At 45.6% G+C, this 144,179-nt stretch overlaps 1 long non-coding RNA gene across 1 annotated transcript; it reads left to right on the forward strand.

Annotated features, from left to right (window-relative positions):
* Positions 1 to 18,434: 18,434 nt before the first annotated feature.
* Positions 18,435 to 89,239, forward strand: LOC146172358 (uncharacterized). Its single transcript, XR_014702524.1, has 3 exons — positions 18,435 to 18,536; positions 84,261 to 84,385; positions 88,941 to 89,239. It is a non-coding gene; the product is annotated as an uncharacterized LOC146172358 (long non-coding RNA).
* The last annotated feature ends 54,940 nt before the right edge of the window (positions 89,240 to 144,179 follow it).

Raw genomic sequence — 144,179 nt, forward strand, 5'->3', positions numbered from 1 at the left:
TTCTGAAGCAGAACTTTAGAAGACATCTGCCGTAAGCCGGCTAATAACTGTCTTGCGTAGCTGAAGACATAAAAATTCTTCACAAGACAGATTCCAGACATCTTGCCGATGATGTCTTCTAGACTAGCACCAAGCGACGTCTTGTAGATGTCTTTGATAGCTCAAGATATATGTGACCAATATAGACATATCAAGACAGCTACAAGATATTCTGACGGAATTCCGTCAACAGACGCCGTCATAACCTCGGTTAACGACGCAAACCGAGGTCGTCAAGCTCGGTTTCCGGTAACCGCGGTTAGTGGTGCAACCATGATTTGTTGCACCAATAATCACGGGTTCGCGGTTACACTAACCGTCGCTGCGCGAACTGGCGAACTCCTCAGGCGTGTGCGAGCGAAGACGGGTTGGCGCGAGTACGCCAGCGAGCGAGCGCGCGGCAACCGGAAGTTCGTCAAAGTGACGTATGTCTGGGCGGAGCTTTGAACTTGCTTGTATTCTTTGTTTTTTTATGGCTCCCTTCGGCGTACGAGTTGAGAGGGAAAATTAGAAGGGTCATTTTTAATCGCCGATATCTCTGGTGTTGCAGAAGCTAGATCGAAAATTTTGCGGGAGAATGATGGGTGGTTCAATAACTATCAGGGTTATGGCGTTGTTTACCCTTCTTTGTGACCCCTTTCAGGGGACCTTTCGGAACGCATCGGCGCGCACTGCGGACTGCTGCTGTGCATCTTGTGTAAGAATGCCGGCTGACTTTTAAACACCGCTGCTTGGATGCAGGTGTCATCTGTATTGTCGAAGTATTCTGCAAGGAAGTAGAGCTAATGAACCTGTTGTTTATTGGCGGAAGAACAGACGATGCTTTCTACATAAGGTGCACATCATGGCCTAGCTAGGCCGCCGTTTTTCTCGGATGTGTATCACGAGTTCATGTTCCGTTCTGGAAAAATAAAGCGCTTGGGCATTGTGAAGAAAGACTATACCTCACGCACCAGCTCATTTTAGTACCGGCAGTAGCCATTGGAATGTGAGAACGACCCTGACGTTTTCTGAGGCGTTGTATAATGCGCCATTGATGCCGCGTTATTTTTGCATGGCGTTAAGGAGTACCTTGACGTGGCTATTAATGTATATGCATTTATAAGAATTGATTCTGCAGAGAAGGAAAGTCAGTGGGGCATGTCGGTGAATTTGCTTACTTTAATTAGGTACTGTTCCCAAGATATATGCGGTGTAGAATCCCGGCCTCCGCGGCTGCTTTTTGATAGAGCCGAAAACCCAGGCGCCCGTGTGCTGTGCGATATCAGTACACGTTAAAGAACCTCAGGGGGTGGGAATTTCCGCATCCTCCACACATAGCTTCAGTCGCTTTCGGATGTTAAACCCCACAAACCAAACCAAACTTTAATTAGACAAGCACTGCTTCAATTGTAATAACTGCTGTTTTTATGAAACTAATTCACGGACCAATGATAAAATTTACCATAATAAGAGTTTTTATATCCCCACTTGCTTGGGCTGCCTATACAGTGGGTTCTGAATTCCGATGCAGTTTCCAGTCACTTTCTCCCGAGTGATTGCCGCTGAGCGCCTGATGCGGCCATCAAGCAGCGTAATAGTTTTTTGAAGTCAGGACGTTTACAGGAGGTACAATTATACCGTATCAATTGTCGGGGATTACACCCGCGTCCATATTGAGCAGTAAATATTGTGCAGTGTTAAATGGTGAACATTAATAATGCGTCTCAGCCAGCACGGTCTGAACATGCGTTCGCCCTCTGCGCAAGAGAATAAGAAAACAGTTTGAGGGGACAATCAGTTTGTAATCTATTCAGTTTTACAGAAAATGTTTTCCACTGAGAGCGCAAGAGAGGGAATCGGTAAAAAAATATTTAAAAAAATGAGTCGACGGCTGACGGTTTGTCGAAACGTTCTAGCCAATGCAGATAGTTAGGAGGATGCAATAAATGAAATACGTGGTTAAATTAAACTATTTTAGCACCTACACACACACTATCAGCATTCACAGGAAGTTTTTCGGCTGTCTACAAGCTCGTTGTCCCCAGCGATAGCGGGTACGCCGCACCGTGCAGCCGAGTACTAGCACGCCGAAAGCCGTGAAACCAGAAGGCCCGAAGGCCAACGATGGCGGAAGGGTCACATGATCAAATATGGCAGCGCCCATGCGCTCGCGCTGTAAAGGGTCTATACTGATCTCTACAGTAGCGAAAGTAGTCAGGACCGTAATGAGATTGGCAGTAGGGAAAAACTGTCAGACGTTCCACCAGTGACGTAAGACGAGGTTAGGAGCGCAATAGAAATTATCAAAAGGGGGAAAGCAGCTAGAGAGGATCAGATAACTATATATTTTTTGAAGGACGGGGGAGGGATATCGTGCTAGAAAAACTGGCCACCATGTATACGCAGTGCCTGGTGTCATCGAAGGTACCAGAGACATGGAAGAATGCAAACAATATCCTTATTCACAAGAAAGGGGATGCTAAGGACCTCAAAAATTACATACCAATCAGTCTGTTACGTATAAGGTATTTACCAAGGTAATCGCTAATAGGATCAGGACAATCTTAGACTGCAATCAAGCAAAGGATCAAGCAGGTTTTCGGAAACGGTACTCTACTATCGATCATATCCATACCATCAACAAGGTGATAGCAAAATACTCGGAATATAACCAGCCCTTATACATAGCATTCATATTTTACGAAAAAAAATTTGACTCAGTAGAATCCTCGGCTGTGATACAGGCATTGCGAAATCATGGGGTAGGCGAGCCGTACGTGAAAATGCTGGAATATATATATATATATATATATATATATATATATATATATATATATATATATATATATATATATATATAGTGGCTGCACAGCAACCATAGTTCTGCATAAAGAAAGGTGTTACAGGCAAGGAGACACTATCTCCCCGGTACTATTAACAGCTTGCTTAGAGGAAGAATTAGGAGACTTGGAATGGGAGCAGTTAGGGATAAGGGTATATGGAGAATACCTCAGTAATCTGCGATTTGCTGATGACATAGCCTTGCTAAGTAACTCAGGAGATGAACTGCAAAGAATGATTGGTGACCTAGACAGTAAAAGTAGAAAGGTAGGCTTGAAAATCAATATGCAGAAGATTAAGGCAATGTTCAACAGCCTCGGAAAGGAACAGCAGTTTACGTTAGGTAGCGAAGCACTGGAAGTAGTTGGCGAATATGTCTACTTAGCAAAGGTAGTAACCGCAGATCCGGACCGTGAAAGGGAAATAACCGGGAAGATTATGTTGGGATGCAATTTGGGAAGTACTCACAGATTATAACTAGCAGCTTACCGGTATCGCTCAAGAGGAAAATATACAACAGTTGCATCTTACCTGTACTCACCTATGGGGCTGAAACGTGTAGGCTAACCAATAGGGTTCTACTTAAGTTGAGGGCAATTCATAGGGCTATGGAAAGAAAAATGGTAGGGATAACAATAAGAGATAGGAAGCGTACAGAGTGGGTAAGAGAAATAATTCAAGTTACTGACATTCTAGTGGAAATCAAGAAGAAATTGGCATGCGCAGGATATGTAGTGCTTTATTTGTTTGTGGTTCGTGGGTGTGGTTTAAGGTCCCAAAGCGACTCAGGCTATGAGAGACGCCGTAGAGGAGGACTCTGGAAATTTCTACCAACTGGGGTTCTTTAACGTGCACTGACATCGCACAGCACACGGACGCCACTCCATTTCGCCTCCACCTGAAATGCAGCCGCGGAGGCCAGGATTCGATCCCGCTTCCTTGGGCACAGTAGTCGAGCGCCGTAGCCACTGCACCAACCCGGCGGGGCTAGGACATGTAGTGCGAAGAGAGAATAACCAACGGTCGCTTAAGGTAACAAACTGGATTCCAAGAGAAGGAAAGCGTAGCAGGGGGCGGAAGAAAGTTAAGTGGGCGGATAAGATTAAGAGGTTCGCAGGGGTCAAGTAGATGCAGCTAGCACAGAGCCGGGTTAACTGGAGAAATATGGGAGAGGCCTTCGCCCTGCAGTGTGTATAGTTAGGCTGATGCTGATGATGATCCATGCACAGTGTACGTCATGTTTTGGTTGCTTACCCAGAATTTTGATTTGATACTCAAAATTTGAGCTTCTTTTTTTTTTGCCTCCTCTCGTGCAGATGTCCGTGCTTAGGGTACACATAACCACCTCTCTTGCATATGCTCTGGCAGCCCCGAGGTGCCCGTTGATGTAACTTTTGGGTCGTCGAACATCGGACCTTCACATTTGGATGAATCCACTGCCAACTGGTTCCAGGAGAAAGATTTTTCCTTGCTCCCCCAGGAGAGGAAAATATTGTATCATGCTGATTTTTGGTTGCAGTGATTGATCACATATTGGTGTGTGATTCACGATGACGAGTTAATAAATTCATTATAATTAATTGAATATTTGGTGAATTGGAGATAGAAAAAAAAAGGAAACGGGGGTTCAAAGGTGTCAAAATACTCAGAATTAAAAGCCAATGCTTGCTGATGCTATCTAAAATATTTAGAAAATGCAATTGATCAATAGTCAATTGAAATAAATAATGCTCTTGGTAAGTGTAAAAGTGCTCGGAATAGAAAACCAATGCTTGATGATGCTAATTAAGATAATTTGGAGTGTGCAATTGATTAATTAATTAACTTCATTATCATGGTGGTACGTCAAGACCTTAATTTTTTATCGACGTAACATGCTTCACGAGACACTTGCAACAACTTACTCAGGTCACTCTGGCCAAAAACTCAGGTAAACAATCACGATTCCACTGTGTCAGCGGTATCTCTGAAATCTCACCGTTTTCGCGCGGACACAAAGACACGTCACCTAGTCTACTAGAAGTCAGTAGATATCACTGTTGCTAACGTCTGTTAGCAAATGTCGGCTTTGTGCAAAATCCAGATGACAATTAAGACACGACGAACTGGCGCCACAATTCAAACTGTCACCAACCTCCATTGCATCCCTATGGCATTCGTCACTAAGTTAAAATAAAGTAACACGCATCACAAAGCATGCGCATGATAAAACAAAACCTCCAAACAATCGTTTTCCATCAAACTATTCATACAAGGCTCAAAGATAGGATAGCACTTCGTAATCACTCGGTTACAACAGAAACAAACTTAAGGGATCACTTTAGCTCCGCCGCTACGGCTATGACTTGATAGCGTTTCACACACACGGATGTTTTTGCTTTCATTTTTTATGTTGTGTTATATTTTTTTTGCTTTTTATTTCCATTTTTTTATTTCTCTTTATACATTATTACTTAGCATTCATAACACACATTCTGAAATTTCTTCATTAGCATTTGATGCATTGACTTTTCATTCTCAGCATTTTCAAACCTTTGAACCCTCTTTTACCTGTTGAATTTTTTTCAATTTGTTTAATTCAATATTTGATCAATTACACGCACTAGCTTCACTTAATTAGCATAATCAAGCATTGGATTCTGATTCCTATCATTCTGACACCTTTAGGCCCCCTTTTCCTATTTTAATTATTTCGATAACTTCAATTGATTGGTTCATCAATTACACAGTCTAAATTTTCTTAATTAGCATTGTCAAGCATTGACTTTTCTTTCCGAGCAGTTTGACATCTTTTAAGCCCCGTTTTTGCAATTTTTCATCTTTGCAACTATTTCAATTAATTTATCAATTATGTACTCTAAATTTCCTTTATTTAGATCATAAAGCATTGGCTTTTCATTCTCAGAATTTCAACACGTTCGATTCCGTTTTTCCAATTTCTCTGTTTTTTCAATTCTTTCAAGTAAATAATTGAGATTGGCATGCTCTATATTTTCTTAATTCCAATAATCAAGAACCGCCTTTCAATTCTGAGAACATCCCCTCCCTTGTCTCTCAATAAAGTTTTTCCGTCAGCCAGTCACCATTCTGAGCATTTTGACATTTCTGAACCCCCTTTCTCCAATTTTTCATTTTTCAATTACTTAAAATAATTTATGAGTTACACACTCTGAATTTTCGTAATGAGCATCACCAAGCATTGGCTTTTCATTCTCATAATTTTACTTTTGAACGCCCTTATTTCGAATACTTTTGTTTATTTCTCATTTCTTTATTCGTCTATTAATCAGTTAATTACAATTATTTATTTAACTCATCATCGCCTATCACACACCAATCGGTTATCTATCACTAGAACCACAAATTGCCATGATATGATATTTTTTGCTCAGCCCCCGATTATTTCACACATGTCCCGGCAATGCCGACGCCTTTTCAACCATACAAAGTGTATATGCCATCGCTAAAAGAACAGGATGGTTAGAAAGTTTGCCTTGCATAAAACAGTCCAACGCAATTTTATAAAATAATGACTTGATAAATTTTTCTCAGCGGCGAAGTCTGAGAAACGTGCGATAAGTTCGTGTGATGCGGTGATTCCAAGAGTGCAGTGGCATGTGCACGCGCTGACCAGCGGACTACAACAAACATGGCGGCGGACAAACTTCCGAAAAACCGGCGAATGCGCAGATCGGTCGGCGGGATCGGTCTATTCACAACTCGCTCTTGTGTAAACTCACTGAACATCTCAAATGTGTTTAGTCAGCACTTCATAGCTTCTGGGCTGCCATGAATTTCAGCTATGGCATGTAGTTTTTATGGTAGGCAACCACCTTGGCAGGAAAGTTGCTTTGTGAGCTGCGTCGATTGATGTCTGCCCGAGACTTGGACACCCCTTAGAAATATACACTGTCAGCAGTGGGACAGTGTACATCGAGCCTGTGTTGACAGTCACTTTTTCAGAATTGCAGTGTTGGAACCAAGGACCATATGGCATTACCTATGCCTGCATGTGTGGTAACTAAAAAAAAACAGGACATAACTCCGCCCAACGGACAGGATTAAAATCTCCAAGCAGGCCTTGTGCTCAGCACATCAGTAAAGGCAACAAACACTGTTTGCCATGTCAGTCACAGCAATGGTTCCAGCCAAACTGCTTTCACTATGTAATGTTCAATATTCTTAGCACTGCAAATTTGTGCAGTTCTGTTACTCTTGCAATGATTTATATCCATATACCTTTTTTATCCCAGAGTTGCAGTCGGCTATCATGACATATGGAATATTTTGTGACCACCCGAGGGTATTTATTTCACTGAAATTAAGATGCATATTTTGACACTACACAGCCAATTGCAGTCCGCAATAAATATTCCATCTTGTGCTGGCAAGCAGACTGCTCAAATCTTTGAAAATGCAACACATCATTAGAATGATTGAGTGAAACAATATGAAGGGATATCAGTACAAATATTTGCAGCTTTCACAGCTGGCCTATTTTCCCTAAGGCAGAGTACATAATTACTTGGCAAACTTTGTTTTTGATGCATACTGCAATTAGTCGCAAGGGCAATGACTGGAAAAAGATGGAATCACGAACGCAGCGCTGTTCATTTATTTATTGTTTTGACACTAGTCTACATGCTTGTGTACAATGATAAGCACAGGTAGAAATAACGTCAATCGAATAGGATACCGTGGGATGTTTCCTGAGAAAATAAAAGAACTAAAGGAATTCGACACAAGAAAATAAACTGTCTACAGCTAGAGCAACTGGAAGATCAATACTGTGAAAAATACCAGGAATTTCACTGCTAGTGCTTCGAGTCTTCAACTTTAGGAGCAAAACTATAGGCAGAACAGCTTCGAGAGAAATGAAGAGCATTTTTTCTTCCTCTTTCTTTATAATTAAAATTGCAGACTAGTCCAGTAGGCCGGCATCGAGTCGCCTGAGAGCTCTGTGATGAACAGCTGGCCTTTCCGGTTGAGGTTCTATTTCCCGCTTAGCCCCGGCCGCGGGCTCAGTATTGCACCAAAGCTTCAGAATAGATTAGCTGTGCCGAGCTGCCTGTCACAATTGGACCCCAAATTCCTGTTGGTACATCCGATAAAGGCAAAGAAAATGGCAAAGAAATTGCCCTCCGGATGCACTCACCGGTCTCTTGTAAATCCAGAATAGAAGGGCAACTTCGTACAAACTACAGTCTCCAACCGGCATTTTATACTGGCCATGATAAAAATGACAGAGACATTCCACTCAATTACGCACCCAATCGGATAGCACCGTCTCCGACCTGTGGACTCTGTGACGTTAGTTCTGCAGTGCGTGTCAGGCCGCCCCTGTCGATGGAACATACCTGCATTGGTGTGAACAGCATTCCATGTACTTGCATTTCCCAAAATTTATGCGAGTCACTGCCTTTGGATCATCCAGAAGTACAATCTGACTGACGTGCACAGCGCAAGTACCGCAACACATGGGATGATAAAAACTCGTCTCCAATTTAGTGCGTAGTTGAGTGGAATCTCTCTGTCATGTTTATCGTGGTCCTCGACTTCGACTACACCGTTCAGTAGCAGTGGCAAACTTTCTTCACCTGGAAATATCCTCGACTTCGACACACTGTTTAGTAGCAGTGGCAAACTTTTTTCACCTAGAAATACCAGTATAAAAAGACCGTTTGGAGCGTGTAGTTTGTACGAAGTTGCCTTTCTATTCTGAATTAACAAGAGATCGGTTAGAGTACCCGCAGGACAATTTTGTTGCCACTTTCGTTGCCTTTATCGGATGTACCAACAGGAATTTTGTGTCCAGTTGATGCAGGCAGCTAGCTCGGCGCAGCTAATCTATTTTGAAGCTCCGGTGCGGTACCGAGCGCGCGCCCGGGACTAACCGGGAAGGCCAGCTGTTCATCACACAGCTCTCAAGCGAATCGATGCCGGCCTACTGGACTAGTCTGCAATTTTAATCATAAAGAAAGACAAAGAAAAAATGCTCTCCACTTCTGTCGAAGCAGTCCTGCCTCTTGTTTTGCTCCTAAAGTTGAAGGCTTGAAACACTAGCTGTAAAATTCCTGGTATTTTTGCACAGTATTTGTTTTCCAGCTGCTCTTGCTCTAGACAGTTCATTTTCTTGTGTCGAATTCCTTTAGCTCTTTTATTTTTCAGGAAACATCCCACGGCATCCTATTCGATCATGTTATTTCTACTTGTGCTTATCAATGTAAACAAGCATGTACACTAGTGTCAAAACAATAAATAAATGAACAGTGCTGCCTTCGTGATTCTATTTTGTCCAGTCACTGCCCTTGCCATTAATTGCAACATACACCAAAAGCAAAGTTTGCTAAGTAATTATTTCCTCTGCCTTAGGGAAAACAGGCCAGCTAAGAAAGCTGCAAAGATTTGAGCAGTCTGCTTGCCAGCACAAGATGGAACATTTATTGCAGACTGCATATTGGTTGTGTAGTGTCAAAATACGCATCTTGATTTCAAGGAATTAAATACCCTTGGGTGATCACAAAATATTCCATCTGTCATGATAGCCGACTGCAGCTCTGGGATAAAAAAGGTATATGGATATAAATCATTGCAAGAGTAACAAAACTGCGCAGATTTGCAGTGTTAAAATATTGAACACTACACAGTGAAAGCAGTTTTGCTAGAACCATTGCTGTGACTGACATGGCAAACAGTGCTTGTTGCCTTTAGTGATGTGCTGAGCACAAGGCCTGCTTGGAGATTTAATCTTGTTCGTTGAGGCACCATACATGCCGGCCGAGGTAATGCCATATGGTCATTGGTTCCAACACTGCAATTCTGGAAAGGTGACTGCCAATTACACAGATACGATGTACACTGTCCCACTGCTGACTGTATATATTCCTAAGTGATGTCCAAGACTTGGGCAGACACCAATCGCCGCAGCTAACAAAGCAACATTCCTGCCAAGGTGGTTGCCTACCATAAAAACCACATGTCATAGCTGCCATTCGTGGCAGCCCAGAAGTTATGAAGTTCTGATTAAACACATTTGAAATGTTCAGTGAGTTTACACAAGAGGGAGTTGTTAATTGATATGGTTAAGTCATCAAGTGAAATTTGCTGTATTTAATTTGGTAAACAAAGCTGCTTTTGTGAAGTAAAACAAGCTCCAAGTAGCCACAGGCACAAAGTAAGCAAATGGCAATACATATTAAAGTACTTACTGTGAATTGTGTTTTATTTTCGGACGCCTTTGAAGGGACGCTAAGGATGAACAGCAGTTTTCCTGTATCACTCAGGTACAGTGTTCTAATCTTAAAGAGTATTGGTGCAGATTATTGCAAGATATATTACGTCGTACGCGTGAGCCACTCTATTGTGGCAGTGACACGTCCTTTTCAGCAAGGTCATCAAGAACTAAATTTTCGCACCAATACTATATGCCTCAATTGCTGCCAGACAACACAGCCATAATTAGAAAAATAATAATTTTTTTACTGCGACCAATGACTGAATGGAGCTCTCCTCAGTGTCCCTTTAAAAGGGTCCACTGAACCATTCAAGCAAAGTATGCACTGATGCATGTGAGAAAATATTCTCGGATAACAGAATCTTTGCTCCAACAGAAGACTGGTACCTTCACTACAAAGGGGAAAAACAGCTGCCCAGGTACACTGGTACAGCACATACAGCAATCGCAAAGATTAGCAGATATGCATTGCGATTCACAGAATGTCACAAAATGTGGTCGCTAGGTTAAGAGGAATGGCACTAAATGTGCAAGCATATTTCGCAGATTGCTGAGATTTACTCGCTACTTCAATTATTTATTTCATATCTACGGCCACACTTTTGGGCAACCAAAGAAGGGAGTGCAGGTGCCAGAAAGTTGTCAGATTACATGTGCTAGTTTCCTCTCCTGGGGGAGCAAGGAGAGATTCATTTTCCTGTAACCAGTTGACGGTGCATTCATCCAAATGTGAAGGGTCCGATGTTCGATGGCCGAAAAATTACCTAAACGGACACCTCGGCCAGCCAGAGCATATGCAAGAGAGGTGGTGATGTGTAGCCTAAGCATGGACATCTGCACGAGAGGAGGCAAAAAAAAGCTCAAATTTTTGATATCAAATAAAAAATGTGTCTAAGCCCACTCAGCAAACAAAACATGACATATATTGTGCATAAATCATCATCATCATCAGCCTAACTATACACACTGCAGGGCGAAGGTCACTCCTATATTCCCCCAATAAACCCGGTCCTGTGCTAGCTGCATCCACTTGACTCCTGCGAACTTCTTTACCTCAATCGCCCACCTAATTTTCTTCCTCCCCCTGCTACGCTTTCCATTTTTTGAAATCCAGTTTGTTACCTTAAGCGACTATCGGTTATCCTCTCTTCGCACATGTCCTGCCCATGCCCATTTCTTCTTGATTTCCACTTGAATGTCAGTAACTTGAATTATTTCTGTGACCCACCCTGCACGCTTCCAATCTATATAGTTCAGTTCAGTTCAGTCGTTCAGTCGTGTCCGACTCTTCGTGACCCTATGGACCATGTCACGCCACGCTTTCCGGTCTCTCACTATCGTCCTAATATCACATAACTTCATCTGCAGTGCCTCGAGGATGCCATCTAACCATCGCGTTCGCTGCCTACCCCTTCTCCGGCGACCCTCAACCTTTCCCAACATCAAATCTTTCTCCACCGACTCCTCTCTTCTCATCAGATGACCAAAGTAGCTGAGCTTTAACTTTAGCATTTGACCCTCCAATGAGCACTCAGGGTTTATGGTCTACAATATCGACTGATTTGATCTTCTGGCAGTCCAAGGAACTCTCAAGAGTCTTCGCCAACACCACAATTCAAACGCGTCAATTCTTCGGCGGTCAGCCTTTTTCACAGTCCAACTTTCGCATCCATACATCACAACTGGAAAGACCATAGCACGAGTTATACGGATCTTGTTTGGCAGACTAATGTCTCTGCTCTTTACTAGGCGGCCAAGGCTAACCATTGTTCTCTTTCCCAGAAGCAGGCGTCTCCTAATTTCATGGCTGCAGTCTCCTTCCGAGGTAATCTTGGAGCCCAAGAAGAGAAACTCTGTCACAGCTTCCATTTCTTGTCCATTGATGCTCCAGGACTTGATAGGGCAAGACGCCATGATATTTGTCTTTGTAATGTTCAGTTTAAGCCCAAACTTCTCACTCTCTTCTTGTACGCGCATCAGAAGTCTCTTGAGTTCCACTTGACTTTCTGCCATTAAAGTGGTATCATCCACATATCTAAGGTTGTTGATACGTTTTCCAGCAATCTTCACTCCAGCTGAAGACTCGTCCAGACCGGCCTTCCTCATGATGCACTCTGCGTATAGGTTAAATAGGCAGGGCGACAGTATGCAGCCTTGCCTCACTCCTTTCTCAATCAGAAACCAATCAGTAAGCCCATGCCCAGTTCTGACTGTGGCCTCTTGTCCTTCATACAGGTTCCTGAAGAGACAGATGAGGTGAATTGGAACTCCCATCTCTTGGAGACCTTGCCACAATCTGCTGTGATCTACGCAGTCAAACGCTTTCGCATAATCAATAAAGCAGAAGTAGATGGGTTTCTGGAACTCTTGCTTTTTCCATGATCCAGCGAAGGTTGGCAATTTGGTCTCTAGTTCCTCTGCCCTTGCGAAACCCAGCTTGCACGTCCGGAAGCTCCCGATCCACATACTGCTGCAGCCTTCCTTGGAGGATTTTCAACATCACCTTGCTAGCATGCGAAATAAGCGCCATCGTGCGGTAGTTGGAACAATCTTTGGCACTGCCTTTCTTTGGAAAAGGGATGTAAACTGACCTCCTCCAATCCTGTGGCCACTGCAGGGTTGTGCAAATCTTCTGACATAATGTATGCAGAATGTTATCCCTACCATTTTGCTTTCCATAGCCCTCTGCGTTGTCAACTGAAGTACAACCCTTTTGGTTACCCTCCACGTTTCAGCCCCATAGGTGAGTACAGGTAAGATGCAACTGTTGTATACTTTCCTCTTTAGCAATACCGGTAAGCTGCTAGTCATAATCAGTGAGTACTTCCCAAATTGCATCCCACCTTAATCTTCCTGGTTATTTCCCTTTCATGGTCTGGATCTGCGGTTACTGCATGTCTTAAGTGGACATATTTGCCTACCACTTCCAGTGCTTCGCTACCTAATGTAAACTGCTGTTTCTTCCCGAGGCTGTTAAACATTACCTTAGTCTTCTGCATATTGATATTCAAGCCTACATTACTACTTTTCCTGTCTAGGCCACCAATCATTCTTTGCAGTTCATCTTCTGAGTTACTTAGCAAGGCAATGCCATCAGCACATCGCAGATTACTCCATGTACCCTTATCCCTAACTGCTCCCATTCAAAGTCTCTGATTACTTCCTCTAAGCAAACTGTGAATAGTACTGGGGAGATTGTGTCTCCTTGCCTGTAACACCTTTCTTTATGAGAATTTTGTTGCTTTCTTTATGCAGAACTATAGTTGCTGTGCAGCCACTATATATATATATCTTCCAGAACTTTCAGAAATCAGTGGCTCGTCTACCCACTGATTTCGCAATGCCTGTATCACAGCCGAGGTTTCTACTGAGTCAAATGCTTTTTCGTAATCAATGAATGCTATGTATTAGGACTGGTTATATTCCAACAATTTTTTATCACTTGGTTGATGGTATGAATATGATCAATAGTAGAGTACCGTTTCCGAAAACCTGAGTGATCCTTTGCTTGATTGCAGTCTAAGATTGTCCTGATTCTATTAGCGATTATCTTGGTAAATACCTTATACATAACCGACAATAAGCTGATTGGTCTGTAATTTGTAAGGTACTTAGCATCCCCTTTCTTATGAATGAGGAAAATGTTGGCATTCTTTCATGGTTCTAGTACTTCGATGACACCAGGCATTGCGTATCATCATCATCAGCCTGATTATACCCACTGCAGGGCGAAGGCCTCTCCCATATTTCTCCACTTAACCCGGTTTTGTGCTAGATGCATCCACTTGAACCCTGCGAACTTCTTAATCTCATCCGCCCATCTAACTTTCTGCCGCCCCCTGCTACGCTTTCCTTCCCTTGGAATCCAGCTTGTTACCCTCAGCGACCATCGGTTATCCTCTCTTCGCACTACATGTCCTGCCCATGTCCATTTCTTCTTCTTAATTTCTACTAGAATGTCGGTAACTTGAGTTATTTCTCTGACCCACTCTGCACGTTTTCTATCTCTTAATGTTACCCCTACCATTTTTCGTTCCATAGTCCTCTGGGTTGTCCTCAACTTAAGTAGAACTCTTTTGGTTAGCCTCCACTTGTATACTTTCCTCTTGAGCGATACCGGTAAGCTGCTAGTCATAATCTGCGACTGCTTGCCAAATGCGCTCCATCCCAATCGTATTCTTCTTGTTATTTCCTTTTCGTGGTCCGGATCTGCGGTTACTACCTGTCCTAAGTAGACATATTCGCCTACTACTTCCAGTATTTCGCTACCTAATGTAAACTGCTGTTCCTTCCCGAGGCTGTTGAACATTACCTTAGTCTTCTGCAAATTGATTTTCAAGCCTACCTTTCTACTTTTCCTGTCTAGGTCATCAATCATTATTTGCAGTTCATCCCCTGAGTTGCTTAGCAAGGCAATGTCATCAGCAAATCGCAGATTTCTGAGGTATTCTCCATCTACCCTTATCCCTAACTGCTCCCATTCCAAGTCTCTGAATCCTTCTTCTAAACAAGCTGTGAATAGTACTGGGGAGATTGTGTCTCCTTGCCTAACACCTTTCTTTATGGGAATTTTGTTACTTTCTTTATGGAGAACTATGGTTGCTGTGCAGCCACTATATATATCTTCCCCCAGACGGCCACTGACGTCCGACGGACAACCGAACTCGGCCGCAACTCGGCGGCCGATTTCGGACGTCCGCCGGAATTCCGGCGTACGTACGAAAGCGGATGGTCGAATCCGTTCGCTCAGCGGAAAGCCGCCGTACGTCCGCCACTGGATTTGCTTTTACACAGCTATGATATAGTTTGTCGTCGTCGTGCTCGTCTGAACTGCGTATAAATCAGTAATGCCGTCAAGTCTGCATTATATGATGCCAGAGCGAATCGATGCGATAGAAAGCATTTCCATTAAACAGTTTTTTTTATTTTCCGCATGTTTCATCGTTGAATTCTTCCATCAAAAATTTTTGATTGAAAGTTAAATGACCATTAAACATTTTTCTATGATGATGCTGTGAAATTTTAATCAGTGGCTGAATAGACGCAGCAAGCAGCAAGCTCAAAAAGAACGAAACCGAACCTATCCTCAAAAAAATTGAAATGAGCCAATCCAATCCACCTGAAAAGTTGAAGTTTAGTAATGGAAGATGGCTTTACTATAGTGCTCTAGAAGATTGGGCAGTGTGTCGACCGCGCCACGAAATGCATGGGAGCGAGGGGCTGCTTTTGCGATGACGGAGGCGCCGCCGCGCAGAGGGCGCCACCAGCAACTGGTGTGTCAGTCGTCCGGGCGCCCGCGTATGCGCGCTGTGCGGCGGGGCGGATACAGCGCGGACTGTACGTTCTTGTTTGCTTTTGCGTCGTCTCGAGCTGTTCGCGACAAGATTTTACAAATATGCCGGTTAACGGTGCTCAGTACTGTTAGCAATCACCTAATTTATTTTCCATTTTAGCCGTCGGCAACACCTCGGGGAAGTAACATGACAGGAGTTCGCTCCGAAGAAAACAGCTTGGAGAGGGCCGGCGTACGACTCGCACAGCACGCTTCACTCGCCGTACAGCTTGCTTTAGCATTCCTAAAGCACCTAATTCACGTCCAGAAATGTAGTCGTTTTGAAAAGAGGGCAGGGTGGAGGCAGGATGTATGAAGAAGTGAAACATACAGCACGTGCGTTCGAGCGCTGACTAAAACTGGTCACAGTAACCCCATTATCAAAACAGTCCAAAATGGTATATTCCGTTGTTTTCCACGCCAACTATGCCGACTACAGTACGTCATTGAAGCCACAAGAGAAGTCGGCATTCAGTTGGAATGAATTAAATGTGGACTACTTCGCATGGAGGTAGAGATATTGTAAAGTAAGGGCATGAAAAACGAACGACACCACGCCAACTGGCTACTGAATAACGGAACACAGTGGGTCAGGAGAGGTGGAAGAAGTGGGAGGTAAAGGTTGCAGAGAAAAATAAAAAGAAACGTGTCGCCTACCAGGGAGGGAGAAGGGTAGGTGGAAGGCACACAGCGCCGTGAAAAGAGCGACCGCGAATTTGAACAAAGGTTCAGAATTTCCGTGCGGCACGGCAAACGCACGACGAAGAAAGCAGGCAGCTAAAGACAAATAAAAATGGAGATATATTAAAAACAATAAAAAAAAAAGGAAACAACCGAGCATAAGAACCAAATGAGGGCCCGGGAAGAGGAAAGCAGTGCACAAACAGGCTGCAGTCGAACGCGTGTAAAGATTTAAGCATCGAAATTTAAGAGAACAATTCGTGAAACTGTACACTAATCTAAGAACACACCATAATCTTTTCTCTCCATAAGCTGAAACATTGTTGTAACGGGTAGCTTTATAAATACCCAGAGATGTGCGCTATGCTTATGACATTTAATTTCAATGCGTTATAGTTTAACAATGACCTAATTGTTCAAGAAAATGTTTCCATTCTAGGGTGCGCAAGCCACCGGTAATATGCAAGTCATTGCCTCCAGAAGATCGCTCTAGTCCTGTTTTATGTACATACAAAATAAAAAAAATGAATAGCTTTGAAAAAGAAATAACGACGGAAAATAGAGGACGCAGAGGCTATAGAGTACGCTTAATTCGCTTCCGCTAGATCATCTTTCTGCGAAAGAGATGTTGTGAGGCCGGCACGGTTTCTCACCACGAACAAAAATGGCGCTATAGGTTCGAAGCTAGATCGCAATTTACTCAAACATTTGGCTCGGATGCACGGTCCTTTTCGACTGCTTTGCACTTCAGATTTTGCAAACTTTCTGTAAAATGTGAAGGTTCAAAAAGTTTATCTACTTGGAGCACCAGAAAAGCTCCCACTTGATGCAATGAAATTTAATGTGTTTTTGCGGCTTCGCTCTTTGCGAAGTAAGGGAATCGCGGCAAGAGTTCCCAAAGGGAAAATAATTAAATTCCCTTGGAAGTATTTCACGTGTAATATCAACCTTGTTAACAATTATAGTCTGGTTAGTACTGCAAAGAGCACCCGCGGCAAGTAGCCCGATTATATATAGTCCGGTAAGCAGTATAGTTGCAAGTATATCCAGTCGATTACTCATATTTCATACCACACACTCAAAGAATAAACACGTATTATGCCCGCATTTGATTTCGGCATTATATTAATTGCTTGCGTATTAGATGCTCGTCATCTTTTTTCGCATTTTTCCGCTTTCTCTCGGTGCACTTTCTCTCGGTGCGCAGAACTGCATCATACCTGCCAATTCGACGCGCAATTATCAGTGCTTTTATTTTTGTTTGCTTGCTCCGTACCATTTGATGCCAGTAAAGCGTCCGCACTCAAGTGCCCACTATGGATGTATTACGTATGTGACAGGTTTAATTTTTCACATTTTCTTTGAAGTAATGCCGCAGCTGTACTCGATTTTTTTTTTTCATCTAAACAGCTGGTTCACCCTTTGGTTAGTGGCACGCAAACAAATGTCCGTGGTATACGTATATGTTAATCACGAACAAAGAATAAATGCTTGAGTCGCGTATACCTTGTTTATTTTTTTTCCGGTAAATACCACAGTGTTTTAAATTAGTACGGTAGTGAATAAATGTGTTTTGCTCGCACACTGTATTTGTAATTTATATAAGCGGTGATTAGGGCACATAAAGAACACCGATTAAAGAGATATATTACAGATTACTTACGATTTAAGATAAACGTCGTTATGTATTAATAAGCGCAAGCTGCAAAATGTAAGCAGGTGTTCGTAAATAGGGTTTGTAAAAAGTAAGTGTTCCTAAAGAGGCATTACGAAGCACAACTTTTGATTCGCATGTACACTGTTCTTCTCCGCGTGTTAATAGCGCTCCTGGGCAGTAGCCTTTATTCCCTTACGGGAAAAACGAATGCAAAACACCACGCTTCGTTGCAAACATTAAGTACAAATTGCTCATCTGGACGATTTGTAACTGTCCGCAGGAAGAAATGTTGAGAGTTTCAGATAGCGATTCAAACATCGCGCGCTGCTCCGAAGGACTACCCAAGCGTGCACGATGTCTCCAGATAGACGTAAAAGAATGGCAGGGATCAGTTTAAGCACCTGGAATAAGTTGCCTCTTTATAAATTATCACATTAACTGCGTAGCGTCTGAAAATCGCTCCAAAGAGAACCGCACCCCTCCTCTGTACCCCCGCTATCCCTCGGCCGCTACGCGCCGAGCGGCGAACGTGGCACCCCTGTTGCACGTCGCGCCCTCTCGCGGAAGTCGGTTCTTGTCATCGCAAAAGCGGCCCGCTCTCCGGCGCCGGTCGTCACACTGCACAATATTCTAGAGCACTATAGCTTCACGTTTCCGTGTTCTGCATTTTCTGCGCAGTTACAAATACCTACGGCTGTAATGCACTGCTAGCATTGTTTTTGCTGTGGATTGGTGCGGCTGGCACACTTTGTTCACCCGCCGATTCCAAAGTAAGTATTTCACCGAACTTTTGTTTCTTTAGTGGAACTTTTCGATGCACCGATGGTGCTGAGCTTTCGCGTAAGGAAACAGCTCTGTACAGCAGCCGAACGGTCGAGTGTTTTAGGCGAGACTGACAGGATGGCTCCGCGCCGACTAACTAAAGTGCAGCCTCAAGTCTGAAGGCCATCTTTCTCGGCATTACTGGACGCTGCGCCAGTAAGCCGCGCAACTTCTCTGTCTCTGATAAAGGAGTGCCTGCCCGAGCTTTAAAGGAGTTAATTTGTTAACCATGCGCAGCGTGCTGAGTTGTAAAGACTATACGAGAAAACTTTTTCACTCCTCGAGCCTATCGTGCGACACGCCTACACTTGTGAAAACGTCGCGAGTTTTTTTTTTTTTTTTTTTTAATGGACAGCCGCTCATCTTTCTCTCTTGAGCTTTACGGCAACTGCAGTTTCTAGAAGGAACGGCTGTAGCTACTAAATAACTAAAGGTTTAGTACTCTCCTTCAGCTTTGACAAACCAGGACAGCACCTTGCGCATGTTGGTTATGCATGTGGGACCGAACCGCGCAGAACAACCGAACAAGGAGATGAGAGAAAAAGAAAGTCAGCACTTGTCTTTTTCTTGACCCGTTGTTCTGCGCTGTTCTAGCACGAATTTTACATACCGCTGCCGCGATACAGTTGGGCTGTGAGCTCTGGTGCCTGCAACGGCTTCTTTTATGCAAAACAGGCATACTGGGAGGCCATGCAAGCCGCGGGCTCAAAAAAAAAAAAAAAGCACGAGCTGAGCAAAAGTGAGATGAAAACAAAATTGTTGTTGCTTTGTCCTTACAGATATTCAAAGGCTCCTCAGAACTTCACTGCATTATTGACTGCGAGATAATGCCAAAGCTACACTAGAACCATGCAGCACCTTATAGTGCATAATACTGAGCTTATGTCTCGCACTGAAAGCTCTTACCATGTTCTTAGATTATCATATTAAAGTAGCTTTAAACCCATGCTTGTTAATACAGTGATAGCCATAAATTGAATTTAGGGCATCATGCTCACATACAAGGCTTCTGATAACCGCTGGTCACATGATGTGGGCTATAGCAGAAACCTGTACCTGGTCATCTTACAAGCATTTGTGCAATTGATGCTTTTATGTGTTGTAAAAGTTTTTGTGTTCTGTTTCTGTATGGGAATGCTTTCCTTATTGAAGGCTAACATTTGGCTTGCTACAGCAAAACCTGTACCTAGTCATCCTAAAAACAGCACCGCAGTTGGTGCTTTTAGTGTGTTGTAAAAGTATTTGTGTTCTGCTTCTGTATGGCAATGCTTTTCTCGTTGAAGACTAGCATGAGGCTTCCAAAAATTTTTCAGATGCCATTTGCTGTAGAAGATTTCGTAGGCCAACAGGAAGCAGCACTTTGAGCATGGAAAACTGTCATCCACGGGGAAAAAACAGCAACATCCCTTTGCATTCTCATTTCTTTGGTAAGGCTAAAAGTGAGTATTATATCATTATCTATATTATTAATATTGAATCATGATTGTCAGTGTTGAAGTTGTTTGAGCGTGATGTTTTTAAACACACAGGACATCCCTTCGACATTAAGGTTTTAGCTTGTTTACATGTAGGATGTAGAACTGGTTTCAACAAACTTTATGCAGCAAATTCTTTTTACATTGTCCACCATGTTACTTTTTGTCATTGTCCATTGAAGTAAATAACCAGTATTTTATGTTTACACAGTCGTCCACTCTTAGCTTGAATGGGAATGTGCGGCATGCAGTTTGCAAAATAGCAATGCATCCATCACAGCCATGCATCAAGGCTAAGTGGCTTGTGCGTAGAGGAACCAGCTGCTCCAGCTTCACGTCATCTGCCTCTTTGCTCCGGTGTGCAAACGTGCATTGAGGTAAAGTGGTTTGTGTGTAGAGAAACCAGGAGCTTTTTTGTCACATCTGGCTGTTTGTTACGGTGTGCAGATGCGCATAGAGGCAAAATGGCTGATGTGTAGAGGGACCAGGAGCTGCTGCTTAACGTCCTTCGCCTCTTTACTACAGTGCACAGCCATGCATCAAGGCTAAGTGGCTTGTGCGTAGAGGAACCAGCTGCTCCAGCTTCACGTCATCTGCCTCTTTGCTCCGGTGTGCAAACGTGCATTGAGGTAAAGTGGTTTGTGTGTAGAGAAACCAGGAGCTTTTTTGTCACATCTGGCTGTTTGTTACGGTGTGCAGATGCGCATAGAGGCAAAATGGCTGATGTGTAGAGGGACCAGGAGCTGCTGCTTAACGTCCTTCGCCTCTTTACTACAGTGCACAGCCGTGCATTGATGCTAAGTGGCTTGTGCATGGAGGGCCCAGGAGCTGCAGACTCACGTCTGCCTCTTCGCTCAGGTACGCAGGTGCGTATTGAGGCAAAATGGCTTATGCATAGAGGGACCAAGAGCTGCTGTGTGGCGTAGTCTGTATATTTGCTATGGTGCGTATCGAAGTACAATGGGGGGGGGGGGGGGGGGGCTCATGTGTAAAGGTACCACGAGCTGCTGCGTCGTCGTCTGCCTCTTTACTATGGTGCGCAGGCATGCATCAAGGCAAAGTGGCTTATGCGTAGAAGGACCAGGAGCTGTTGCTTCACATCTGCTATGATGCGCAGCTGCGTATTGTGGGTGGTGGTGGAAAACATTTCCATCAGATACAAATACAGGAGGTTACTCACTAGCTGACCCTGAGGGGGCCTGTCCTGACAAAAACAAGGGGTCCCTAGTTTGGGACCCCAGTGGTGGTAGAGGGACTAGAGGCTGGTACTTCACGCTCTCTCCCTCTTCGCTACGGTGTGCGGCTGCGATGGTGCAGTGGCATCTCAAAAAGTGCATGCCACGCACTCGCATGTTCAGCCTGAGTGGACGACTGTGTGCCTGCTATAACTTTGTTATTCATAGAATAAACCTAGGCCGAGTTGAATAAATTATAGCTCACCTCATATGTGGTCAGCAAAGAATAGCCACTCCAGAAAATCTGATGAATTTACTGTCATAGGATTCTTATTCATATACATGCTACTGACAAGTCAGATTCTTCACCCTCAGAAATGCCAGAAAAACAACCAAGGGTGCGTCTGTAATAGTCTAGCTTGCTCTTTCTCTGCAGACTTGAGTCAGATCTCTGTTCCATTGCTGTGGGTGGGACAGGTGTGAATCTTTGATTTTAAGCTTGCAACAAGTATGTTATTGTAGTTTAAAGGCAAAACGGTACTAATAATCGTAGCCCCCCGTGGCCTTTATCCCCTTTTAATAGTGTTGCTAGACACTGAATTATTAGTTTACTCTGCACTGTTTCTGTCTAGTTAATGTGCGGAGACGTACATATATTTATATGACTTGGAGTTGTCGACTTTGCACTTCGAAACATTGTAGCGTTATCTGATGTGTTGCTTTCATTTCTTTAATGATTTCTGTAAGGGATCGGTGGGTATGCTAGGCACCATTATTAGTCTGCTCTTTTAGGGTCACCTGTTCAATGCCCAGCTGCGGCCGTCTCCCACTTGCCCTCGGACAGGAGGCGGAGAGACGCGCACAGAGAGGCAGCTACAGCAGCTACAGTGCTTAACGGAAACGTAGGCAGAGAGGGAAAGACGTCCCCTCTTCCGAGGACTTTGCTGTCGCACTCGAAGACGCGGGGACAGGCAGTTTGTTCTCGTTGCTGTGTCATGTAGGGGGCTCATTTTTATTTAAGGAGCTTTACGAACAGTATACAACTAAGGGGTCCTTAGTACTAAGCGTACTAAGGGGTCCTTAGTATGCTGACTGGACCCATCACCCGGAGGCAGCACAGCTTTGAAACGAGCACCTCTTTTGGAAGAACTGCTTATCGTTCAAAGAAAAAACACTGTCAGGTTGAAGAGTCTAAGGCCATCTTCCTTGTTGGGGAGCCCATAAAAGTGACAATTATTCAGTGCAGGCGCGCTGAGTGGGGTCTCGTTGAGGATTCCTACCCTGGATGTCAACAATGGTGGGAAATGGCGGCGTTGAAAAAGGGCAAGTGTGTAACAGTGACGGTATGATGCGGAGCAGGAGGATATGGGTTGGCTCTTCTGATGTGCTCCGCAATGGTGCTGACTCGGACGCCAATAATTGCAATAATTGCCCTGTAAAAGGAGCCGCCAAGTGTGCAAGCTTTGGGCAATGGTTGCACACGCGGGACACCGTTTTGATGGGTTCTAATTTTTTGTCTTTTTTTATTTCCTAGGGGAGAGAGTTTGGCATGTGACCTAGTGAGCCAATTATTTCGAGGTCCATTCTCTAAATTTCGTTTGTTGTGAAACGCATTTGTTGTCCCTTTTGCATTGCTTGTATTAGGGAGAGGGTGAAGAACCTTATGAAAGTGGAAAGACATGCCGAAATGTTTGTTAGCCGGTCATGTGTGAGTTCGTTGTCATTGGGGATGAGAAATGTGGGCGGAGTCCCGAAGTTAATGAAACGGCCCCGCGGCCTGGAGAACTCGTTCTGAGCTAGATTTTGATCTCTTTCCTCTTCGGCATAGATCATGGTCATTGTTTCACCTGTTGTAAATGCGTACATTCATGTATAATGTTTTCAGTTCATCTTCCTCTCCATGTGCAAGTTATTGTGGCCAGATGCAGTAAATTCGCTATTTTCATTTCTATATAACATGCCTTTCTGAAGATGGTGAGCTCTTTTGCCCAATCCTGTAAGAAAGCAGCAAAGCTCTCCCAAATCTTCCACAAAACTGTGTGATATCTTTAATGCTAACTGCGGCTTGGTGTCAAAACGTGTAGTTGAGGTAGATTTCTTCCCCCCCCCCCCCTCTTTTTGTTCGTTCAAATGAGGACCAGCGGACACTAACTCTTGCTTTTGTAATGCCCTAGGCCCCGCCTTAAGGCAGTGCTCCAATGTCAATACCATTTTTATAGCTATGGCTGTCCAACAGCACTAATGTCTTTTTTACACTTCTTTTACTAATCTCTTACCCAAGTGGTGGCTTATACTGCGGGGGCGAAAGTCTCTGGACAGTATGTCTGGAGATTTTGGACTAGAATCGCGATGTAAACGAATTGTGACCTTATTTCTCTTGCACACATGAAAGAACTAACGTTCAACTTTCACACCGAAAAGTATGGTCAGAGTCTCCTGGTCGATGTGAAAGTTATGTGCTTTGATTGCAGTTTGTGTAGTCCACACACATTTGTCCCCGATATTACATAGGGGCAAATTAGGCGCCTTTGCTGGGGCAGTTTCTTTGGCGCCCACTACCTTCCCCATAAAAAAGCTACAGTGTATCTTGTGAACAGCTGGCTGCATTTATAAAGACCATTATTTTTTTGTAATTTGTTGTGTGTAGTTGAGAAATCCATGACATACGTGCACAGCTGGTTGCCAGAATTGTGCAACCATATTTCAGTAACTAACATCCATGCTGCATGCTGCCGGTAATACATCAGGAGATTGTGGTTGTCAGCTTTTTGTGTTTTGTGTAACTATAAGCCTTGCTATTGTGATGTCATATATAGCGCTGTGGGTAAACAAATTTTACTTTTAACTCTTGTAGAAGCATGAACACTGCACAATCACTGCGGCGGGCTATGCTTCCACATTGGGCTTTAGCCACATGTCAAATGTCTATCTTTATTCTGCTGCAGCAGCTTGCATGTTATCAGATAAGCTACTTCGTCGCAGCTGCTCTAAGGAGACGCTTTCTAGACGCTTGTAGCCTAGATGTTGATGTCGATATACCCCTGACACGCCCAGGGAATGTCTTCGGTAGAGGGTACATGGAAACCAGCGAAATGTGCACTTTACAGAACAAAAAGGTAACAATTTTAAATGATGTTATTATTGATAACTTCTTTTCAGAGCAGGAACAATGACTTTAGAAATCTGCCTGTTAAACCGCTCAAAATGCAGGTTTCTGCCGTCAATGTGTACCTGTGTAATACTGCAATGCTCTGGCTGTGCTTTATGTTCATATACAGCATCCTTTATGCTTAGTTTCTCTGCATGTTCACTCCTTGTCTTGGGCATTGCTGAGGGCGCATAGCAGCAAGCATAACATGCCATGTTTGGTCAGAGTGGCATGTTCAAAGAGACGACATAAAAACATTAAAATACTGAATGCCAGGTTCTGGTCAAACTACGTTTGCATCTTTTGTTATTCTGCATGGGTTTTGCTGCAGTTATATGACCTTTCTATATAGTATGTGAGTTCTGAATGGAGATGCATGCATACAGTGTCATCTGGAAAAAGCAATTGAGAGAAACTGGCAGTTGCCCTTGGAGATGTGTAATCAAGGTTCAGCACAGATAACTTGAATTTCATTTTCCCTTCTATTGCAGGAGGAGCCCAACCTGCTCTTTCCATCTTACGCCTGAAAGACCAGCAACAGCTGATCGAGCAAATGCACAGGATGGTAACTGCTCCTGGAATCCCGGCCTGCGGAGGCCGCCCACAGAGAACTCGATCATCTTCTCGCTAATTCCGAAATATTAGGTTTCAATAAATACCTTTTCCTCCACCACCTCCCCAAGAGAAGAGCTGTCACGACCAAGGATAATTAAAAAAATTATTGAAGTAGATTCTTAATACTCCAGTTGGCCTGCATTTTATTATGCCATTCCTTAACATCGATATTTTTTAGTGTAGACTATTTATGCATGCAGTTTTTGCAATAAAGCAAAAAAAAAATGATTTTACAACCTCGCATGCTGGTATGCCTATGCACTTCGCATGTTTTCAGGAATGGTGCATTTGTGTAAAGCTCAGCTAGCATATGTGCCTCTTTGATGGAAGTTTTAATTGCACACTGCTGTTCAGTGCTTTGTGTGTGAAAGTAAAGCAGACAACAGGAAACTTGAACCTGTTGCATATTCTATTGTCTGCTTTACTCTCACGACAAAGGCATTGAGCACTAGTATGTGACTGAAATTTCCATGGCACATGCTTGCTGAGCTTTATACGAATGTTATTGGCAAGTTTTTACACCAATAGCGGGCCCTGCAAGCAAGTTCCGGGAAACGTCCGAATGTCCGCTTCCGGCTGTCCGCCGGACGTCCGTGGGACGCGATCCGGATCCACGAACGATAGTCCGACGGACGTCCGCTGTAGGTATATCGAACATAACCGGACTTCCGTCGGATGTCCGAAGGTCCGAAAACGGACGTCCGTCGGTCGACCGTCGGACGTCTATGGCCGTCTGGGTCCAGCACTTTCACGTACGGCTCGTCTACCCCATGATTTCGCAATGCCTGCATCACCGCCGAGGTTTCAACTGAGCGAAATGCTTTTTCGTAATCAATGAATGCTATGTATAAGGGCTGGTTATATTCCGAACATTTTTCTATCACCTAATTGATGGTATGGATATGATCGATAGTAGAGTATTGTTTCCGAAACCCTGCTTGATCCTGTGCTTGATTGCAGTCTAAGGTTGTCCTGATTTTATTAGCGATTACCTTAGTAAATACCTTATACGTAACAGACAGTAAGCTGATTGGTCTAATTTTTAAGGTCCTTAGAGTCCCCTTTCTTGTGAATGAGGGTAATGTTTGCATTCTTCCATGGTTCCGGTACCGTTGATGACACCAGGCACTGCGTATACAGGGTGGCCAGTTTTTCTAGCACGATATCCCCCCCGTCTTTCAGCAAATCTGTAGTTATCTGATCCTCTCCAGCTGCTTTCCCCCTTTTCATAGTTTCTATTGCTTTCTTAACCTCGTCTTCAGTCACTGGTGGAACGACTGACTGTTTTTCCCTACCGCCAATCTCATTACGGTCCTGACTACTTTCGCTACTGTAGAGATCAGTATAGAACTCCTGGGCTACTTTGACTGTCTTGTCCATATTTGTGATGACGTTGCCCGCCTTTTCCCTAAGTGCATACATCTGATTTTCGCCTATGCCCAATTTCTTCTTCACCGCTTTAAGGCTCTCTCCGTTCTTTACAGCATGCTCAATTTTCTCCATGGCATACTTCCTTTTATCGGCCACTTTGCGCTTATTAATTAGCTTTGATATCTCTGCCAAATCTGTCTGGTCTGTTGGATTGTCAGCTTTCATACTCTGGCGTTTCTTAATCAAATCTTTCGTCTCCTTAGACAGCTTACCGGCATCCTAACTATCCTACCGCCTACTTCTACAGTGCACTCAGTAATGATATCTCTGAAATTATTGTTAATTGCTTCTGGGGTAATGTCGCCATACTCAGTTAAAGTTGAATATCTATTCTGTAGCGAGATCCTGAACTCTTCTGTCATCCCCCTCACCGCTAATTCATTGATGGACTTCTTTCTTAGTAATCTGTTGCGTTCCTTCTTCAGATTTAGACTAATTCGGGACCTCACCACCCTGTGGTCATTAAATCGCACATTCGCGATTACCTCTACATCTTGCATAAAAGCGAGGGTTGAACACAGTTTGAAGTCAATTACATTTTTAGTCTCTCCGTTAGGACTTTTCCATTTCCATTTCCGGTTCTTCCGTTTGCTGAAAAAGGTATTCATGATTCTTAAGTCATTGCGCTCTGCAAACTGAACTAGCAACTCCCCCCTGCTATTCCTAGAACCGGTGCCATAGCCACCTACTGCCTGATCTCGTGCCTGCTTTTGCCTACCTTGGCATTGAAGTTGCCCATTAGTACAATATACTGCGTCTTTACTTTTCGCATTGCCGACTCTACATACTCGTAGAAGCTTTAAACTGCCTGGTCATCATAACTACATATAGGTGCATAGGCCCGTACAACCTTCAGTTTATAGCGCTTATTAAGCCTAATTACGATACCCGCTACCCTCTCATTATTACTATAGAATTCATCTATATTACGGGCTATATACTTATTAACAAGGACACCTAATCTTAGTTCTCGCTTCTCCGGTAAACCTCGATAACACAGTACATGCCCATCTTTGAGTACAATATATGCCTTATTCGGCCTCCTAGCCTCACTAAGCCCTATGATATCCCATTTCATACCGTCTAGTTCCTCTAACAGCACTGCTAAACTAGCTTCACTAGCTAGGGTTCTGTGCATGGATACAATGCATGAATATGTCTGCGCAACTTAATAGTGTTTACAGTACATGTCACATCGTAATTATGGTGCAGTGAGGCTTGCTGATGAATTAAACAGGCTGTGGTCATCATAAACCTCTCAGCAGCACCTTTCGACAATCATGTTCCTGACCTTTCAATAAGACAGCTTTCTCAGCCTCTCATTGCTAGAATGCATCAGTTCTTGCTCACAGCATATAAATACGATTACTATGATAAAGCTAACCATGAATGTCATTACGGTTTCTTCCCCTCCCCCTTATCTTCCTGTACTATATGCACAGCTTTCTTGACCTATCCACATCCAAATGAGAACAACTTAACGGAATAGTGAGGGCAAAATGAACTTGGTCTATACCAATAAATTACTGTGTTCTAATGCTGAAAGACAGGCCTTTTCTGTAGTAGAAGTTTTATAGATTAAAAAAATATGGAAACTAAAATAAAGCTAAGCCACCAATGACCGCTTTTATAAGTGAACCGCGGTGACGTTAGTTAATGTTTACTCGGGCAGATCTCCAATTCACGACTACACAGCCGTTCAGTACAAAATGATGATAATTGTGTTTTGCAGCATGAGCTGAATCTCGTAAGGGTTAAGGGGCTGTCCTGGTGAAATTTGTGAAGCCTACATGACATTTTCTGAATTGTGACTTTGTGGTCTGTGGATGTACAACAGTATAGTGCATGCGCAAAATGTAAAATTGCGTGCAAGCAAATTTTTTGTCTGAAGCCAGAGGCACTAAAGCTACTCTCTTGTCGTCAGAGTGCGACGCCATGCACCACGTGATGGGTGCATAATAAAACGCATATAAATGCACACGGCTGCTAATGTTATTTTAACCCATGGCAAGCTACACAGGTCAGCTTCCTTCGGCACTGCATTAAAAACTAAGCTATTGCTGCACCTAGACATCGCACGCATTTTACAGTCACTTTCTCATGCTGTGCATCGCCATCATCTTCAACTTCCACCTGTGCACAGTTTAGTCACAAAGCAAGACCATCCAGGCACCAAAGATTTGAACACGTGGTCACTTCACACAAACATTTTCTAGTACCCATTGTCATATGCCTTAGAGAAACTCTCCAAGGTTAAGCAGACTTGCAATAAAAAGTAATTATTCATTGCCATCCACCCGATGGCAGACATATTGGAACAAGAAAAGATATGCAGCTTTTTCAACCAACGAGTTTTTGATAAAGCTGCGTAGCTTTCCTTTGCAGCCGTATCGCTGTGCTTTGGCGGATGCTTATGAGTAATTATTCCCTCATTCTACTAGTCTTGTATGTCGGAGGGGGAGTAGATGGTAACGCTGGGGGCTTTCATCGGCCGAGTCCGTAACTCGATCTTCTTGGGCAGCTGTGCTGTGCTGCAGGCCACAACAATGTTTCAGACTGTTCTACGCCTTTTTCTCTGAGAGCAAAGCCTAGTGCCTACACTACCGGCCTAGGTCTAGAGCTTTCCATCACTTCATGCCTTTCGCCTGCAAATTCCACTAAGCTCATGTTGATTGATTCGCTAAGCTTACTCTACAAATAGTTATTTTGGTCACAACACCACAGGTGCAAATCAAATGGCAGGAGAAAATAAATGTTGCATTTAAATGTTTTTCGAGTAATAAATGAACCCTTTGCTGCCGAAAAAATCTCAACCTACCCGGAAGAACCCATATAATGTTTTTTTTTTTTTTAGAAAGTAGGATGAAACTATCTGCAGTGTTCCTTTAGGGAAGCAGCAGTGCAAAACTTATTTTTAACTGCAAGTATGTGAAAGCTGAGAAGCTATTCTATATCTAATTGATAACTTGACAAAAACATTGAGTGCTTGCAGATTAGTCCCATAGGCATCTGTAATTCAACGAACCTCCGAAGTTTACTACTTTCTTTTTTTTTTATATTCTGCCCATCAAAATCTCTCAGTTGTGTACAGTCCAGCCAAGGCACTGAGTGAAGGCATTCTCTTCATTAAAATCTCAAGAAATGCAATTGTGGGTGTGTTTTCTGTAAGTCTGTCTGCTTCTTACTAAACATGAAAATTCTAACAGTACTTAGCAATACACTAAGGGGCAGTTGCTGCTGGAGAAGAGTAAAAATACTGACATATTTTTGTAGATTTTCCCCTGTGATGAGAATAGTAACAGAATATCTGTTTTGCAAGATTTCATATTTTCTCTAAGCTGTGGGTGGTGGCGGCATTGCCATTGGCAAAATATTTTTCTTAGCTGTGATATCACCAGCCTTATTTAACTAATATCTATTCTTATAATTAGTAACTGAGTGCTTTAAACTACAGCTTTAATGAAACATATTCATCTTATTGAAATCATCTTCAGGGGCTCCCCCACGAACTAAAATTAGAGGAGAGGAGAGGTGTCAAAACCTGGGAATTCACAAAGTGCTTGCAAAAGTATGAACGGAGGTCTGGTTCCACCTGGAGCAGGCATGTCGCCTCCTTAGCGAGCAGAAGTTCTCGGAGCTCTAGTGTCGGCCGCCTGTTATTGTTTTTGTGACCGGTGGTAGACGTTGTTTTGTTGTGATTTCATTTAAATTTCTTGGAGTTGGGGGGGGGGGGGGACATGGATGCTATAAGTAGGATACAACTTAAAGAAAACAGCAGTTGCTAACAATGACCAATGAATGCTTCCTGGCATGTGTGTTACTCCACTGAATGGTAAACAATCAGTTTTTGATGTGTGAGTACACCAAAGCCAGAAGCATTGAAAGTATTCTTCAGCTTGTAATTTTGTCTGATGGTTAGCTGTTTATTTAGGTAACCAGAAAGACCTTAAACAGACTATTTTCTGTGACGAAGAAATTGTGCGTGGCAGTTACTGCAGACTTAAGTTGTATCCGAGACTATAGAGGAGAAGCAGTCGTTATATTTATTTTTGTTGTGTCGCATAGGACAAGCAATATTTATGACTGACATTGATGAGAAATTGCAAGTGAGTACTTCACTTTACACAAGAGCAGAGGTCGTACTTATGAAAAAAGTAACTAAAGAACAAGGACTACATATAATGTCTCGAGAAACTATATGGCAGTTCAGGTTACTAGCAAACCTAAGAATACTGTAAAACATGTGCACCTTTGCACCATAATATAACAGATCAGCATAAAGCTATACGCGTGCAGCCTTTTATACAATGCACACAGAAATTCCCAGTGCTCCTGCTGGTATTGGAATAAACGGTAGAATTTCACCCCTGGTGGGCACTTCACGCAGGTGCATTGACAATCCAATTATGCAATATTGTGTGCGAGACATTGCAAAAACCTTACAACTGCAAGTATGCTGCCTTATGCCGCCGTCAAACAGCAAGTCACAGGCTTCCATTGGGGATCACATAGCGTCGCTTCCATCTTGTGGCACGATTCTTATGCTTCCACAGTGGCTCGGTCGCTTTGAATCCAGGATTGTTATTGTATTCGCCGTACTTTCTTTCATGAGGAAGTCATAGTTTCTTCCACCACAAGCCAGCTAAAGACAATGTGTCCCTTTGCATACATCCTCGTCTTCCAGCGCTATTAATGAAAGTTTCAGTAGTGTGCAAAAAAAATAACTACTTTCGTTAATTTCTTTGAGAGCATAGCTTACTGCCCTCCGGTCGTTGTTTTATTCATGCTGCGAATGGGTTTTACTCTACAAGTAGTTCTTTTGGTCATGACACCACAGGTGCAAATCAAATGTTACATTTTGATTGTTTTCGGAGTAATAAATGCACCTCTTGCTGTAGAAAAAATATCAACCTACCTGGATGAACCCATATAGTGATTTTTTTAGATGAGTAGGATGAAACTGTCTGCAGTGTCCCTTTAGGGAAGCAGCAGTGCAAAACTTATTTTTAACTGCAAGTATGTGAAAGCTGAGAAGATATTCTATATCTAATCGATAACTTAGTCAAAAAAATTGAGTGCTTGCACATTAGTCCCACAGGCATCCGTACTTCAGCGAACCTCCTAAGTTTACTACTTTCCGTTTTTTTTGCATACTGCCCATCAAAATCTGTCAGCTGTGTACAGCCCAACCAAGGCACTGAGTAAAGGCATTCCCTTCATTACAATTTCTCAAGAAATGCAACTGTGGGTGTGTTTTCTGTAATTATATCTATTTTCTTACTAAAACATATGACATTTCTAATAGTACTTAGCAATACAATAAGGGGCAGTGTAAGGCCGCGGTGGTCCTTTCTTTAATATTTTGGCGCGCGCGCCGCAGAAAACGGCCATGGAATGTTCTCCAAGCTACGAGAAAGCGACGCGACCGATTACGTAATTTCGGACACCGCCCTGCGCCTCCTGGCCCTCGTCGTCATGCGCGGAGTCACGCGTGCATTCCCCCACACGGTCCCGGCCCTCCTCCTCGCTTCGCGCGGGAGGGCCACGCGTGCTGACCATGTTCGAGTAAATTCGAGGCCTCTCCAGAAGGCCAAGGGGGGAAGGCATAGCTTTGGCAGCGCTAAGCTGTTTTCCGTTCCTCCTCCGCGCCTAGAAACTTCTGCGCTGGCTATTTAACAGCTCGCCGCGCAGCAATCGACGGTTCTGGTTCTGATTCTGAGTTTGGTTTGATTCTCGCTGGGAGAAGACAGCGTAGCAGGCAGACACCGACTGAGAAGTCGTAAAAAGAGCTATGCGCTCGTTTTGCAGTTAGTTTTTCGCTCAGTCTCGTTTGTAAAGTGTGTCGCCTCTCTGTCTCGTGTAAATAAATTTTCTGTATCTTATGTTTGTGCCGTATAAAGTTAATTTTCCTTTTTTTACTGCAAGTTCGTTGGCCTAAGTCTCATTGTGCGTTAGTGTGTGAACTGCACGTCACCTGCCGAATCGAGGAGCACCTTGGAGAGGTGAGGAAGATTGGAAGAAGAACAAGAAGAACCTGTGACGTTTTACTGGCAGTTTGCTGCCGGAGAAGAGTAAAAATACTGACATATTTCTGTAGATTTTCCCCTGTGATGACAATAGTAACAAAATATGTTTTGCAGGAATTTATATTTTCTCTAAGCCGGGGACGATGGCTGCATTGCCATGGGGAAAATATTTTTATTAGTTATGATAGATATCATCAGCCTTATTTAACTAATAGCTATATTTATCATTAGTAACTGAGTGGTTTAAACTGTAGCTGTAATGAAACATTATTCGTCTTATTTAAATCATCTTCAGGGGCTCCCCACGAACTAAATTTAGGGTAGAGGAGAGGTGTTAAAACCTAGGAATTCACAAAGTGCTTGCAAAAGTCTGGATGGTTCCACCTAGAGCGGGCATGTCGCCTCCTTAGCGAGCAGAAGATCTCGGAGCTTTGGTGTCGGCCGCTTTTTTTTTTTCTTCTTTTTTTTTGACAGGTGGTAGACTTTGTTTTGTTGTGATTTCATCTAAAATTTCTAGGTTTGGGGGGGGGGGCATGGTTGGTATAAGTAGGATATAAATTAAACAGCAGTTGCTAACAATGACCAATGAATGCTTCCCGGCATGTGTGTTACTCCGCTGAACGGTAAACAATCAGTTTTTGATGTGTGAGTACACCAAAGCCAGAAGCATTGATAGTATTCTTCAGCTTGTAATTTTGTCAAATGGTTAGCTTTTTGTTTAGGTTACCAGAAAGACCTTAAACAGACTATTTTCTGTAACGAAGAAATTGTGCGTGGCAGTTACTGCAGACTTAAGTGGTATCCGAGACTATAGAGAAGAAGCAGTTGCTATATTTATTTTTGTTTATGTGTCGCATAGGCCAAGCAATATTTATGACTCTGACATTGATTAGAAATTGCAAATAAATACTTCGCTCTAAATAAGAGCACAGGTCGTACTTAAGAGAAAAAAACAACTAAAGAACAAGAACTACATGAAACCTATCGAGAGACTATATGTCATTTCAGGTTACTGGCAAACCCAAGAATTCTGTAAAACATGTGCACCTTTGCACCATGATATAACAGATCAACATAAAGCTAGACACGTGCAGCTTTTTATGCAATGCACCAGAAGTTCCCAGTGCTCCTGCTGGTATTGGAATAAACTGCAGAATTTCACCTCTGGTGGGCACTTCACGCAGGTGCATTGAGCATCCAATGATGCAATATTGTGTGCGAGGCATTGCAAAATCCTTACAACTGCAAGCATGCTGCCTTATGCCGCCGCCAAAGAGCAAGGCACAGGCTTCCGTTGGGGATCACTTAGCGTCGCTTCCATCTTGTGGCACGATTGTTATGCCTGCACCGTGGCCCTGTCGCTTTGAAGCCAGGATTTCTACTGTATTCGCTGTACTTTCTTTAATGAAGAAGTCATGGTTTCTTCCACCACAAGCCAGCTGAAGACAATCTGTCCCTTTACATACATGCTCGTCTCCCAGCGCTATCATAAAATTCTCAGCAGTGTGCAAAAAAAAAGAAAACATTCATTAAGGAACCAACTTAGAAAAACAAGGGGGCGGTACATACCCCTTAGTTTGTGTGTTGGGCATCACTGCATCCCTGATCTTCATTTTAATGGTGGGCTCATTACCCCCCGCTATCTAGGCAGCGGGCAGTTACATCATCTTTTATTGTCAAGTTTCGAAGATGTTCAGAGCAGCATTCCTATTCTGAAAATTTACATTTTAAAAAACTCCACCTTTAAAATGTCCTGCCTTGTTTCTTACTCCTATAGCTAGGTAATTTTTTTTTATCTGGACGCGGAGTGTTCGACTGTCACAAAGAAAATATAGCTGAAAAAAGTCATCAGACTGTCATTCAGGTGTGAAGCATTTGCTACATTTTGCCGAAAATGCTTTGTACTCCCGCACACTATGCCATTTCATACATAACATGCAATGGTGTCAAAGACATTATGCCTGAGTAACAGTTGTCCTACATCCAAGTACAAAGTGCAGACCTGGATGTTCCAACTGAGCTATAGAGATATCTGTCTCAACGCTGAGCGTATTCATAGTGCTACCCTTGACTACAGCAACGGCTGCAGAGTTAGCAGCATTACCGTTCCTGTCATGTGATGAAACAGCGAACAGCAAAGCAGTTTGAGAACCTCCTTATAGTGCCAATGGCATCAAGACTACCAGAACCGAAGCTGTCGTTAAGTTACTGGATAGACAACAGAAAGGAAATCAGCAGCTCTTTATGTAGTCAACAGCCACTGTGGCTAAACAATGTTGAGGAGAATTTTTTCTCTTCTTAGTTCGTAGTTCTGGTAAGTGGAGAATTAGGTGTGCATTTTTTTTTTACCTGACAGACTTTTTGAGAGATAATAAAACAACGTCCTCATTTCCTACCCAGATATGCATGGTTAATGACATGTACAGAATAAAAAAAAACACCATAGATATTTTTCCTTTTTCTTACTCATTGAAAATGAGGTTTAGTCACTTATTCGTCCTAATAAGCTTTGGCGGGTCACAAGAGGTTAGGTACATCGCCACTAACTTTTCAGATGCTTTAAACTGAAGGACGAGTCAAGAAAATGTGCAATAAGGAACTGTGAAATCAAAGTGACACAGGCCTACGCGAATGGTATATGACAATAACACGAGCCATTTCAAAGCCGTTGTTTTCAAAGCTGCAGTTAAATCAGTTCATAAATGTACGGCACTGCAGTGTTCAGAAAGGTGAGAGAACTGTTATTTTGAATCTATGCAGCACTGACCTGTACTAGATGATTTTGGCGCACGAAATGCTGTTTTAAATACAAGAAAGGTTATACACATATATTACATGCAAACCTTTACAACGAACAAAACATTTTAGAAATGTTGCAAACAAGGTCTAGCCATATCGAGCATTTCGGCAGGTGGCCAGCTTCCACGATACACACGTCTTAGAATCTGGGATTTAGAACTGACATGAACAGTCGTTCCTTCAGGGAGAACGTTAGCCACTACTTTTAATGTAGCCAAGTTGACATGTACCGTCTTTGCCAAAAGTAACCGAACAGTCCCGCCGGCCTGCGGAGCACGCACGGGGCCGAGCTGCGGCGCTACCATCGCCGTCGCTAGCCGCTGCTCTCCGGCGGCGAGTGTAAGCTGGCTGACGTAAGCATGCTCTCTCGCTCTCCTTGAGATGGTAAAAAGTAAGCGCGTATCATGTGCCATGTCTGATTTGGCGCCTTCGGAGCGCTGTGCTACTGAGGGAGGCCGCTTCGCATAGGATCACTCGCTCAACGGTCCTTTTTGGCTGGCGCTGTGAAGATGCCCTCTTCCCTACTATCTTTTCGCGATTAATATCAGTACAGTGGTCCCGTTGTTGCAACGAATGGGCAAATACATGCCGTTCTGCTCGTTTGGATCGTCGTGAAAGTAAGGAAGAGAATATATTTCGAAAACTCTGTGTGCTTTTTTCTGCGGTTCCTAGTCATCTGTTCTTAAGCTTCGTTAAGCTGCAGGAGAGAAAAATAAGAGTTAGTTGCCCTCTTGCTACATACCGTATTTCGCGCTATTTGACAACGCACATAAATTGCGCAATGTTATTTGCGTTGGTACTTGTGTTCATGCGTTACCCTCCGGCAAATCTATTCATTTGATGAGCGAAAAGCATAAAAATGTTATTCTAACACCTCAAACATAGGTCGGCAATTTCTCAATATGTGCGGCCGTTATTTGTTTTTTCAGGAACAGCATGTGACCAACCTATCATCAATATGTTCTAGACATAGAGAGAAAACCTGACACGCGGTATTTTAACTGTGAACTGATTTTTGTGTTACTCGCTATTACTTAATTGGTAGTTCAGTGCCCGCTAGCAGAGTGGTGGCATCAGTAACTTGGTAAATAAGATGCCGGAATGGAACCTTCAAGTGCAACGCAAGATCAAGCTCGCAAACGTGAGACTCCCGCCCTTGCTGAATGCCCTAGCCGCAGCAGGGTGAATTGAGCTTCAGAGGAAGTTTCAATGCACGTAGAAGAAAAGCTTCGTAGGCAACCCTAGTAATGGCAAGGCGTTCATGGGGAATCATATGCCAGGGAATATTTGCGTCACTCATTCGCTATTGTCATATATTTTTGCGGGAGCTGCAATCTCAGCTGAGGCTTTCCGGCATTTTCTTTTCGCGTTACAATCGCAAAAACCGTTTCGCACTTCTGTGCGTTAACAAGCTGCGGCAGATGCGAAATTTGCGGATTCATAGGCAGGGATAGCCGCTTTTGAAACAGCAGAAAATATTGCCTCGCTTTTTGTTTCGCTCTAGCTCAACGAAGCGTCGCCATCGCAAACTAGAAATCGCGCGAAAACCATACTGAAGTTTCGGTATACATGCCCTATCTCACTGTACTAACGTTTCAAACTAGAGAAAAGCAACTACTTTCAGAATCATTTTATCTACGAGAGCTGTACACTGAGATTCAACACGCAAGTTCTTTTTTTTTAACGAGAAGCGCAGCTTCACGGCGCCAGTCAAAAATGAGCATTGAGCGTGTTTTGTTGAGCACAGCCCCTCCATGGCTAGCACAGCGCTCAAAAAGCACGAAATCCAACGCCGCACATGCTACCCGCTTACATTTTATCATTCCAAGAATGATAGCGAGGGAGCATGCTTACGTCAGCAAGCTTACACTCGCAGCCGGGCAGCAGCGGCCACCGATGACGACCGCCACGCCGCTGCTTGGCCCCGCATCTGCTCCAAGGTATATATACAATGGTAGCGAAGGCTGGGCCCAAAAACGGTCCAGCGCGACAGCAGCACAGCCACTTTGGGGGGGGCCAAAACACTTAGATAATGAAATTCAAAAGCACAAATAAAAACGCTATAAAGCAACATAAAGAAATACACATTTTAATACCACGTTTTATAAAATAGGTACAGCGCGACAGCAGCACAGCCACTTTGGGGGGGCCAAAACACTTAGATAATGAAATTCAAAAGCACAAATAAAAACGCTATAAAGCAACATAAAGAAATACACATTTTAATACCACGTTTTATAAAATAGGTAAACTATTTTAGCAAAACATTACTCCCCATTTTTATTTTTTGCAACGTTCTTGTTACGCCCCCTGTTGATGAGTGTGCGGTGCATTTGCAGCTTGACTTTGCAGGCCTTGTTTCGGCACCCAGCCACAGTGGCCGCGGGAGCTCACGAAGCGGTTTCTTATCGCCAGTCTCGAAATGCCCCTTTTGCGAAGTTTTCGTCGTCCTTGCGCGTCGCGTCTCTGTCACCGTTTTGTAAAATTTGCACCCCGCCGCACCGCTGCGGCAGTTTTCTCGGTTTTTGTCGTTTCCTTCGACGTGCGGCCAGTGCGAAGTCTTTTTCCGTCTTTGCACGCTTCGCGCTGTTCTTTTGAAGCGCTTAGCGCTTTATTTCAAGATGAGCTTGCGGCGTGTGAAGAAACGATGCTCCGTGGCACATTGCGACAGCATGGACAGTGGCGTCGGTGTCAAGCTACACCGCTTCCAGCTGGACTTTCACAGGTGAGCTCTTGTCAGTGTCGTCTGCTACAAGGCGTCTGCTCTAGGTATGCTCCGAATGCTTTCGTTGGGCTGTTTCTTCTGTTTCTGTTTCTTTGGGCTTCTGTTTCTGTAACCAGTTCGTGCGCACGTGGCTTCATTTTTTCGGTGATATTTATGTAATACACTACAGGGCACACACTTTAAGTGCTGAGCTGTGCGAAGGAGGCCCACCAGGCCCACCATTTGTCTGATATATGGTGAGTTTCATGCAGCCGGCTATCACCAGCGTTAACTTGATACCGGGCTCTCAGGAGCAACCACGCGCATGCCACTGACCGGAAGGCCAATTTAAAACCAATTGTGCTGCCTGACAAGTCTGAGCACAACACTGTATAGTTTTCCAACACCGCGAAGCCAATTTTACCCTCGCAACTGGTAGTATCAAAATTCAGCCACGTGTATATGCGCGGCCTTGAGGGTGCTTTAACTGAATTCACTCAGGAGTTACTGCCTGTCTTCTTATTGCTATCCTGCATATGCATGACCGTTAGGGTAACTTTAAACGCACTTCATTCTCGTCAATCTTAACCATAGAAAAGTATAGCTACCCGCATGCCATGAGGACGAGCGTACGTAACCGCACTCTTAGGCGCTGAGAGCTTGGGGCGAGCATTTACTACCATAGTTCAGATATAATGGAAATATAATGTACTGCAGTTAGCATTGACAGGAATAATGACGCATTGGCGTTTGGAGTATGCAGTATTCCTTACGGCGCAATTGTGAATAACGTGCACGTTGCATCACGTCCAGGTGCCGAGCGTGAGCGTGGGTGCTACCACAACGTCAGCCTGGAGAAGAAGACACCATGGCAGCTGCGAGACTTGCGGGGGTTTTTTTCAAGCACTTCGAACCGTCTGCGTATCTGTCGTCAAAAAAGCTGCGACCCGTGTTGATGCGCCTACTTATGTCATGTCATGTTTGCCTCAATTGAAGCAGCACTGTCTTCTATGCTTTTCAATTTCCTACCTGGCAACGTTCGTGGAACTGCAGGGCTTTTTTCTATCCGCACTGTGACCATTAAGATGAATAGCCAGCTTAAAGAAACTACTGCTTGAGCTGCCTGTGACGTGTATTTTTTGTTGGTGTGCTTTATCACTGTATTTGTTTGGTTGCTGTAATTAAGCATGAATATGAAAACCATACTTGCCGTACACTGTATTGCAAACTGTGCACTTGAGCCTGTGCTTTGTGCATCATACCTTGTACTCAAAAGTACTAGCACCAGTATTTCCACAAAGGTTTCCCCTACGAATCATGCATGATTGCATTCTTAGCCAGCGTCTGAAAGTGTTGCTGCCTTTCTATGCTGCCTTCTTTGCAGTAACTTTCATTGGGTTCCGAATTGCACATTACCAAGGCCATAACTAGCAGGAACTCGAGCACATTTGACTGGAAAAGGTTGGTGCGCACTGAAAGGCAACCTTCATGAGATACCGGCTTGAAAAGGCGGGTTCTATAAAAAGACCACTTTAAAATTCGCGCTAAAAACATACGTATGCGTGACGTCATTCAACGTCACTCATACGTAGTTGCCCCCCAATATGGCGGTGCCCATGAGCCGCCATTTTTTGGACCAATGGGAGCCTATGGAACCTTCGCTACCATTGTATATCTACCTTGTCTGCTCCGCCGGCCAGCTGGGCTGCACTGTTGTTTTTGGCAAAGACGGTACCTGCCGTTTTTATCGCACCTCAAGCACAATTACCTGACCGATAGTTCTGAGCCTTGCCTGTTGGACCCACACAAATGTCGCGGCTCTACGACAATAGTTGCTGCTGCAGGTGACAAGAACACAATGGGAGCCCGACGACACTGCATTGTGATCCATGTCCATATTGAGACGCAAAACGTTGGGCAATTACGTTGTCATGTAATAGTCTGCACTCACGATCTCACCGCGTTAACCGCGTCCCTTTCGCAATCCGCGCCCATGAGCCCGTGAGCCATTAGCCAGTAGCATCCTCCTTTCGAGCCGGCGATCATCAGCATCGTAACTTTTTTCTTGCCTGTTTTTGTTTTTGTTTTGCATTTTGGCGAAATCGTGGGTAGATTCGGAAAAGTACCGCGGCGTTCCAATAATAATCTGCACCAAAACTACTGTGTGAAAGCATGCATTTTACTTGTGAAATTGGCTGATAATGGCAGCATCTTTGTTCTGTTTCTTAGTCTTTCCATCCTTTTAAAACCTCTGCTTTCATTTTAAGTTGTCTCTTTAAGATTAGAACACTGTATCTTAGCGATACAGGAAAACTGCTTTCCATCCTTAGTGTCCCTTAAAAAAAAATCCGATAATAAAACACAATTCACAGTATTTCAATATGCATTGCCATTTGCCTACTTTGTGCCTGTGGCTACTTGGAGCTTGTTTTACTTCACAAAAGGAGCTTTGTGTAACAAAACAAATACAGTGTAAATTTCACTGGATGACTAATTAACCACATTAACAACTCCCTCTTGCGTAAACTCGCTGAACATCTCAAATGTGTTTCGTCAGCACTTCATTACTTCTGGGCTGCCATGAATGGCAGCTATGGTGAGCTGCGTCTGTTGGTGTCTGCCCAAGACTTGGACATCACTTAAGAATATGCACGGTCAGCAGTGGACGGTGTACATCGGACCTGTGTTGGCAGTCACTTTTTCAGAATTGCAGCGCTGGAACCAAGGACCATATTGCATTACCTTGGCCTGCATGTATGGTGACGCAACAAAAACAGGACATAACTCCGCACAACTGACAGGATTGAAATCTCCAAGCAGGCCTTGTGCTCAACACATCACTAAAGGCAACAAGCACTGTGCCATGTCAGTCACGGCAATGGTTCTAGCAAAACTGCTTTCACTGTGTAGTGTTCAATATATTTAACAGTGCAAATTTACACAGTTTTGTTACTCTTGCAATGATTTATGTCCATATACCTCTTTTATCCCAAAACTGCAGTTGGCTATCATGACATATGTAATATTTTGGGACCACCTGAGGGTATTGAATGCCCTGAAATCAAGATGCATGTGTGTATTTTGACACTAATAAACAGCATGCAGTCTGCAATAAATGCTCTATCTTATGATGGCAAGCAGACTGCTCAAATCTTTGAAAATGCAATACATTAATAGCATGATAGTGTGAAACAATATGAAAGGATATCAGTCCATATCTGCAGCTTTCACAGCTGGCCTGTTTTCCCTAAGGCAGAGGAAATAATTACTTGGCAATCTTTGTTTTTAGTGCATGCTGCAATTAGTCAATGACTGGACAAAGATGGAATCACGAAAGCAGCACTGTTCATTTATTTATTGTTTTGACACTAGTCTACATGCTTGTCTACAGTGATACGCACAACAAGGCAAGTAGAAATAGCATCGATCGAATAGGATGCCATGGGATGATTTTTGAAAAATATAAAATAACTAAAGGAATTCGACACAAGAAAATAAACTGTCTATAGCTAGAGCAGTTGAAGGATAAATACTGTGCAAAAATACCAGAAATTTCACTGCTTGTGCTTCGAGCCTTCAACTTTAGAAGCAAAACTAGAGCAGGACTGCGTCGGGAGAAGTGGCGAGTGTTTGTTCTTTGCGCGGGCGTTGTACCTTCCAGCACTCCTAAGTACAGAAATTTACTTGAAAATGTACCTGGATCCCACTGTTGCAGACAAGTCCAGTAGGCCGGCAGCGAGTCGCTTGAGAGCTGTGATGAATAGCTGGCCTTCTGGGTTGAGGTCCTATTTCCCGGTTATAGTCCCGGGCGCGGGCTCGGTACCGCACCGTAGCTTTATAATAGATTAGCTGTGCCAAGCTGCCTGTATGAATTGGTCACCAAATTCCTGTTTGTACATCCGATAAAGGCAACAAAAATGGCAAAAAATTGCCTTCCGGATACACTAACCAACCTCTTGAAATACAGGATAGAGAGGCAACTTCGTAGAAACCATAGGCTCCAACCGGCCTTTTTATACTGGTATTTCCAGGTGATCAAAGTTTACCATTGCAACTAAACAGTGGTGTCGAAGTAGAGGACCACGATAAAAATGACAGCGAGATTCCACTCAACTACGCACTCGATCGGAGACGAATTTTTCTCATCCCATGTGTTGTGGTACTTGCGCTGTACACCTCAGTCCGATTGTATACGTTCTTCCGGATGATCCAAAGGCAGTGACTTGTGTAAATTTCTGAAATGCAATTAAGTAGTACATGGAATTCTGATCACACCATGCAGCATACTGCCGGCATGCTCCATCGACAAGGGCGGGCTGACACGCATTGCAGAACTATCGTCGCAGAGTCCACAGGTGGGAGACGGAGCTATCTGTAACCAAGAGAACGCATGGGAATATCACCATAGAGAAACATACTTACGTAAGTACATTTATGATATCACAGCATGCCGCTCGACGAACACCAGTACGCGAGGCCGAAGTGCCGAAGCTCAAGGAGTATTATAGCATCCTCGATCGTCCGCACCAGTGCGCATCGGGGCGCCCTAGTTCGCTCCATATATCCTCGATCAACCGTACCGGTGCGCACCCGCTGTTCTCGATCACCGGAAGCGCCCCTTGCCGGGGCAGTTTTTCGTTGCCCCGTCACGCACCCAGAAAATTGGTGTTTCGCAGGGGTGCAATTCCGGCAAGCACTGCGGGACGCGCGCTGCAGGGAAGCCGCTTTTGCCCTGCTTGTAGTGTTTGTAATCGGCATCTAGCCGAATGTTACCACTCTGTTGGCCACTATGGAATAAAACATTGCAGCTTAACTAACAGGCTCGCTTCATCAGTGTCTCGCCCAATCTAATCAATCGGACCCCATCACAGTCTCCGGGAACACTAAGATGGTGTCAGAAGTGCTCTTTTATCTCATGTGAGTACCACTACATCAAGAGTCAGTCCGTCCAATCACCCATCAGCAACAAGCGGCCACCGGAAATCGTAGCCATGGCACATGTGCTCCCTGCCTTCCCAAGTTTTGACCTGCGCGCTACCGACGACAATAATATTGGTCACGAATGGACGAAGTGGATAGAAAGGTTCGAAAACTTTCTTTTAGCTTGCGATATCTCGGCAGATGCACGCAAAAAAGCGCTCCTCCTGCTCTAGAACTCTACGAAATATATCGCTCGCTCCCTGAGAGTGCTGCGCAAGGTGCGACGGCTACAAGCACAACCCAAACCCCGCAGAGTACATCGACGCCAGAGTATGATGCCGCTCTAGCGAAACTGAATGCCTATTTTGCACCGCGAGTGAACTCAACATTTGCTATCTATAAATTTCGTCAAGCTCAGCAAAACGTTGGTGATTCACTGGACGCCTTGTACGCACGCCTCCGGCAGCTTTCTCGCCACTGTAACTTCTAAAACGTCGACTCTGAAGTCAAGAACCAAATCATTCTCGCCACAACGTCGTCTCGCCTTCGAAAGTATACCATGCTTCATTCCCTCACGTTACCGGACTTAAGCAAGGAAAAATGCTCGAGGATGTCGAACGGGATGTGTCCGAAATCGATAACAATGCGGCGATGTTCGCAGTACACAAGGAAGGACAACACCCCCATGGCTAACACCCAAGAAATGAATACAGATGCCACAGCAGGCCTACACACCACAGCGACCTCGTGTCTCGTCAGTAGATTGTCGCAACTGTGGCGGCAAGGGGCCTCACCAAGGCGGTCGATCCAGTTGTACTGCATGGGGCAAAACTTGCCAGGCATGTAACAAGGCTGGTCATTTTGCACGATTCTGTCGCTCAACCAGGAGAACAGTACACGCAGTGGACTGTGACAATGACTCAGACACACAGTTAACATGCAGTAAGAAGTGTTTAAGTACTAGAGAGCCTGCAGCCACCTGTGACACCAGTCCAAGCAGCAGCGAGTACGTTTTTGTTCCAATGACTTCCCCTCAAGCAAGTTCATCTCCAAAGGCTATTGTCACTGTCAACAATGTACCAGTCACTTTCGTAATCGACACGGGTGCTACAGTGTCAGTTGTTGGCGAAAATGACTTCAAGAGCTGTCCCCTAAATGTGAGTCTCCAAGAAACATCCATCACAGTGTTCCCATACAAATCAACGTCTCCACTTGAACTTTTGGGCAAAGTCTCTGTTACAATGAGATACAAAGATAAGTGCATTGAAGAAGACATTTTTGTCATTCCAGGAAACTGTGCACCACTCTTAAGCTTCACAGCAGCAATCAACCTGGGGCTTGTCCAGATCACGTATCACGTTTCTGACAATCCAGGTGACAAGTCAGTCGTGGAAGCATTCCCCAAATTGTTTAGTGGAGTTGGAAAACTCAAAACCCAGCACATCCGCCTTTTTGTGAACGACTCAGACCCACCTGTTGCACAACCACACAGATGTAATCCGTTTGCCATACGTGATGCCACAGAAAAAGAACTTGAACGCCTCCTGTCAGAAGACATCATAGAGCCAGCCATCGGACCTACACCGTGGATGTCCCCTGTAGTTATTGTGCCCAAACCACATCAGCCTGATGAAATTCGAATCTGCATTGACATGCGTGTTGTGAACAGTGCCATTCAACGTAAACGACATTTGTGTCCGACAGTGGATGACATCATTGTGGCCTTAAATGGAGCAACAGTATTCTCCAACCTTGACCTGAAGAATGGATATCACCAGTTGGAACTTGACACTTCTTCAAGGCAGCTCACAACTTTCTCGACACTTGTTGGCTTGTTTCGCTACAAACGTCTCAACTTTGGCATCCGCAGTGCGGCTGAAATCTTTCAAAACACCATCCGCCAAGTGCTCAGTGGCATCCCCAGTGTCCTGAATGTTAGTCACGACATCCTTGTTTTTGGATAAACAAAACTGGAGCATGACGCCTCATTGAAAGCAGTTCTGCAGTGACTCCAAGAAGCTGGACTGACACTCAACAAAAAATGTGTTACTTTCATCAACGAGAACTGAACTTCTTTGGACTTATTTTCTCAGCTGACGGCGTTCGTCCTGATCCCAAGAAGATAGCAGCCTTCCTACAAATCAAAACACCAGAGTCACCGCAAGAAGTAAAAAGCCTGCTAGGCATGATGAACTATTCAGGCAGATTCCTGAGAAATCTAGCCGACCTCACAGCCATTACGTGAACTGACATTGAAGAACGTTGCATGGGAGTAGACAGCACAACAGCAGAATGCTTTTGAGAGCTTCAAGCAAGCCATGTCTGATGCATCCACCCTTGCTTACTTTGAGCCATCCAAGCCGACGGAACTGGTAGTAGATGCAAGTCCACATGGACTGGGTGCTATCCTCACACAACGTGTCAGTGAACACATTGCAGTGATAGCCTATGCAAGTAGAGCGCTCACACCTGTTGAAAGCCGCTATTCCCGAATAGAACGTGAAATGCTCGCAGCTGTATGGGCAATGGAACACTTTCGCCTTTATCAGATGCAAGTCCACATGGACTGGGTGCTATCCTCACACAACGTGTCAGTGAACACATTGCAGTGATAGCCTATGCAAGTAGAGCGCTCACACCTGTTGAAAGCCGCTATTCCCAAATAGAACGTGAAATGCTCGCCGCTGTATGGGCAATGGAACACTTTCGCCTTTATCTTTGTGGAATTCACTTTCATTTGCTGACTGATCACAAGCCTTTAGTGAGCATACTGGGAAACCCAAGATCATCATCATCTGCCCGCATTGAGCGCCTCGCTCTATTCATTGAACCGTGCAAGTTTGACGTACAGCACACCGCAGGAAGTAGCAACCCTTCCGATTACCTTTCCAGGCGTCCGGCATCGACAAAGTACCCAACGAGTATGTTAGCTTCATCCAGTGCCACAGCATCCCAAATGCCTTCTCAGTTCAAGAAGTTGCTGAAGAAACTAAAGCAGACCAGCAGCTGCAATGACTTATCAGTGCTATTCAGCACCCCACACCCAGCAGCTGGGTCTCAGTTGAACTGAAGCCATTTGCCTCCATAAAGACTGAACTAACGACAATACCTGAGGACATCTTCCTTCGAGGAATGCGCCTAGTTCTTCCCATTAGCCTGCAAAAGCAAGCAGTGCTGTTCGCCCACAAGGGTCATCAAGGGATTGTCAAAACAAAACAAATGCTGAGAGAAAAAGTTTGGTTTCCAGGCATGGACAAACTAGTACACACTTTGATTAAAACCTGCCTACCATGTCAAGCAGTCGTTCCCCAAGCAAATCAAGAACCACCTGCCATCACTGAACCACCCAATGGTCCCTAGGAGGAAGTTTCGGTTTACTTTTGTGGTCCGTTCCCAGATGGAAAGTACGCTATGGTGGTAATAGATCACTTCTCGCGATACCCAGTAGTACAAGTCACACATTCCACTAGTGCGAACAATGTGCTCCCCTTGCTGCGGCGAGTGTTTTGCCAGTTCGGAATCCCTGCACAGGTAAACACTGACAATGGAGCTTGCAGAGCTTCATTGTCCTGCAAAGCTTGCCGGGATTGCACCCTTGCGAACCACCGATTTTCTAGGTGCGTGACGGGGGTGACAGGGCAACGAAAAACTACCCCGGCAAGGGGCGCTTCCGGTGATCGAGGACAGCGGGTGCGCACCGGTGCGGTTGATCGAGGATATATGGTGCTCTCCAGGCGCCCCGGTGCGCACTGGTGCGGGCGATCGAGGAGGCTATAAGTAACAAGTGGAAAGGAACACGGCCACTCGGCTACAAGTCCGGCCTGCGAGCGATCACAGAGCGACACTGCTATCTGTCTATCGCTAGGGTCCCTATCGCTAGAAACGGCGACGAGAAGCAGCAGACATTTTACAAACAAAACATAAAACAAGTTTACGTACGCGTCACGTCCGGCAAGTAATTTCTCCTCACTCTTTTCAGCTGAGCTGGCGCATGCGCAGAAGCGACGGAGCTAATGCAGCATTCCAATAAAATGGCCATTTTTGTACCCTACGCCAGCTGCACAGGTGTAGCAAATTTCCAATACCTCCAATCATGGAGGAATTCCTCCCGACTCCTTGATTCCTCCATGCCTCCAATGGTGTTTTGCTGCACTAGTGTAGCTGGTGTAGGTTAAAACATGGCTGTGGCTCAACTTGGTTAAGCCGGGAAATTGCGAAAGCAATACCCATGGCTACGCCCTCGCTCACGTGATAGTGCCGTAGTGCTGTTGTGGTGCTTGTGTGAAACTTGTTGTATACCTTGTGCTGCTGCGGTGATCACTTCCGACATAGGGGGGTAGGTGTAACCATTGGAAACACTATAGAGAGAAATTTTCTCTTCATGAAGGCTAGCTCTACACGTATTGCACACTACTGCAGTGTTTAAGCTCTGTTCGTCCCAGTCCGGATACACTTTCAGCAAAGTTGGAAACATCAAGGCACTCACCGGTGTAAGTTTATCCTTGTGCCATAGCCGGTCACAGACTGAACACGCATAGCCGAATGGGTTGTTAATTAAGCATCTGCGAAATTCGCACGTGGCCACTTCAAACTCGTCGACTCTTCTTTTGTAGTCAGCACAACGCTCTTCACTAATGTCTCCATCGGTTTGAATCAGGCCAGCCCTGATGAGGGAACTTTCGCGCTGCTTCTTTAGACGCTGTTCTCGCTCTTCTGATGTTTCTTCGGCACGTCGTTTCCTCTCGCGTTCGTTATCCATAATCCGCAATGGACGTTCCTTCTGAAGCCGCTCCTGTCGTTCTTCCTGGATTTCATGGGCTCGTCGCAGCTGTTTAGTCAAGTTCCAATGTTCGTCACTGCTAAGACTACAGCTGGCTCCATCTTCACTGTCGACAATACTGAGCGAATCAGTCCCTTCATCCACTGAAGAGCTCGCACGTTCTCGCCGAGCCGCATACTGGGAACGTCGCTTAGCGAGTCTTGTTTCACACGCTTCCTCTGTCTCTGTAGCTCACCGCTCTCTTTTATGCTCATTACGACGAGCTTCCCTTGTGTGACGAGCTTGAGCGCATGTATGTGTGTCCTTCTCTTCCTGGTCTGTCGTCGGCTATAGCGCTCTTTCTCTAAAAATGAATAACCAACTCGCCCAGCAACATTCCCTAGTGGTAGGCTGCATCGCCGCGAAGCAATGTTAAGTTGCTGGTGGTTGGCACAGCTACTGCTTTCTAGCGACGTAAGTCGAGCCTAATCTCTTCAGCGTATAACGCCACAATCGCGCTCCTAACGGAGAGCGCAGGAGTTAGGCGCTGGTGGTGGCACCGCCGCGGCTTGCGACGGCGCGAGTCAGTCGCCCTTCTCTTCAGTGTGACGTCACAACACCTGCTGCGCTCCTAGCAGAGAGCGCAGGAGTTAGGCGCCGGTGGTGGCACCGCCGCGGCTTGCGATGGCGCGAGTCGGTCGCCCTTCTCTTCAGCGTGATGTCACACTTGACTTCACAAAGAGGTCAACTAAGGTCAATGGTGGCACCGCCGCGGCTAAGGCTGAAAGTGCAAGTAGTATTGCTTTCGCAATACAAAATGGCCCTAAAGAAGGTCTGGTCACACCGGCCCATGATCCTTAGCGCGCCCATGGTGGCAGAAGTGCAGCGCCCTCAGCTTTCCCTCTAGAACGTGGGAGCGGCTAAAACTCGCCATGAATAATGTCAGTGTTGCCTGGATTTTTGCTGGACAGCCGCCCTGAATCCCTAGCAATCCCTAGGTCGGATTGTCCCTAGTTGGGAGCCCGGCAAACCACCGCTCATCGCCCTCCACCCACCCTGCTGTGGTTGGGGGTGCCGCGGCGGCGGTTTGGAGCCTGGCGTTTGTTGTAGTTAACGAGACTGGTGCCTGTTGCACGGACGGGTGCGATCGAACTGACTGGTGCGCGCGCCATGAACAACCCTGGAACATCTGCTGCGGCTTCGGTACAGAAAGGTTAGTACCCGATCTGTGAAAAGATTTGTTTGGTTGTGGACAAAGCATGCCAATGAAGGTGCTGCCATGTTCAAATTTTAGCTGCCCCCTTTTGCGTGCGATGTTCGTGGTTATATGCTGGTCCGTTTACCGTTCTTATTGGTCGCATACTGCAGGGATTTGTGGCAAGGTATGCACTTACAGCACGCGCCAATTTAGCACGGTTCAAGGCGAGCACTGCACTGTCTTATGATGCTGCTGACTGGCGCTTAATGCTTTGTTTTATATCAACCAGATACTCACGGCACTCGTCAGTGATTAGCTGCTTAGGGCGACGAAGCTCATTGTATGCTTTTTTCGTTCTTGGCCCCGATTCTCCATACGCTGTTCGTTTTGATCCCATCCGGATGAAGTACTTGCCTATGATATCGCTCGAGCATCACGAGCTTGAAACTAGTGATACATATTGAGCACAAAAAGCTCGAAACTAGCACTGAACCTTTTACAGCCAAAAGCGGCAGCATATGGATGATATTCTGCGTACCCTTGATGAAATTTTACCTAGTTTGCGTCGGGTACGACAAAAGGATAAGCTCTGTTGAGACAGCAGAAATGATAACGTAAATACCGTTTAGATAACTCCATAGTAGCACGGAGACCACGTAGCGGTGCTTTGAAGTAATGAACTGGCTACTGAACTCCCCTTATGTGTGTGTGGTTTTTTTTTCCTGCACCTTTAGTTTCTTACACTCCTTACTAGAGCCCTGCACGAGTTGGATTTTCCAGCCCCTTCCCTGGCCCACGTTTGAAGACCATCCCGGGCCCATGGTTCCAAGCCCATCGACAATGATGACATGGCCCTGACCCGGCCGGCGCTTCCACGACAGGGCCCGTGCCAAACCTACAAAGCAAGTCTGAGCAGACGCCTTAAAAATGTAGTGCTTAACAAGCACATAACAATAAATCAAGATGAGAGACAAACCTTGCAAAATATTCTTGGTAGAGAAGGGCACAGTTAAAGCCCCGACAGAAGCAAAGGCTTGGTGAAGGATATTTTGACAAGACATTTTATGTAAAGCTATCTAGCACAATTTACATTTAGAAGGTATGGATTACGGGCATTTTAACTATGACTCCTTACAGGCAATTGGCTCTTGGTGCAAGTTCTTTGCTTAATCACCTACAAAAAGACTGCCCCTGGCACCGTTGCCCCAGGAACATGAGTGGGCAAGGGCAGGAAAAACAAAAATTTACATATTCATTGAAAAAATCACAGCCACATTGCCACATCTCTGTGGAAACGAAAAGCGGTAGTGTCTGTTCATTGTGCATGTATATGTTATTGGATATGTAAAGATTCCTAAAGCAATAAGCTCTTATCCTACAGCATTTATTGTAGCGTAGAGACATTCTTTGGGAGGGGGGGGGGGCAAAGCAGACAGTCAGAATTTTTCTGAACAGACGGCTGCCTGCCGAGCAGTCAACTTAAGGTCCCTGTCCAGGGGTTGTTATGAGGCTTCGAACGTCCAGCCGTTAGCAGTAACACAAAGGTTAGAAGCTACCCTCTTGCTCACTGATTGCTGAGAAATCCTAAGCTGATGGTGTTGAGTACTTCAGTAGGCACGTGCCCATGCAAACGGGCCGTGTCATGCATGACAGGTTACAACACTTCATAACACCTGCATTGTAGTACAGTTCACTATCGGGTTTTGAGCTTTTCCTTTTTAACGTTTTTCATTTGTGTCGTTGAATGCAGCCTGGCATGTTCGTACTAAATTACTTGGACAAAACACCAAGTGGCACTGATTAAACTCTCTCTCATTCGCTGTCAACATATGTACTAGAAGTGGTTTATTCATAAACCACTGCAATGATTTTAGTGCTGGAATTCCATCATCTCCAAAAGAAGCCATACACAGCTTTACCCAGCCTGGCCTGGTTCCGCCACTGCAAGCTGCAAGCCCAGGCCTGCGACGTCAAGCCCGAGCCAGGCCCAGACCCATAAAAACGGCAATTTTCCAGCCCGGACCAGGTTTTCGGGCCGCCCAAATTCATGCTCTGCTCCATACACTCTGTTGATATTATATGCCGAGAATAAGTTCTCAGCAGGCAGTACTTTGGTAATATTTGTTAGGAAGAAATTACATGCTATAATTTTTTGCCCTGGAAACTTGGGTGACATCTGGCTTATACGACTACGTCAAAAATACCCACCCAGACGTGTCCCTTGCCTGCAGTCGCTTGCTGTACAAACAGCATTGCAATTTATTTGCTGACACTATGGCGCATGTAGTGCGAAACATAAGGAGGTCATTATTTGCTAAAGGATAATTGTGAAAGTATGAAAAATTTAAGTCACTGCTATTTTCATGGGAAAATGTCGCATGGCCTTGTATAGCCAATTAGGGACAATTGATGAGAACTTTTTGCTCAAGATTTCTGCCAGCAGAGTAGGCACTGCTGCCATTTCTAATAGTTATTTCGTTGTTCATTCATTTGCAGCGGCACCAACATGTTCTGTTGTCTGTGTTTTGTGCACCCATATTCTGTTCGTTGCTTTAAAACATTTCTGGGTAAGTGCAGTCGAGACCGCGAGCATAGTGTTGGGCGAATTCACCAGGCGGCATGACAAAAGGAGGCAGTGTGGTGTAGAGGAATCCACTTGTGCCAAAGACAGAGACTGCAACCATGCCAGACAGGTTGGAAAGACATCGAACGAGAAGCCAGACTAGCCTATTGCCGAGAAGCTTACCAAATGCGGAATCAAGCCAAGACTGAAGCGGCAGCTGCAAATGCGGCACGGAGCGATGGCTAATGCTCTTGACTTGGTTCAAAGAGAGCTGAACCTCTACAATTTTTAATATTTCATAACAAAGGCTTCAAGGATTTGCCTCAAGTGATTCCAGGTAGCCCTGCATGCACAAACCTTTGTCACGGATACACCTGCAAGAAACAAATAGTGGCGCGTAATTGCTCCAAGCGATGTTCTCTTTGTTTTTCTTTTTAACTTGATACCACGAAAAGCACCCTGTGTGGCAGCACCTGCTGACATGGTCATGTCATGTGGCCTTGTGATGTCACGCAACCTGACGGACAGTCATTGCAGTGCTGCGTCACCTTCCTGCCACTTGCCAGATACATGCCCATAATTTTTCATGGATGCCAGATTTTCTGCAGTATGGGACCCATGACAATACTTTTTGTTGCCAGAATCCAATAGTGCAGTGTTTCGTGACTTTTTTGTCGCTTGTCCGGCAGCAAGATACATTTATTGCCGAGATATTTCGATTTGAAGTTGAAGAGGTCTGTTTTCCTTCCAAGGGATTTAGACTTGGGAAAATGACGCAAACGATGGTGTAAGCATAGACTACGTGATTCTTGATGCATAGCGAGCAGTGCAATCTAGCAGCAGCTGAAATTAAAGCTACAGTTCGCCAAAGCCGTCTATTTGTTTGCACCAGGCATAGATCTTGAGCTTGACTGCAAAGTTCTCGCAGTGAATCTTGACCTTGGCACCCACAGAGCATGAGGTGCTTTTTAGAGTTAAGGTCACTTGACTAACAGGATAGAATGTACGAGCGCCGACGTGGCGGCAAAGTTTGTAGCTAGCGAAGCTATGGATGCGGCCACTGACACTGCCGAGCTACCATCACGAGTCACGAGTAAAGACTGCTACAGATGGTCTTTTTTGAATAGCAGCAAGGGGGGAACAATGTATTGTGACAGAAAGTTAAAAGCAAAAAGGGGTACGCAGGGCCTGTTTTGCTCAATTTATTTCATTTCCTTCACTAGTATTGTATTTCTTAATATGAACCAACTGAGCTCCCTTTCGTTCAATGCTTCCTTGGGTGGCTACACCTTATGTGGTGTACTCTAGCGTCGCTGCCCTGCAGATGGCAAACTGATGTGCCAGTAAGGTCTGAGCATGCACGCTGGGACAGCAGAAAACAGAGAAATAGAAATATTATGAGATAGTTTGGCAAACTCCTATGCTCATCATAGATATGAGACATCGGTGACACTATTAACAGCCAGCAAAAGCATTCAGCCCACTTGGGATGCAATTGTTTAGCGGTGAGTGAAAAATATGTGTAAAAAATTCAGTTGCGCTACACAAGTAACGTAATGCGTGAGGTCTCAGCTGTTTGTGTGGCGCAATGGCTGGCATTCAGTTAAAACTCGAAAGGACTCAGGATTAAGTCCTGTTCGAGGCTGTTTTTTTTTTTGTCGCTTTTTTTTCTTAAGCACCCATGCCATTTTAAATCTTATTTTTTCCAGCCTTTCTTTTCTTTCCCAGCTCCACTCGGGTCTGTGCAGGTTTATTCTGCCCAGTAAGTTATAACTTAATCCTGTATGCATTTCATACCAGATTTTTCAATAGAGAAGCGCTTACTGAGGCATGAACTTCATCAGAGGAAAACTCTGCTGCTCCACGCTTGTAAACCAAAGCATATATATCAAAAATTAAACCATGTGGGCATGCCAAATGCATAGCTGTGTCTTCAAAAGAACCAAAACATACCAAAACAAAACTGGCTGCCTGTGGCACTGCCAAAGCAAACTTTTTTTGGCTTCCAATATTCAGCCTGTCTTTTTTTCCATTTTTGAAACAAAAGTTAACAATTCAGACATGTAACCATAATACATGTTAGGCAGCATCCGGGATCCCTTGCATGTCATTGTGCATGCATTTGCGATTTCTGTATTTCTGCAATGCCTGCATTTCTGTTCTCTTTTTTCTACCTTATAAGAGTTTTGTTTTCAGTGAAAGTGGTGTTTTTGTGATTAGGAGCCAGTATACCATCGCTGCAAGCCTACTTTTTCTTTCAGTACGTGTTCCTTTATCACTACTTGCAGGTCTACTGCAGGTCTTTCGTATTGCACTCTGAACAATTTTTTACCCATGCTTTTCGCTAAGATTTGCGAAGCATGATGAGTTGCAGCGAATGGATTTTATTGCACCTGAAAACTTCAAACACAAATTTAGAGCCTGTAATTTCTCTTTCTGTTTTTTTTTTGCTCACTGCGTGCTCTTTGCGATTGATGAATTAGACCACTTGCTTCACGAGGAAAGGCTCGAGGACGTTGAAGCTACTTTGAATGCCCGTCACTAGGCACAGATATAGCAGTCTCGTAGCTTACTGGGTGCATGAGGTATTTGAGGTTATTACTCCTTATCGCCATAGACACCAGCCGGCTCAGCATATGTATCTAGGCATGCGGCTTCTTGTTGGTTGACCCCTTATCATTTATACTGCGCAGTTTGTTGAAAAATGGAAGCGTACAAGTTGACGCAGGAAATGAAACGTCATGCAGTCCTCATCGCACTGGCCGTGCGCCACAGCGACTTGGAAATTGCCAACTTTCTGAATGTAGCGAAGCCTTTCGTTAACAAAGTGCGGACAGAACTGATGTGCTGTGACGGTGACGTGGCATCTGTGGCGAAAAGGAAAGAGCACATTCACCGGTCAGACGTCGTCAGAACACCTGATTTTCTTCAGAGGCTGCAAGTCATCGTGAGTGACAACCCAGAGAAGTCAACGTGGGCCATTGCAAAGGAGCTCGATGTCGCAGTCAGCTGTCAGGCTTGCTGTGCACGAGGACGTGAGGTACCATTTCTGTGTCATGAGGAGGGCGCAATTTTTTTCTGGTAAAGCTCAGGAGAATCGTCTGCTCTGGTCCAAGCGCTTGCTAGGCAAGCTGAAGAGCCTGGAATGCTCTTTTTTTTCTTTGACATGAAAATAACTTCGATCAAGACCAAAAAGCTAATTGCCATAATAAAATATGGCTTTACGGAAGCGCTAATGAGGTGCCGACAGCGATGCACACAAAATTTCTGTCTGTGATGGTGTCAGCAACCATCAGCAACAAAGGTGATGTCATGCCGCCACACTGTTTTGCAGAAGGACTCCGCGTTAATGTTGCCGAGTACGCGGAGGTGCTTGCCACCGTTGTGAAGCCCTGGACTGATAATGTTTCGAAAGGAAGACCTTGTGTCTTTCAGCAACATTCGGCTCTCGCCCACATCGCCTGCGTCACCCAGGAGTGGCTGGCCAACAACTTCCAATAACCACATCACTCCCAACTTGTGGCCTCCTAGTTGTCCAGATTTGAATCCACTCGGCGTCGTTGAGAGAGAAGCCGACAAAAGGCCACATATACAAAAAACTCTCTGAAGGTCGCCATTGCTAGCTCAATGGGCAGTATCTCTAAGAACCACCTGATCCGTGCATGCAGCCATTTCCGAAGCCGAATTGAATTGGTTATTGCTGCAAGTGGCGCATTCATTGAGTAATGTTAAAATAAACAGTAAGAGAAATATCTCCTAAAGTTTGGTGAAAATATATATATTTTTGCTGGAGATATTCTCTGCCTAAAGCCAACATTGCATCCTCAAATACCTCGCGCACCCGGTATATTAAAGGATATGTGGCTCGAAAGTGCAGGCACAACTCAAAATGCAGTACTTATTCTGCGTATCTAATTTTGAGCAAATTATGCGCGCCAAAAATAAAACGAATTCATCTCAAATTTTGACCACCGAGGTCTTCTTTATACGCCTGAAGAGCTTGCAAAGCTCGTAAACACGCTGGAAAATTAGATTTTTTAATTATTTATTTCATTTTAATAATTGAGATTAACACAAGCAGCATTCATAATTTTGCGATGTTTTTGAAAAGCCCAGAGGTTCCCGAGCCTGGATATTCTGCCCATGACAAAAAAATTACTCTTTGCATAGAGAAGTTCTACATCCAGATGAGGTTCTGTTTTTATGTGAAATCACTAAACTAAGAGCACAGCTCTAAACCAGAGCAGATAATGCACCTGAAGGTGAGGAGGTGGAAAAAATTATGTTCTAGAGCTCTATTTAATGACTCTGCCCGCGTCTTGTCTATTTTCAAATTTAGCACCTTAATTCATTCACGTGCTCGTAGTTCAGTGACATTTTCATATAATTCTGTTGTGTTTCTTATGTTGGTACCACATGCTTGAACTATTTATGTTCACTTAGAGCGATCAAGGTCGACAAGTCTCGTTCTGAACGAGGCCAATTTGGGAAAGCGATCCACGGGTTGCATTTGCAAGCGTGAACATCGGTCAAGCTGAGCGGTTCCCTAATCGCACACCCATTGCAATCCTCAATCGTGAATGGGCCTTTAAACTGCACGCTGGTCACATGTTATTTACAGTCAGTCCGCAGTAAAACATCTTCAGAACACAGCGGGCCTGTTTGTAAGCGGCACAATTTCTGCTGCCAAGAAGGGTAGAAAGGCCTTTACGACTTATTGGAGATTTACATTGACCACATGCTCTGAAGTTTTTTCAAAAAGCCAATATTTCTGCTATAAAACATTAACATTTCTGCTCCATAGCTGTTTCAGAACATCTGTTCTGTTTTCTGCTCCATTTAGCTGCTCCAAAAAGCATAAAAAAACCATATTTGCTTGCTCCAAGAGATGTTCTAAAAACCTATTTTGGCCACTCACACATGGTACTGCTTTTCACGAGCCCCTGTCCAAAAGTGCTGGAAGAAGATAATAACGATGCTATTTTGGGGCCTACTTCACGCAACTTCAGCACTCAGACTTCGACTACCTTGAAGGAAAGTCATCCTTGCCGCTCAGAGTGTTCAAACGTGGACTAGCCTCCTTTGCGCTTTATAATGGCGTTCGCACCCAACAGGACCACCTACTTGTCCCTGTGGGCCTTCTCGATGAAATCCTACAGGCCCCTCATGATGAGCCCACAGCTGGGGGCCTAAACTTTATTTTACTCTCAGTTGCATTCAGGTTAAATAATATGGGCCCATATTGGCCTCGTTTATCTGCTGATGTCACGCACTATATCAGGAGTTGCTGCGACTGCTAACGCCACCGAACACTGCTAACAAGACTGAAGGATATACAACCAAACCAATCACTTGCGAGGCCATTCCAACAGATCGGCATGGACTTACTAGGTCATTTCCCGACATTGACATCTAGCAACAAGTGGATAATGGTTGGTTTATGGGGTTTAACTTCTCAAAGCGACTCAGGCTATGAGAGACGTCGTAGTGGAGCACTCCGGAAATTTCGACCACCTGGGGTTCTTTAACGTGCACTGACATCGCACAGCACACGGGCGCCTTGCTTTTCGCCTCCATCGAAAAGCGGCCGCCGAGGCCGGGATTCGATCCCGCATCCTTGGGAACAGTAGCCGAGCGCCGTAACCACTGCGCCACCCCGGCGGGGCAAGTGGATAATAGTAGCAACTGACTACCTGACTCGCAACGCCGAAGCAAAGGGCCAAAGGCTTCTCCAGACTAATTATCGTTGTAGAAAGCGAGAAGCACATCATAATATCCGTCGTGTAAAAAACCACTTCCCGTTGTCCGTGGCATTGTCCTCCCTGCATGCATTAGCAGTCAGTCGGCCTAAAAGTTAAGCCGATGTAATTAGTTTCTCGCTTTAATGTCAGCACAGTAGCAGTAGCCCGCGGCGCTGTTGCTGCCGTCTAGGAGCGGAGAAGCAGGTCAACTTCATTCCACCTTGTGTATGGCAGGAAGCCCGAAACTTCCGTGAGCAGTGTGGAATCTACACTGCAGAAGTGCGAAAGGCTGAGCATAGCTGGTGCACACGGGGCATCACGTTTGCTCTTATTATCATTATCAACTAAATGCACCGTTATCATTGATAATGCCGTCATTGTCATGATCACTAATTGCAGCGTCATTGTCAGCACTACTATCGTCGAATGTGAGACCACCGCCAAGCTTGCCTTGCAGCGCCGGCTGAGCACTCTGCCATAGATGTTCCAGCAAGGTATACAAGTACATCGTACTCAAGTGCTCCAACACCAGATGGATGCTTTGAACGCGAAGGTTGACAGAGAAGTACGGAATTCCACAAGCCGGCCTGTTGGAGATATTCCAGCTCGCGTGGAGAGAGCAGATCCACAACCAGGTTTGGGAAGCAGAAATGAAGAGATATGGCACAGCGAAGCACAGGCAAAGTCATCCATGGCGGTGTACTCCAGCACAAAACACGCCATCGCTAATGAGAGCATCTATGACAACACACGAGACAGCGGACGGCAGCGGGTTACTCTGCGAGGCACGGAGTGGTTTTCTGCTCACAAGGACGACCAAAGCCAAGTACACCTGTAAGGCCGCAGTGAAAAGCGACTCGCACGTGGAGTCGAGCAGGCGGTCGAACCTCCCACGCGCCGAGGCCAAGGAGCGAGCGCTGTTTTTTTTCTCCCTTTCTCCCCTTTTCTTGGGCGCGGGCGCGCGGGAGGCTTGGTTTGTTTCGCCCCTTCGCCCCGAGGCGTCGCCAAGAAGCGAACGGCAGGCGCATCCTTATCAGCCGGGAACAACAGCAGCACGCTTCTGCGAACCACTTTACGGCCAGCTCGTCCAGCGATGTCCCGCCGTGGCGCCAAGCATGGGTGCAGGGAGACGCCGTTAATGAAGCTTTTTGCACTGCCACAAGCGCTCACTAAATGTCCTGCAGAAGGCGACAATAGGCGCGACCCTTGGCCCTCCCATGTAGGCAATCAGCCCAGCGGCCTCCCGCTGTGTCGTGAGACATTGGGTGCGAGCAACGGCGACTGTACACTGCTCTGGGACAGTGCCCCCCCCCCTTTTCCTCGAACGGGACGGCTGGGTGGCCTAGTCTCCAGATCCCCCGCGGCGTTTCTTTCACAAAGGCGCCAGCTGCAAGGTCGCGTCGCAAACACGCTGAGGAGGGGAGGCAAAGACAGGCGCCGTGTGAGAGGGTTTGGGGACCAGCGAGTGGATAGTGTGTTTTGAATGTTGTATTTTTATTTGACGTAATTAAGGACCTGGGTCCGAAATTATTCCCAACCAACTGGGGTTGTGGATGTTTTTATATAATTTGATTGGCTGCTTCATTTTCGAGGCGGATCACCTAAGGTGACCATCCTTGGGTCTTTGTTGATGTCTGGTATCAAAAAGCGCTCCTCGGACCATGTTCGACAGTCAAGATTGAGGCTCCGTGCTTAGCACGTATGTACACCCCCTAGGCTTTAACCGAAACGCTCGGTAGGAAAGTAAGGGCCTGTAAAGTGACTTCTCTGAGTGAGAGTCTTCATTTTCTTTTAAGTTACAGTTGTCTGTGTGACTTGTTGCTGTAACTTTGCCTATGTATACTATTTTGCTTCTGTAAATATATATCTCCTCCTGACCATCATCAGATCATCATCTTCTGCTTCTTCACTGCCGAATGACCACGTTTGGAGAGGCTTCAGCCCCTCCGAAGATTGGCAACGAACGAGCTAAACATCACTGGCGCAGCACGACAGGGTTCGGCAACCAGCGACCACGAGCATCACCCAGAGCACCCACGCCCTGGAAACCCACTAGGCAACAAGCGTCCAGCCAGAAGCAGCAAGGTGATCCAGGCCCCGAACCAGAGGCAGCGTTCTGGGGAAAGACTCCGACGAGGCTGCGGACCAAGGGAAGGAGGCCCCAACTGGCGACACCAGCACGGGTAAGCGGGATTTCTTGCGCTTTGTTGAAGTGGCTATGGCTCAAGTGTAAAGTGGCGTATGGTTTTAACACGGAGCATGATGGCGAGCGTAGGCTAGAGAGAGACAAGGGGGAGATATAACAGATGACAGCGAGCAGTCGCAGCAAGCGATAACTCAGCCTGTAGCAGGAGCGCTACGTGAAGTAACGGAGATGTCGGTATCCGATGCGGTTGCAATTCGCCGCATGGAACTAGATTTTGAGCTGGAAAAATTGAAAATTTTTCACAGGAACGCCTAGAGTTACAGAAACTTGGGCTAGATCCAGCGGTTGCAATGGCGATAGCGGGAAGCGGGCAGACGTCTGTAAGGTCAGACATTGACGATCAGCGTCGAATGGGGCCCGATCCAGTCTCCCAATGCGCTAAAGTCCTTAAGGGACTCAAGCTGCCGTGTGACGCGGACGTGTCGTTATGGTTCGAGGAAGTCGAGAAAATTTTCACGACGTACAAGGTGCCAAACGAAAGCCGCGTTCACTTAATCATGCCAGCACTAGCTGAGCGTGTCAGGTACCTTCTCCGTAACCTCGGGGACGATGAGTGTGGCAGCTACGAGTCGGTAAAAACAGCCGTTTTAAAGGAGCTGAAGCTTAACCCCTCAGAATAACTCAAACGCTTTGAGCGCGTGACGAAACGCCGCGATGAAACTTGGGCGCAGTTCACCTCGCGCACTAAGACGTACTTTCAGTACTACCTTCGGTCACGGGACGTAGAAACCAAAGACGACCTGGTATCATAGATCATCGCAGATCGCATAAAGGGTAGCTTGAGCCCTGAGGGCTTAGAGTATGTGCGTCTTCGTGAGGAGGAGAGGTGGCTAAAACCGGATGAAATATCCGACGTTCTCCAAACGTTCGAACAGGCAAGGGCAAGGGGCGCGCAGCGAAACAAATTGTTGTGTATGCGGAAAAACCGAAGGGACCCCCGCAAGCGGCGAACAATGATAGCAAACGGCCAATTCAGTGCTATGAGTGCCGCGCATCTGGCCACCGAGCCAAGGAATGCCCTCGCGCTTCACAAAACGTGCAGAAGAAGGAGAAACGCACTCGAGCTCAAAAAGTAGCTGTAGCCAACGTAGAGGCATGCGAAACACCGGCGTCAGTAACCTCCCAGACAACCCTAGTAGCAGAGATGAAAACGCCCCAGTCATTCGACGAGGTACGCAAATCGAAGCTACAGCAGGTGGAGATTGAGTGCGCAGGGATACCGGCGACAGCTATAATTGATACCGGTAGCGAGATAACCGTGGTTAGGGAAGGCCTCGTGCGAAGTATATGTCGGGAGCCATCCGGCTCGATAAAGCTAGTTTCGGCTTTTGGGGAGACGGTTAACGTGAAACTGGTCACTCTTGCGGTAAGCATTAGGCGGCCCACCGCACACATAGCAGGGCCCGAGGCAGTAGACATTGTATGCGCGCTTTCTGATAAGCTGGCGGAGGGGGTGGATTGTTTGCTCTCCAGGGAGGATTGGGAACTGCTTTCGGAGATAGACAGTCGTTACGAGGCACTTGTTATGAATAAGGCCTGCCCTCTGTCTCAAGCAGTTAACGCGTCTGTCACCATGGCGGAGCAGAGCGCAAAGCTGAGCTCTACATCACACGAGGAGCAAGCGGCGGGGCCTGAGGCAGACAAACTAATGAGTGGTGAGCAGGGTGTGGCGACGGAACAGCCCTGTGAAGTAGATCTGGAAGAAAGCGAGAAGGAAGATGTAATCTCGATCCAGGATGACGCGGACGCAGCCCTAAAACAGCGCCAGATATTCAGATCCGACCAAGTATCAGACGAAACCTTAAAGAAAGCGTGGGCTGACGCAAAGGCAGGGAAGGCAGGCATGTTTATTTCAGACGGCTTGTTGTATCACTGGGACGCGATCTCCGGTAGCAAAGTGAAGCAGCTTGTGCTCCCCCTCAGCAGGCGTGGAGAGGTACTCTGCCCTGCGCATGAGTCCCTTTGGGGAGGCCATTTGGGGCCACGGAAGACAAAGACCAGAATTAAGTAGAGCTTTTTCTGGACAGGCTTAGAAGTGGACGTAACGCGACACTGCAGGACATGTCACAGCTGTCAAGTCCGCTCAGACAGGCGAATTAAAGATAGGGTTCCCATCACACCTCTCACCAGACCCGACCATCCGTTTCAGGTCGTAAATGCCGATATAATCGGGCCGCTCGGTGTTCCGTCGAGCAGGGGTCATAGGTACGCTCTCTGCCTCGTTGACTTGTGCACGCGGTGGCCGGAGGTAGTCTGTTTGCGATCCCTAACCGCTAGGGCAACATGCGACGCCTTGCTTACGATTTTCAACCGCACAGGCATACCTGAGGTAGTCTGTTCAGATCAGGGAACGAACTTCACGGCGCAGCTGACGCGTGAGATGTTAACAAGACTGGGATGCGCACCGCGTTTTTCGACTCCTGAGCATCCGGAGAGCAACGGGACAGTGGAAAGGTGGAACCGCGTTTTGAAGAACATGTTGTTCCATGTTATTGAGAAAGATCCCAAGAACTGGGATAGACTGGTCCCGTTCGTTCTCTGGGCGTACAGGGAAGTCCCCCATGACACTACAGGCGTGGTGCCGTTCCGGCTCTTATTCGGTAGAAACCCTATCGGACCGCTAGCAATTCTGCAGCGAACATGGACAGGCCAGCAACCCCTCCCGAACACACTCAGGGAAGAACCCGCGAAGTATTTGCGACAGCTACGCGAGCAGCTAGAAGTAGCAGCAGAAGTAGCGGGTTTGACGGCGAGCGCACGTCAGGGAAGTTACACGCAGGCGTATAACAGGCGCGCACGGAGCAAGACGTTTGTCGTCGGAGACCAGGTATTGCTCTTTGACACAGACCCTGGCAGTAAAATGGCCCCCAAATGGCTCGGTCCATTCGTCGTAACCGCGCAAGAGAGGCAGAAATCGTACAGAATCGACAAGGGAAAAAAAGGCTACAGCGATAGTGCATGCGAACAGGCTGCGACCCTACTACGCACGTGTCAGCCATGTCGGAGTATTTTTCGAGGAAGACGAGGAGTTTGGTGAAATCGAGTACACCCCTCGGTCTGTGCCTGAGAAATGTGGTGGTTTTCTGATAGATGCGGAGAAACTCGCACACCTACCTACTCAGGGCCGCGTCGAGATCTCGGAGGTGTTTGCCGCTTACGCTGATTTGTTCAGCGAAACGCCGGGAGTCGCACGAGTTGAGGCACATAAGATAGAGCTGCACGAAAGCCACCAGCTCAAACGCACTTTCCCATATCGCGTGCCGGAGTTATTAAGGAGTGAGGTGAGCCGCCAGGTAAACGAGTTGCTAGACCTCGGGCTGGTGTATCCGGTGGAAAGCGAGTGCGCCCATCCCGTTGTATGCGTATGTAAGAAGGATGGATCGGTGCGCATGTGTGTTGACTATCGCGCTTTAAATGCAGCGACGCGCACGGATGCCTTTCCAATGTCACCCCCTAAAGAGCTCATCATGAGGGTGGGCCGCGCTAGGTATATCACTCTTATCGACTTGCGACGCGGATACTGGCAGGTGCCGGTAGCTCCGGAGAGCCAACATCTGACCTCCTTCGTGACTCACGAGGGACAATATGCTTGGCGCGTCATGCCGTTCGGGCTAAAGAACGCCGTGGCCACCTTTCAGCGGATAATGAACACCCTCCTCTCGGAACATCAGGCTTATGCGGCCGCATACCTCGATGACATCGCCATTTTCTATTCCTCGTGGACTGAACACTTGCGGCACTTAGAAATAATTTTTGATTTGTTGCGCGACGCCAAGCTTAAAGTGAGCCGGGAAAAGTGTCAGGTCGCACAGGCCCACATTAAGTACCTAGGACACATAGTGGGAGGCTGAACCCATGGGCCCGACCCAGAAAAGATATCGGTCATTCGTGGGCTCGTGCCCCCCGCAACAAAGAGACAGCTACGGAGTCTGCTAGGCTTATGTGGTTACTACCGCGATTACGTTGAAGGATACGCCGAGGTGGCCGCACCACTCACGTCTTTGACGAGGCGAGGTGTACCTAACACGATTCCGTGGAGCCAGGAAGCGCAAAACGCGCTCGACAGGCTCAAGTCAGCTCTGTGCGAAGCTGCATCGCGGAACACCCCCGACATTAAAAGGCCATATTGGCTGTTCACCGACGCGTCCGACGTTGCAGCGGGGGCTTGTTTGGCGCCGATGGGAGACGAGGGACGGGAAAGGCCGATAGCGTTTGCCAGCCACCGATTCACGCCAACGCAGACCCGCTGGTCTACGATCGAGCGGGAAGCATTCGCCATTATCTGGGCACTAAAGAAATTTGATCATTGGGTGTACGGGGCAGAAATTAACGTGGTGTCTGACCACAACCCCCTCTCCTATCTCACTACTAGTACGCCTCATGGGGCAAAACTCGCGCGATGGGCGTTGGCCCTACAGCGCTACAATGTGACGGTGACCCACATGAAAGGGTCAAGCAATGGTAACGCCGACGCGTTAACCCGTGTCCCCAATGTGACTTGGGGCGTAGAGCAAGAAAACGCTTGAGCCATGGCCTTTCGGCGACGCGTGAATGTTCCCGCGTACCTGGTGCAATGTGTGATGTGAACGGTAGAGTGCGCGTGAACTTGGCGTGAGGACATCCAATTGCTCGCGCGCGGGACTTTCACGAACACTGTCCGGTCCGCCGATGCGAATGTGTGATTTGTTTTGTGTTATACCCATCTTGTGTCGCGAGATTCATTTGGTGTTCCATTCACGTGCGAAGTGTCTTACATGTTTTGTTTCCTTCGCGGGTTGTTGCGGCTTTTGTTGTATTAAGCTGAAATGACCGGATTCCAAGCTCATTTACCCTCTTATGAGGGACGTGTAAGGCCGCAGTGAAAAGCGACTCGCACGTGGAGTCGAGCTGGCGGTCGAACCCCCCACGCGCCGAGGCCAAGGAGCGAGCGCTGTTTATTTTTTCTCCTTTTCTCCCCTTTTCTTGGGCGCGGAGGCGCGGGCGCGCGGGAGGCTTGGTTTGTTTCGCCCCTTCGCCCCGAGGCGTCGCCAAGAAGCGAAAGGCAGACGCATCCTTATCAGCCGAGAACAACAGCAGCCCGCTTCTGCGAACCACTTTACGGCCAGCTCGTCCAGCGATGTCCCGCCGTGGGGCCAAGCATGGGTGCAGGGAGACGCCGTTAATGAAGCTTTTTGCACTGCCACAAGCGCTCGCTAAATGTCCTGCAGAAGGCGACAATAGGCGCGACCCTTGGCCCTCCCAAGTAGGGAATCAGCCCAGCGGCCTCCCGCTGTGTCGCGAGACATTGGGTCCGAGCAACGGCGACTGTACACTGCTCTGGGACAGTGCCCCCCCCCCCTTTTCCTCGAACGGGGCGGCTGGGTGGCCTAGTCTCCAGATCCCCCGCGGCGTTTCTTTCATAAAGGCGCCAGCTGCAAGGTCGCGTCGCAAACACGCTGAGGAGGGGAAGCAAAGACAGGCGCCGTGTGAGAGGGTTTGGGGACCAGCGAGTGGAGAGAGTGTGTGTTTTGAATGTTGTATTTTTATTTGACGTAATTAAGGACCTGGGTCCGAGATTATTCCCAACCCACTGGGGTTGTGGCATGTTTTTAAATAATTTAATTGGCTGCTTCATTTTCGAGGCGGATCACCTAAGGTGACCGTCCTTGGGTCTTTGTTGATGTCTGGTATCAAAAAGCGCTCCTCGGACCATGCTCGACAGTCAAGATTGAGGCTCCGTGCTTAGCACGTATTTACACCCCCTAGGCTTTAACCGAAACGCTCGGTAGGAAAGTAAAGGCCTGTAAAGTGACTTCTCTGTGTGAGAGTCTTCATTTTCTTTTAAGTTACAGTTGTCTGTGTGACTTGTTGCTGTAACTTTGCCTATGTATACTATTTTGCTTCTGTAAATATATATCTCCTCCTGACCACCATCAGATCATCGTCTTCTGCTTCTTCACTGCCTAATGACCACGTTTGGAGAGGCTTCAGCCCCTCCGAAGATTGGCAACGAACGAGCTAAACATCACTACACCCAAGGCTTGGATACCAAGTGCCCCAAGTGCGACGCAGCCGATGAAACCATACAGCACGTTGTGATCGAGTGCCCGAAACTGCGGCACTCCCCCCCTAACTGCGACATCAGCACTGATGGAGACTTTTAGACAGCACTTGGTCTGCGGTCAATGTCATCACCAAAAGAGCACACCCTAAGTAGGGCAGTAGAGGTGACAAAGCACCGCGTTGACTGGTGGCGCAAAGAGGGGATTGTTGAAGGACTCCCCCCCTTCTTTTTCTTCCCATTTTCTTTTTTCTGGACTTTTGACCAATGCACAGCAGTTGGTATAGTTTTTGTTCTTTTTCTACTCCTTTATCTATTGGCCTAATCCAGAACTCTGTGATCGCTCGCTACAAAGGGGAGTGGCCGCATCAGCATCATGCAGACAAGGAGAATTACGATGTGCGTTTTAACTGTCATCCTCACGATAGACAAGGCCCCGCCGAGGTGGCGCAGTGGTTACGGCGCTCGACTACTATTCCCAAGAATGCGGGATCAAATCCCGGCCTCGGCAGCCGCTTTTCGATGGAGACGAAAGCAAGGCGCCTGTGTTCTATGCGATGTCATCATCATCATCATCAGCCTGACTATACCCACTGCAGGGCGAAGGCCTCTCCCATATTTCTCCACTTAACCTGGTTCTGTGCTAGCTGCATCCACTTGACCCCTGCGAACCTCTTAATCTCATCCGCCCACCTAACTTTCTGCCGCCCCATGCTACACTTTCCTTCCCTTGGAATTCAGTTTGTTACCCTAAGCGGCCATCGGTTATCCTCTCTTCGCACTACATGTCCTGCCCATGCCCATTTCTTCTTAATTTCCGCTAGAATGTCGGTAACTTGAGTTATTTCTCTGACCCGCTCAGCACGCTTCCTATCTCTTAATGTTGCCCCTACCATTTTTCGTTCCATAGCCCTCTGGGTTCTCCTCAACTTAAGCAGAACTTTCTTGGTTAGCCTCCACGTTTCAGTCCCATAGGTGAGTACAGGTAAGATGCAACTGTTGTATACTTTCCTCTTGAGCGATACCGGTAAGCTGCTAGTCATAATATGCGAGTGCTTGCCAAATGCGCTCCATCCCAATCTTATTTTTTTTTTTGTTATTTCCTTTTCATGGTCCGGATCTGCGGTTACTACCTGTCCTAAGTAGACATATTCACCTACTACTTCCAGTACTTCGCTACCTATTGTAAACTGCTGTTCCTTCCCGAGGCTGTTGAACATTACCTTAGTCTTCTGCATATTGATTTTCAAGCCTACCTGTCTACTTTTCCTGTCTAGGTCATCAATCATTATTTGCAGTTCATCCCCCAAGTTGCTTAGCAAGGCAATGTCATCAGCAAATCGCAGATTACTGAGGTTTTCTCCATCTACCCTTATCCCTAACTGCCCCCATTCCAAGTCTCTGAATACTTCCTCTAAGCGAGCTGTGAATAGTAGTGGGAAGATTGTGTCTCCTTGGCTAACACCTTTCTTTATGGGAATTTTGTTACTTTCTTTATGCAGAACTATAGTTGCTGTGCAGCCACTATATATATCTTTCAGCACTTCCACGTACGGCTCGTCTACCCCATGATTTCGCAATGCCTGCAACACCGCCGATGTTTAAACTGAGTCAAATGCTTTTTCGTAATCAATGAATCCTATGTATAAGGGCTGGTTACATTCGGAGCATTTTTCTATCACATGGTTGATGGTATGGACATGATCGATAGTAGAGTACCGTTTCCGAAAACCTGCTTGATCCTTTGCTTGGTTGCAGTCTAAGGTTGTCCTGATTCTATTAGCGATTACCTTAGTAAATCCCTTATACGTAACAGGCAGGAAGCTGATTGGTCTGTAATTTTAAGGTCCTTAGAGTCCCCTTTCTTATGAATGAGGATAATGTTTGCATTCTTCAATGGTTCCGGTACCGTCGATGACACCAGGCACTGCGTATACAGGGTGGCCAGTGTTTCTAACATGATATCCCCCCCGTCCTTCAGCAAATCTGTAGTTATCTGATTCTCTCCAGCTGATTTCCCCTTTCATAGCTGTCTAAGGAGACGAAAAATTTGATTAAGAAACGCCAGAGTATGAAAGCTTCCAATCCAACAGACCAGATCGAATTGGTCCAGATATCAAAGCTAATCAATAAGCGCAAGGTGGCCGATATAAGGAAGTATAACATGGAGAAAATTGAGCATGCTGTAATGAACGGGGGAAGCCTGAAAGCAGTAAAGAAGAAATTGGGCATAGGCAAAAACCAGATGTATGCGATATTGAATGAATGAATGAATGAATGAATGAATGAATGAATGAATGAATGAATGAATGAATGAATGAATGAATGAATGAATGAATTAAAACTTTATTTCCACCGAAAAGGAGCCCTTCATCTCCCGCCCCCGGCACGCAGGCCGGGGAACGGGTCAGGAGGGCCCCGCAGGCTGAGGTCAGGTGAGGTTACAAGCACTCTTCACGGCCTCAGCCGCCAGGCGGGTCACGTGCCGCTGAACGGTGGGATCTCCGCACCGCAGCCAAACCTCCCAGACTTTTCTACTTTCAATGTTAATGCCGGCGCCTGGGGAATCGGCGCATTGCCATATTATATATGATCTAGCGTGCCCTTTTGTCCGCAATTTTTACATTTAGAATCTTCTTCCTCCCCGGTCTGTGTTAAGTAAACCCAGACAGGGCAGATGTAGTTATCGGCTTGTAATCGCCTCCAGATGCGTGCTTCATTGTTAGTGAGAGACCGATCTGGGGGAGGGTATACTTTTCGATCTAATTTGTAAGATTCTGTGATCTCATTGTATGTGATAGCGCAATCTTTAATTCCCTTGCATTCGGGCTGTTCTACCGCTGCCCGGTTGTAGAGATCTCGGGCCAGAGCTTCGTTACCAGGGACAGACTCGTGTGCTGGTATCCATATGATGGATATGGTTCTAGTAATGGGATTTGTGAGAAGAATCTTTTTGGCCTCCTCTGAGATCCGTCCTTTTGCAAAATTCCAGACAGCCGTTTTGCTGTCGCTGATTATAGTTTTGGCCTGTGTACCAGTGCATGCGAGCGCTATTGCGACCTCTTCAGCTGTACTAATGTCACGGGTGCGTGTTGAGGCCGCAATTTTAGGTGCACCTTCTCCATTTACTACTGCCGAGACAGCTGCTCCGTGTCGTTCGCATGATGCGTCTACATAAGCGACTTCATCGACTGCGTTGCGTTTCATTCTTTTATCGACGGCTTTGGCTCTGTGTTCTCTGCGTTCTTTGTTGTAGTCTGGGTGCATGTTTCGAGGTAAGGGTGGTACCAGTATGTGTTCCCTTATGTTGGGTGGGATATATGTTTTCATCTGTGGGCCTCTGTCTGACTGGAGTCCGACCCAGTCTAGGATGGCTCTGCCTGTCTCCGTCTGACTTAGTCTTTCCAGTTGAGAGATTCTGACAGCTTCAGTGAGCTGTTGCCATGTATTATGAATCCCCATTTTCTCCAGCTTCTCTGTTGATGTGGAGACAGGAAGGCCTAGTGCGCGTTTGACGCATTTTCGAATTATGACGTCGATTTTTTCGCGTTCTGCCTTTTTGAGATTGAGAAAAGATGTGGCATAGCATATGCGACTGATGATGTAGGCCTGTGTCATTTTGAGCAGACTACGTTCCTTGAGACCGTGTCCTCTAAGCGCTACTCTTCTGAATATGCCCGTAACTTGGGCTGCGTAGTTCTCCAATTTTTTTATGGTGTTTGTGTTCTGCCCTCTTGCTTGGAGGATCATTCCTAAGATTCTAATTTCCTCTACTTGTGGAACCGGGTAGTTTTCAACATTTATCTTTATGTCTGCTTTATTTTTCTTATATTTGGGGTTGTAGATGAATAGTTCTGACTTTTGCGGCGAGCAGGATAGACCGCGTTCCGCAGCGTACTCAACCACCTTATTTGCGGCAGCCTGGAGTTCTCTATTTCTGCGTCGCTACCTTTATTTATCCAGAGATTTATGTCATCTGCGTACATGCTAAATTTTAAGTCCGGTATTTGCTTTAGTTGTGCTGGTAGCCCCCTCATAGCAATGTTAAATAGAAAGGGAGACAAGACAGAGCCTTGTGGCGTTCCCTTGCTACCCAAGGTGATTTTGGGTGATTTGGCGCTTTGAAAGCTCATGGTGCCTTCTCTGTTAGTGAGAAAATCTTTGATATAGTTACAGGTTCTGATTCCAACCCCAACTTCTTGGAGACCTTCGAGCACTGCCTTATGCTTGACATTGTCGAAGGCTTTGGTTATGTCAAGTCCGAGAATAGTCTTTGTATCTGAAGATTCATGTGTTATGATATCGTATCTAAGTCTGAGCATCACGTCCTGTGTGCTTAGCCCCGGCCTGAAGCCCACCATTTCGTGTGGCCAGAGGTTCTCTTGCTCCATGTATTTGGTAAGTCTCGTCTGAATAACGCGTTCCATTAGCTTTCCCACGCACGAGGTCAGTGATATGGGTCTTCGGTTTTCTAGTTTCGCGGCTTCCCCGGTTTGGGTATGAGGACTATACTGGCATTTTTCCATGCCTGCGGTAGTTGTCCAGTCTCCCATACCTTATTCATGTATTCTGTCAGGGCTGAGATTAACTCGTCGTCAAGATTTCTGATAATAGTGTTCGTGATACCGTCAGGTCCTGGGGCTGATCTTGTCTTTAATCCAATAATCTCAGCTCGGACTTCAGCCCTAGTGATGGGGGCGTCTAAGTCTAGGTTAGGTTTCCCCTCATATGCTGGTAACGTTTCGGTTTCCGTTTGTCCGATGTAGATTTCGATTAATTTACTCATCAGTTGTTCGTCCGAGCCTTCGAAGGCATGCTTAACTTTAGTTTGATTTACGTTGGCTTGTGCTTTAGATTTTTCCGAATCGAGCATGTGTCGTAGAATTTTCCATGTTTAGAAGAGGCTCATGCCTTGTTCTATTTCATCACATCTGCTACACCAGTTTTGTTCATTTAGTTTAATGGCGTATGTCTCCATCTCTTTATTATGTCGAGCTAGTGCTCTTCTAATATTACGGTTCCATCTTTGTGTTTTTAGGCTTTTCTCTAGGTCCTGTTTCTTGTTCCACATGTTTAGGAGTTTGCTATCGATACTCGGCGGTGCATCTTCGTCTTTCAGAGTGACTGTTGCTTCATCCACGTGTTTCTTTAGCGTTTGTGACCACTTATCGATATCGTCGATTTACTCAATTTCCTCGGTCTCTCGTATTTGCCTAAATCTTTCCCACTCCGTGATTTTGGGTTGTTTGGGTTTTCTGATTTTGATTCCTTTTCCTAATGTGAGGGCAATAATGAAGTGGTCACTACCTAGGTTTTGCTCGGTGTTTCTCCAGTCCGCTGTACTTACATTCTTGCTTAATGTCAGGTCGGGGGTGGTGTCCCTGCTGACGCTATTACCCGTGCGTGTGGGTGCATTTGGATCAGTGTGCAGGGTGAGTCCTAGTGTTTGCATGTCTTCCCATAATTGTCTGCCTTTAGGATCCTGCCGATTGTACCCCCCTTCCTGATGGGCTGCATTAAAGTCACCGGCTATGATAAGCGGGTTATTTCCTGCGATCTTTAGGGCTTTTCGGAATAGGACTTGAAACCTAACTTTCCTTTGCTTCGGAGTGCTGTATATGTTCAAGAGAAAGATACTCTTTCGGTCTTTTCTTCCAGTGATGATTTCGGTTAAAACTGCTTCTATATCCCGAGATGTGGTCTCGTGATTAGTAGCAGCTATGTTTCTCTGGATATTGACAAGATAGTCAGAGTAGCCGAGCAGTTCTATGCAGATCTCTACAGTATCCAAAGTAGTCAGGATCGTAATCAGATTGGCGGTAGGGAAAAACAGTCAGACGTTCCACCAGTGACGAAGGACGAGGTCAAGAAAGCATTAGAAACTATGCGATGTCAGTGCACGTTAAAGAACCCTAGGTGGTCGAAATTTCCGGAGTCCCCCACTACGGCATCTATCATAGCCTGGGTCGCTTTGGGACGTTAAGCCCCGCAAACGAAACCAAACCACTGTAGACAAGATTTATGTGCAGTTCACGATCCCGGGCGTGGTGCAGTTGGTTAAGCAATCAAGATCCTTTGGCTTCTGGCTAAGCAAGTTTCTGTAAAATTCGAAAAAGGCTCGTTCTCTTAGTGCCTTTTCACTAGTAACTTCATTTTGGTAATAAATTTTGTTTATCTCTTTGTTCACCGCGTGCCGCTTCTCATCACTGAGCACCCGCTTAGTGGGCGTTTCCCCACACCACAGCTTCTCGGCCCGCGCCCTTATCATCGCGCCGCGATACCTGTCTTCATCGATCACTTCCAGTTTGCTCTTTGTTTCTTTTATTTATTTTCTAAATTTTCCCGGATCGATGCTTTCTACGCTTAGCATATAGTCTAGTTCGCCACGCAGATATTTTTCGCGTTCTCTTTCTACCACTCATGCCCAGGTTGGATGATGACGTCAAGCAAATGCTGGAAAAGCCTATATCAGCCGCGGAAATCGAAAGTGCCATAGGTGAATTAAGTCTTCATAAGTCACCTGGACCTGACGGGCTTGGAGCAGCCTTGTATAAGTTATTCAAGGTAGAAACAGCTGTGTGTTTAGAACGGGTGATAACTGAATGTTATGAGAAAGACTTTGTCCCACCATCTTTCCACAAGTCCCATGTAGTACGACTCCAAAAACAGAAGACGCGGCTAGATTGCTCTGTGTCGAAAACTACCGCCCAATAAGTTTAACAAATGTAGACTATAAAGTATACATGAAGGTCCTAGCCAGAAGATTTCAGAATGTCATTACAACCCTTGTAGGACCTCATCAGACGTGCGGAATTAAAGGCAGGACTATAGTCACCAATATTCACGTGGCGAGAAGCATATTGGAATGTTGCGATGCCATGCATGATTACGTAGCAATGTTACAACTGGACCTGCACAAGGCCTTTGATCGAGTTGGGCATGATATCTTGTATGCACTTTTGGAGCATGTAAATGTCGGGAGTGTAATCACAAATGGTGTTAAAATGGTTTACAAAGACTGCGTTGCAAAATTAGTCATAAATAGTAAATTGAGTGGATGCATACCGGTGCTATCTTCTGTTCGACAAGGGTGTCCATTGTCACCCCTTCTCTTTGCCTTATACTTGAAACCTTTTTGTTTAAGGCTTCTCTCCAGCCAAGCTATTACAGGGTACACATTTTTCAATGTTGCAGTTAAGGTCCTAGCCTACACTGACGACATCGCAGTGTTTTGTGCGGACCAAGACAGCGTAAAGGAAGTTGCCAAAGAAGCTGTGGAGTACTGTAACGCTACTGGTAGTGCAATTAACTGGACTAAATGTTTAGGTTTCTGGTATGGAGACTGGGAACACACACCGGAATACTTTTGTAACATCAGATGGACGATAACACCGGGCAAATACCTTGGTGTGCCACTTGATCAGCACAATAACACGAAAGAGTGCTGGGAGGAAGAAACGCAGCGAGTTAAAAATCAAACGAACAAGTGGGGAGGACACAACTTTTCTATGTTTTCTAGAGCTGCTGTGTGTAACGTATTTTTGGTTGCCAAGATATTTTATGTTCTTCAAGCTCTATCGATGACAAGAGCGTCTGTACAGAAACTTCACCGTGTATTTGCAACGTTTATATGGGCATCCACATGGGAACGCACGAACCGGGGCAATCTGCTTCACGCAGTTCAGAATGGGGGCCTTGGGTTGATGCATCTATTTCTCAAGCAAATTGTGACTAGATTTTCTTTTCTGCGTGAGCAAAGTGACACCTTTCTAAGGACCGTAATCCAAGTGAGATTACGTGAGTCACTGCCTGATTACATCGTATCTGCTTTTTCAAAACCGGTGGCATTAAGCCCCTTTTTGCGGGAAGTTGTTTTATCTTTTCGTATCCTTAAGGCAAGGTTCTCAACTGAATATCTGTCAATTGTGCCGCGGAAGAAGTTGTATAAGGATCTGCGAGATGTGTTTTTGGCAGTGTCAGTGTACCGCGCTGTGTATAATGTAGGGTGTGAGCGTGACATTTTGAAAAGGGTAAAACGTATGCCTGTCAGAGCTGGTGCAAAATCATTCTTTTTTCAATTGCATTCCGGCACTCTTCCAGTCAAACCATGGCTGCAGAATAAAGGGCTCTTTGTACCTTGGTCTATTAACTGCATTATTTGCAGAAAACCCGAGACCATTGAACACATCTTCTTGGAGTGCCATGACTCAGTTTTCCTCTGGGATATCTTGAAGTGAACGTTAAAAAAGGAATTGCCAATAACGCCATTCGGCATCCGATATCTGCCATGCGCCGACCCTGAAGGAGTGCCGAATGACATGCTGATGCTATTATGTATGCATGTATGCAGCGTATGGAAAACGCGTATGGATGTCAGGCATGAGCGAACCGTTGTACACCCCGCTCGACACTACTTCATCGAGAGCGTGGTATACTCAAGAGAAATTCTGCGTGCACAAGATAATTCTCCGGAGTGGCTACCTGTACTGGACCAGCTGGCTTCAGTAAGGCCCTTTTAAATCTAGCGCTTTAGGCAGAACGTGCCTAGTGCTTTTTTTTGCTTTGTTGTTGTGTATTCAGAGTGTATGCTGTGTGCTTTCAAAAACTGGTAATAAAGAAGCAAAGTGGTGCAGTTGGTTAAAGTGCTCAGCTGGCGATGCGAGGGATGCAGGTTCGATTCCCGCCGAAGACAGGATTTATTTTAACTATCATCCTCACGGTATACAAAGAGAATTATGATGCATTTCATAATTCCGGGCGAGGCATAGTTGGTTAAAGTACTGAGCTGGGCATGCGAGGGATGCAGGTTTGATTCCCGGTGGATGCAGGATTTTTATCTTTCTGATGCCATTAGTTTCGTTTTCGGGTGGTGTCATTTGATTGAAAGGTATAGTGTGACCGAACGAACGCCGACAGTGTGAGCCATTAAAACGCAGCTGCATCACTTTTCGAGAATTCTGCGCTATTCAAGAGTTTGAATCTCCACAAGCTGTCGGTAATGCTTGCAAAGTGTTTTTGTGCTATCATTAAAATTGATGAAGTAATCAACGATTAAAATTCGAGCTTCTCCTCGCAGCATTGAGGGACTGTGTAGAAGCTCGATGATGACGTCACGGACGGTAATATTTCTTCTTTTCGTTACCTTCGCCCACATCCTGGGGTACCTTTTTCTGACTCCACCAAACAATGTGTCTGGGCCTTCAATTTTGGTAGCCTTGTTTTTTACTTCTTCCAACCAAGCCGTTCTATGCGGGAAACATACCGATACCGTCAATGTCATCATGTGGCCCCCACGCGTCGCTGTGTGGTGCGGAGAAGCCTGATAGCCGAAGCGGTTTAAATCTCTATTTGCGCCATTGTTTGAAATGCTAGCGCGAAGATATCTCGCATGCGTAACCTGGAAGCTGTAATCATTCGATTCCTCAAAACTCATCAAAATCTACAACCGGCGCAGTTTCCCTTTAAAGGCCTTAATACAGCACTCGATGTCATGCTGACGAAACATGTAACGTAAAAAGACAGCCTCAGTGTCACTGCCTACCTTCAGCGTGCAGAAGCAGCCCAATGACTTGCCCAGCTGCGCATAAAAAGCCAGCAAGGCACCAATGATTAACGTAACCTACAATGACAATGAAACTTACAAGCCAGGAGACCGACTCTAGGTTTGGATGCTGAATCACCATCGTGGATTTAATGAAACCATAAATTTTATGCTGCTGTTTCTGCAAATCAAGTTCACTCATCTAGATGAAATGGGCTATGGAATTGTCCCCAGATGCTACTGACAGCACCCCAGGGGTGATACATGTCCAGAAATTGTATGTTGTGTGCCTAAAGCCCCATTATAACTGATGGACACTGTGTTTATATTTTGCTTCATGTTTATTTTTGCCTACCTTTCTATTCAATGTAGAGCATTGGGCCGATGCTTGCAAAGCTTTTTTTTTCACACTCTATGCCACCTGGACGCATCTTTTACTCTTTTTGTTCTGCAATGATGCGCAGAGATTTACCTCTAATAATTGCCACGACACAACACTGCTTCTACATTGTTCCTGACATTGTACTTGGCAGTTTTACCTCTGCTTCCTTGTTGCCTTTAGACTGAGCACTGGGCATTCTGTTGTTCGATGACCAGTTCCTTTGTCGTGATTGGCACCTTTTTGTAACGAAATAAATTCTGAAGGTGAATCCAGTATGCACATATTGCTGTCAAACAGAGTACTGAGTTCTTTTTGACTGATAGTAAATGATTGAATAAGAACAAAGAGCATATGTAGGCTCATCAAGAAGAGGCTCATGCGTCTGCTATTCACCTGTTAATTTGTGTGATGAACCACTAGTTTAAGAAGCACTATCATCAACCAAATTATTTATTAGAACCCAACGTTTCGGGACCAACTCGGTCCCTTCCTCAGGGGCGACTAAAGTTCGAGACCCGCAGTAGCAGGCAGTGCCTACGCTTCGCCGATCTGAAGAATAATAGCTACACACGCGCCTTTATTCAATGTGCTTCCCGCCGTTGAGCTAGCAGGACAAGAGGGTCGGTCAGCACGGAAACGACGAAGCGCCCTCGCATTGTGCTCCAGTACGTGGCGGGCACCAGTGAGGCGCTTGCACGCATCCTGCGCAAACACGTCTGTGTGTCGCACAAACCTACCTCAACAGTCGGCCGTTTTCTGCCGCTACCAAAATACCGTATTCCCAGAGAAAAACAACCAGGCGTTATTTATAAAATCCCGTGCTCCGAGTGCCCGGCCTCGTATATCGGCGAAACGAAAAATCTCTGTCGGCGGATATTTCAGCACAAAAATGACGTCCGGCAATTGAACTCGAAAAACAACCCCCTTGCCGAGCACTGCGAACGCGCCGACCACAAAATCGCCTTTGAGGAGGTGAACATACTTGTCATAGTAACCAATCCTTTCAAAAGACGTCACGTCTTTTTTCGGTTCATCCGGCTGACAGCTGCAGCAGTGAACAGGAATCCGGGGACGCTACCCTCCGCGTACAGAATTGGACTTCGCCACGTGTTGGGAAGGGAAAGTATAGGCCGCTGCCTGCATCTGCGGGATTCAAACTTTAGTCGCCCCTGAGGAAGGGACCGAGTTGGTCCCGAAACGCCGGGTTCTAATAAATAATTTGATTGGTGATGGTGTTTCTTAACCTTTTGTTTCAAGTACCGAACCAGGCGGAGTTTCACCGAAGATGTTCTCGCTCAAGTCAATGAACCACTACGAAAAGCTTTAGGCCTTTCCAGTGACGGGCATCGTAAAGAACCGATGAGTGCGGAGGACAAGTCTATTTGCCATGTCTGAACCTAGTCAGAGCCTCTATAAAGGCACACAAAGGAAAACTTGACAAGAAGTTATCTAGCTCATTTTGGATATGTTCACATTCATCCAGCAATAGTTATGGCTGACTGCATGACAGTGTAGCCTAGCCTCTGAAATCTGCTTCCAAAAATTGATGTCAACATACGTAGTTTACTTGTGCAATCCGCTGGTGTTGGCAACACCTGTACTTTTTCTTTGTATTTTCCGGTCTACAAGAGTTCTCTTTCTTGCTGTCTTTTTTTTTAGACTCACTTTTAACAACTTGGAAAATTTTTCTTTTTGCAGAGTTCAAAGCCTGGAGGGACCATATGGAAATCTGTGCGGTGGCTCATTTTGTTAATGGCAGGCCAAAGCATCCAACACCAGGAATGGCTAAATGTCCTTGCCATTGCATTACAGTGAGAAAGGCGAAGGGGGGATTTTGTCAAATGTAAAATTACAAAGCAGTATAAAGTATGACTGTCACTATTTTTTCTACAGTGGCAGGATATGTGCAGTGTATCAAGGTGAAAATTGCAGTTACTAGAAAGAATAGCATCAGCATTCTCTTCAGTAATTTAGAAAGTTGCAACTGCATACCATGCAGGTTTTTGCAAATGCACATGTTTGTTAGCCGACCTTGAAAAATATAAGGGCTAAGGAACCTGCTCCACATCATGTTCAAAATAGGCTGTGCCTATATGCCTAAGCTGCTTCTGACATTGCCATGGTGCTTTTGATTTTGTATACACATGCTGTCTGAATAAAAGGTGCCTATGTATTTTGTATGTTTAATGAGCTCAATGGTTCACATGTTAATGATGGTCCCCACGATGCACAGCATTTAATTGATGCTAACTATGTGAACTTAGCTGCACGTTAACCCCGTAACCACCAAATTAACTCCCGAAAAACGCACTAACATCGCCAGGTATACTTGTAATGTTTTTCAAGCCATTCTAATTCTAAAAGGTTTCCTTCATTAGTAAAGCATGCTGTCACTTCTCCATCGTTTTTTTTACCAGTGTATGCACATCGCAAATGGGGTCAGAGTAACTGTCAGGTACAAATTTTAGATTGTCAGCGAAGCTGCTGTCTGAACTACTTCAAGAAAGAGTTCATTTTTGTTGAGGCATCACTGCCACCAGCACTCTGTGTGTGGCACTATCATAAAATGACTTTTGTCATACCAAAAATGTGTGCTAAAGACTGAAATGCGCATTTTTTCTCATGGATAACTATGGCTCTGTAGAACTGAAAATGCAATCAATGGATTTACCAAATCTATTCCTTTTCTTTGGCAGTGCAAGCAATGTAACAGCAGGTCGGACAAGTCGCTGGCAATTCTGGCACAATTGCCAATTACAAATGAAGCTCTGAGCTAAAGGACTAAGCGAACATATGGTTTTGTGGATGCGGAAAGCTATGTGTAGTTAGTCTAATTAAGTTTGTACACAGTCGTCTGAAAGATTCTCAACACTTTTAGAGTGATCATTGCAGACCTGCAATTAGAAACTAGGATATTCACTTTTACCTAGAAAAGTGATGCAGCTTCAATAGAGGCAATATGCGAAAATGCCCGTATGATATGCAGCAGTGTTAGTAGTGCACAAGAAAGGTTCCCAAGAGGCTAAAATATTGACCCTCCTACAGCCTGGAAATAAAACCCCATGTACACATTGCTGGTATGCACAGAAATACTGCCTTTTGATAACTAGACAGAGGCTGCACCTACCTCCATCATCTGTGTTTGCCTTGGATTGTCATGCCTTATGTAGCGTGCACAAAGGGATTCTACTTTATTTTGTAATTAATTTCACATGTACATTTTGGTGAACCGTCTGCAGCCACAGGGCCTGCTTTTGAGCTGCATAGATAGTATTTTCCTCGTGGAAGTTTACAGTTGACAAGTGCTCTGTTCAGTTTATGGGGTTTAATGTCCCAAAGCGACATTGGCTATGAGGGATACTGGAGTGGACAGCTCCAAAAAATTCTGACCACCTGGGTTTCTTTGTGTGCACTGACATCGCAAAGTACAAAGCCGCCTTGCATTTCGCCTCCATCAGCTGCCACCGCGGCTGAGAGTAAACCTGTATCCTTTGGATCAGCATTCAAGAGGGTACAAGTGAACCTTGCTGAAAACAGATCCACGGCATGGAACCTGTAGGCATAGGTTCAGGTGCAGAAACATTTTCTACAAAATTTCTCCTTGCAAACAAGCAACATTTGTGCACAACCTGCACTGTGTGCAAGGAGGCTGCAGTGACAAAGCCAGTCAAAACGAAGGTAAAGCTTGACCACAAAGTTGCACATACAAAAAATGAAATGATGCATTTTGAAAAGCCCAATGCTCAGCTTCATTCAAAGATGTGTACAAAGCCAAAATTTATTTCGCCAAACCCGAAACCCGGGTTTTCTGCACAGCTGTTGTGCATAAGCTGCCCATATGAAAACCGATAATCAAAAGTTTTGCACCTTTCTTAACTGTGAGGAATCCATTTTTATTGCATGCTTCAAGCCTACTCAAGCTGTTGGGCTGTTTAAATCCCCTTTTTTACATAAACCTAATTCGTTAGCATTGTGCAAATTATTGCAGTGCAAGCTTGCCAAACGGCTAATGTGCATCATTTAAAATGATGCTCTCCAGCCCGCAACCAAGCTTGAAGCATCCATACAAAACTAGCCAGGGTTCTTCAATATATTTGCATTTCGGAAACACCCTAGAGCCTGAAAGTTGCAAGGAATGGAGATTGCTAAATGGCCTTTTTTCAGCCGAACAGTGCCTTCAGTAAGCTCAAGCTTATGACACTATTTGGCAGTAAAGTCTTCTACTGGCCTGATTGGTGCACTATCCACAAAAAAGCATTGGCACTCGTGCTGAGTATGTCTAGAATAGGAGCTGTTAAATTGTTCACAGGGCAGAGCACAAGCTGCTTTATTCTAGGTGTAGGAAATTACCAACGTTATAAACTGGAGAGAGGGTACGTACACAGGACAGGAAAGGACTAAATATTTTCAGCCTGTGGAGTCATCTGTCTGACTGTTGGGTCAAACGCTATGCAACCACTAGATAATTCCATTCTTAAGGGCTTGGGCTCGCCTCATAGCAAATGCATTAATATTTCCCTCTTTTGCTGCATTAAATAGCCGTATTGCTGACACAAGCTGCAAGTCTGCGAAGTGTTCCTAGACAAACTGCTTTCAAGCAATGTAAACCGTGAACGCCACTACTTCTACCGTTCCACTAGCACAAGCAGCAAGCATCAGTGCCGGAGAGCTTCTAGCAAAGAACACTCAGAAGCATAAACGTCGCACAAAAAAGTACCTCGGTAGTAGTTAAACCGCTTGCGTTTTTCATTCCATAAGGTAAATGAAAATGCGGTGCCGTTTCGAATGTCATCAACAGAGCTAGGGGTGGAGACAATAGTAGCCAAAGGAGAAACCTTCCTCCCCTACCGTGGTGGCAGTCTATGCCATCGGGAGCAGTTCCCTCAAATACCGCGCGATGGGCCCTACGTATCCGCAGTGGTCATCAATGTACCAAGCGAGGAAAAAAGGTTAATAAATTATATTAAAAGCCATGGAATTCGGACAAAAACAGCGGTAAGCAGATCAGAATCGAGTTTTGACAGCGAGTGAAAAGCCTATATTTTCTGTCCTGATTCAACCTTCTTAGTCCCGGCGTCACCCACTCCTTGGCACTTAGGTGCACTCTTGTGAACCTAAGCACAAAGAACTTTCATAAAGCACAAAACAACCGGCGCAACAAAATGCAACATCGGGAATAATCGCGCCGTCGCGAGGACGTGCGGCGGCCCTTTGACGTCTTATGTCCTTACCTGCAAGAAAAAGCAGCACCTTGGATGCGGGACGTGTTCTTTATTAGCAAGGACCATTAAATTTCGTTGTGGGTAAACATTCAGGACGAGAAATCGTCAAAAAAGACGGCCACTTACGCGTCCCAGCGCAAAACATGGAGGCAGCCATCTTGAATGATTTTTTTCTTTTTGTGTGTGTGTGTAAATACACGACAGATAACGCGAGACTATAGTGCTACAAAACGATAATGATGATAATGGCCGCGAATTTTGAAAATTCAGTTTGCGCAGAAGGGTAGCGCTTTTTGCCTAAATTAGGCGCAAATTCGACGAGACATATAGGCAGACGCCAGGCGTCAAAGGGAGATTTAGTTTGGCTGCGAAAAAAATTTACGCCATACATAGCATAAAAACAAATCCCAATAATAGTCATTTTCGACTTCAATTACACTCGGAGACAACTTGTTATGGCAGTGTGGCAAGGCTAGGCAGAAAAGGTGGAAAAGGAGCCAACTCATCCCTAGTGACCTTACACTTTCTCTTCAATTTATCCCTTTCACCCGTCCCCTCGCCTTCCACAAGGCAAAAGGACCATGGCCCGTCGTCTTCTCTTTCCTGTCTGGACTGGGCCACAGTGAAAAAAAAAAAAGAAAAGCGTATCCCTTAGTGTATACTTAAAATATGCTGACAATGAAACATGAACTGATCGGGCAGCGCCTAGCTTGTCCGTCCGACTCTCCATAGCAGTTGCAGATCCTGTACGGCCCGAGAACTTGTGTTCCGTCCAAAAAGCAAGTAAAGGCACAAGCTTTCTAAGCTGGTTCATTTTATTTCATACATACTGCTAGCCTCCTTTTGGAGGCTGTTGCAGGTTTGGGGCATAATATAAGAACAGCAAATGACAGGAATACTGACAAACCACACTTGTCTAATTTTTATAGAATTCTATATGGCAGTGTGGGACAAGGAATGGAAAAAGAGGATATGATACAATATATACACACTGAAGATACATGTTTCACTATATTTGTACAGAGGTCAGGCTACACATATATAGGGTACTCAAGGAACAATTGACAGCCGTGAACTGAACCCATCTAGTGATGAGCAATTAACCACTCCATCGGCTAAACCATTCCATTCGCGGACCGCCAGGGGAAAGAAGGAGAACATGAACGTATCGCTGTGTGCTCGATACTCGACTAAATGCTTGGAATGATGCATTTTTTCGTTTCTATGTGGTGACAGTTTAATCAATTTTGATGCTGTATGCAATCAAGAACAACCACACCGTGCGTGCTGCATAGCAAACAGCCTTCGGATGCTTGCCGTTGAATCAAACTGTAAAACTGGAGTCTCTATAAAGTCTTGACCATGAGCTGCAGTACTTTGTTGCTTTTCACCTCATCTTGGTTTGCAACTTCAGGATTAGGTTCGTTGCACAGGCGAGTTCTGAGTGTAACAATAGGCAGGGGTGTTGGAAGATGAGCAAAGGCAGGAAGGTTAACCGAAGAAGAAACCGGTTTGCTACTCTGCACTTCGGGGACGGGGTAAGTGGATATAAAAGTGACGACCTCCGGTTCGGATCCCACCTTCGGCACGTTGTTTTTTCTTCTACTTTGTGTCTAATTATCTTTCCCCTAAACAGATTACATTACTAATTTCTGTGATTATCCAAGTAAACATTAAAAAAAAAAGACGTAAAGTACCATCCCCAACGCCCAGACGGCCACTGACGTCCGACGGACAACCGAACTCGGCCGCAACTCGGCGGCCGATTTCGGACGTCCGCCGGAATTCCGGCGTACGTACGAAAGCGGATGGTCGAATCCGTTCGCCCAGCGGACAGCCGCCGTACGTCCGCCACTGGATTTGCTTTTACACAGCTATGATATAGTTTGTAGTCGTCGTGCTCGTCTGAACTGCGTATAAATCAGTAATACCGTCAAGTCTGCATTATATGATGCCAGAGCGAATCGATGCGTTAGAAAGCTTTTCCATTAAACAGTTTTTTTTTTATTTTCCGCATGTTTCATCGTTGAATTCTTCCATCAAACATTTTTTATTAAAAGTTAAATGACCATTAAACATTTTTCTATCATGATGCTTCGGTGAAATTTTAATCAGTAGCTGAATAGACGCAGCAAGCAGCAAGCTCAAAAAGAACGAAACCGAACCTATCCTCAAAAAAATCTGAAATGAGCCAATCCAATCCACCTGACAAGTTGAAGTTTAGTCATGGAAGATGGCTTCACGTTTCCGTGTTCTGCATTTTCTGCGCAGTTACAAATACCTACGGCTGTAATGCACTGCTAGCATTGTTTTTGCAGTGGCTTGGTGCGGCTGGCATACTTTGTTCACCCGCCGATTGCAAAGTAAGTATTTCACCGAACTTTTGTTTCTTTAGTGGAACTTTTCGATGCACCGATAGTGGTGAGCTTTTGGGTAAGGAAACAGCTCTGTACAGCAGCCGAACGGTCGAGTGTTTTAGGCGAGACTGACAGGATGGCTCCGCGCCGACTAACTAAAGTGCAGCCTCAAGTCTGAGGGCCATCTTTCTCGGCATTACTGGACGCTGCGCCCGTAAGCCGCGCAACTTTTCTGTCTCTGATAAAGGAGCGCCTGCCCGAGCTTTAAAGGAGTTAATTTGTTAACCATGCGCAACGTACTGAGTTGTAAAAACTACACGAGAAAACTTTAGCGCTCGAGCCTATCGTGCGACATGCCTACACTTGTGCAAACGGCGCGAGATTTTTTTTTTTTTTTTTTTAATGGACAGCCGCTGATCTTTCTCTCTCGAGCTTTACGGCAACTACAGTTTCTAGAAGGAACGGCTGTAGCTACTAAATAACTAAAGGTTTAGTACTCTCCTTCAGCTTTGACAAACCAGGACAGCACCTTGCGCATGTTGGTTATGCATGTGGGACCGAACCGCGCAGAACAACCGGACAAGGAGATAAGAGAAAAAAAAAGTCAGCACTTGTCTTTTTCTTGACCCGTTGTTCTGCGCTGTTCTGGCACGAATTTGACATACCGCCGCCGCGATACAGTTGGGCTGTGAGCTCTAGTGCCTGCAACGCCTTCTTTTATGCAAAACAGGCATACTGGGAGGCCATGCAAGCCGCGGGCTCAAAAAAAAAAAAAAGAGCACGAGTTGGGCAAAAGTGAGATGAAAACAAAATTGTTGTTGCTTTGTCCTTACAGATATTCAAAGGCTCCTCAGAACTTCACTGCATTATTGACAGCGAGATAATGCCAAAGCTACACTAGAGCCATGCAGCACCTTATAGTGCATGATACTGAGCTTATGTCTCGCACTGAAAGCTCTTACCATGTTCTTAGATTATCATGTTAAAGTAGCTTTAAACCCATGCTTGTTAATACAGTGATAGCCATAAATTGAATCTAGGGCATCATGCTCACATACAAGGCTTCTGATAACCGCTGGTCACATGATGTGGGCTATAGCAGAAACCTGTACCTGGTCATCTTACAAGCATTTGTGCAATTGATGCTTTTAATGTGTTGTAAAAGTTTTTGTGTTCTGTTTCTGTATGGGAATGCTTTCCTTATTGAAGGCTAACATTTGGCTTGCTACAGCAAAACCTCTACCTAGTCATCCTAAAAACAGCACCGCAGTTAGTGCTTTTAGTGTGTTGTAAAAGTATTTGTGTTCCGATTCTGTATGGCAATGCTTTTCTCGTTGAAGACCAGCATGAGGCTTCCAAAAATTTTTCAGATGCCATTTGCTGTAGCCGATTTCGTAGGCCAACAGGAAGCAGCACTTTGAACATGGAAAACTGTCATCCATGGGGGACAAACAGCAACATCCCTTTGCATTCTCATTTCTTTGGTATGGCTAAAGTGAGTATTGTATCATTATCTATATTATTAATATTGAATCATGATTGTCAGTGTTGAAGTTGTTTGAGCGTGATGATTTTAAACACACAGGACATCCCTTCGACAGTAATGTTTTTAGCTTGTTTACATGTAGGATGTAGAACTGGTTTCAACAAACTTTATGCAGCAAATTCTTTTTATATTGTCCACCATGTTACTTTTTGTCATTGTCCATTGAAGTAAATATCCAGTATTTTACATTACACAGTCGTCCACTCTTAGCTTGAATGGGAATTTGTGGCATGCAGTTTGCAAAATAGCAATGCATCCGTCACAGCCATGCATCAAGGCTAAGTGGCTTGTGCTTAGAGGGACCAGCCGCTCCAGCTTCACGTCATCTGCCTCTTTGCTCCGGTGTGCAGACGTGCCTTGAGGCAAAGTGGTTTATGTGTAGAGAAACCAGGAGCTTCTTTGTCACATCTGGCTGTTTGTTACGGGGTGCAGATGCGCATCGAGGCAAAATGGCTGATGTGTAGAGGGACCAGGAGCTGCTGCTTAACGTCCTTCGCCTCTTTACTACAGTGCACAGCCGTGCATTGATTCTAAGTGGCTTGTGAATGGAGGGCCCAGGAGCTGCAGCTTCACGTCTGCCTCTTCGCTAAGGTACGCAGGTGCATATTGAGGCAAAATGGCTTATGCATAGAGGGACCAGGAGCTGCTGTGTGGCGTAGTCTGCGTATTGAAGTACAATGAAAAGGGGGGGGGGGGGGGGAGCTCATGTGTAAAGGTACCATGAGCTGCTGCGTCATGTCGTCTGCCTCTTTACTATGGTGCGCAGGCATGCATCAAGGCAAAGGGGCTTATGCATAGAAGGACCAGGAGCTGTTGCTGCACATCTGCTATGATGCGCAGCTGCGTATTGTGGGTGGTGGTGGAAAACATTGCCATCAGGTACAAATACAGGAGGTTACTCACTAGCTGACCCTGAGGGGGCCTGTCCTGACAAAAACAAGGGGTCCCTAGTTTGGGACCCCAGTGGTGGTAGAGGGACTAGAGGCTGGTACTTCACGCTGTCTGCCTCTTCGCTACGGTGTGCAGCTGTGATGGATGCAGTGGCATCTCAAAAAGTGCATGCCACGCACTCGCATGTTCAGCCTGAGTGGACGACTGTGTACCTGCTTTAGCTTTGTTATTCATAGAATAAACCTAGGCCAAGTTGGATAAATTATAGCTCACCTCATATGTGGTCAGCAAAGAAAAGCCACTCCAGAAAATCTGATGTATTTACTGTCATAGGATTCTTATTCATATGCATGCTACTGACAAGTCAGATTCTTCACCCTCAGAAATGCCAGAAAAATAACCAAGGGTGCATCTGCAATAGTCTAGCTTGCTCTTTCTCTGCAGACTTGAGTCAGATGTGTGTTCCATTGTTGTGGGTGGGACAGGTGTGAATCTTTGATTTTAAGCTTGCAACAAGTATGTTATTGTAGTTTAAAGGCAAAATGGTACTAATAATCGCAGCCCCCCGTGGCCTTTATCCCCTTTTAATAGTGTTGCTAGACACTGTATTATTAGTTTACTCTGCACTGTTTCTTTCTAGTTAATGTGCGGAGATGTACATATATTTATATGACTTGGAGTTGTCGACTTTGCACTTAGAAACATTGTAGCGTTATCTGATGTGTTGCTTTCATTTCTTTAATGATTTCTGTAAGGGATCGGTGGGTATGCTAGGCACCATTATTAGTCTGCTCTTTTTGGGTCACCTGTTCAATGCCCAGCTGCGGCCGTCTCCCACTTGCCCTCGGACAGGAGGCGGAGAGACTCGCACAGAGAGGCAGCTACAGCAGCTACAGTGCTTAACGGAAATGTAGGCAGAGAGGGAAAGAAGTCCCCTCTTCCGAGGACTTTGCTGTCGCACTCGAAGACGCGGGGACAGGCAGTTTGTTCTCGTTGTTGTGTCATGTAGGGGGCTCATTTTTATTTAAGGAGCTTTACGAACAGTATACAACTAAGGGGTCCTTAGTACGCTGACTGGACCCATCACCCGGAGGCAGCACAGCTTTGAAACGAGCACCTCTTTTGGAAGAACTGCTTATCGTTCAAAGAAAAAACACTGTCAGCTTGAAGTGTGTAAGGTCCTCTTCCTTGTTGGGGAGCCCATAAAAGTGACAATTATTCAGTGCAGGCGCGCTGAGTGGGGTCTCGTTGAGGATTCCAACCCTGGATGTCAACAATGGTGGGAGATGGCGGCGTTGAAAAAGGGCAAGTGTGTAACAGTGACGGTATGATGCGGAGCGGGAGGATGTGGGTTGGCTCTTCTGATGTGGTCCGCAATGGTGCTGACTCGGACGCCAATAATTGCAATAATTGCCCTGTAAAAGGAGCTGCCAAGGATGCAAGCTCTGGGCAACAATGGTTGCGCACGTGGGACTCTGTTTTGATGGGTTTTAATTTTTTCTTTCTTTTTTTTTCCTATGGGAGAGAGTTTGGCATGTGACCTAGTGAGCCAATCATTTCGAGGTCCATTCTCTAAATTCTGTTTGTTGTGAAACGAATTTGTTGTCCCTTTTGCATTGTTTGTATTAGGGAGAGGGTGAAGAACCTTATGAAAGTGGAAAGACATGCCAAAATGTTTGTTAGCCAGTCATGTGTGAGTTCGTTGTCATTGGGGATGAAAAATGTGGGCGGAGTCCCGAAGTTAATGAAACGGCCCCGCGGCCTGGAGAACTCGTTCTGAGCTAGATTTTGATCTTTTTCCTCTTCGGCATAGATCATGGTCATTGTTTCACCTGTTGTAAATACGTACATTCATGTATAAAATTTTCAGTTCATCTTCCTCTCCGTGTGCAAGTTGTTGTGGCCAGATGCAGTAAATTCACTATTTTCATTTCTATATAACGTGCCATTCTGAAGATGGTGAGCTCATTTGTCCAATCCTGTAAAAAAGCAGCAAAGCGCTCCCAAATCTTCCACAAAAGTGTGTGATATCTTTATTACTAACTGCGGCTTGGTGTCACTCAAAACATGTAGTTGAGGTAGATTTCGTCCCCCCCCCCCTCTTTTTGTTCTTTCGAATGAGGACCAGCGGACACTAACTCTTGCTTTTGTAATGCCCTCCAGCAGTACTCCAATGTCAATACCATTTTTATGGCTATGGCTGTCCAACAGCACTAATGTCTTTTATACACTTCTTTTACTAATCTCTTACCCAAGTGGTGGCTTATACTGTGGGGGCGAAAGTCTCTGGACAGTATGTCTAGATTTTGGACTAGAATCGCGATGTAAACGAATTGTGACCTTATTTCTTTTGCACACATGAAAGAACTAACGTTCAACTTTCACATCGACAAGTATGGTCAGAGTTTCCTGGTCGATGTGAAAGTTATGTGCTTTGATTGCAGTTTGTGTAGTCCACACACTTGTCCCCGATATTACATAGGGGCAAATTTAGGCGCCTTTACAGGGGCAGTTTCTTTGGCGCCCACTACCTTCCCCATAAAAAAGCTACAATGTTTTTTGTGAACAGCTGGCTGCATTTATAAATACCATTATTCTTTTTGTAATTTGTTGTGCGTAGTTGAGAAATCCATGACATACATGCACAGCTGGTTGCCAGAATTATGCAACCATATTTCAGTAACTAACATCCATGCTGCATGCTGCCGGTAATACATCAAGAGCTTGTGGTTGTCAGCTTTTTGTGTTTTGTGTAACTATAAGCCTTGCTATTGTAATGTCACATATAGTGCTGTGGGTAAACAACTTTACTTTTAACTCTTGTAGAAGCATGAATACTGCGCAATCACTGCGGCGGGCTATGCTTCCCCATTGGGCTTTAGCCACATGTCAAATGTCTATCTTTATTCTGCTGCAGCAGCTTGCATGTTATCAGATAAATTACTTCGTCGCAGTTGCTCTAAGGAGACGCTTTCTAGACGCTTGTAGCCTAGATGTTGATGTCGATATACCCCCAACACGCCCAATGAATGTCTTCGGTAGAGGGTACATGGAAACCAGCGAAATGTGCAGTTTACAGAATAAAAAGGTAACAATTTTAAATGATGTTATTATTGATCACTTCTTTTCAGAGCAGGAACAATGACTTTAGAAATCTGCCTGTTGAACCGCTCAAAATGCAGGTTTCTGCCGCCAATGCGTACCTGTGTAATACTGCAATGCTCTGGCTGTGCTTTATGTTCATATACAGCATCCTTTATGCTTAGTTTCTCTGCATGTGCACTCCATGTCTTGGGCATTGCTGAGGGCGCATAGCAGCAAGCATAACATGCCATGTTTGGTCAGAGTGGCATGTTCAAAAAGACGACATAAAAACATTAAAATACTGAACGCCAGGTTCTGGTCAAACTACGTTTGTATCTTTTGTTGTTCTGCATGGGTTTTGCTGCAGTTATATGACCTTTCTATATAGTATGTGACAGTTCTGAATGGAGGTGCATGCGTACAGTGCCATCTGGAAAAAGCAATTGAGAGAAACTGGCAGTTGCCTTTGGAGATGTGTAATCAAAGTTCAGCACAGATAACTTGAATTTCATTTTCCCTTCTATTGCAGGAGGAGCCCAGCCTGCTCTTTCCATCTTAGGCCTGAAAGACCAGCAACAGCTGATCGAGCAAATGCACAGAATAGTAACTGCTCCTGGAATCCCGGCCTGCAGAGGCCACCCACAGAGAACTCGCTCATCTCCTCGCTAATTCCGAAATGTTAGGTTTCAATAAATACCTTCTCCTCCACCACCTCCCCAAGGGAAGAGCTGTCACGGCCAAGGATAATTAAAATTATTCAAGTAGATTCTTAATACTCCAGTTGGCCTGCATTTTACCATGCCATTCCTTAACATCGATATTTTTTTAGTGTAGAGTATTTATGCATGCAGTTTTTGCAATAAAGCCAAAAAAAATGGTTTTTTTACAACCTCGCATGCTGGTATGCCTATGCACTTAGCATGTTTTCAGGAATGGTGCATTTGTGTAAAGCTCAGCTAGCATATGTGTCTCTTTGATGGAAGTTTTAATTGCACACTACTGTTCAGTGCTTTGTGTGTGAAGGTAAAGCAGACAGCAGGAAACTTGAACATGTTGCATATTCTATTGTCTGCTTTACTCTCACGACAAAGGCATTGAGCACTAGTATGTGACTGAAATTTCCATGGCACATGCTTGCTGAGCTTTACACGAATGTTATTGGCAAGTTTTTACACCAATAGCGGGCCCTGCAAGCATGTTCCGGGAAACGTCCGAATGTCCGCCTCCGGCTGCCCGTCGGACGTCCGTGGGACGCGATCCGGATCCACGAACGATAGTCCGACGGACGTCCGCTGTACGTATATCGAACATAACCGGACTTCCGTCGGATGTCCGAAGGTCCGAAAACGGACGTCCGTCGGTCGACCGTCGGACGTCTATGGCCGTCTGGGCGCTTTCCTTGGCCTCGCCGACTGTTGGCTTCTTTCCTTCATGAATTATAACGAGCACCCTCATTTCCTCTTGATTGATCTGCTTGTAGCTTACTGGGGTCTCGGTTCTGGCAGCCTTGAAGCCATAGGTAGCGTAAGAGGGTTCTAGCACAGCTTTCGCCCTCGCTCTTGATCACGTTCTACGTGACGCTGGCGGTAACAAAGGACGTCCCACGTCCGCCGCTATGGCTGAGGGTGGCGCTGGTGAACACTCTCAAGGTTCGTATACAGACAACATAAATACCCAAGAAAGTAGCAGGGGGACAGCGGCCGATGTAGCTCAGTTGGAAGAGCACCGGACGCGTTATTCGGAGGTCGTGGGTTTGGATCCCACCTTCGGCACGTTGTTTTTTCTTCTACTTTGTGTCTAATTATCTTTCACCTAAACAGATTACATTACTAATTTCTGTGATTATCCAAGTAAACATTAAAAAAAAAGACGTAAAGTACCATCCCCAACGCTTTCCTTGGCCTCGCCGACTGTTGGCTTCTTTCCTTCATGTATTATAACGAGCACCCTCATTTCCTCTTGATTGATCTGCTCCTTCTTAGCATAATTGACAAGAAGGAGTCTGAGAAATTTCTCACATATTGCCGCAATATCATCGTACTGGCGCCGCCATGTGGCGAGCTCGGGAGACTGGCACGCGCTCGTCAATTCTTCTCTCTCGGTGCTCGCCCGCCAGTCGGTTCCGTGCCTGATCTTGCCGGTGCTTTTACTTAATCCTAAGTAAACCTGCTGAACCAGTTTCACTGGCTTCTGTGACATTTTTGGTGGAGCTTCTGGGTAGATCCCATGTACGAAGAGCCTCTGGCTGCCCCCTACGCCCATCTACACACCGTGGACACGACACCTGTGCACAAGGCGAGCCGTCGCTTGAGAGGCTTAGCACCCGAGTGTGGTCCTCTTGTTTCCCCACCGCGAACCACGATGACTACAGCGGCAATTCAGACCACCACTCAGTTTCCCGTGAGTGCCCAGCAGCTGATCTGCCATACTCCACGTATGCCCACGCCGTTTCATGGCGACAAGTTCGAAGACGTTGAGGACTGGCTGACCAGCTACGACCGGGTCGCTGTGTTTAATGCGTGGGACGAGGAGCGAAAATTGCAGAATGTTTATTTCGCACTAGAAGACGCCGCCAAGATGTGGTTCGAAAACCATGAGGCTACCATTTCCACCTGGCAGGATTTCCGGCGGCAGCTGCGCGCAACATTCGGCAACGATGCAAGAAAAGAGATGGCCGAACTCGCTCTACAGTCCCGAGCACAGCGGCTTAATGAAAGCGTCGCCATGTTTGTGGAAGAAATGACTCGGCTTTTCAACCGGGCGGACCCGTCCATGTCGGAGGTAAAGAAGGTGCGCTACCTTATGCAAGGCGTCAAGGAGCAGCTGTTCGTTGGCCTTGTACGTGATCCTCCACGTACTGTTGCTGATTTTACGAGAGAAGCAACAAGCATCGAGCGTGCCTTGAATCAGAGATTTGTACATTTCGATCGCTCTGCGAACATTGCTGCTGTAGACTTCCGCTTGCCAATGGCCGGAAACGACAGGGAAGCCCTTCGCGAGCTTATCCGAAGCATCGTGCGCGAAGAGCTGCAAAAGCTGCCCTCTCTCGAACAACATCCACGTGTTGGGGGCATCTCGGATATTGTGCGCGAAGAGCTCCGCCAAGCAGTGCCATCAGTGCCATCAGTACCATCACACCAGCCGCCTGCGCCACAGATCATGACGTACAGCGACGTGTTGCGTACACCTGCGCCTGAACAATTGGCACCCAGAAACCCTGCTCCTCCCGCACGTCCTCCACCGCAATATCCAGTTTCGACTGGTGTACCTGAACCTCGACCACCCGTTCGCAAAGCACACGCGTGGCGCACGCCGAACAATCTGCCTTTGTGCTTCCACTGCGGCGAAGCCGGTCACGTTCTGCGCCACTGCCCGTACCGTCGGATGGGCTTGCGCGGATTTTCCCCGGATGCCCCTCGGCCGCGCTATGGCGAACGACCTCGGGATATCGACCAATACCTCAGCGACCACGTCCCACCTGCGTCCCTCCAGCGACGCCAGTCCAGGTCACCACCGCCGAGACAGTTTTCCACCAGCCGCCGTTCTTTCCTCAGGCAGTCCCCAAGTCCGCACCGGGAAAACTGAAGACGGCGACCCTCGGGGGTAGGGCCGCCGTCGATGGACACTACGACCAACATCCTCCGCTCACCGATTCGATCACACAGACCGACCTCCGACCCTTCGCTCCGACCAACAGTCCGACCACTTTTCGACGATCGCCGAAGTTTTCCTCCGACGCCCCCAATCGACGCACCGCACGACCAACGAGTCCGACGACCTCCCGACGATCACAGAAGCTTACCTTCGACGCCGTAATTCGACGCAACGAACGACCCGTCAGCCCGACGATCCCTGACACGCCGCACTTTGTAGACGGTGAGCTACATTCCGCCGAAATACCGATCGTCGTTGATAACCACAACACGACTGCCCTTGTAGATACCGGCGTTGATTTTTGCGTTATGAGTCATGGCCTTGCTACCATTCTGCGAAAAGTCCTGAATCCTTGGCACGGAGCCCCGATAAAGACAGCCGGAGGGCACGTGGTAACGCCGCTCGGAGTGTGCACCGCTCGCGTCGAGATTCACCACGTAACTTTCTCGTGCTGCTTTGTTGTGCTAGCAGAGTGCTCCAAGGACCTGATTCTCGGCCTTGATTTTCTTAGAGAAAACGAAGCAATCATCGACCTCCGTGACTTCATGGTGACGTTTTCCACTCACCGCGCAATTTCCGACGAGTGCAGACAGCACAACGACGACTACACAGACAGGCCAGTTTTCCGAGTGTGCGACGACCATGTCACTCTACCTCCACGCACCAGCTTGTTTGTTACAGTGCAGTGCGACAACCCTCCCGCCTTGCAAGGCCTCGCAGAAACGAACGTGAATTTATTGTTGAGCCTACAAGTCTGCGTCGCTCGGGGGATCTTTGCCTTGAGAAATAAACGAACTGAACTGCTTTTAACGAACTTTAGTGCCGAATACCGCCATTTACCGCAAGGTACAGCTATCGCTTATTTTGACGAAGTCAGTGCGCCATCCGCCCATTGCGCCCTTTCGCTGGCCAACGAGAACCCTCCCGGGAGCACTGGACATACTGTTCAAACTGACGTGAACCCAGCTTTGTCTCTTACCCAGAAACGCCGCCTTCAAGCAATTCTGGACACTTACCGTGACTGCTTTGCCGTCACTTCCAAAGTGAAGCAGACGTCAGTACCCAAACATCGAATTATAGTTGATCCCACCGAGCGCCCTATCCGCCAACACCCCTACCGAGTATCGCCGAAAGAACGAGAGGCTATTCGGGCGCAAGTTGATGAAATGCTCCGCGATGATGTCATCCAGCCGTCCACAAGTCCATGGGCCTCACCAGTTGTGCTGGTCGCTAAAAAGGACGGAGCACTCAGATTCTGCGTCGACTATAGGAGGCTTAACAAAATTACGAAAAAGGACGTCTACCCATTGCCTCGAATCGATGACTCGTTCGACCGACTTCGCCACGCCCGATACTTTTCATCGCTCGATCTACGCAGCGGGTACTGGCAGATCGAAGTCGATGAACGTGATCGAGAGAAAACCGCATTCATTACTCCTGACGGACTGTACGAATTTAAGGTGCTTCCATTCGGTTTGTGTTCCGCTCCCGCAACCTTTCAAAGAATGATGGACACTGCCCTAGCCGGCCTGAAATGGCAGACGTGCCTCGTCTACCTTGACGACGTTGTCATTTTCTCTGCGACTTACGAAGAGCACCTCAAACGATTGACGGCCGTGCTAAATGCCATCCGCGGGGCCGGACTCTCACTAAAACCAGAAAAATGCCACTTTGCATTCCAACAGCTCAAGTTCCTGGGTCACGTCGTGAGTGCTGAGGGAATTAGCCCTGATCCAGAGAAGACGGCTGCCGTAGCTGCTTTCCCGACCCCCACTGATAAAAGTTCCGTGCGTCGGTTTTTGGGTCTCTGTGCATATTACAGGAGATTTGTGCACGACTTCTCCCGAATAGCGGAACCATTGACTCGTCTAACAAAGGACGACCAGCCTTTCATCTGGGCCGACGAGCAGCAAAGGGCCTTCGAGGAGCTTCTCAAGCGCCTTAACAACGCCCGTACTTGGCCACTTCGACGAGGAGGCCGACACAGAATTGCATACCGACGCCAGTAACGTTGGCCTCGGTGCAGTTCTCGTTCAGTGGCAAGAAGGCGTTGAGCGGGTGATTGCTTACGCCAGCCGCACCCTGTCTCGTTCCGAAGCGAATTATTCTACTACCGAAAAGGAGTGCCTTGCAGTTGCGTGGGCGGTAACAAAATTTCGGCCGTATTTGTATGGTCGGCCGTTTAGAGTGGTCAGCGACCACCACTCACTCTGTTGGTTAGCGAACCTTAAAGATCCTTCAGGCAGGTTAGCCCGCTGGAGTCTCCGCTTACAGGAGTTCGACGTCACTATTGTGTACAAGTCCGGCAAGAAACACAGTGACGCTGACTGCCTATCCCGAAACCCTATCCCGTGCTCTTCAAGTGAAACAGATGACTCCGTCTTTCTCGGCGCTCTCTCGACGCCAGATCTCGCTCAACAGCAGCGAGACGTCACCGAACTGCGGCCCCTCATCGATTACCTCGAAGGAACCGCCTCATCGCCTCCTCGCCTTTTCACGCGTGGCCTGTCGTCATTCTGCTTGCGTGACGGCGTCCTCTACAAGAAAAACTACGCTTCCACAGACATTCAGTATCTGCTGGTTGTCCCAACGCCGCTCCGTACCGACGTTTTGCAGGCATGCCACGACGAGCTTTCTGCCGGACATCTCGGTTTTTCGCGCACCTTGGCACGAGTACGACAAAAGTACTACTGGCCCAAGCTTGCCGCTATGGTTCAGCGCTATGTTAGGACTTGCCGTGATTGCCAACGTCGGAAGATACCACCTGTCAAGCCGGCCGGCATGCTGCAGCCTATTGTTCCTCCGCGAGTACCTTTTCACCAAGTCGGTATGGACTTGCTCGGGCCATTTCCTACGTCATCATTGGGCAACAGGTACATTATAGTCGCCACAGATTATCTAACCCGCTATTGTGAGACGAAAGCTCTTCCCAGCGGCACGTCTACTGATATTGCGAACTTTTTCATCTTTAATCTGGTCCTTCGTCACGGTGCCCCTGCGATCGTTTTAACTGACAGAGGCACGGCATTTACTTCAGCTCTAACCCAGGAAGTGATGCGGCTCAGTGGCACTTGTCATCGCAGAACAACAGCTTACCACCCTCAGACGAATGGCCTTACTGAGCGACTCAATAAGACCGTCGCCGATATGCTTTCTATGTACGTCAACGAAGATCATAAGAACTGGGACCAAATACTACCGTATGCAACATTTGCTTATAACACCGCCGTCCAGGAAACGACCCGCTTTACACCGTTTCGTTTGGTGTACGGTCGCGAAGCTGTTACCATGCTGGATGCAATGCTACTGCCAGATGTTGCCCAACCATCGATTGCCGGTGCCGACCAATTCGTCCAGCATGCCGAGGCCGCTCGCCAGCTGGCTAGACTGAGAGTCCGGACACAGCAAGGTAAAGATGCTCGACGGTATAACCTTCGTCACAGGGAGGTAATTTACAACCCTGGCGATCAGGTTTGGGTGTGGACACCTGTTCGCCAGCGGGGTCGCTCCGAGAAGCTTCTGCGCTGCTACTTCGGCCCGTACGAAGTACAACGCAAACTCAGCGACGTCACCTACGAAGTGACCCCGCAAGGAACTGTTCGCTCATCCCGACGGCAAGCACAATCGGAAGTCGTACATGTCTCCAAGATGAAGCCCTTCTACTCCCGCTAGGTCAAGCTACATGTGTTTTTTTTTCTTTGCTTCCTTTAACTACTTGATGTGAACGCGCATCCTCGCCGACTACGGTTATCCTCGACCTCGCCACTCGGCATCGGGACGATGCCTTTTCCACCGGGAGGGGCAATGCCGCAATGTCATCGTACTGGCGCCGCCATGTGGCGAGCTCGGGAGACTGGCACGCGCTCGTCAATTCTTCGCTCTCGGTGCTCGCCCGCCAGTCGGTTCCGTGCCTGATCTTGCCGGTGCTTTTACTTAATCCTAAGTAAACCTGCTGAACCAGTTTCACTGGCTTCTGTGACAATATTAAAGAAGCGGACCTTGGCTATTGTCAATGCCTTCCGGGCAACTCAGCAAAGGCTGAGTTGTCCGGAAGGCTTCTCAAGTGCTGGCTGGATTAAGATTTGAAGGACTTCAAGGACATTTGTGTGTGGTAGGTGCACGACAGCTTTTTCAAAAAAAGACACAACCTTGTCCAAGAGGGCTACAAACTCTGGTTTTGGATAATGCAGTCCGCTAGAATCTTGTCCTCGCAGAATAGTGTACATGGGGCTGCTTCTTTCGCTGGTTTCAAGAAGGATAGCACGTCACACCCGAAGTCACTGATTAACTTCACAATGTATCCAGCGACGTAAGCTAAACCAGAATACGTGACAGTGGGTAATGGGATGACAGGAGATACCATCACTTCTTTCAGTTCCTCGGTTACTGATTGCGGTAGAGCTGAAATGATGTCGTCGGTGTCGACACTAGGTGCCCAGGCGCACAATACAGCGCGACATACAAAGTCACCTCTGAATAAATAGCACAGAGAAAAACTTTTATATCCATTATTGAGGAGTGTCCCTTGAGTAACAGTGGCGAATGTGTAATAAGCAACGCATTCTACCAAAATAATGGGGCAGCGATTGCTCTCTAAGGCAGGCATTACTGCACAGATAGTTACAAGGAACTATTAGTTCAAAAACATACTAGAAAAAGAAAGAAAATATTGCTAGGAATTAGTGCTTGAAATAGATTTCCTGTTTTTTTCATGAAATAATCATGATATCATGTAAAAATTTCATTAAACCAACGTTTATTTGCAAAATTAAAATAATGTTTATAATACAACATAAAACATTTGCTGGTCTATAAATTATAGCAAAATTGAAAACAAAACTTAAAATCGTTTACTCTGACGTTATACTACTAACACTTTATGCCATGTAAGCATTGTGCAACTTACATTACATTTTTATAAAATTATTTTCATCTTCGGTGTTACATCGATGATTTCTCATCTAGCGCTGAAAGACGGTTTTGCCATTGTTGCTGTTATGTTTGCCTTGAAGCTTCGATGTGATAACTGCTCATTCACTTTTTTTATTCATCTTCTTGTACAGGCTTGGGCAAAAATTCAGAATAAAATGAACAAAAGTAGATACAATGCCGCAATACATGTCATATGCTTGTCAAGCGTTTGCTGAGCGACAGTGTTGTTTAATATAAAGACTCCATTCACGTGTGTAGCACGCTGACAGGATGCCGCTGCAGCATCTACCTTCTGTAATCTTTCATTAGGGGCTGCACTCACCACGAAACCCGCGGGCGACAGCGCGAAACCAGGCAAAAGCCACCCGCCGCCGCTGAAGCAGATGCGGAGCGAACAGTGAGCAGGTCGCGCCCCTTGCGGCGGCAGAGAGCGTGACTCAAGGAGAAAAGTTCCCATTGTTCACGCGGCGATTGAGAAGGCTGTAAGAAAGAGTGCGCGCTCTCTCCCTCGAGACCGGCCGTGGTTACCCTAAGCGACTATCGGTTATTCTCTCTTCGCACTACATGTCCTGCCCATGCCCATTTAGTCTTCTTAATTTCCACTAGAATGTCAGTAACTTGAGTTATTTCTCTGACCCACTCTGCACGCTTCCTATCTCTTAATGTTACCCCTACCATTTTTCGTTCCATAGCCCTTTGAGTTGTCGTCAACTTAAGTAGAACCCTCTTGGTTAGCCTCCACGTTTCAGCTCCATAAGTGAGTACAGGTAAGATGCAACTGTTGTATACTTTGTAATAAGGGAGTAATTACTCATTGCATCCACCTAAGCGCAGCCATACGGCTACAAAGGAAAGCTATACAGCTTTCTCAGAAACTTCGTAGTTAAAGAAAAATTCGTCCTGATCCGGGAATCGAACCCGGCACCACCGCCTTTCCGGGGCAGTCGCTCTACCGACTGAGCTAACCAGGACGGTCAGCAGATCAGATGGTAGGGCGAGAGCGAATTGATCTATAACTCGAAGTGGGAATGGTGTTGGTCAAATATTTAGGGGAATCCCCCAAGGTGGAGTAGATTTGTAATAAGGGAGTAATTACTCATTGCATCCACCTAAGCGCAGCCATACGGCTACAAAGGAAAGCTATACAGCTTTCTCAGAAACTTCGTAGTTAAAGAAAAATTCGTCCTGATCCGGGAATCGAACCCGGCACCACCGCCTTTCCGGGGCAGTCGCTCTACCGACTGAGCTAACCAGGACGGTCAGCAGATCAGATGGTAGGGCGAGAGCGAATTGATCTATAACTCGAAGTGGGAATGGTGTAGCCGTAGCCGTATGGCTGCGCTTAGGTGGATGCAATGAGTAATTACTCCCTTATTACAAATCTACTCCACCTTGGGGGATTCCCCTAAATATTTGACCAACACCATTCCCACTTCGAGTTATAGATCAATTCGCTCTCGCCCTACCATCTGATCTGCTGACCGTCCTGGTTAGCTCAGTCGGTAGAGCGACTGCCCCGGAAAGGCGGTGGTGCCGGGTTCGATTCCCGGATCAGGACGAATTTTTCTTTAACTACGAAGTTTCTGAGAAAGCTGTATAGCTTTCCTTTGTAGCCGTATGGCTGCGCTTAGGTGGATGCAATGAGTAATTACTCCCTTATTACAAATCTACTCCACCTTGGGGGATTCCCCTAAATATTTGACCAACACCATTCCCACTTCGAGTTATAGATCAATTCGCTCTCGCCCTACCATCTGATCTGCTGACCGTCCTGGTTAGCTCAGTCGGTAGAGCGACTGCCCCGGAAAGGCGGTGGTGCCGGGTTCGATTCCCGGATCAGGACGAATTTTTCTTTAACTACGAAGTTTCTGAGAAAGCTGTATAGCTTTCCTTTGTAGCCGTATGGCTGCGCTTAGGTGGATGCAATGAGTAATTACTCCCTTATTACAAATCTACTCCACCTTGGGGGATTCCCCTAAATATTTGACCAACACCATTCCCACTTCGAGTTATAGATCAATTCGCTCTCGCCCTACCATCTGATCTGCTGACCATCCTGGTTAGCTCAGTCGGTAGAGCGACTGCCCCGGAAAGGCGGTGGTGCCGGGTTCGATTCCCGGATCAGGACGAATTTTTCTTTAACTACGAAGTTTCTGAGAAAGCTGTATAGCTTTCCTTTGTAGCCGTATGGCTGCGCTTAGGTGGATGCAATGAGTAATTACTCCCTTATTACAAATCTACTCCACCTTGGGGGATTCCCCTAAATATTTGACCAACACCATTCCCACTTCGAGTTATAGATCAATTCGCTCTCGCCCTACCATCTGATCTGCTGACCGTCCTGGTTAGCTCAGTCGGTAGAGCGACTGCCCCGGAAAGGCGGTGGTGCCGGGTTCGATTCCCGGATCAGGACGAATTTTTCTTTAACTACGAAGTTTCTGAGAAAGCTGTATAGCTTTCCTTTGTAGCCGTATGGCTGCGCTTAGGTGGATGCAATGAGTAATTACTCCCTTATTACAAATCTACTCCACCTTGGGGGATTCCCCTAAATATTTGACCAACACCATTCCCACTTCGAGTTATAGATCAATTCGCTCTCGCCCTACCATCTGATCTGCTGACCGTCCTGGTTAGCTCAGTCGGTAGAGCGACTGCCCCGGAAAGGCGGTGGTGCCGGGTTCGATTCCCGGATCAGGACGAATTTTTCTTTAACTACGAAGTTTCTGAGAAAGCTGTATAGCTTTCCTTTGTAGCCGTATGGCTGCGCTTAGGTGGATGCAATGAGTAATTACTCCCTTATTACAAATCTACTCCACCTTGGGGGATTCCCCTAAATATTTGACCAACACCATTCCCACTTCGAGTTATAGATCAATTCGCTCTCGCCCTACCATCTGATCTGCTGACCATCCTGGTTAGCTCAGTCGGTAGAGCGACTGCCCCGGAAAGGCGGTGGTGCCGGGTTCGATTCCCGGATCAGGACGAATTTTTCTTTAACTACGAAGTTTCTGAGAAAGCTGTATAGCTTTCCTTTGTAGCCGTATGGCTGCGCTTAGGTGGATGCAATGAGTAATTACTCCCTTATTACAAATCTACTCCACCTTGGGGGATTCCCCTAAATATTTGACCAACACCATTCCCACTTCGAGTTATAGATCAATTCGCTCTCGCCCTACCATCTGATCTGCTGACCGTCCTGGTTAGCTCAGTCGGTAGAGCGACTGCCCCGGAAAGGCGGTGGTGCCGGGTTCGATTCCCGGATCAGGACGAATTTTTCTTTAACTACGAAGTTTCTGAGAAAGCTGTATAGCTTTCCTTTGTAGCCGTATGGCTGCGCTTAGGTGGATGCAATGAGTAATTACTCCCTTATTACAAATCTACTCCACCTTGGGGGATTCCCCTAAATATTTGACCAACACCATTCCCACTTCGAGTTATAGATCAATTCGCTCTCGCCCTACCATCTGATCTGCTGACCGTCCTGGTTAGCTCAGTCGGTAGAGCGACTGCCCCGGAAAGGCGGTGGTGCCGGGTTCGATTCCCGGATCAGGACGAATTTTTCTTTAACTACGAAGTTTCTGAGAAAGCTGTATAGCTTTCCTTTGTAGCCGTATGGCTGCGCTTAGGTGGATGCAATGAGTAATTACTCCCTTATTACAAATCTACTCCACCTTGGGGGATTCCCCTAAATATTTGACCAACACCATTCCCACTTCGAGTTATAGATCAATTCGCTCTCGCCCTACCATCTGATCTGCTGACCGTCCTGGTTAGCTCAGTCGGTAGAGCGACTGCCCCGGAAAGGCGGTGGTGCCGGGTTCGATGCCCGGATCAGGACGAATTTTTCTTTAACTACGAAGTTTCTGAGAAAGCTGTATAGCTTTCCTTTGTAGCCGTATGGCTGCGCTTAGGTGGATGCAATGAGTAATTACTCCCTTATTACAAATCTACTCCACCTTGGGGGATTCCCCTAAATATTTGACCAACACCATTCCCACTTCGAGTTATAGATCAATTCGCTCTCGCCCTACCATCTGATCTGCTGACCGTCCTGGTTAGCTCAGTCGGTAGAGCGACTGCCCCGGAAAGGCGGTGGTGCCGGGTTCGATTCCCGGATCAGGACGAATTTTTCTTTAACTACGAAGTTTCTGAGAAAGCTGTATAGCTTTCCTTTGTAGCCGTATGGCTGCGCTTAGGTGGATGCAATGAGTAATTACTCCCTTATTACAAATCTACTCCACCTTGGGGGATTCCCCTAAATATTTGACCAACACCATTCCCACTTCGAGTTATAGATCAATTCGCTCTCGCCCTACCATCTGATCTGCTGACCGTCCTGGTTAGCTCAGTCGGTAGAGCGACTGCCCCGGAAAGGCGGTGGTGCCCGGTTCGATTCCCGGATCAGGACGAATTTTTCTTTAACTACGAAGTTTCTGAGAAAGCTGTATAGCTTTCCTTTGTAGCCGTATGGCTGCGCTTAGGTGGATGCAATGAGTAATTACTCCCTTATTACAAATCTACTCCACCTTGGGGGATTCCCCTAAATATTTGACCAACACCATTCCCACTTCGAGTTATAGATCAATTCGCTCTCGCCCTACCATCTGATCTGCTGACCGTCCTGGTTAGCTCAGTCGGTAGAGCGACTGCCCCGGAAAGGCGGTGGTGCCGGGTTCGATTCCCGGATCAGGACGAATTTTTCTTTAACTACGAAGTTTCTGAGAAAGCTGTATAGCTTTCCTTTGTAGCCGTATGGCTGCGCTTAGGTGGATGCAATGAGTAATTACTCCCTTATTACAAATCTACTCCACCTTGGGGGATTCCCCTAAATATTTGTTGTATACTTTCCTCTTGAGCGATACCGGTAAGCTGCTAGTCATAATCTGGGAGTACTTGCCAAATGCGCTCCTTTCAGTCTTATTCTCCTTGTTATTTCCCTTTCATGGTCCGGATCTGCGGTTACTACCTGTCCTAAATAGCTATATTCACCTACTTCCAGTGCTTCGCTACCTAACGTAAACTGCTGTTCCTTCCCTAGGCTATTAAACGTTACCTTAGTCTTCTGCATATTGATTTTCAAGCCTAACTTTTTTTTACTTTTCCTGTCTAGGTCATCAATCATTCTTTGCAATTCATCCCCTGAGTTACCTAGCAAGGCAATGTCATCAGCAAATCGCAGATTACTGAGGTATTCTCTATCTACTCTTACCCTAACTGATCCCATTCTAGATGTATTCTTTCTTAGATTCTAGCATCTAGATGTCACTGCATAAATTGTTCATGGTTTTTTATGCACCTATTTCTGCTTACAGCTTTTTCTTTGCTTGTGTTGTAAATTATCTGTGTTTATTTGATAAACCCCCTATGTAATGCCTGCAAAGGCCCTTAGGGTATTTGAATTAAATAAATAAATAAAAATATATGGGCGTGCAATGTTAACAGTGAGTGCTGGAGTAGCTCGGTGCAGTAAGCAGCCAACAAGTGTGGCAGTTACGAGACGTAGTGTTGGGTTGAGTGCTGGGGTATTATAGCACATAAGTGGGTATTTCAACCCAGATTCACTTTCAGTTTGGTGGAATGACTGTGAAGGGTGTGACATGTCCAGACGATACCAACGACAATGGCAACAATTTGGCCTCACAGATTGGCCCTCATATGCTTAATTGTTGTTATAAATGTCTTTCAGCCATTTAACAAATTTATATCCATAGCAGAAACAATCAGTTCAATTCAGTCGTTCAGTCGTGTCCGACTCTTCGTGACCCTATGGCCCATATCACGCCACGCTTTCCGTTCTCTCACTATCTTCCTAACATCACATAACTTCATCTGCAGCGCCTCGAGGATATCATCCAACCATCGCGTTCGCTGCCGTCCCCTTCTCCGGTGACCCTCAACCTTTCCCAACATCAAATCTTTCCCCAGGGACTCCTCTCTTCTCATCAGATGATCAAAGTAGTTGAGCTTTAACTTTAGAATTTGACCCTCCAATGAGCAGTCAGAGTTTATGGTCGACAATATCGACTGATTTGATCTTCTGGCCATCCAAGGAACTCTCAAGAGTCTCTGCCAGCACCACATTTCAAACGCATCAATTCTTCGGCGGTCAGCCTTCTTCACAGTCCAACTCTCGAATCCATACATTACAACTGGAAAGACCATAGTGCGAGTTATGCGGATCTTGGTTGGCAGTGTAATGTCTCTGCTCTTTACTAGGCGGTCAAAGCTAGCCATGGCTCTCTTTCCCAGAAGCAGGGGTCTCCTAATTTAATGGCTGCAGTCTCCTTCCGGAGTAATCTCGGAGCCCAAGAAGAGAAAATCTGTCACAGCTTCCACTTCTTGTCCCTTGATGCTCCAGGACTTGATAGGGCAAGACGCCATGATCTGTGTGTTTTTAATGTTCAGTTTAAGCCCAAACTTCTCACTCTCTTCTTTTACGCGCATCAGAAGTCTCTTGAGTTCCACTTCACTTTCCGCCATTAAAGTGGTATCATCCGCATATCTAAGGTTGTTGATACGTTTCCCAGCTATCTTCACTCCAGCTGAAGACTCGTCCAGACCGGTCTTCCTCATGACGCACTCAGCATATAGGTTAAATAGGCAGGGCGACAGTATGCAGCCTTGTCTCACTCTTTTCTCAATCAGAAACCAACCAGTAAGACCATGCCCAGTTCTGACAGTGGCCTCTTGCCCTTCATACAGGTTCCTGAGGAGACAGATGAGGTGAATTGGAACTCCCATCTCTTGGAGAGCTTGCCACAATCTGTTGTGATATACACAGTCAAATGCTTTCACATAATCAATAAAGCAGAAGTAGATGGGTTTCTGGAACTCTCTTGCTTTTTCCATGATCCAGCGAAGGTTGGCAATTTGGTCTCTAGTTCCTCTGCCCTTGCGAAACCCAGCTTGCACGTCCAGAAGCTCCCGATCCACATACTGCTGCAGCCTACCTCGGAGGATTTTCAACATCACCTTGCTAGCATGCGAAATAATCGCGATCGTGCGGTAGTTGGAACAATCTTTGGCACTGCCTTTCTTTGGAATGGGGATGTAAACCGACCTCCTCCAATCCTGTGGCCACTGCAGGGTTGTCCAAATTTTCTTACATAATGTATACAGAATGTTAACAGTGTCGTCATGGTTGAGGTTTTGAAGCAACTCAGCTGGAATGCCATCAATTCCGCTAGCTTTGTTCTTAGCAAGGCTGGCTAAGGCCCATTCAACTTCACTCTTCAGAATGCCCGGCTCGAGATGAGTAATCACAGCCGTCTTGTGTTGGGTTTGCACATCTGGGTGCTTCTTGTACAGTTCTTCTGTGTATTCCTCCCACCTCTTCTTTATCTCTGAGGCTTCAGTGAGGTCCCTGCCTCGTTTGTCCTTTATCACGCCCAGCTTAGCACAGACGCTTCCTTTGATATTTTTGATTATCTTATACAGAGTTCTTGTGTTCCTCAATTGGCTGTTGTCCTCAACTGCTTGGCACTGTATGTTCAGGAAGGTGTGTGTGTGTGTGTGTGTGTGTGTGCATGTGTGTCTAGTGAGAAATGAGCGTTAGCGTTCCTAACTTCCCCTGAGCATTCTTATCTCTTCTTGCTATTTTCTGAAAATCCGCATTGAGAACCTTGTATGTTTCTCTTTCCCCCATAACTTTTGCCCTCCTCTTTTCCTCAGCTATTTGCAAAGCCTCTTCAGAAAACCAGTTTGCTTTCTTGCATTTCTTTTGCTTTGGAACTACCTTAGTAGCAACTTCTTGTATTATATCACCAACATCAGTCCACATCTCTTCAGGCTCTCTGTCTTCTAGATCTAATTCTTGAAATCGATTCCTCACTTCCACAGCATATTCTGATGGAATTTGATCCAGATCATACCTGAAAGGCCTTCTAGTTTTCTGCGTTTTCCTCAATCGAAGCTTAAATTTTGCAACAAGAACCTGATGATTGGTGCCACAATTGGCCCCAGGCCTCGCAGAAACAATACTCATGCACTGAAAAGTAAAATGAAAATACTGAATATAATGTACATATTGTTTACTGTCCTTTAACAGGGATAATAGCCCTCTCCAAGTTGCCCAGAGAACCACACAAGAGCACAGCCAGTCTAGGCCTCCACAAGCGAGCTCGAGCAGCGCAGCGGCACTTCGTCGTTCTTCTCCTCGTCTTTGTGATATCCTCGCCTAGTTCATCCTCGTCTTCATAATATCTTCGCAGAGTTCACTACAATTTCCCCCGGAGCGAAGAGGAGCCATAGCCATCCTGGCGACTTAGGGTGAGGGCAAGAGGAGCGGATCGTAGTATGTTTTGAGGCGGCTCACGTGCACAGTTTCGCGGCCGCGATGACGCATGTCCGAAGAGGGAGTGAGTGGCTCCACGATGTAATTCACAGGGGAGGTTTGGCGGACAATGCGGTAGGGGCCGTGGTACTCGGTTCGAAATTTTGATGACAATCCCGGTGGGGTGCCAGGAACCCAGAGCCAAACAAGGGATCCTGTAGGGAAAACGTGTGGCGTCTGATCTTTGTCGTGGCGATACTTTTGGCGGCCTTGCGATTCCGATGTTAAACTGCGGGCTAACTGGTGGCATTCTTCCGCGTGTTTGGCAACGTCTGAAAGGAGAGTCCACTCGGAGGAGTCAGGACGATATGGTAAAATAGTGTCCATCGTGGACGATGCCTCATGCCCATAAAACAAGAAGAAAGGGCTAAATCCAGGGGTTGACTGCGTGGCGGTATTGTATGCGTACGTCACGAAAGGAAGAACAGCGTCCCAGTTGGTCTGATCAGCGGCAACGTATATTGTGAGCATATCTCCAAGAGTACAATTGAAGCGCTCAGTCAGCCCGTTAGTTTGAGGGTGGTAGGCTGTTGTGGTCCGATGTATGATGCGACATTCGGCCAGTAGAGCTTCAACGAAGTTGGAAAGGAAGACGCGTCCTCGGTCACTCAGCAGCTCTCGCGGCGCGCCGTGGCGAAGAACAAAATGATGTAGCAAGAACAGGGCAACTTCACGGGCAGTAGCGGCGGGTAAAGCGGCGGTCTCGGCATACCGGGTGAGGTGGTCGATGCCGACGATAATCCACCGGTTCCCAGAGACCGTGCAGGGAAGTGGCCCGTAAAGGTCAACGCCAACGCGGTCAAAAGGGCGGGCCGGGCATGGAAGTGGTTGTAAGGGGCCAGAAGCACGAGGTGTGGGTGACTTGCGGCGCTGACAGGCGATGCAGGAGCGGACGTATTTGCGAATATAGCCGTACATGCCGCGCCAATACTAGCGTTGAGAAATTTTCTGAAACGTCTTGACTACACCAGGATGGGCACACTGAGGGTCGGCATGGAAAGAGGCGCAAATTTCTTGTCGTAAATGGCGGGGAATGACGAGAAGCCACCGTCGACCATCAGGCATATAATTGCGGCGGTAGAGAAGACCGTCTCGTAGGGCAAAGTGTGGTGCTTGACGGCGTAAAGTCCGAGAAGGCGCAGCGTTTGGAGAAGTGGACACGATGTCGATAAGAGATGCGAGCCACGGGTCTTTTCGCTGCTCCGCTGGCATATCAGCGATTGTTAGAGACGAGAGGACGGGATCAGCCGCCGAGGAGCAAACAGGTGCGATGGATAGGGGAGAACGAGACAGAGCGTCGCCGTCCATGTGTTTACGGCCAGACCGATATATAACGCGGATGTCAAATTCCTGAAGGCGGAGAGCCCATCGTGCGAGGCGGCCGGACGGGTCTTTAAGAGAGGACAGCCAACCTAACGCGTGGTGGTCCGTGACGACGTCAAACTGGCGGCCATACAGGTAGGGTCGGAATTTCGTTAGTGCCCACACAATGGCCAAACACTCCTTTTCCGTAACTGAGTAGCTGCATTCAGCTTTGGAGAGGACGCGACTTGCGTACGCGACGACGTATTCTTGAAAGCCATTTTTCCGTTGAGCCAATACCGCTCCGAGGCCAACGCCACTCGCATCAGTATGGACCTCGGTAGGTGCTGTGGGGTCGTAGTGGCGAAGGATTGGTGGCGAAGTCAAAAGACGGCGCAATGCGGTGAACGCTTCGTCGCATTCGACCGACCACGCAGTTAAGTCACTGTTTCCCCCGAGTAGCTTCGTAAGGGGTGCAATTATAGAAGCGAAATTCCGCACGAAGCGCCGAAAATAGGAGTATAGACCAATGAAGCTTCGAAGTTGCTTGAGCGAGACCGGCATGGGAAACTCCGCCATTGTGCGCAGCTTGGCCGGATCAGGGCGAACACCTTCTTTAGAGACGATGTGCCGCAAAATGGTCAACTCCCGGGCACCGAAGTGACACTTCTTGAGATTTAGTTGTAGGCCGGCGTCAGTAAGACAAACCAAAACTTGCCGCAAGCGCTCTAGGTGCGTGGCGAAGTCGGTGGAAAAGACAACAATGTCGTCCAGGTAGCAGAGGCAGATGTGCCACTTGAACTTCCGCAAGATGTTATCCATCATCTTCTCGAATGTGGCGGGCGCGTTGCACAAACCGAAGGGCATTACATTAAATTCATAGAGGCCATCCGGGGTCACAAATGTGATCTTGTCTCTGTCACAGGCGGCCATTGGTACTTGCCAGTAACCGGAACGTAAATCAAGAGACGAAAAGTAGTCGGCATCTTGGAGGCAATCAAGAGCGTCGTCTATACGCGGCAGGGGGTAATTGTCCTTATGGGTAATTTTGTTCAAGCGCCGGTAATCAACACAAAAGCGAACTGAGCTATCTTTCTTCTTTACTAGCACCACTGGTGAAGACCAGGGGCTTTGAGAAGGACGGATCACACCACGTTTTAGCATGTCCTCAACTTGCTCATTGATCACGCGACGCTCTGCCGCTGACACACGATAGGGGCGCTGTCGAAAAGGCGTGTTAGAGCCGGTCTGAATGTGATGCGCGACTGTGGAAGTGCGGCCGAGAGGTGTGTGGGCGGCGTCGAACGCGGAGCGAAACGTCTGTAAAAGGGCCACAAGCTGCGTCCGGTAGGTGGAAGGAAGGGCGTCGTCGATGGCGGTTCGGAAGAAGTCGTCTGGCAACGAATCAGGCGTCGGATCGGACTGCAGAGCATCGATGTAGTTACCACGGTTGGTCTCGGAGGCATCCAGGTCAGAGAGAAGGTGGGCTGGTTCAATAGAACTGGGAGATTCCCCACGTAGTAAAGTAATCGGGCGCGGAGACGGATTGTAGATGAGTAGCTTCGTGAAGCCACCGTGAACATCGAGAACAGCAGACGGCAGCGGCAGGTGCTTGCGGTGGATGAAGGATGCAGACGGCGTAAATAGAACACTAACGGCTGACACGGCAGAACACGAAAGAGGCACAAGGGCACAAGCTTCTGGAGCTCCGTCGACATCTTCAGCGATGGTGAGCTTTTGAGGACACACTGAACGGTTGTCGTCGTGCAGTACGTCGCACAGTGCAGAAAATTCCACTTCAGCTCGGGCGCAATCGATAACGGCGTTATTTGTAGACAAGAAGTCCCATCCAAGGATCACATCGTGAGAACAAGACGACAAAACTACGAACTCTACACTGTATAAAAGACCCTCAATGACGACACGCGCTGTACATGCTGCTAAAGGTGCAATCCTCTCTTCGCTGGCAGTGCGGAGCGACAAATCGTTAAATGGTGTTGTAACTTTTCGTAATCGTCGGCAAAGTCGCTCATGAATCACACACACTGCAGCACCTGTATCGACCAGCGCATGTACAGACAGACCATCGATAGAGATTACTATAACGTTCGTGGGCAAAATATGAGGCCTTGAGCTTTTCGCAGAGCACGCAGTTCTCGCCTCATGAACCGCGGAACTTAGTTTCCCTCATCAGCAGGGGGTGGTCGCCGGCGCATTGGTGACAGTGACCTGCGACGTGGAGAAGGAGAACGATGGGTCGTGTACGAACGCTGTTCGGCGGCGTATGCAGGCGAAGACGGAGCAGAACGAAGCAGCGGTGGGGAGTACTCCGAAGACGCAGGCTCGGGACGCGCAGCCATGCGGCGACGGCACCGACGGGCCACGTGTCCAGGGCAACCACAGTAGTAACAAATTGGGCGATTGTCAGAAGTGCGCCACGGGTTGTAATAGCGCGGAGTCGCAGGATGAAGCGGAGCCGTTTGAGGAAGCGGTGCATGGCGTAGGATAGGCTGCACGGGTGGTAACGGCTCAGGCGGAGGCCGCGCAGCCACTGCCGCGTAGGTCAAAGGGGCTGGCACAAATGGTTGGCTATATTGTAGTGGTGCTCCGACGTATGTCAAGGGAGCGACGGCAGGAGCTTCAGGAAGCGTGGGAAGTGCTTCTGCGACTTGTTCGCAGATGACTTGCTGCAACTTTGACGCCAAAGGAGAGGAAGCGTCAGGACTATGGGGAACGAGGGACTGTTGACGGGCAACTTCTTCTCGAACGAACTGCTTGATTTGTTGCAGCAAGGGGGACTGTTCTGCGTCAGCTGTTAAAGCTGCAAGAGGCTCCTGGTGTGAGAGCGAAGAACGAGTGATTTGACGGCGCTTGCGTAATTCCTCAAAGTTTTGGCATGCATTGATGACATCGACCACGGTTGCTGGGTTTCTGACCAGAAGCATCTGGCACGCGTCATCGTCGATTCCTTGTAAAATATGACCAAACTTGGCATGTTCTGTCATTGAAGCGTCCACGCGCTTGCACAGGTCTACAACATCTTCAATATAACTCGTAAAATTTTCGCCGGGTAGCTGTGCACGGCGGCGCAAGCGTTGCTCAGCGCGCAGCTTGTGCACAGCAGGCCTGCCGAAGATATCGGAAAAAGTGGTCTTGAAAGCAGACCACGAGGAGATATCGGCCTCGTGGTTGCGGAACCACAGGTTGGCAACGTCCGTTAGGTAGAATATCACGTTATTTAATTTGAGACCATCGTCCCATTTGTTGTGCGTACTGACCCTCTCATATGATGACAGCCAATCTTCCACGTCGTGGTCGCCGGTTCCGCTGAAGATAGGAGGGTCCCGTTGGCGAAAAGCTCCAGCGCAGAAGACGGGGGACGAGGAAGCGGTTGGACTAGGAGTGGTAGCATCGGTCATGACTGTTGTCAGGAGTGTGCGGCTTCGAAGCTCCAGGACGGCAGGAAATCCTGACCTCCACCAAGTGAAAGGGGGTGTTTACTGTCCTTTAACAGGGATAATAGCCCTCTCCAAGTTGCCCAGAGAACCACACAAGAGCACAGCCAGTCTAGGCCTCCACAAGCGAGCTCGAGCAGCGCAGCGGCACTTCGTCGTTCTTCTCCTCGTCTTTGTGATATCCTCGCCTAGTTCATCCTCGTCTTCATGATATCTTCGCAGAGTTCACTACAATATATATACCTTGGTACATGTACTGTACATTTAGGGAGCCAAAATGTGAACGTTGTCCAGAATAAACGAGCGGCTGCGTCTCCAAGACTGCAGCAAGACTGCTGACAATAAAAACAAAAATGGCACAGACACATGTAAACACTGAAATGAAGCGAGTGCTCTATCAAGCAGCATTGCACATACGATGTCAGCCCAAGTTTATAGTCTACTAACACGTATACAGTAACAAGGCAGCTGCAAGTGACCTGAAGGAAGTTAAGCAAACTACCTTCCTGGCCGCATTTTGGCAGCTCGCTGCATTCGTTACTCTGGGCGTTAAGCAAACTACTGTATATCGTGTCACAGTGTATATATTTCTTTTTATTCTTACCTACCCTGTCCTTTCTCCATATCGTTCACCTCTTTGATTTCCTCTACCCTTCCTCGCTATCCCTTTAATTCCACCGCCCCAGTTCAGGTTCTTCAGATATCAGATACCGGGGCTGGCAAACATCTTTTCCTTCCTTTTGTATATATAAAAAAATAACCACTAAAACAACAAATGCTGCTAATGCTAATCATCTTAAATTAGAATCAGATAAGCAGACCGAAATGTGAAAGAAGTTGACACAGTATACCCAGTGCCTACGTTGTCGTGTAGCGCTGTCGCAATTAAGTTCCTGGTAGAAAACAAAAATGTATTTGCGCAAAGCTTTGTTGGAAAGAATTCCATTCCTTCCCCATTGTTTCTTTCCGACGAGTGACTGTATCATTAATTGACACTGTCTGTAAAGCGGTGTGTTGTTGACTTTGTGCAGTGTTTCTTTCAACTAGAGTAGTTTTTGATACGTAATTTCACCCCATTTAGTTTTGTATCAGTATTCATTGTTCGTTTTTTTTTGTGCGTGTTCTGTCAATACAAATGCTGTCCAAGGTCAGTTTCTTGTACTTTGTTTTGTACCGTGCCTCTCCTGCTTGGACCATGTTTGTTCCGCAGTATGTGATAAATAAATAAAATAAATAAATAAGTCATTTTTATTGCACTGCTTATCGATACATGTTCTGATAAAACACACGAGTTTTGCACCGTCTCCAGATTGCTTTCCAAAGCTAGAAGGTGGCATGCATGCCACAGAGATATAAGTAATTGACAAATTGCACACTAATTTTGATCTGTCATATCTGCAAGCTCAAAAACAATTAAGTACCAGGATGCTGTTTAGCTTAATTCACTGCTGAACAACACCTCTCGCACTGATTTCGCGGTCAAAAATGGACACGACACCCACCTACCGCTGCACTTTGCGCACTATGTCAAAAAACAACAGCAATGACGATGGCTTACCTGAGAAGCGACGGCAGATGTCACATCGTTGACGCAGACATCGAAAATTTATTCGGTACCCATGAATCGAACGTCCGACTTTTGCAGTTGAATGGTTTAATGTTAAGGGTACGTCGCACTACCTTCGCTGCAGCAAAACCACGCCAATAAACTGAGAGACTACGCCCACTGCCCGAGTGCGCCGACGACGACGTCGCCCAGAACTGAGCTCCTTAATCCAACGCCGTCGGCGACAACGAGGAAAGAGCCGAAAAGCCCGCCAGCCCGCCACGAATCTCGGGACAAATTCAGACTCAATTAGGGACATAAAAGTCAACATTTAGGTACTTTGTAAAAATATGGCGTTCAATGCGTTTGGGGAAATCTAGGGACAAAATTTTAGCAGAAAAAAACTCTATTCATGGCGGGTTTTAGTCTCGCCCATGGAGGAAGGAAAAAACCATGGAAAAAACTGAGGAAAGGCCATGACGTCACTTTTCGCGACGCCGGCCGGCGACCGGAAAGTGCTGTGGCGCCACCTACATATGGGGCAGCTTTTCCCCTTGCACTCCTCTGTGTGCCCTTCCCCGTCTGAGCGCTTCTCCGCGCCGTCCGCGCATCGCGTTCTGCTAACCGAAACTAAAGCGATGGTAGACAGAGGGTGCTGGCACTGTAGTGCTGGCGTTGGTCTCCAGTAGCAAACGAACCGCTTCAAAGTTGCGAAGTCTCGTTAACGCAACCCGCTGCGAGGTCATATGCCGGCAGAGCTTTGACCACCACCTGAGCGGAACCATGCCGAGTTGCAGCGTGCCAGGCTGCAAGTCCCGCACAGCGCGTAAAGAGCCCGGCGTCACTTTCCACACGTATTTTCGTTTTTTTTTTTCTTTTACTGGGAGAAAAATTAAGTTAAGCAAAGCACACGTGTACCATGTGCCGACTGTAAAAGCGCAATGTTTACGGCAGCATATCTCCTAGATTAACATTTCTAACGTAATTAAAGAAAAATCATGCCAGATGCATCCTTTATAAATGTTAGGCTTTGTTTTACTTCGCCCTGACAATATTTAACAAATTAAATTGAAGATGAGTACGTATTTTATATAGCTTAATTCGTGGTTGTATGCATATCACCTTTTTTGCGCTTTTATTCCCATGAAAAAAAAAAAGTTCCGGAGTCCCTGTTGGTATACCATATCTTCAGCTCATTCAAAAGCTTGCACGCTTTTGTGTTTGCCCGCCTCACAAAAATGCAGTTACGAAACCGTTCGACTCATCATCCAAGCAGGAGCTTGACGTATCAGCCATTGTAAGTCGAAGACCTAGCTTCCAGATGCCGATCTAGATCATCTTCTGAGCTCTTTAGATGGTGACCATTTAACAATGAGAAACAGCTTGAAGAACCGTGAAGAAGCGATAAGCTACACTCCCATTTCTCCTAACTCCCTAATTACCCCAATATCGGCCGAGAGTCATCCCTTCAATAAATTAAAAGCTTAATTCAAAATTCATCTTGTTAGCGCAAAAGGACAGGACACACAGAAGGAAGACACCTGTGGTGTACGTGTCTTCCTTCTGTGCGTCCTGTCCTTTTGCGCTAACAAGATGAATTTTGAGACTGATCACCAACTAGCCCAACAATTAACGCTTTTAAGGCTTAACTAATTCATTATCTTTTTCTCTTTTTCTTGTCAGCTGCCGCAGCTCGCTGTGTTTTCTAAGCCGCATGCTCAGTTATTTTGAAGATATTTTAATTTTTGTGATCATCTTGCTTGTGGAATTTCTCTGCAGTTTCTTTCTTTCTTTCTTTATTTTTCTTGAAGATAAAAGTTCTTATGATCTCTCCTCTCTTCTCATTAGCTCTGAGTTGGAAGCCCCGTGCACAATTTCGCTTCATTGACATACTTCAGAAGAGCTGTAATAAAAATTGAATTCACATGATATGAGAACTTTATGCGCAACATATCATTGCCGTGACAATCAACCGCCCAATGACAAAAGTCTTCTCAACAAGCAAAATTCCTCGCCCTCATGGCTCGTCTATTTCCTCTTCACGAAAATACTCAAATTTCCTTCGAATTGCTGGTACTGCGACGAACTCAAAATGATCCAAATCAAAATCCGTTTGTGCAGCTCAGCTGCCCAATTTGCGCTATGTACACTGAAAGGCTCCTGGAATCTTGCATGTTCTCTAGTGGCATTGCTGTCGAAGCACAAGGGGGCAGCGCGATTATTAGGGGGCTTTCCCTTCGATATATAATGCCCTTTGCGTTCGAAATATGGACTAGCAAGAAAATAAAGAGCCTTGCTACACGAACTATCACGAGAGTACTTGAATATAGTTCCTTTTCTAAATCCTGATCACAAATTGTTCACTTCGAAGTAAGTTATATCTCTTATGTGTAGAGCTTGTGCCCACATTTTAATCTTGAGGGTGTCTATCAGTGACACGAGCAAATGACGGACTTCCAATTTGTTTCAATAGGCTTCGTTGCCCACGGTGCAAAGCATGCAGCCCAGCATGAAGAGGCCGTATGTAAAAAAAACATTATAGCAGAAAGCTTCGTTTTACGAGAGGTCGCGATAGCGCCTTTAACGCCGTCTCTTAATTCCGCCAATTTTAGGTATTAAAGGCTGGTACGTAGTTGGCCAAGCGTACGTCTATTTGTTTTTGATTTTAGGGTAACGACGCAGCATCTTCTCGGCGCACACCCTACGTTTACAGTGAACGGCATAACAAGTCGGCGGCTTGAATCCCTGTCACAAATTGGACTGAAACTGGAAAAGAAGGTAGATACTAAATAAGAAGCGAAAAATTGCATGACAGCAAGCTGAACGCTGCGCAATGAGCGGCTATGTCATATTTTTTTACGCAATGACTTGCGCCTCACGATATCGCGTAATAAAAAGAAATGAAACCGAAGAGCAGATTGTTACTAGAACGCTGGTTCTGGCGAGCAAATCGACAACGCTGTCACAGTTGTTTCACGGCATTAAATTTCGCATCACACAAAAGCGTTCACTGAGGTAATGTATGCCTTCGAAGCCAAAACTGTCATAACGTAGTCATAACTGCAATGCAGCCGTGCAGAGTGCAACGGCAGTACGTAACAGCTACGTGTATGCCGGGCGCTCCATGCTTCCGCGCCGCCTGTAGCAGACGACGCGCCCGGCAAGGAGCAAGAGTCAACTGCAGCGCCGCTAGTTCCCGCGACCGCCACCGAGGACACCTCTCCGGGCGGAGCTGTGATTGTGAAACTGAGTTTGTTCTAGTAACGTTGGTACGAGCTACGTTGTTCCAGATCGAATATCGAAGCGCGCGCAGATGGCGACAGTCAAAACAAACGCCCGGAACTCCAGAAAGACAGGCACCGCCTAAGCCAGCAAAAATAAGAGCTAGATATCAGAGAGATGCCGCAGCGCGCAGCAGCTCGGCTGTGCGAGTAATCCTATCGACGCCTCGTGTGATCCAGACAAAGCAACGTGCAGAGGTGTTGAAGTTTTATGATTTATTTATTTATTCAATACTGTGGGCACTAAGTCCAAGCAGGGTGAGCTTGCAATTCAGTGAGCGCGCACACACACACACGCACACAGCAACCCTTCAACATAAAAAACACAGTGTATCACTATTTGCTTAAACCTCATGGAACAATGGTTTAGTTCTCTCATTCCAATCTCTTATTGTGCATGTAAAAAAGGAAAACAATTATATCTGTTTTACTGAATATAGGAGTTATAGAACTTGGGTGCTGTTGCTGAGATTACCTGGATGATGATGGCATTCAGTGTAATGAAGGATCAAAACCAAGTTTGTTATGTATTAAGACAGAAATAAATTATAACATAAAGTCTCATCTGTGGTGTTAAAGTGTTCCAATTTTATTAATTTCCATTAAAGTGGTTTGGGAGTCAGTCCTTGTATACTTACTAAAGATAAACCTAACAGCTTTTTGTATTTATTCGAGATTTTTTACGTTAGATTTAGTGTACGGCTCCCAGACTATACATGTGTATTCATGTTTAGGTCTTATTATGGAAGAGCAACAATGCAGCTTAATGTTAAGTGGGGAATTTTAGTTTGTCTTAGCCAGCACAGCTTCCGAAATATGGAAAAACAGATATTGTTTATATGGGAGTTCCATGATAGATTACCAGTTACAATTACTCCCAGATATTTGTAGTTTTGTCAGCATTGAAAACCATGCCCCATCAGTCGCACCATTTCAAGACGTTCAAAGCCTTGTTCGTGTTCATGTCACATAATTTAAACAATATCATTTATATACAATTGGAAAAGCAGAGGGCCCAATAAACTTCCCTGGGGAGGACTGGATGAAACTGGAAGAGAGCCCGAACATTGTCCATGAACTTTAACAAATTGAGTGCGGTCATTTAAGTGTGCAGTTATCTATGTTACTAAAATGTCAGGATGCCAGTTTCTTTTATTTTTAGAATTAGTTTATCATGGGGAACTGTGTTGAATGCCAATATATATATAACCAGCGGCAAGAAAGATCATGTCACAACGAGTAATTAAAAAATGCTGAAATTATATGTATATGCGCTGAACAGAACATGAGCTGAAACAAGATACATGCATAACCATTGAAAACAAACATTTGCAGCACGGGCCAATCAAGTGATATAAAAAATAATATGCTGCATGGGACACTAATAGTTAACGCATGTATTTACATTCTGATGCAGATATTATACCGCTGCTCACAATGCCATTCCAAGGATTTAAAGCGCTCTTAATTCCAATAAAAAAAATCTTTTTTAAAAATTCCATAGTCGTTGATGAAACATCTCGATGTATATTGCCTCAGTGCATACAGTGAGAGACATATTACAGTAAGAAAAAGAAATAGCTTAAGAGGCATGACAAACATGAAATTAGGTCTGCTCATCTTGCTTGACGTCAATTCCTCACGCCAGTACAGTATATAAAGATATGTGTAAAAACTCCCCTACGGAAGTAGAAGAGAAATGCAGCTTTTCATTGTTTTACCACATGCTGCCAAGGATTAACATACAGTCATGCAATTCAATACAATTATTTTATTCCACCTTTGGTAATATATCAACCTCATTTCTTCATGTGCAGCATGAGCATCTTTATTGCCTGCCTTGGTGATAGCAGTCTTAATTTCTTGTGTGTGACTGGTGAATGTCAATACACGTATTCAGATGCACGCATCCTATTCTACAAATAGTGCTGCAACAGCATAATGAATAATAAAAATTGGTTGGTTGGTTCATAGGAAGGGAAAGGCGCAGTATCTGTCACACTTGCTCTCTGGACACCTGAACCGCGCCTTAAGGGAAGGGATGAAGGTGGGAGTGAAAGTGGAAAGAGAGAAAGGGGAGCCGTAGTGGAGGGCTATGGAGTAATTTCGACCACCTGGGGATCTTTAACGTGTGCTGACATCGCACAGCACGCGGACGCCTCTTCGTTTCGCCTCCATCGAAACGCAGCCGCCGTGGTCGGGTTCGAACCCGGGAACTCCGGCACAGTAGTTGGGCATCTTACCACTGCACCACCCCGGCGGGGCATAATAAAAATGCCATAAAGTGTTTCAGGCTGGGTCTACTCGTCATGTGAATGCTTGAAAACATTGTGGAAATTGCATGGTAGAACAGGACTACAGAAAGGAGGATGCATGGGCCCACATTCTACACAATGGCAAACTAGGTAAACATTTGAAAGTAACATGACAACCGTATTTCTTTGCAGATGTCTCGTCAAAATCAGGGAGGCACTCCATCTGATAGCAGCATTCTTGTCACAAGTAGTTTGCCTGCTCACAGCGATTCAAGCAAAGCATCAATACCAGAACAGGTAGTGGAATCCACCATCAAGTTCCACTGACTGGTCATCTTCTCTTGCTCTGTTCCACTTGTGCATATAAGCCGACCAATATGCCTGTGTGCCTTTCGGTAACTGTGAAATACGGTAGTCAGGCTTACAAACAAAACTCGTAAGCAAGCATTGCATGGTCCTGACAAGTCTATGTCCTACTCTTACTGTATTAGGCACCCCTAAGAAAGCCTGGTGGGGCTAACCAGAAGAGATGATGCAAGTTTCCTATGCATTTAATGATCAGCATACTGAGCGCATCGAACAGGCCCAAATAATTATGTTACACTTTTCTCTAGTGCTTTTTGTCACATTTGTTTGCTGCTTGAAACATCATCATCAGCAGTGACTATACCCACTACAGGGCGAAGACCTCTCCCATATTCCTCCAATTAACCCAGTCCTATGCTAGCTGCATCCACTTAACCCCTGCGAACTTCTTAACCTCAGCCCCCACAGAACTTTCTGCCGCCTGCTGCTACGCTTTCCTTCCCTTGGAATACAGTTTGTTACCCTAACCAACCATCAGTTATCCTCTCTTCACACTACATGTCCTGCCCATGCCCATTTCTTCTTCTTGATTTCCACTAGAATGTCAGTAACTTCAGTTATTTCCCTCATCCACTCTGCACGTTTCCTGTCTCTTAATGTTCGCTACCATTTTTCGTTCCATAGCCCTCTGCGTTGTCCTCAACTTAAATACCCCTCTTCGTTAGCCTCCATTAGGAACAACAATATGCCAGATCAGGCTATAGGTATTGCCAACCTCCAGTATAGACAAACATTTATTTCAGGTGCCTATGGTCCTTGACAAAGAGGAAAGCATGGAGGAAGTGCTTCTCGAGCCCTCTGTACTCTGTGGCTCTCTTCCGACAGTTCCATTACATGCAGAGGTCTGTCCGATGACGTAGCTTTGATAAGCAACTGTCACTTGTCAGTGAGAGCTCATATCAGGTGTTAATTGTATTCCTACTGTTCTGATACCTAAAAACTGCATTAGATTGAAATTAATATTCCTCTAGAATAACAATAGACACAACTAAAGCTCCTGTGCCCTTCAGAGGTACTGCTACTTGGAGGGGGAGAGGGGGGGGATTGTTTCATTTGTGTATCAAACTTTACTGACGACTGCGCATTTATTTTAGCCTCCTGTAGTTGTTTGCGAAGAGGCGAGCCGGCAGGGTGTGCTTCCAAGGCCCTCTGGACTTTATGACATGCTTCCAGTACTTCCACTACATGCAGAGGTGATATATTTAAGCAAGCAGTACATTATAAATTTTGTGTCGTGTGTGGGTGAAAGCTTACACTATGGGTAAGATTTATTTTTACACTCAAGAGTTCTTACAAATGATGGCATCTCATTAAAATAAAATTATTACAGTAGTTCAATTATGTTATATATTTCAACACAAACTGGTGGTCGGTATTTGTAGTGGCATCTGTGTGGAAGCCTGTGTAAGATTAGCTTAGACTGCAAGCATTTCTACCATCTCACTTTTAGCATCACATTTACTAGAAGATAATAAATTTGTCATGGTGGCATTAGCATTATCACACTACTACTATTTTTGCAAGTGAAAACGGGAACTTCGTGATACTGTGTTTTCAGCATGAAAACCCTTATCCAGAGGCTGCGACTATGTTAGGAAATTACTGGCATCCTACATTTAAAAATAGGGTGGCATGCTGTGGAAGCTTCCAAATATATGACATAACCGAAATGATGCAAGTAATGCAGCAAAATAGTAAGCTGTGTCTTACCATGCTTTGAGCTTTCCAAAGTCAGTAGTCATGAGAAGAGATGCTAACTGCATTCTACAGTTTTGCAAGAACAGCTTTTACTCTGCTGTAAGTAGTATCAGCTGAACACCATTATAAAAGACATGGATGTAACAGACAATCTGGTATATGAGACACCATTCACCCAAATGGTTGGCTGCCCTATGACTTTCATTAATTGGACCTCTCTTTTTAACAGACATTGGATGTATAAAACAGTTGGCTATAATGGACAAATTAGCCTTAAAGTCTTGCTTTTAACAGACATTTTAACATTAGATGCGGCACCATTCATCGCCAGGTTTAGTAGCAGCTACAGTGAAAACAAAAGAGGTGAGACACACCTGTGCCGTCATTATTAATTATAACTTCAGCAAACAAAAAGCAGGTCCATCAGCTTTGAAATGACTAAAAAAAAGCCCCTGCAGTGGGAATGCAATGTACAGAAGCTCTTCAGGCTTGCCACAAAGAGCACAAGTGCGACTGCATATGCGAGCATCTGAGCAAGCATATTGGGAGCACCCATTGAGTTCTCCAATTAGTGGAGCTTCCTATCATGAATTACCGTAAGTGTTGTGTCCACTAGTATGAATAATATAGCGGGAATTGTCTATTACGTTGCATATCAGTCCGAGTGACAAATCTATCTGGTAAATGCAAAGAAAGTGCTTAGCTGATGCCGCTGACGTAAACAAGTCATTGTGCCTAGAAAACGAGTCAAGCAAAGACCAAAACAAATGACATAAAAACAGAAGTGAGGACAAATAAACTGCTCTGTTTGCTATTCAATCAATTTCAAATCCCCTCAGAAATGCCTCGTTTGCTTTTCATTTATTTTTCGTCTGAGTAACAACATTCACATGCTTGTTACTCACAGCCGCTGTTTGCCGTTATCAAACAAACATAAATTTCTGAGGGATATTTCTGCTTATCATGTTTTATAGTTTTGGCCCCTTGTAGCACCTTGGGGGTAAGCTGGTTACTTTTACGATTTTGTGGCACCTTTTTGACTTCAATTCTTGTACTGTTAATTACCAGACACATAGCTTAGTTACGAATCACTAGTTGTGGTGCCAGTCACATCGCAATCGCGCTTTGCAATCACTGCAAACATAGTTTGCCAACATATAACAGGTTTGGCACATCGGCCATAAGGCTCTTGGCCTGGTTTTCAACCTTGGAGAGGCTGTGTTGAACAGCATCAACGCAGCCACGAAGCAGACCAAGATTTACAACTATTTCAGCAGTAAATAAATGTAAGAAAGTTGCAAGGTGTGGTCAGTGTGGTGGTCCACCAAGCAAATGCAATATGTAAATGAAAGCTACAATAAGCCTTTTGTGACATGATACACCCTTCTTTTTTGCGTATTTTAGCCATATGATGCCTGTGCCGAAATAAGGTCTGGTTAGAAAATGCAAACGTGGTACCCTGCTTATAGGGGACCTCTCACATAAGAGACAAAAACTCCTCCCCAGTGCACGTCCCTTATAAAGGAGTTCAACAGTATATATTTTCTTAGTGGCACTGAGTGTTCTCACCAATCCCTGAAGTGAGTTCCATTGACATGCATAAAATACTTCCATTCATAATTTATATGTGCCAGTAAACTTAATTGTACAAATCCCTAAAAACAAATTTAAATATGTAAATTGCAGGCACTTTCAGACATACTCTTTTTTGCTCCAGGACAAAACTTGTACTTCATCTGCATCGGAAGAAGATGGAGTGTCCAGCCATGAAAGTGGTGAAAGTGAACAAAAGGTGTCAATGGTAATAACTTCTACCTTGATTTGCTTAGGCAAGAATGGAAAACATCTGATATAATTTTGTATTAACACATTTTTACAGGGACTTTCAACTTTACCCTCTACAGTCATGACGCCAAAGGAAAGGAAAAGAGTCGCGGTAAGTCCAGCAAGCAAAAATATTATGTAATGTAGCAGCAGCAGTAGTAGTATTAGTAGTACAGACAGCCATAACTAGAATTTACAGGGGTTTTGTCCTGCAGTGGACCTCACTCAAGCAGTAATGGTGATACAGTTCAGACAGGCCGAAAATAAACCTGCATTTTGAAGTGCATATAACTGACAAAGTAATTCTATTTTTGTTCCACATCATAGGATGATACACCAGAGAAGGCGTACCTGCGAGCACGTGCAGCGTGGTTTGCCTCACTACACCTAAAATCACAGAAGCAAGTAAAAAGGCTGCAGCAGTCACGAAGACGACTCCAGAAAAAAAATGCAGAGATGAGTCTGTTCTGGACACACTGGCGAAGCAGAACATCCTGCTCAAAGAGCAGGTAGAAGTACTTAATAGCCTTGGAACAGCAAACAAGCACCTTTTACAACGTCAGATTGCAAAGCGCACGGTGTCAAATGTACCAAAACAATTCAGGCCCGAGCTGAGGGCATTTGCTCTAACACTAAACTTTTATTCCCCACGAGCATATGCATATGTGAGGAATGTTTTTGACACGTGCTTGCCCCATCCGAGAACCATAAGAAGGTGGTGCGAGACAGTAGATGGGAAGCCAGGCTTCTCATCTGAAGCCCTTAAGGCGCTCAGAATGAAATGCATGGAATCGACGGCTCAAGGCCACAAGACAGTATGCAGCCTCACCGTAGATGAGATGTCTATGCGACAGCAGGTACAATGGAATAGAGGCAGCTTTGATGGTTATGTTGACTTTGGCACTGGTGCAGAAAGCGATTCTCTGCCACAGGCAAAAGCAGCATTTGTTATCATTGCAGTGTGCATGAATGCACACTGGAAACTGCCCCTCTGTTACTTTTTAGTAGATGGCCTTGCAGGAGAACAGCGGGCTAATCTTGTTAATCAGTGCCTCCTTAGTGTGCATGATGCTGGAGCCATGGTTGTAGCTCTCACATGCGATGGAGCACCTGCCAACTTAGCAATGCTGCAAGACCTTGGTTGCAACTTGAGGGATCCAAAGGAATTAACAACTTTTCCCCACCCAGCCACACAAGAACCGGTGGCAGCCTTTTTTAGACCCGTGTCACATTCTGAAGCTGATTAGGAACACTTTTGCACAAAAAGGGTCTTTCATTGACCGTAATGGCAGGACAGTGGCATGGAAACACATTGAAGAGCTGCATGCCTTGCAACAGAAAGAGGGCTTGCACTTGGCAAATATGTTACGCAGAGCCCACATCGAGTGGCAGAGACAGCCATTGAAGGTTAGATTAGCTGCGCAAGTAATGAGTGCTTCTGTGGCCACAGCTCTAGCCGAGTGCAGATAACTAAAAATTTGTGGGTTTTCTGACACCCAACTGACTGAGGAGTTCTTGAAGACAATTAACAACATATTTGACACATTGAACACAAGAAGCATGTATCAAAAAGGCTGGAAAAAACCACTAAATGAAAGAAATGCCAATAATGTCAAAAACATGTTTCAAACATCAATTCACTACCTGTCCTTCTTGAGAGAGCCTAACACACAAAGAAGACTAATTGACACTGCTCGAAAAACAGGTTTTTTAGGTTTTATTATTTGCATGAAGAGCTTGCTTGCCCTTTTCAACTTCCTTGTCATTGAGAAGAAGCTTTTAAAGTACATGCCTGCTCACAAAATTTGCCAAGATCATTTAGAATTATTTTTTTGGTCTCATAAGGGCACATGGTGGTCACAATGACAATCCAACAACCCAACAATTCCGTGCCGCTTTTAAAAAGTGATTGTGCACAATGAGCTATCCAGTGTTTCAACAGGGAATTGCATGCAGATTGATAATGTGACTATTTTAACATGCAGTGCTGAAAGATTATCACCCACTGATTTAATTAATGCATCTACGGAGAGAAAAAGCTGTTAGATAAGGAAGCCATAAGTAGGAGCTCTATAAATGACCATGATTATGCCCCTGCCCCAGAATACATCAGTGAATGCGGTGGAAGAATTGTTGCCTACTTAGCTGGTTATGCAGCGCACAAGCTATCTTCCAAGTTGACCTGCGAGCAGTGCTCTGCTGCTCTTCTGGCAGTGCAGCCAGCAGCAGAAGTTTTCTCGTTCATTCGGAGAAAAACCCGAGGAGGGCTGCAGTACCCCTCGCAAAGCGTGCTCAAGATATGCCGAAAATGTGAATCGCTTATTCGAATGGCAACTCATTTGAAGAGATTGGCCTCAAAATCTTTGTTGCACAATATGCTGCACGAAGTCTTGGATTCTTTTCACCAAGCAAATCTTTTGAAGACCTCTCTGAGCACATGTTTGACAATGCACCCCTCGAGAACCATTACATTCATCTTGTGCGTAGTGTCCCTGAGTGCTACCTCAACATGCGCCTGTTCCATCTAGGCAGGCAACTAACAGAGAACCTGCAATGCACACAGGTGCGGCAAGTGTTTAGAAAACTCACTCAGTTCAAAGGACGAAAAGGAAAATTTTGTGTGTGCTTTAAAAGCAGGCTGTTCACTACATTAATAATGTCTGATACTGTCGCACCACTCTTGAACTATTTGCTTAAAATAAATATACAGCAATTGTACAACTACTTTAGAAAAATTGCCTCTTACATCCGCTACATTTTTCAAACACACAGTATTGGCAGTTTCCAAAGAAAGGCGTATTTCCTAGTATTGCAAAGTCATGCACACCAAATTAAGGTGTCTGATGAATGGTTCGTGCTGCAGCTGTGCATAAATTGTATTCTAGTATTCTACAACCATTGACGTACAGAGTGTAACTTTTACAGAGCAGTCTGAAAGAATCGCTCATTCCGTTGGACTACTACATATGACACTGCATGACATCTTTGTTCATGAACAACTTTCATTACTTTTTGCTAATATCACAAATATCGCACTGATAAAAATCTTGAGTATATGTGTTACACCATTTCCAAATTTTTCCTAAATCTCGTCATTAATAATTTGATGTTAATAATTTGATACAGTGATATAAATTTGTTTGTAGGGCACTGTATTTTGTCCTTTTCCTTACATTACTGCTGCTGAAATGATGGCCTTAAGCTGTTCTGACAGCTTTTTGTTAGCGAAGTTATCAATGTGTAAAATGTTGGAAACAAATAATTTGATTTGACACTACATGTGCCAGTCACATTGTAGACAGTCTTTTACAAGTGGCATTTCTGATGCATTGTTATGTTAATTCACGTCTGTCTACTGTAAGTTCAATGCGAAATTTATACATTGTGTGTACAAACAGGTTTATTGCACATATTTATTTTTCGAGTCATCTTTTATATTGCTGCAAGATTTTGTTAATCAACATTCGCGCGGCCTTCTAAACTGTCTGAAAATTTTATATGTGTTGATTGAATAAAATAATTCCGTTCATCACACGAAGTGTCAATAAATAAAAAGATTGTCATATATGCATACTTGTATTGTCACTTTTACAATCATACCAAGATTTCATCTGTACCCAACGCAAACATAAAACCACAGGACGTCAAGGCATCGAACCAGCGAAGGTAGGCCGAAAAACAGATATAGGCCTGTAAACTTTAAAAGAAAAAAAAAACGAGAGCATAGTTTGCATAAAGAGCTCCCCCGCTGAAATGTGCTACGCCATAAGCATAAACACACATCTTGTTACCCTCTGCCGTTAAGCAGAATTTTTTCCTAGTCGAGTCCACCCACAGATACGGTGCACCGATCCAGGCGCGCGCGCTGTTCGCAGACCTCATAAACAAATAATAAAAATTCGTTACTGGTGCCGCGCTGCCTAGTCGTCGCATCCTAGAAGTTCGCGAGGCAGTTGGCACTGTACCACTGAGCATACAATGCGACGAATGCATGAAGTCAACGCCTCGCTGATATGAGGCGATCGAGGAACGGATATATTGGCTAGCTACATCTGCTGCTCGACAAAACACGGGGAAAAGAAACACGACTGCGGAACTGCTACAACAGAAATTTATGTCAAGATTCCGGTAAAAATCAGTGCATGCGTCCAAACGTCCGCGCAATTGCTGATACAAGCACCATTCTTGGTTTGTCGCACTCGGTCGTTCAGCGATCACTAATCTTACCAAATTACTCCGTCGCCCACATCTTCTACACAGCGTGAAGCTCCATCAGTGCATAAAAGCACCATCAGTGGATAAAAATCACTTCAACGGTTGCAGAACAATACAAGTGTAAACGAACGGTAGCATCAACGGCAGTTTCCAGCCAACGCCGAAAGCCATGTTGCCCCATAGCAACATGGCTGGCTTGTCTTCTTTGCGCTACGTTTCCTAAAATGAAAATGCTATTAGCTTGCCCTTCACGCGCGACTTTGTGAAGCGCAGTCACCGCCGTACTGAGCTAAACTGCCTAAAATTCTGCGCAGTTGGACAAGAAAGTCAAGAATGCAACATTTCTCACCTTACTGTCACCCTGTTAAACGCGACACTCTAGAAAACTAGTCGTTCGGCGAACTGCGTCAGGCCTGGCCGCACCGGCCGGCTACGCCATGTTGGCGCAACGGCGTGCCTTGGTGCTTCGCATGCCACTTTGTCCAGTGTGCTGAGATAAACTGTTCGAAATGCAGCTCAGTTTCGCAGGAACACAACATATTAAACCTCACCGCGGTTGGAAACTGCCGGAGCGTCACGAACTGTGCCTGAACAGCCGGCGCGCCTGTTGACGAGCTGCGAAACTTAATTGGCACCGGTCGGCGTGGTCATGGTAAACTGCTTCAAATGCAGCGTAGTTCAGCAAACAACGTTGCTCACCTTGACGTCGTTCCAAACCGCAGTCGTTCCGCGTAGCAGCCCACGAGAGATAAAATATGCGGTCTGGGCCGCACAGGCGCGGCGAGGCACGAGCAGACAACTACTCGCTCTCTTCGACAGCTTCTTGTCGTCAGCTCCGGCGGGCTACCGCTGCAGCGAGTGCCGTCGCGCGCGCGTCCGCGCATGTCCGCGCTGGTGCCGCCATCCATCAATCGGCGGCAGCGCAACAAGTCGCGCGTCATTTCCTGGGGCCAGTTTTCGCTGAGTGTCCGCTCTTTACCAATCTCTTTCTCTACGGGCTGGGCCCAAAAGCGGTTCAGCGGTACCGCAGCATAGCCACAGGTCGGGGGGCCAACCACTCAGATTAAGACATTATACTACTACAAATTAAAAAGTATCCATCAACATAAAAAGAATAGACATTTTGATAACTTCGCTTGTGAATGAGGTAAGGTATTTTATAAATACATTCTTAATTTTTTTTTAAATCTTGCAACACTTTTATCGCCCCACCCCCTTGATGTTGCGTCGATCAGGAGGCGCTGTCAGAGGTAACCAAGGCAACGGAGATAACGAAGCTGACGAAGCCCGAAACGGTTTCTTATCGCTGTCTGCTGCTCGTCTGCTGTGGTGCGGGCCTTGGTGCGCCCGGGAAAGCGTAATTTAGTTCGCAAGTCTGAAAACGTCCCTTTTGCGAAGATTTCGCCGTCCTTGCTGGTCGCTGCTCTGTCGCCGTTTGGTGAGATTTAATATCCCCCTACAGCCGTGTTTTTCGGTTTCGTCCCCTTCGTCGTTCGGGCAGTGCGAAGTCTTTTTGCAGCATTGTATTGCGCTTAGCGTTTTATCGCAAGATGAGCCCGCACAAAGTGAGGAAGCGATGCTCTGTGGCACGTTGCGACAGCGTGGACTCAACCGTCGGTGTCTTACCGCTTCCCGACTGACTTTCACAGGTGAGCAGATCTGGAGGTTGCCCACAGACTCAATGTATGCTCTAATGCTCCTGTGTAAAGCACGTTTGTTGATTCTAAAGCTGTCTGGACTCGTGCAACCTTGAAATTGCCTTGAAAACTGCTGTATACTTTCTGCCGAAGAATTTAAATGTGAAGAGTGATCTTAGTGCTCTATGCACCACGTATATTTTGATGCACCTACTAATTCATGACATTTTTATTTCAATTGCAGCTGCCATAGCTTTATTTTCTGTACATGCATGTTTCTTATCTGGTGATGTTTTGTGGCAGGCACTTCAAGCCTTTTCCATGCCTCGGCTGTGATCATTGAGATGATTAGCCCGCTTAAACAGCGCTACTGTTTGTGCTGTCTGCGAGGTGCATTTTTATTGTTGTGATTTGTTGCTGTATTTTATTGGTTGATGCAATAAACCATGAACATGAAAACCATAATTATTCACTTAGTACACTCTGTTGTGAACTGGGCACGACTGCCCCGTTGCACCAGTGTTTCTGGACCGCACCTTACTGTGCTGAGGGACAAAGTAAATGGCCAAAGTACTTGCATGACTTGCAGCACTATTTGTATTATGAATTTGCATGCGTGGTCTCTTTATGGAAGTGTTGCTGCCTTTCTATGCCGCCACCTTTGCCAACCACTTTCATTGTGCTGGAGCAACTGCTCATAAACAAGGGCGCAAACAACAGAAACTCAAGTTCTTTTAGATGGCAAAGGTTGGCGCACGCTGAAAGGCAACAACCTTCAAAAGATGCAGGCTCGTCAATGCAACACAGCGGTTAAAAGAAAAAAAAAACTTCTTTATAATTCGCGCCAATGTGAACGTATGCGTGACGTCATTTGACGTCATGGCCCCCCAATTTTCATTGGTCGCTGGAGCCCATGAGCCGCCATGTTTTGTACGTATGGGCGTCTATGGAGCCTTCGCTACCATAGTACATATACCTTGTTGCAGCTGCAGCGAGTGCCGTCGCGCGCACGTCCGCGCATGCGCACGTTGGTGCCGCCATCCATCAATCGGCGGCAGCGCAAAAAGTCGCGCGTCATTTCCTGGGGCCAGCTTTCGCCGAGTGACCGCTCTTTACCAATCTCTTTCTCTATAACATAGGGCTTCTCCCTTCTCCATGGTTTTTCCTTCCTCCTTGGTCTCGCTACTCGCCCTAGCACGGCCAGTCTCGAAGGAGAGCGCTCCCTCGAGACGGCCGTGCCTCTAGTTAAGAAGAAACTCTGACTCATGGAGGAAGGAAAGAACTTCCAGGCAAAAGCAGCAAAAGCTCTGGCTCCAACATGCTCAAAGCATCGCCGGCTCTGGCTCCATCTCCAGTAGAGTCCCTAGAAGTATTTGCTAGTCTGCCGTCCGAGCGGGGTTCCCTATGGAACCGGTTGGCCACTTCTCGGATGAAAGCGCAGAGGGCGCTGCTCGCCTTCAGAGCGTCGGAGCGTGGTGTAGGTTGAGAAGCGTTTCGGGGTAGCTCGGCTGGAAACGCTGATTGGTGGACACGCCGCGGCCTGGCGTGACGTTTTTTGCGTCGGGCTCGATGCTTAACCGGACGTGACGTAGTCACAAACTGGGTTTGCTTGTTTTTTTTCGTCCCTAGACGCTCTAGGGAATCGCTAGGTGCCCCCCCCCACTCCAGCAACGTGCGCGATTCCGGCATTCGGTTTGTGGATCTCGCTGCTGCATGTCTGCGGCGCGTTCCTGCGCGTTTACGTGAATGCGCTTTCGGCACGCCGATCCGTGCTGTACGGTGGGCGGAATGACGTTGATAATGGCGACGACCTGCGAGAGATCGCAAGCACCGTCAAGGTAAGTATAAATTGCGCAAAATTGTCTCGCATTTTGCTTATTTATAAGTGCTGTGTCGCTTGTCTCTCCCCACGTACTTCGAGGACCTCGTGCAGCAGCAGCTCGTGGCATATGGACGCTGCTCGTGTTCAAAAAAAATTGGTCACGGCTATGGAGACCTCCACGAAAACATCCGCCGTCGGCAACTAACCGCTGCCTGACTGCTATGCTGAGGCGCAGGTCTGCCGTGCGCATTCTCAATCCTGATTGAGGTGCAAGAACGCAGATTTCTTTGTCAAAGTTTTGTCATATGTTGCGCATTCATCAAATCGCTATGTTCATAATGCAACTCTTTTCTACTCTTTTACAGCACCATTTTCTGTATACTGCGAAGAGGCCGAGGATTTTCTTTGTGTGCAGCAGCCCATGTCAGGGATCGCAGCATCGATCAGCTCTCCAAGATCATCGCCGCAACCCTCGTAAATGTCTACAGTGGAAGCATCGCTACAGCGTCCAGGGCAGCATAATCAGACGCTGTGTACGACGTAGTGCACCGCTGTTGACGGTGCACGGCAAAAGGCCACGCACGAGTGCAGGGCGTTGTGTTCGCCGCGCCGTCACGTCGCTGCGCATCCAAGCGGCCCTTTTCAGGACCGCCCCAATGTTTCCTGGCAGACCTCAGACGCACATCCCGTACTCCTCTTCCCTCTCTATATGTTGCACGTGGCTTCGTATCAATCGCCGCGGCCACCAAAATAACCTGCCCGCTAGGCCTCTTTACCAGGTTATACGTAAATACACGCATGCATAATCGTGTCAAATTTGATTTAATAAAGTGCTACAGTGCTTATTACCCGCTTCCCTCACGCATTATTCCGAGTCTTCGTGCAGCAGCTGCAGAACACGTGGCAAGCGTCATTCTGCTGCCGCGAAGAACGCTAAGCCTATACAACAGGGTTAACAGCTAGAGTATTCTGCGGCTTTGTTCAGCGATGTTAATGGAAGTATCGAAATTTTATACAACTGCATAATCGTCTTGAATATTGCTTCATAAAGTACTGTACTGCTTAATTCCCACTTACCTCGTGCATTCCACAGCTGCGGCAGTTAGCACGTGGCCAGCGTCGTTATCTCCAGTGCTGCAGTGACGACAAACTATAGGCCTCGCGATAGGCTACAATATACAGCGCGGCTTTGTGCCGCTGTGTATTTTTTTTATAAATGCATCACATTTCGAAGGTTATAGTCGCCATCCAAGGATCACTTAACTCGAGAGCACGGGAAAAGGCAGAAGTGTACGCACCTGGATTCGATGCCATGTACAACGCCGTGCTTTTTTTTACGAAAGCATCCGACGCGCTAGGCGTCCTAGACAAGGTTCAAGTGCAGTGTGCCTTCGTATAGTAACCATCTATGGGGTAAGCGGTTGCCATGTTTTCAGTTCACTTTTGTTGGCTGTTTCTTAAATAAAATTGTCATTTGTCTCTGTGTCTGTCACTGTGTCTAAAGAGCTGTTCTGGCCGAGCCACGTACGTAGCGATGGATTGCACCGCGGCAGTATGCCTTTGTTTCAAGTTTAACAAAACAGTTGAAAATCAAAATCAGAAATGACCATTTCCAACTTGGATATTGGCCCCCAGTCAACAATTTGGAGACCAATTCAAAGGCAACAGTTCAGCTCTGTGCCAATATTTCGTACAATTAAGGGAGTCGAAATTATAGAAATGGCATGCATTTGTGAACATCAAACAAACATGCTTCACATCCAATTAACATGTCATGCAATGCTAATATAAACGCTCAATATTCTATCCGGGAACTCTATGAAATCTGCTAGAGCATAGAGCACACGTTCGTAGAGATATTTTCTTGAGTTACCAGCACTCGCAAAGGTATTGGAAATAATTGAATCATGTCCCATTCAAGGAATCAGAGTAACAAAAACAAATCATCCTTTATATATTTTGTTTAGTACCTCAATGAAGAGTATTAGGCACACTTTTGCTGAATTTGTACATAAATGACATAATTCATATTGACAACAGTGTTCAGCTCATCATGTATGCTGATAATAGTGTGTTTATTACTGACTTCGATCTCAATGAGACTGTTTTACATTGAAATTATTTACTTGAAAAATAATTTGCCTGGTCCAATTTCATGAAGAAATAAATACAAAAAAAAACTATTTTGTTTTGAGTCTGAAATAAGAAAATCATGTAAGAGATGGCTACCAATCTATAATAAAAATATTAACCTTGTAGAAACTCGCATAAGTCTTAGTGTGAATTTTTTTCATTTGAGATAGGGTATTGCTCTTGTGGTGCTTGCCCACAGATAAGGTATTGCAGTTTTATGTGGGCAAGCACCACAAGAGCAAATATCAATAAAATGATAATTCTCAGTAAATTAAATGTGTGTTTCTTACATAACCGATATTGACCGCCACTTGACGACATGACACCTCCTTGCAGAACACAGTATAATTATCTTTAACTATGAGTGCCACTTGTTGCATGTTTCCTATTTTTCTTGGCAGGACAGTAAAAGCTTTCTTTACGCGATGGCACTGCTGCAATTTAGAGCCACTCTGTTTTTAACTCAAAACTCCGACCTCTGGTTTCTCCGCACTTTCACACTTGGTGCAACCTGCAATCAATAAAACACAATCTAATGGTCTCACCGAATGAACTTAAACAGGTATTCCTGAAATTGTGAAAACAGCTATGAATACACTTTTTAGCGTTGTAAAATCAGAAATGTTGCAAAAGTTAAAGAGCACTGCAGAATCTGCATTGGAGCAATAAGGCAAAATAACGGATGCTGCTACAATATTACATCGCCCTCCATCGATTGCCACCACTCATTAACCTCTAACACTTCTCAATTACTCACAACTGCTGCGGACATGATTTTGCAGACACATTCTGCGGATGCGGTGTGCGGACGCGGTCTGCGGACAGAAATCTGCGAACATAGCGAAGTAATTCTTTCGCAATAATAGATCAAGACACAGGGTCTCTAATTCTTGCACTTCTTTTTAAATAATGCGTAATTCTTTTTATCCTACTCTGCCGCTAATGTCTGCTGCTCCTTTGTAAATGGGTCCAGGACCTAAGTGCATGAGTTGCTCTCTGAAACATTTAATTCAGCTCCCGAGAGTACCTAATATGCTCGAATTGAAATCATTGACTCCAGATTGGACTTTGAAATTAGTTGCAAAATTTTTAACTGCAAAGCCTATTGAAATCTAATATGTTTGGGTGTATTTTTACTAGGGAGCGAAATGCATCAGCTTCCTAACATCTTAGCCAGCACACACACAATGCATCATTGAAATGTAGTTTGGATTCCAGGTTCACCATGCATAACAATTGTCCATTGAGGTTGGATGTTCTTAGGAATAACAATTCTAACCTGTAAGATGACCATAACTTAGCAGCCCATAATAAAAATAAATTGCTTCTTTACAGAGAGTTAAAACTATGCAGTTGGGACTAAGTACTTATTCCAGCTGGGAGGCCATTTGGAAACTGGAAGACATTTGATTATAGAAATTCAATTAGGACTGAAAATTTTATTGGAAAGAATGAAAAGATGCCTAAATGGAACGAGGGCTTCTAGAGAAAGTGTAAATTCTGGAAATTCAATTGGATAATACAAGACTCTTTAGCAGGATCTAGAACACATATTTTACAAATGAACACTTGAAACTTAAAGCTTTGGCTGATGCTCACTGCCGAAGCTCTCAGAATAACTGACAGCATGGTCAAAACTACAATAGGTGTTAGTGCTGTATACACCAGTGTTGTCACTGCCAAGTGAAGAGCCACAAAGCAGAGGACTGCCATCCTTACTACTGCCAATATAAAAGTCCTTCTCAGAGCCACCCCATTGTTTCTTGGCAGATCATGGGCCTTCAGCTTCATCGTCATGTTTTCTCATTTTTTAGTCTTTTGTAGGATGTATTGGGCCTTCGGTGGTCTGTCATGCAACACTGCATGACTAATCCACTGATTGCAAAGCCTTTAACCAACAGATATCTTTTCACTTCATGTGCGGCACAAAAACATCATGCATAAAAGAGGCCACATGTCACTATTCCATCTTTATTTACACTTTCTTTCTTTAGCACACTCTAAAACCATTCCTTCAAAAAGCTATAGCTTCTTTTACGCAAAGTGACATGGCAATTATTGTAGCTTGAAACATTTTCAAAACGAAAAAATAAATGCATGAGGTGGCTCACAACCATTGTTTTTTTGTAAAATTGTGTTGCTTCATAGGCAGTAACTTGAACAACACTGATAACATTTCTACATTAGTTTGAAACAACCGAGGCAAAAATCCTAACTGGTGTAACTGGTTTAAGGAACAAACTTCCAGTTCATACCAGTTGGATAACAATGGATCCCCAACTGGAATTCAACTGGGATCAACGTTCATGCATATAAGGTACCCATTGCATGCGAGCCTTGCTACCTGTTGATGCTTTACAACTCAGAAAGAACACAAAAACGAGGGCACAAGTGCAGATAAGGCTCATGTTTACAGTCTCCATGACCGGTTGTATTCGTTCCTCTGTATCCCATGAAAGCACTCCATTTCTAACCTCCAATGGCGTAGGTCTGCGACATCCGGTGCAATAACGCGGGGCACCCCCCCCCCCCCCCCCCCCCTCCTCATGAATACACCTGAGCGCAATACCATCACCTACTTTGTCGTCAAGGCTTTCTTCGATGGGGGAAGTTCGTTTTTCGTATCGCACAACATGGTGCAAGCCGAGGCATTTTTTTCCTTCATTTCTTAAGACTTCAACGTAACAAGCATACCCGATAACTGATAATAAGCTATATTACGAGGGGCAAGTCATATTTTTTTCTTTTCTTAAGAAAGGCGCATTTGTGAAGAACTAAATAGAGGTTTTTGACAGATGAATTTCTAGATTGGGACGACACAAATAAAAGGGCATATAAAAACCACAAGAATTGCAAACTTTGAGCATGTAGAAATACTTGGTAACACGCACAGTCACTAAAAAGTGGCAAACTGGCAGATGCGACCAGGATTATAACACGGTGCCATTGTGAACTATTTCGTTTACATCAGGAATAGCGCAGTGCCAGCAAAAGCATCGAGAACTGGCTAATGTGCTGTATTGCAGTTCATATTTTTAATGCTTCCACAAACTCTTCATAAGGACTGTTGAAAGCTTTGAACACGCACAAGACAACTGCAATTACGTCGGCCACAATGACAAAGAATAAAATAAATACGAACCAGCTAGAATGTTAGACTGAGCGTTCACATGAAAATATGGGCATAGAAATGCCATTTGAAAAGTAAGCATGCTAATAGTGAAAGGACAACTCAAACACACAGAAGAGAACTGAAGTTACAAAAACAAACGAGCAGTCATAATTGAGGCCTTCAACGACTACGCTGTAAAAGACAAAGTTTGCAGAGGGTCAAGCGCATAATTAAGCCTGCCGCACAAATGAAATAAACATACCCCTCGATCGATTATAGAAATCGCCTGTGTACACAAAGTGGGAAACATTGAAGTCATCTTGCTTTGAGCAACTAATTTCAGATATTATAAATCTTATTTTGAAAGCAGGTATTGATCAAAGAGCATAAACCAAAAAAAAACAAGACCCGAAATGCCAACATTTTCATTTTCCTGTCTTTAAGGCTTCAAAGCTGCTACTCGGTTTGTCAAAATCAATGTCGTTTGCCAGCTCACCTTCGAGAGATGATAATGCAAGATCTAAAAGTGCGCACTTACCCATCATAGGTCCTCCTCCTCACAGGGTACAATCTCTTCCTCTCACAGGATACAACAGACACTCATATATTAGGAATAGCTGCAGGTTGGGGAGAGGCTCTAGAAAATTTCAATCCGGGGAACTCCAATGATGCCCAACTGTTGGCCTCTTCGAGTCCAATGCTTGCCACTTTAATTTGAGGTGTCTCCTCAGCCAAGGAATTTCGATGAAATGTGCTCTATCAGACAGCTTGTCGTAGAAGGATGTAAGCTTCGGAATACATACTTTAAGACTTGAGAGGTTCCACAGTAGAATAAAGAAATCTCTTCACTTCAAGAGGACCAGATATGTTCAGCGGCTTCTAAAATCGCTTTTGATTTAATGCAGAGCTCGGCATAAAATCTACCAGTGCAGTCAAGCATCACCCCTTTTATTTTCTTCCTGCAATGAAAACCCTGAACCTCAGACACATTCCCCTACCATACTCTTTTTTAACTTCTCGGGCCTGTCTACTGATATTCTGAGCTCATTTGATGTTATGAATTTCTGCTCATATAGCGTTACACACTATGGCCACACATCATCTTTGAGAAAGAGCTTTAAATCATCCAACTTTTCCACCACTTTGTCAAGGTATAGGTGCTTTGTCTGCAAATAAAGTTGTACAGCATTTACTACTTCAGGTACTGCATGCTATAGGTGCAAGCAACATAGAAAAGCAATGTCACAGACTACTGTAGCCTCCATGCAAATAAAATAGTTACCAATGAGCAGTGATGCCTTGCTAACAGAATACATTTAGTCTCAAAGTGGTCTTCAGCAGCGGAGTGATAGTGGGGGTCGTCAGGTTTGATTTTATGATGGACTGACTTGTATCTCTCATTTTAACAATAACCATCTCTTACAGCAACAAAAGAGAGAAAGCATTCTCTTGAGGAAAAGAACTTAAGGCCCACAGTATTGCAGCATGTGAATTGTCTTGCATATATTTTTCTAACTGGACTTCCTAAAAAAGCATCCATGCCTACTCATTTCTCTTTGCATTCTCACCCTCTCCCCCCCCTCCCCATAGTGCATGCTATCTTTCTCTTTCATAAGTATTTTGCAAACTGAAGTGGTGGAACACATTAACTTATTCATCATTGCATTATGCCATCATTGAGCAATTAAAAAGCGTCCACTTGGATGTATTCAAAAGTGCTGTTTGATAAATAATTGTCTTTAAACTCTGAGGTTGTGTGAAAGAGATAGTAAATGGAAGAAAAAATAGTGTAGCACATATATAACTTTACATGTTTGTAAGTGTAAGGTATAGCCAAATAAGAATGTGAAGAATTTATGGACTGCAAGCAATCAATGCAACGAATGACAAATATTTACTCAAGGCAATGAAAGTTATTAAAGCATTTCAGTGTTTTTATGAAAAAAATAAATGCAGTGTTTGAATATATAACAAATTTGTGATGGCAGTCAGCAGTCTGTTTCAGGCTACAGGTCCAGTTAAAAATCACAATTGATACATATGACGGATGCAAAACTTGTTGCCGTGAAAGAAATGCAGAAGTCGTAAGGCGCTGTTTATTACATATTAGACATGCGAAGGCATGACAAGCTGAAATGGCCCATGCATTGCATTAGAACAAGCACTAAGTCATTAAAAGATGCATGCATCACATGTATCTCAATTTGACAGCAAACATATGCTGACACTTACAAAACATACAATGCCATTACTCTTCATGTGATATACACTGCAATATTTTCATGTATTCTAAAGGCTACGCACAGTTCTGTACTAATTAAAAAGTACATATTTTTTAATGCCCCTATAGTTACCCAAATATAACATGACCGCCGTAACAATGTACAACATTTCTTCTTGTTAGCCTGAAATTTTGAGGCTGAATGTTCTGAAATCCGGTTGTATTATTTGCAACTTTATGATGTGCTCCATCAACTTTATTTGAGGTATGAAGGCATTATGATCTAAGTGCACGATGGGGATTTGCTTTATTAATCTTAATCTAAAACAAGCTCTGATCAATGTGAAATGACTTACATAGTTTTATAATAATCATAGCCCAAATGAGAATAGGATATTCATTAGGCACCTAATTGTTTTTTGGCAACAGGGTAACCAAAACAGTGAGAGGTCATCCTTTAATACTACAGCTTATTTAGTTTTTTTTTTCCTAATCAACATATCACTCCCAGCATCACAATTCTGACCTAAAAAATTTGTAGAGTTGAAGGACCTAGTATAGTATCTCTATTCCCTTTGTCCTCAAGGCTTTTTTTTCCCTTACAGTCATCGACTAGCCAGCTATTGCAGCTAGGATGTGCTTATAATAGCGCCGGCGCCGCGGTATTGCCGGCCGGCATCATATATGCATTCGCCGGCGCATTGGTTTGGAGTGAGGAAATTAGGCCCTTTTTAGCCAATAAGAGCGGTCACCGAGCGCATTTCTGGTTAAAACAATCCATGATGAACAATTTCGCTTAGAAAAAGATCGAATTATATCGGGACGCGTGGCAACAGGACGGGCGACCGTTGCCGCGAGAGCCTGGAAGACATCGCACCGAGAAAGCTATTTTGCAAGAAACATTTTGCAAATATACGAGATGTGCAGAAGAGCGGAATCACCGCAAACATGGTGTACAGTTGTCCTGGAAAATTAGCCCAGCCGGCCTACGAACAGATCAAACCGCGTTGGCGAACCTCGATTGTTTTTGTCGCCGAAAGGTCTCACACAGATCTAGATAAAGGAAAAGCAATTAAACTGTGATTTCCCCGACAATTCGTGTGGTGTGACAAGCTGGTTCGGAAACCTCTTCGCGGCTCGAAGCGTGCATATGTTATTTGACGTCGCTGCCGTTTCCACGGTGTCCGCACCGCACGCAAGCTAGGCCTCGCGCCTCTCCGCCGACGGCCATCGGCTGGGCAGCTGCCGCTTGCTTGCGGCGCGTCACCCATAACGCCGGCCATGCCGCCGGGTAGCGCCAATCTGGCAAGGGCGAGACTAAAACCCGCCATGAATAGGGTTTTTTCGGCTAAAATTTTATCCCTAGATTTCCCAAACGCATTGAACGCCGTGTTTTTACAAAGTACCTAAATGCTGACTATTATGTGCCTAGTTGAGTCTGAATTTGTCCCCAGATTCGTGGCGGGCTGGCGGGCTTTTCGGCTCGAGTCTCTCCTCGTTGTCGCCGACGGCGTCCAGAGCTTTTGGATTGACGAGCTCTGGACGACGCCGTCGTCGGCGCATTCGGGCAGTGTTTGTAAAGTCTCTCAGTTTATTGGCGTGGTTTTGCTGCAGCGGAGGTAGTGCAACGCACCCTTAACATTAAACCATTCAACTGCAAAAGTCGGACGTTCGATTCATGGGTACCGAGCAAATTTGCGATGTCTGCGTCAACGATCTGACATCGGCCGTCGCTTCTCACGTAAGCCATTGTCATTGCTGTTGTTTTTTGACATAGTGCGCTGAGTGTAGCGGTAGGTGGGTGTCGTGTCCATTTTTGTCCGCGAAATCAATGCGAGAGGTGTCCTTTAGCAGTGAATTAAGCTAAACAGCAACCTGGTACCTAATTGTTTTTGAGCTTGCAGATATGACAGATCGAAATTAGCGTGCAATTTGTCAATTACTTATATCTCTGTGGCATGGATGCCACCTTATAGCTTTGGAAAGCAACCTGAAGACGGTGCAAAACTCGTGTGTTTTATCAGAACATGTATCGATATATAAGCAGTATAGCAAAAATGACTTTGGAAGGAATGAAATTGTTTCCAACAAAGCTTTGCGCAAATACATTTTTTTTTATCAGGAACTTGCGACAGCGCAACACGATAACGTAGGCACTATACTGTGTCAGATTGCTGCTTATCTGCTTATCTGATTCTAATCTAAGATGATTAGCATTAGCAGCACTTGTTGTTTTAGTGGTTATTTTATTACATATACAAAAGGAAAGAAAAGATGCTTGCCAGCCCCGGCATCTGATATCTGAAGCACCTGAACAGGGGCGGTTGAATTAAAGGGATAGCGAGGAAGGGGTAGAGGAAATCAAAGAGGTGAACAATAGGGAGAAAGGACAGGGTAGGTGAAAATAAAATATATATATGTGCACTATGACACAATATACAGTAGTTCGCTTGAGGCCCAGAGTAACGAATGCAGCGAGCTGCCAAAATGCGGCCAGGAAGGTAGCTTGCTTAACTTCCTTCAGGTCACTTGCAGCTGCCTTGTTACTGTATACGTGTTAGTAGACTATAAACTTGGGCTGATATCTCATATGCAATGCTGCTTGGTAGAGCACTCACTTCGTTTCAGTGTTTACATGTGTCTATGCCATTTTTTGTTTTTACTGTCAGTAGTCTTGGAGACGCAGCCGCTCGTTTATTCTGGACAACTTTCGCATCCTTGGCTCCCTACATCTACAGTACATGTGCAGTACTGAATATATGTGTATTATATTCAGTATTTTCATTTTATTTTTCAGTGCATGAGTATTGTTTCTGCTATGGATAGCAATTTGTTAAGTGTCTGAAAAACATTTATAGCAGCAATTAAAACATATGAGTGTCAATCTGTGAGGCCACATTGTTGCCATTGTCTTTGGTATCGTCTGGACATGCCACACCCTATACCCAATGAATTACCTGTATAGTCATTCCACCAAACTGAAATATAATCTGGGTTGCAATACACACTTATACGCTATAATACCCCAGTACTCAACCCAACACTACGTCTCGTAACTGCCACACTTGTTGGCTGCTTACTGCACCGAGCTACTCCAGCACTTACTGTTAGCACTACACACCCATATATTATTTATTTATTTATTTATTTATTTATTTATTTATTTATTTATTTATTTATTTATTTATTTATTTATTTATTTATTTATTTATTTATTTATTTATTTATTTATTTATTTATTTATTTATTTATTTCAAATACCCTTAGGGCCTTTGCGGGCATTACATAGGGGGGATTCATCAAACAAACACAAATAATTTACATTACAAGCAAAGAAAAAGCTGTAAGCAGAAATAGGTGCACAAAAAACCATGAACAATTTATGCAGTGACATCTAGATGCTAGAATCTAAGAAAGAAGACATCTAGAATGGGAGCAGTTAGGGATAAGAGTAGACGGAGAATACCTCAGTAATCTGCGATTTGCTGATGACATTGCCTTGCTAAGTAACTCAGGGGATGAATTGCAAAGAATGATGACCTAGACAGGAAAAGTAAAAAAGTAGGCTTGAAAATCAATATGCAGAAGACTAAGGTAATGTTTAATAGCCTAGGGAAGGAAAAACAGTTTACGTTAGGTAGCGAAGCACTGGAAGTAGTAGGCGAATATATCTATTTAGGACAGGTAGTAACAGCAGATCCGGACCATGAAAGGGAAATAAGGAGAATAAGACTGGGATGGAGCACATTTGGCAAGTACTCCCAGATTATGACTAGCAGTTTATCGGTATCGCTCAAGAAAAAAGCATACAACAGTTGCATCTTACCTGTCCTTACCTATGGGACTGAAACGTGGAAGCTAACAAAGAGGGTTCTACTAAAGTTGAGGACAACGCAGAGGGTTATGGTAAGAAAAATGGTAGGGATAACGTTAAGAGATAGGAAGCGTGCAGAGTGGGTCAGAGAAATAACTCAAGTCACTGACATACTAATGGAAATCAAGAAGAAGAAATGGGCATGGGCAGGACATGTAGCGCGAGGAAAGGATAAGTGATGGTCGCTTAGGGCAACCAACTGGATTCCAAGGGGAGGAAAGCGTAGCAGGGGCGGCAGAAAATTAGGTGGGTGGATGAGATTAAGAAGTTTGCAGGGGTCAAGTGGATGCAGCTCGCACAGGACCGGGTTCATTGGAGGAATATGGGAGAGGCCTTCGCCCTCGATTGGTGCATAGCGCTAAAAAGACAAGGACACAGCGAGACACACAGGACGGGCGCTAACTTACAACTGAATTTTTATTGCAAGACCAGGCAATATAAGCACTTTCTTGACAAAGAAGAGGGGGAGACAAAAGCGTCTCGCTGTGTCCTTGTCTTTTTAGCGCTATGCACCAATCGAACCATCACCAACTCGCCCACGCTTCCACTCTTGCCTTCGCCCTGCAGTGGGTATAGTCAGGCTGAGGATGATGATGATGAACTAGATGCTCAAATTAGCATTACCTCATGGTATAGACATCCGCTCACTTGTCCTTATTGTCATCCATGTTTTGGGCTTGCAACCTCCGACTACTTGCTCCTTCACACCCTCGTAGGATAGTCGTGCATGGCGTGTAAGTGCCGTAGATATAAACCAGTATTCTTCAATGCTCTAACCTCACCCAGTATTATTGAGCACTAGACTGGCTTCAGCATTTTGCGCTGCCCTAGCTTAAGCATCCGTTGCGAAATTAAATATTAGCAGCCACATTCTCCTGATGTTGCTTTAAATGGACATCAGCATACAGAACAACAGAATGATGATGGGAAATCGTATTTCCAGAGATACAACACAAGTGGAGTTTTAGGCCTCAGGAAAGCTTTAGATAAATATTTAACTTGATCTTAAACAGTTCAGGCCTGTCATAGTCAAGCCCCTACTTCGCTAAAAAAAAGAAAAGCAAACAAACAGCAACTGCACTCTAAAATGCATATTGATACATTGACGTCATTTGAGAGGCTACACATTTCACATTCATGCGACGCAATCATGCGCAGCCACTGTCACTTCCTTGATACTGTCCAGACCTGTACCTGCTCATTGTGCCTTACGTTCCCTATTCCTGTGAACTGTTTCAAAGCTTTCTCCTTGTCAGCGGCTTGTGTCACCTTCTTCCCACGCTTAGAGCCACTTTTGCCCTTGCATGCAACATGCTTGATTCCATGATCTTGCAAAGGCTATAACAAGTTCCTGCATGCACATGGAAGCAAATTTGTAAATATGTTGTAAGGCACAATGCTTTGGTGTTATATTGCTACACTTGTCTGTTTATTTGTTTATCTGTTATGTCTGGGCAAGTTCTGTTGTCTTTTTTTTGTCCTACTGTTATATGTGCAGAGCACTGTTATATGTGCTTGCTTTTTCCATAACCACTTCTCTTGATGTCATACGACTCGAGATGCTTGGGGCATTAAACCCCATAAACCAGTTACCAACCAACCGTCTCTTGGCGCTAGCCTGATTTCTTTTATTCCACAGTTTTTCAGTGGCAAGAAAGCATGCTGTCATCAGCCTCTCCTTCCTCCATCCTTTTGATCGCTATGTGGTTATTTCTTTCCCTGTATCATATAAGGGAGACACTCTCCTATGTATAGATAAATCAGCAACCGTGCGGTACCCGCTTATTGCAACATTCTTAACAAAACATATTCACTGCAGCTTAAATATGCTGCTGTCATTGTATCATAAGCAGAACAGGCCTCTCGGCACCCCTGCTCCTGGCCTACCCCGACGTGAAGCAACTTTGCTGTGCTGCCTGTGGGTTGGTGTAGTGATCACAAATTCTCATTCGTTTGTGATAGGTATGGCAAATAGCCCTGCATGTGCAACCAGTGGGTCTGACGAGACTATAGGCCACATTCTTTGCGAGTGGACCTCGTACAATGCGGAAAGACAGTTTGTCTGCCCTGCACTAGAGTGTCTATATGGACACCCGCTGACAGACATCAAGATTATATGCCATTAGCTGCGGCGATCGCCTGCGGTGAAGACCTCCCAGTCACGGCTCTGCTTCATGAAAACCACGGGCCTGATCGGTAGACTGTGATTTTGCTGCGATGCGACGTGATATGGCTGTCATGTGACAGTACTGACTTCATATTTCTGTAACTTTCTTTTACAAATCACTTTTATATCCACTTACCCCCTTCCCCCAGGCAGAGTAGCAAACCGGTTTCTTCTTCGGTTAACCTCCCTGCCTTTCCTCCTCTTCCAACACCCCTGCCTATAGTTACACTCAGAACTTGCCTGTGCAATGAACCTAAACCTGAACTTGCAAACCAAGATGAGGTGAAAAGCAACATAAAGTACTGCAGTTCATGGTCAAGACTTTTATAGAGACTCCAATTATAGTTTGATTCAATGGCAAATATCCGAAGGCTGTTTGCTATGCAGCACGCACGGTGTGGATGTTCTTGATTGCATACAGCTTCCAAATTTATTCAACTGTCACCACATAGAAACGAAAGAAAGTGTCATTCCAAGCATTTAGTCGAGTATCGAGCACACTGTGATACGTTCATGTTCTCCTTCTTTCCCCTGTGGGTCCGCGAATGGCATGGTTTAGCCGATGAAGTGGTTAATTGCTCATCACTAGATGGGTTCAGTTCACGGCTGGCAATTGTTCCTTGAGTACCCTATATATGTGTAGCCTGACCTCTGTACAAATATAGTGAAACATGTGTCTTCAGCGTGATTGTATTGTATCATATCCTTCTTTTCCATTTCTTGTTCCACACTGCCATATAGAATTATATAAAAATTAGCCAAGTGTGGATTGTCAGTATTCCTGTCATTTGCTGTTTCTATATTATGCCCCAAACCTGCAACAGCCTCCAAAAGGAGGCTAGCAGTATGTATGAAATAAAATAAACCAGTTTAGAAAGCTTGTGCCTTTCCTTGCTTTTTGGACGGAACACAAGTTCTCGGGCCATACAGGATCTGCAACTGCTATGGAGGGTCGCACGGACAAGCTAGGCGCTGCCCGATCAGTTCATGTTTCATTGTCAGTGTATTTTATGTATGTACTAAGGAATACCCCCTTTTTTTCTCACTGTGGCCAAGGACAGACAGGAAAGGAAAGAGGACAGGCCATGGTCATCTTGCCTTGTGGAAGGCGAGGGGACGGGTGAAAGGGATACATTGAAGAGAAAGTGTAAGGTCACTAGGGGTGAGTTGGCTCCTTTTCCAAGGCTAGGGAACAGTGGCCTATCATACCTTTTCTGCCTAGCCTTGGCCACACTGCCATAAGTTGTCTCCCAGTGTAATTGAAGTCGAAAATGACTATTAGTGGGATTTGTTTTTATGCTATGTATGGCGTAAATTTTTTTTCGTAGCCTAACTGAATCTCCCTTTCATGCCTGGCGTCTGCCTATAAACTCGTCGAATTTGCGCCTAATTTAAGCGAAAAACGCCACCCTTCTGCGCAAATTAAATTTACAAAATTCCCGGCCATTATCATCATCGTTTTTGTAGCGTCTCGTGCCATCTGTTGTGTATGTACACCAAAAAGAGAAAAAAAAACACATTCAAGATGGCTGCCTCCATGTTTTGCGCTGAGACGCATAAGTGACCGTCTTTTTTGAAGATTTCTCGTCCTGAATGTTTACCCATAACAAAGTTTCACGGTCCTCGCTAATAAATAACACGTCCCGCATCCAAGGTGCTGGTTTTTCTTGCAGGTAAGGACATAAGACGTCAAAGGGCCGCCGCACGTCCTCGCGACGGCGCGATTGTTCCCGCTATACGAGATGTTGCGTTTTGTTGCGCCGGTCGTTTTGTGCTTTATGAAAGTTATATCTTCGTGCTTAGATTCTGAAGTGTGCACCTAAGTGCCAAGGAATGGTTGACGCCGGGTCTAAGGAGGTTGAATCAGGACAAAAAATGTAGGCTTTTCTCTGGCTGTCCAAACTCTATTCTGATCTGCTTACCGCTGTTTTTGTCCGAATTC

The sequence above is a fragment of the Amblyomma maculatum genome, unplaced genomic scaffold (assembly GCF_055883805.1).
Source record: "Amblyomma maculatum isolate TAMU_Amacu unplaced genomic scaffold, ASM5588380v1 scaffold_13, whole genome shotgun sequence".
NCBI classification, from domain to species: domain Eukaryota; kingdom Metazoa; phylum Arthropoda; class Arachnida; order Ixodida; family Ixodidae; genus Amblyomma; species Amblyomma maculatum.